Source organism: Microcebus murinus, unplaced genomic scaffold, assembly GCF_040939455.1.
Source record: "Microcebus murinus isolate Inina unplaced genomic scaffold, M.murinus_Inina_mat1.0 scaf031_hap2_Mmur4.0, whole genome shotgun sequence".
NCBI classification, from domain to species: Eukaryota; Metazoa; Chordata; class Mammalia; order Primates; family Cheirogaleidae; genus Microcebus; species Microcebus murinus.
The window spans coordinates 1-134,870 of NW_027438977.1; the positions used below are offsets into that span (position 1 = coordinate 1).

Below are 134,870 nucleotides of genomic sequence, written 5' to 3' on the forward strand. Positions count from 1 at the left end.
GTTCTCCTGGCCAGAGCTGGAACCCGTTCCAGTAAGCCAGGTAGCCCAAGAATGGACACACGAGCACCACGTGCTCGCGCTCACCAGCAAATGGGTACGAACCGATGGACACCTAAGTGGACACAGAGGAATCACCTTCATCGGGTGGGTGTCGGGCGGGTGGGGGGAGGGGATGGGCATACACCTCCATTAGGAATGGGGTGGGTGCGCACCGACTGGGGGATGGGCGCACTTGAGGCTCTGACCCGAGGGGGGAGGCAGGGAGAGGGCAACGTACCCGACCCTAACATTGGTACCCCCACAATACGCTGGAACGACATCAGAGGTAAATGAATAAGAACACAGGGGGGAGGGGGGCACGGGCAACACATGTCACCTTAATACTTGGACTCCCATCATCTGCTTGAAAAGAGAGAGAAAAGAAAATGCAATCATAGAGATAAGAGACACTTTTTAAAGATAATGAATCCGAAGAGAAAAGTAAAAGGAGGCCTGTGGAGCAGGTCTGGGTGTGACTCCGGATCCCCCAACATCAGGTGCCACCACCAAAGATTCCTACGTGTAGCCCATAGAACCCCAAAAGCAACGGGACGAGTTCTGGTCACATACTCCCTCCAAATGACATCCTGGCCTTCTTCTGGAACTCCCTCCCCTCTCAGACTCTCAAGGTTTCCTCCAGCGTGTCGGTTCCCACAGAGCAGACCTTTGGTCTGAGACCTGACAGTCCAGAAGCCACGCATGCTGCCGCGTGACGGCGGTGTCGCGGCTTGGGACAAGAGGAGGCCCCACGGTGCGGGCTGGGGCGCCAGGCACCGCGGCGGGCGCTGAGGGTGGGGGTGACCCCCACCCCGGGCCGCCGCCTCGCTCCCAGAGAGGGGACAGAACAGGAGGCAAAACAAAAAAAAAAAAAAGAAGAAGCCGACGGCACCCGGTATTCCCAGGCGGTCTCCCATCCAAGTACTAACCAGGCCCGACCCTGCTTAGCTTCCCAGACCAGACGAGGTCGGGCGCGTTCAGGGTGGTGTGGCCCTAGACGGCGGAGGGCGCCCCTGCCCCGCTCAAGAAGCCGAGCCTCTCTGCACTTCCCCGCCGCCTCCTCCCGCCCCAGGCCCCGCACCGGCGCTGACCCGCGCCGGGCCGGGCCTGTTGAGTTCACCGGCCGGGTCCGGCGGGCTCCGAGGGACGGGGGTGACAGGCGGGGCGGGGCGGGGCGGGCAGGGAGCGGTGGGCCGGGGTGGGGGGCTGTCTCTCTATACACACACAAACACACACACACACACACTCACACTCACTCACTCACACTCACACAAGATGCGCCTCCACGGCTGGACTCGCCAAGGTGGAGACCTTCCAGCCCCCTTCCTCTCCTCGCCTGGCCTCCTTCCCCTACCCGCCCCCCACCCCCAGCTCGTGGCCGCCCCCGCCGCCGCCGCCGCCGCCGCCGCAGCCGCCGCCGATTGCGCACGCGCGGATCGCCCGCCCTTTGACCCCAGGCAGGGGCCGCCCTCCCCGACAACCCCTTTCAGCTGGGCCCCCCACCCTGTGGGTGGGCTGCCGCCTATTCCCCCGGGCCCGGGCTGGGGCACAGCGCATGGGGGAGGGGAGCGAGTGTATGGGGCGTCTCTCTCCCTCTCTAGGGATGTGTCCCATGGGTGGGGTGGCGTGGTTTGTGGGGCGCTGAAGAAATCAGTCCCCTCCATCTCCTACCTCTGGAAAACGCCCAAGCCCTTGGAGAACTGCCGGCAACGCGACCGGGGGGGGGGGGGGGGGGCCGGGACCCTCCTCTGCGTCCTCCTGTGGCCCAGTCCAAGGGGCCTGGGCCTGGCCGGGGCTGCATTGGACCCCGACCACCCTGGCGTGTGGACTCGCTAAAAATCGGCGATTAGATATTGGATTCCAGCTTCATTGAGGTCATTTCACTAATGAGTGCACCGGAAAGAGTTTCCTAATCCATCTGTGAGGGTGGCAACTGAAAGAGAATTTGAAAGCTGACAGAATAGGCGAGGAAAGGCATAGGAGATTTCCACACCCAGTAAGGAAGCCTTTCCCGAAATGGAAGAAAGAAACGAGCAAACAGAAACACCGGTAGCCCGCCAGGATCAGAGTCTGCCCCCGAGAGAAAGTACCCTGACCAGGTTCACCCGTGGGTGGGTGGCGAGCTAGCGGCATTCAGAAGAGCGAGGCCCGCAGTCTGTGCAGAAGACACCTGCACTCGGGTGTGTGTGGCGGCACGATTCACAAGCAGCTCCAGATGTTAAGCCAAGGAGAAGCCAGGGAGTTCCCAACGCCCCAGGTGTCCTCAGCCCACGACTGGCTGCTGGGGGAATGCGAAGCCCGGCTCCTTGTCTCAGAGCGGGACAACCAGGAGGTGTGACGTACACCCCGGGGTTCCCAGGAGGATCAGGCTGAAGCTGGGACTTGGCCTGAAAGTGTCCCCTCGCATGGCCACCCCCTTCCCCTTCCTGCTCCTCTACTCCTGGTGCCCCTCCATCCAGGGGCCAGACCTTAAAGAGTCACCCGCAAGAGAATCCTGGTCCCAAAGGAGCCTTCTGGGGGACCCGTGCTGAGAGAGGTTGTGGGCATGGCCCGCTGGGGCTCTGCCCGACCCAGGGCTGAGAGATGCAACCTCCCAGCTCTGGGTCCCTGCAGGGGAAGCGTTGGCAAGCACAGGGCCAGTCCTCCAAAGGCCCAGGTGCAGGGAGCCCAGGCCAAGCAGCCTGTGGAAGAAGCCACCCCGGGAAGACGACTGCAGGCCACGGCCCTTCCCACCTCCTCCTCCTCCTCCTCCTGCTCCTCCACCCCCCCGACCTCCCACCCCCCACCCCCGACATGGCGCAGGGCTCAGAGACACCTCAGACACTTGCTACCCAAAGTGCAAAGGGCATCAGTTGCTCCTCCAAACCCCCCCCCCCTGCCCAGCAGACCGCGTTGTCCAGCCAGCCCCCGGGCCTCCCTGGGGTGCCCAGCACAAAAGTGCAGACAACCACCGGACCCTCAATCTCAGTTTTCGGATGTTTTTGCCACTCTAAGGACCCGCAGGCCAGCTGGGCCTTCTGGCAGGACAGAGAGCCCCGGAATCCGACGTGGAGAGCTGGGTGTACGTCCCCACGAGGAGGCGGTCCCCACCTCCGCGGCTCTCCCCTTGCGGGGGGGGGGGGAAAGCAGCCACGGGGCCTCAGAGAAGACACCAGGCTGGGCGCCCGCCCCACAGTGGGGGCACGTCCCCCGCAGGCCACTTAGCGACGGCCGCCGGCCGGCGGACGGTTGGGTGGCGCGAGACGCTGCGGCCGCCCTGCTACCGGGTTCCTGGGAGGGCGTCCTGGAACCAGCGTCCACACCAAGCCCTTGGAAGGCCCAGGCGACGGAGGAGCCCCGTCAGGCAGGGGCCGAGGACGGTGACGGCCCGGGCGGGGAGGAGCGTGTCAGGCAGGGGCAGAGGACGGTGACAGGCCGGGCGGGAAGGAGTCAGTCAGGCAGGGGCCGAGGAGGAGACGGGCTGGGTAAGGGTTAGGGTTAGAGTCAGGGCACAAGTCACAATCGCAAAGACCTGGAAGCGACCCGAGTGCCCATCGACCCACGAGTGCGTAAATGAAATGTGGCGCGTGGACACCACGGAGTGCTATTCAGCTAGGAGGAGCAGCGGTGAGAGGGCACCTCTCGTGGTTCTCCTGGCCAGAGCTGGAACCCGTTCCAGTAAGCCAGGTAGCCCAAGAATGGACACACGAGCACCACGTGCTCGCGCTCACCAGCAAATGGGTACGAACCGATGGACACCTAAGTGGACACAGAGGAATCACCTTCATCGGGTGGGTGTCGGGCGGGTGGGGGGAGGGGATGGGCATACACCTCCATTAGGAATGGGGTGGGTGCGCACCGACTGGGGGATGGGCGCACTTGAGGCTCTGACCCGAGGGGGGAGGCAGGGAGAGGGCAACGTACCCGACCCTAACATTGGTACCCCCACAATACGCTGGAACGACATCAGAGGTAAATGAATAAGAACACAGGGGGGAGGGGGGCACGGGCAACACATGTCACCTTAATACTTGGACTCCCATCATCTGCTTGAAAAGAGAGAGAAAAGAAAATGCAATCATAGAGATAAGAGACACTTTTTAAAGATAATGAATCCGAAGAGAAAAGTAAAAGGAGGCCTGTGGAGCAGGTCTGGGTGTGACTCCGGATCCCCCAACATCAGGTGCCACCACCAAAGATTCCTACGTGTAGCCCATAGAACCCCAAAAGCAACGGGACGAGTTCTGGTCACATACTCCCTCCAAATGACATCCTGGCCTTCTTCTGGAACTCCCTCCCCTCTCAGACTCTCAAGGTTTCCTCCAGCGTGTCGGTTCCCACAGAGCAGACCTTTGGTCTGAGACCTGACAGTCCAGAAGCCACGCATGCTGCCGCGTGACGGCGGTGTCGCGGCTTGGGACAAGAGGAGGCCCCACGGTGCGGGCTGGGGCGCCAGGCACCGCGGCGGGCGCTGAGGGTGGGGGTGACCCCCACCCCGGGCCGCCGCCTCGCTCCCAGAGAGGGGACAGAACAGGAGGCAAAACAAAAAAAAAAAAAAGAAGAAGCCGACGGCACCCGGTATTCCCAGGCGGTCTCCCATCCAAGTACTAACCAGGCCCGACCCTGCTTAGCTTCCCAGACCAGACGAGGTCGGGCGCGTTCAGGGTGGTGTGGCCCTAGACGGCGGAGGGCGCCCCTGCCCCGCTCAAGAAGCCGAGCCTCTCTGCACTTCCCCGCCGCCTCCTCCCGCCCCAGGCCCCGCACCGGCGCTGACCCGCGCCGGGCCGGGCCTGTTGAGTTCACCGGCCGGGTCCGGCGGGCTCCGAGGGACGGGGGTGACAGGCGGGGCGGGGCGGGGCAGGCAGGGAGCGGTGGGCCGGGGTGGGGGGCTGTCTCTCTATACACACACAAACACACACACACACACACTCACACTCACTCACTCACACTCACACAAGATGCGCCTCCACGGCTGGACTCGCCAAGGTGGAGACCTTCCAGCCCCCTTCCTCTCCTCGCCTGGCCTCCTTCCCCTACCCGCCCCCCACCCCCAGCTCGTGGCCGCCCCCGCAAACGCCCGCCGCCGCCGATTGCGCACGCGCGGATCGCCCGCCCTTTGACCCCAGGCAGGGGCCGCCCTCCCCGACAACCCCTTTCAGCTGGGCCCCCCACCCTGTGGGTGGGCTGCCGCCTATTCCCCCGGGCCCGGGCTGGGGCACAGCGCATGGGGGAGGGGAGCGAGTGTATGGGGCGTCTCTCTCTCTCTCTAGGGATGTGTCCCATGGGTGGGGTGGCGTGGTTTGTGGGGCGCTGAAGAAATCAGTCCCCTCCATCTCCTACCTCTGGAAAACGCCCAAGCCCTTGGAGAACTGCCGGCAACGCGACCGGGGGGGGGGGGGGGGGGCCGGGACCCTCCTCTGCGTCCTCCTGTGGCCCAGTCCAAGGGGCCTGGGCCTGGCCGGGGCTGCATTGGACCCCGACCACCCTGGCGTGTGGACTCGCTAACCAGCTTCATTGAGGTCATTTCACTAATGAGTGCACCGGAAAGAGTTTCCTAATCCATCTGTGAGGGTGGCAACTGAAAGAGAATTTGAAAGCTGACAGAATAGGCGAGGAAAGGCATAGGAGATTTCCACACCCAGTAAGGAAGCCTTTCCCGAAATGGAAGAAAGAAACGAGCAAACAGAAACACCGGTAGCCCGCCAGGATCAGAGTCTGCCCCCGAGAGAAAGTACCCTGACCAGGTTCACCCGTGGGTGGGTGGCGAGCTAGCGGCATTCAGAAGAGCGAGGCCCGCAGTCTGTGCAGAAGACACCTGCACTCGGGTGTGTGTGGCGGCACGATTCACAAGCAGCTCCAGATGTTAAGCCAAGGAGAAGCCAGGGAGTTCCCAACGCCCCAGGTGTCCTCAGCCCACGACTGGCTGCTGGGGGAATGCGAAGCCCGGCTCCTTGTCTCAGAGCGGGACAACCAGGAGGTGTGACGTACACCCCGGGGTTCCCAGGAGGATCAGGCTGAAGCTGGGACTTGGCCTGAAAGTGTCCCCTCGCATGGCCACCCCCTTCCCCTTCCTGCTCCTCTACTCCTGGTGCCCCTCCATCCAGGGGCCAGACCTTAAAGAGTCACCCGCAAGAGAATCCTGGTCCCAAAGGAGCCTTCTGGGGGACCCGTGCTGAGAGAGGTTGTGGGCATGGCCCGCTGGGGCTCTGCCCGACCCAGGGCTGAGAGATGCAACCTCCCAGCTCTGGGTCCCTGCAGGGGAAGCGTTGGCAAGCACAGGGCCAGTCCTCCAAAGGCCCAGGTGCAGGGAGCCCAGGCCAAGCAGCCTGTGGAAGAAGCCACCCCGGGAAGACGACTGCAGGCCACGGCCCTTCCCACCTCCTCCTCCTCCTCCTCCTGCTCCTCCACCCCCCCGACCTCCCACCCCCCACCCCCGACATGGCGCAGGGCTCAGAGACACCTCAGACACTTGCTACCCAAAGTGCAAAGGGCATCAGTTGCTCCTCCAAACCCCCCCCCCCTGCCCAGCAGACCGCGTTGTCCAGCCAGCCCCCGGGCCTCCCTGGGGTGCCCAGCACAAAAGTGCAGACAACCACCGGACCCTCAATCTCAGTTTTCGGATGTTTTTGCCACTCTAAGGACCCGCAGGCCAGCTGGGCCTTCTGGCAGGACAGAGAGCCCCGGAATCCGACGTGGAGAGCTGGGTGTACGTCCCCACGAGGAGGCGGTCCCCACCTCCGCGGCTCTCCCCTTGCGGGGGGGGGGGGGAAAGCAGCCACGGGGCCTCAGAGAAGACACCAGGCTGGGCGCCCGCCCCACAGTGGGGGCACGTCCCCCGCAGGCCACTTAGCGACGGCCGCCGGCCGGCGGACGGTTGGGTGGCGCGAGACGCTGCGGCCGCCCTGCTACCGGGTTCCTGGGAGGGCGTCCTGGAACCAGCGTCCACACCAAGCCCTTGGAAGGCCCAGGCGACGGAGGAGCCCCGTCAGGCAGGGGCCGAGGACGGTGACGGCCCGGGCGGGGAGGAGCGTGTCAGGCAGGGGCAGAGGACGGTGACAGGTGACAGGCCGGGCGGGAAGGAGTCAGTCAGGCAGGGGCCGAGGAGGAGACGGGCTGGGTAAGGGTTAGGGTTAGAGTCAGGGCACAAGTCACAATCGCAAAGACCTGGAAGCGACCCGAGTGCCCATCGACCCACGAGTGCGTAAATGAAATGTGGCGCGTGGACACCACGGAGTGCTATTCAGCTAGGAGGAGCAGCGGTGAGAGGGCACCTCTCGTGGTTCTCCTGGCCAGAGCTGGAACCCGTTCCAGTAAGCCAGGTAGCCCAAGAATGGACACACGAGCACCACGTGCTCGCGCTCACCAGCAAATGGGTACGAACCGATGGACACCTAAGTGGACACAGAGGAATCACCTTCATCGGGTGGGTGTCGGGCGGGTGGGGGGAGGGGATGGGCATACACCTCCATTAGGAATGGGGTGGGTGCGCACCGACTGGGGGATGGGCGCACTTGAGGCTCTGACCCGAGGGGGGAGGCAGGGAGAGGGCAACGTACCCGACCCTAACATTGGTACCCCCACAATACGCTGGAACGACATCAGAGGTAAATGAATAAGAACACAGGGGGGAGGGGGGCACGGGCAAGACATGTCACCTTAATACTTGGACTCCCATCATCTGCTTGAAAAGAGAGAGAAAAGAAAATGCAATCATAGAGATAAGAGACACTTTTTAAAGATAATGAATCCGAAGAGAAAAGTAAAAGGAGGCCTGTGGAGCAGGTCTGGGTGTGACTCCGGATCCCCCAACATCAGGTGCCACCACCAAAGATTCCTACGTGTAGCCCATAGAACCCCAAAAGCAACGGGACGAGTTCTGGTCACATACTCCCTCCAAATGACATCCTGGCCTTCTTCTGGAACTCCCTCCCCTCTCAGACTCTCAAGGTTTCCTCCAGCGTGTCGGTTCCCACAGAGCAGACCTTTGGTCTGAGACCTGACAGTCCAGAAGCCACGCATGCTGCCGCGTGACGGCGGTGTCGCGGCTTGGGACAAGAGGAGGCCCCACGGTGCGGGCTGGGGCGCCAGGCACCGCGGCGGGCGCTGAGGGTGGGGGTGACCCCCACCCCGGGCCGCCGCCTCGCTCCCAGAGAGGGGACAGAACAGGAGGCAAAACAAAAAAAAAAAAAAGAAGAAGCCGACGGCACCCGGTATTCCCAGGCGGTCTCCCATCCAAGTACTAACCAGGCCCGACCCTGCTTAGCTTCCCAGACCAGACGAGGTCGGGCGCGTTCAGGGTGGTGTGGCCCTAGACGGCGGAGGGCGCCCCTGCCCCGCTCAAGAAGCCGAGCCTCTCTGCACTTCCCCGCCGCCTCCTCCCGCCCCAGGCCCCGCACCGGCGCTGACCCGCGCCGGGCCGGGCCTGTTGAGTTCACCGGCCGGGTCCGGCGGGCTCCGAGGGACGGGGGTGACAGGCGGGGCGGGGCGGGGCGGGCAGGGAGCGGTGGGCCGGGGTGGGGGGCTGTCTCTCTATACACACACAAACACACACACACACACACTCACACTCACTCACTCACACTCACACAAGATGCGCCTCCACGGCTGGACTCGCCAAGGTGGAGACCTTCCAGCCCCCTTCCTCTCCTCGCCTGGCCTCCTTCCCCTACCCGCCCCCCACCCCCAGCTCGTGGCCGCCCCCGCCGCCGCCCGCCGCCGCCGATTGCGCACGCGCGGATCGCCCGCCCTTTGACCCCAGGCAGGGGCCGCCCTCCCCGACAACCCCTTTCAGCTGGGCCCCCCACCCTGTGGGTGGGCTGCCGCCTATTCCCCCGGGCCCGGGCTGGGGCACAGCGCATGGGGGAGGGGAGCGAGTGTATGGGGCGTCTCTCTCTCTCTCTAGGGATGTGTCCCATGGGTGGGGTGGCGTGGTTTGTGGGGCGCTGAAGAAATCAGTCCCCTCCATCTCCTACCTCTGGAAAACGCCCAAGCCCTTGGAGAACTGCCGGCAACGCGACGGGGGGGGGGGGGGGGGGCCGGGACCCTCCTCTGCGTCCTCCTGTGGCCCAGTCCAAGGGGCCTGGGCCTGGCCGGGGCTGCATTGGACCCCGACCACCCTGGCGTGTGGACTCGCTAAAAATCGGCGATTAGATATTGGATTCCAGCTTCATTGAGGTCATTTCACTAATGAGTGCACCGGAAAGAGTTTCCTAATCCATCTGTGAGGGTGGCAACTGAAAGAGAATTTGAAAGCTGACAGAATAGGCGAGGAAAGGCATAGGAGATTTCCACACCCAGTAAGGAAGCCTTTCCCGAAATGGAAGAAAGAAACGAGCAAACAGAAACACCGGTAGCCCGCCAGGATCAGAGTCTGCCCCCGAGAGAAAGTACCCTGACCAGGTTCACCCGTGGGTGGGTGGCGAGCTAGCGGCATTCAGAAGCATTCAGAAGAGCGAGGCCCGCAGTCTGTGCAGAAGACACCTGCACTCGGGTGTGTGTGGCGGCACGATTCACAAGCAGCTCCAGATGTTAAGCCAAGGAGAAGCCAGGGAGTTCCCAACGCCCCAGGTGTCCTCAGCCCACGACTGGCTGCTGGGGGAATGCGAAGCCCGGCTCCTTGTCTCAGAGCGGGACAACCAGGAGGTGTGACGTACACCCCGGGGTTCCCAGGAGGATCAGGCTGAAGCTGGGACTTGGCCTGAAAGTGTCCCCTCGCATGGCCACCCCCTTCCCCTTCCTGCTCCTCTACTCCTGGTGCCCCTCCATCCAGGGGCCAGACCTTAAAGAGTCACCCGCAAGAGAATCCTGGTCCCAAAGGAGCCTTCTGGGGGACCCGTGCTGAGAGAGGTTGTGGGCATGGCCCGCTGGGGCTCTGCCCGACCCAGGGCTGAGAGATGCAACCTCCCAGCTCTGGGTCCCTGCAGGGGAAGCGTTGGCAAGCACAGGGCCAGTCCTCCAAAGGCCCAGGTGCAGGGAGCCCAGGCCAAGCAGCCTGTGGAAGAAGCCACCCCGGGAAGACGACTGCAGGCCACGGCCCTTCCCACCTCCTCCTCCTCCTCCTCCTGCTCCTCCACCCCCCCCCCGACCTCCCACCCCCCACCCCCGACATGGCGCAGGGCTCAGAGACACCTCAGACACTTGCTACCCAAAGTGCAAAGGGCATCAGTTGCTCCTCCAAACCCCCCCCCCCTGCCCAGCAGACCGCGTTGTCCAGCCAGCCCCCGGGCCTCCCTGGGGTGCCCAGCACAAAACACCGGACCCTCAATCTCAGTTTTCGGATGTTTTTGCCACTCTAAGGACCCGCAGGCCAGCTGGGCCTTCTGGCAGGACAGAGAGCCCCGGAATCCGACGTGGAGAGCTGGGTGTACGTCCCCACGAGGAGGCGGTCCCCACCTCCGCGGCTCTCCCCTTGCGGGGGGGGGGGGAAAGCAGCCACGGGGCCTCAGAGAAGACACCAGGCTGGGCGCCCGCCCCACAGTGGGGGCACGTCCCCCGCAGGCCACTTAGCGACGGCCGCCGGCCGGCGGACGGTTGGGTGGCGCGAGACGCTGCGGCCGCCCTGCTACCGGGTTCCTGGGAGGGCGTCCTGGAACCAGCGTCCACACCAAGCCCTTGGAAGGCCCAGGCGACGGAGGAGCCCCGTCAGGCAGGGGCCGAGGACGGTGACGGCCCGGGCGGGGAGGAGCGTGTCAGGCAGGGGCAGAGGACGGTGACAGGTGACAGGCCGGGCGGGAAGGAGTCAGTCAGGCAGGGGCCGAGGAGGAGACGGGCTGGGTAAGGGTTAGGGTTAGAGTCAGGGCACAAGTCACAATCGCAAAGACCTGGAAGCGACCCGAGTGCCCATCGACCCACGAGTGCGTAAATGAAATGTGGCGCGTGGACACCACGGAGTGCTATTCAGCTAGGAGGAGCAGCGGTGAGAGGGCACCTCTCGTGGTTCTCCTGGCCAGAGCTGGAACCCGTTCCAGTAAGCCAGGTAGCCCAAGAATGGACACACGAGCACCACGTGCTCGCGCTCACCAGCAAATGGGTACGAACCGATGGACACCTAAGTGGACACAGAGGAATCACCTTCATCGGGTGGGTGTCGGGCGGGTGGGGGGAGGGGATGGGCATACACCTCCATTAGGAATGGGGTGGGTGCGCACCGACTGGGGGATGGGCGCACTTGAGGCTCTGACCCGAGGGGGGAGGCAGGGAGAGGGCAACGTACCCGACCCTAACATTGGTACCCCCACAATACGCTGGAACGACATCAGAGGTAAATGAATAAGAACACAGGGGGGAGGGGGGCACGGGCAACACATGTCACCTTAATACTTGGACTCCCATCATCTGCTTGAAAAGAGAGAGAAAAGAAAATGCAATCATAGAGATAAGAGACACTTTTTAAAGATAATGAATCCGAAGAGAAAAGTAAAAGGAGGCCTGTGGAGCAGGTCTGGGTGTGACTCCGGATCCCCCAACATCAGGTGCCACCACCAAAGATTCCTACGTGTAGCCCATAGAACCCCAAAAGCAACGGGACGAGTTCTGGTCACATACTCCCTCCAAATGACATCCTGGCCTTCTTCTGGAACTCCCTCCCCTCTCAGACTCTCAAGGTTTCCTCCAGCGTGTCGGTTCCCACAGAGCAGACCTTTGGTCTGAGACCTGACAGTCCAGAAGCCACGCATGCTGCCGCGTGACGGCGGTGTCGCGGCTTGGGACAAGAGGAGGCCCCACGGTGCGGGCTGGGGCGCCAGGCACCGCGGCGGGCGCTGAGGGTGGGGGTGACCCCCACCCCGGGCCGCCGCCTCGCTCCCAGAGAGGGGACAGAACAGGAGGCAAAACAAAAAAAAAAAAAAGAAGAAGCCGACGGCACCCGGTATTCCCAGGCGGTCTCCCATCCAAGTACTAACCAGGCCCGACCCTGCTTAGCTTCCCAGACCAGACGAGGTCGGGCGCGTTCAGGGTGGTGTGGCCCTAGACGGCGGAGGGCGCCCCTGCCCCGCTCAAGAAGCCGAGCCTCTCTGCACTTCCCCGCCGCCTCCTCCCGCCCCAGGCCCCGCACCGGCGCTGACCCGCGCCGGGCCGGGCCTGTTGAGTTCACCGGCCGGGTCCGGCGGGCTCCGAGGGACGGGGGTGACAGGCGGGGCGGGGCGGGGCGGGCAGGGAGCGGTGGGCCGGGGTGGGGGGCTGTCTCTCTATACACACACAAACACACACACACACACACTCACACTCACTCACTCACACTCACACAAGATGCGCCTCCACGGCTGGACTCGCCAAGGTGGAGACCTTCCAGCCCCCTTCCTCTCCTCGCCTGGCCTCCTTCCCCTACCCGCCCCCCACCCCCAGCTCGTGGCCGCCCCCGCCGCCGCCCGCCGCCGCCGATTGCGCACGCGCGGATCGCCCGCCCTTTGACCCCAGGCAGGGGCCGCCCTCCCCGACAACCCCTTTCAGCTGGGCCCCCCACCCTGTGGGTGGGCTGCCGCCTATTCCCCCGGGCCCGGGCTGGGGCACAGCGCATGGGGGAGGGGAGCGAGTGTATGGGGCGTCTCTCTCTCTCTCTAGGGATGTGTCCCATGGGTGGGGTGGCGTGGTTTGTGGGGCGCTGAAGAAATCAGTCCCCTCCATCTCCTACCTCTGGAAAACGCCCAAGCCCTTGGAGAACTGCCGGCAACGCGACGGGGGGGGGGGGGGGGGGGGGGCCGGGACCCTCCTCTGCGTCCTCCTGTGGCCCAGTCCAAGGGGCCTGGGCCTGGCCGGGGCTGCATTGGACCCCGACCACCCTGGCGTGTGGACTCGCTAAAAATCGGCGATTAGATATTGGATTCCAGCTTCATTGAGGTCATTTCACTAATGAGTGCACCGGAAAGAGTTTCCTAATCCATCTGTGAGGGTGGCAACTGAAAGAGAATTTGAAAGCTGACAGAATAGGCGAGGAAAGGCATAGGAGATTTCCACACCCAGTAAGGAAGCCTTTCCCGAAATGGAAGAAAGAAACGAGCAAACAGAAACACCGGTAGCCCGCCAGGATCAGAGTCTGCCCCCGAGAGAAAGTACCCTGACCAGGTTCACCCGTGGGTGGGTGGCGAGCTAGCGGCATTCAGAAGAGCGAGGCCCGCAGTCTGTGCAGAAGACACCTGCACTCGGGTGTGTGTGGCGGCACGATTCACAAGCAGCTCCAGATGTTAAGCCAAGGAGAAGCCAGGGAGTTCCCAACGCCCCAGGTGTCCTCAGCCCACGACTGGCTGCTGGGGGAATGCGAAGCCCGGCTCCTTGTCTCAGAGCGGGACAACCAGGAGGTGTGACGTACACCCCGGGGTTCCCAGGAGGATCAGGCTGAAGCTGGGACTTGGCCTGAAAGTGTCCCCTCGCATGGCCACCCCCTTCCCCTTCCTGCTCCTCTACTCCTGGTGCCCCTCCATCCAGGGGCCAGACCTTAAAGAGTCACCCGCAAGAGAATCCTGGTCCCAAAGGAGCCTTCTGGGGGACCCGTGCTGAGAGAGGTTGTGGGCATGGCCCGCTGGGGCTCTGCCCGACCCAGGGCTGAGAGATGCAACCTCCCAGCTCTGGGTCCCTGCAGGGGAAGCGTTGGCAAGCACAGGGCCAGTCCTCCAAAGGCCCAGGTGCAGGGAGCCCAGGCCAAGCAGCCTGTGGAAGAAGCCACCCCGGGAAGACGACTGCAGGCCACGGCCCTTCCCACCTCCTCCTCCTCCTCCTCCTGCTCCTCCACCCCCCCCCCGACCTCCCACCCCCCACCCCCGACATGGCGCAGGGCTCAGAGACACCTCAGACACTTGCTACCCAAAGTGCAAAGGGCATCAGTTGCTCCTCCAAACCCCCCCCCCCTGCCCAGCAGACCGCGTTGTCCAGCCAGCCCCCGGGCCTCCCTGGGGTGCCCAGCACAAAAGTGCAGACAACCACCGGACCCTCAATCTCAGTTTTCGGATGTTTTTGCCACTCTAAGGACCCGCAGGCCAGCTGGGCCTTCTGGCAGGACAGAGAGCCCCGGAATCCGACGTGGAGAGCTGGGTGTACGTCCCCACGAGGAGGCGGTCCCCACCTCCGCGGCTCTCCCCTTGCGGGGGGGGGGGGAAAGCAGCCACGGGGCCTCAGAGAAGACACCAGGCTGGGCGCCCGCCCCACAGTGGGGGCACGTCCCCCGCAGGCCACTTAGCGACGGCCGCCGGCCGGCGGACGGTTGGGTGGCGCGAGACGCTGCGGCCGCCCTGCTACCGGGTTCCTGGGAGGGCGTCCTGGAACCAGCGTCCACACCAAGCCCTTGGAAGGCCCAGGCGACGGAGGAGCCCCGTCAGGCAGGGGCCGAGGACGGTGACGGCCCGGGCGGGGAGGAGCGTGTCAGGCAGGGGCAGAGGACGGTGACAGGTGACAGGCCGGGCGGGAAGGAGTCAGTCAGGCAGGGGCCGAGGAGGAGACGGGCTGGGTAAGGGTTAGGGTTAGAGTCAGGGCACAAGTCACAATCGCAAAGACCTGGAAGCGACCCGAGTGCCCATCGACCCACGAGTGCGTAAATGAAATGTGGCGCGTGGACACCACGGAGTGCTATTCAGCTAGGAGGAGCAGCGGTGAGAGGGCACCTCTCGTGGTTCTCCTGGCCAGAGCTGGAACCCGTTCCAGTAAGCCAGGTAGCCCAAGAATGGACACACGAGCACCACGTGCTCGCGCTCACCAGCAAATGGGTACGAACCGATGGACACCTAAGTGGACACAGAGGAATCACCTTCATCGGGTGGGTGTCGGGCGGGTGGGGGGAGGGGATGGGCATACACCTCCATTAGGAATGGGGTGGGTGCGCACCGACTGGGGGATGGGCGCACTTGAGGCTCTGACCCGAGGGGGGAGGCAGGGAGAGGGCAACGTACCCGACCCTAACATTGGTACCCCCACAATACGCTGGAACGACATCAGAGGTAAATGAATAAGAACACAGGGGGGAGGGGGGCACGGGCAACACATGTCACCTTAATACTTGGACTCCCATCATCTGCTTGAAAAGAGAGAGAAAAGAAAATGCAATCATAGAGATAAGAGACACTTTTTAAAGATAATGAATCCGAAGAGAAAAGTAAAAGGAGGCCTGTGGAGCAGGTCTGGGTGTGACTCCGGATCCCCCAACATCAGGTGCCACCACCAAAGATTCCTACGTGTAGCCCATAGAACCCCAAAAGCAACGGGACGAGTTCTGGTCACATACTCCCTCCAAATGACATCCTGGCCTTCTTCTGGAACTCCCTCCCCTCTCAGACTCTCAAGGTTTCCTCCAGCGTGTCGGTTCCCACAGAGCAGACCTTTGGTCTGAGACCTGACAGTCCAGAAGCCACGCATGCTGCCGCGTGACGGCGGTGTCGCGGCTTGGGACAAGAGGAGGCCCCACGGTGCGGGCTGGGGCGCCAGGCACCGCGGCGGGCGCTGAGGGTGGGGGTGACCCCCACCCCGGGCCGCCGCCTCGCTCCCAGAGAGGGGACAGAACAGGAGGCAAAACAAAAAAAAAAAAAAGAAGAAGCCGACGGCACCCGGTATTCCCAGGCGGTCTCCCATCCAAGTACTAACCAGGCCCGACCCTGCTTAGCTTCCCAGACCAGACGAGGTCGGGCGCGTTCAGGGTGGTGTGGCCCTAGACGGCGGAGGGCGCCCCTGCCCCGCTCAAGAAGCCGAGCCTCTCTGCACTTCCCCGCCGCCTCCTCCCGCCCCAGGCCCCGCACCGGCGCTGACCCGCGCCGGGCCGGGCCTGTTGAGTTCACCGGCCGGGTCCGGCGGGCTCCGAGGGACGGGGGTGACAGGCGGGGCGGGGCGGGGCGGGCAGGGAGCGGTGGGCCGGGGTGGGGGGCTGTCTCTCTATACACACACAAACACACACACACACACACTCACACTCACTCACTCACACTCACACAAGATGCGCCTCCACGGCTGGACTCGCCAAGGTGGAGACCTTCCAGCCCCCTTCCTCTCCTCGCCTGGCCTCCTTCCCCTACCCGCCCCCCACCCCCAGCTCGTGGCCGCCCCCGCCGCCGCCCGCCGCCGCCGATTGCGCACGCGCGGATCGCCCGCCCTTTGACCCCAGGCAGGGGCCGCCCTCCCCGACAACCCCTTTCAGCTGGGCCCCCCACCCTGTGGGTGGGCTGCCGCCTATTCCCCCGGGCCCGGGCTGGGGCACAGCGCATGGGGGAGGGGAGCGAGTGTATGGGGCCTCTCTCTCTCTCTCTAGGGATGTGTCCCATGGGTGGGGTGGCGTGGTTTGTGGGGCGCTGAAGAAATCAGTCCCCTCCATCTCCTACCTCTGGAAAACGCCCAAGCCCTTGGAGAACTGCCGGCAACGCGACCGGGGGGGGGGGGGGGGGGGGCCGGGACCCTCCTCTGCGTCCTCCTGTGGCCCAGTCCAAGGGGCCTGGGCCTGGCCGGGGCTGCATTGGACCCCGACCACCCTGGCGTGTGGACTCGCTAAAAATCGGCGATTAGATATTGGATTCCAGCTTCATTGAGGTCATTTCACTAATGAGTGCACCGGAAAGAGTTTCCTAATCCATCTGTGAGGGTGGCAACTGAAAGAGAATTTGAAAGCTGACAGAATAGGCGAGGAAAGGCATAGGAGATTTCCACACCCAGTAAGGAAGCCTTTCCCGAAATGGAAGAAAGAAACGAGCAAACAGAAACACCGGTAGCCCGCCAGGATCAGAGTCTGCCCCCGAGAGAAAGTACCCTGACCAGGTTCACCCGTGGGTGGGTGGCGAGCTAGCGGCATTCAGAAGAGCGAGGCCCGCAGTCTGTGCAGAAGACACCTGCACTCGGGTGTGTGTGGCGGCACGATTCACAAGCAGCTCCAGATGTTAAGCCAAGGAGAAGCCAGGGAGTTCCCAACGCCCCAGGTGTCCTCAGCCCACGACTGGCTGCTGGGGGAATGCGAAGCCCGGCTCCTTGTCTCAGAGCGGGACAACCAGGAGGTGTGACGTACACCCCGGGGTTCCCAGGAGGATCAGGCTGAAGCTGGGACTTGGCCTGAAAGTGTCCCCTCGCATGGCCACCCCCTTCCCCTTCCTGCTCCTCTACTCCTGGTGCCCCTCCATCCAGGGGCCAGACCTTAAAGAGTCACCCGCAAGAGAATCCTGGTCCCAAAGGAGCCTTCTGGGGGACCCGTGCTGAGAGAGGTTGTGGGCATGGCCCGCTGGGGCTCTGCCCGACCCAGGGCTGAGAGATGCAACCTCCCAGCTCTGGGTCCCTGCAGGGGAAGCGTTGGCAAGCACAGGGCCAGTCCTCCAAAGGCCCAGGTGCAGGGAGCCCAGGCCAAGCAGCCTGTGGAAGAAGCCACCCCGGGAAGACGACTGCAGGCCACGGCCCTTCCCACCTCCTCCTCCTCCTCCTCCTGCTCCTCCACCCCCCCCCCGACCTCCCACCCCCCACCCCCGACATGGCGCAGGGCTCAGAGACACCTCAGACACTTGCTACCCAAAGTGCAAAGGGCATCAGTTGCTCCTCCAAACCCCCCCCCCCCGCCCAGCAGACCGCGTTGTCCAGCCAGCCCCCGGGCCTCCCTGGGGTGCCCAGCACAAAAGTGCAGACAACCACCGGACCCTCAATCTCAGTTTTCGGATGTTTTTGCCACTCTAAGGACCCGCAGGCCAGCTGGGCCTTCTGGCAGGACAGAGAGCCCCGGAATCCGACGTGGAGAGCTGGGTGTACGTCCCCACGAGGAGGCGGTCCCCACCTCCGCGGCTCTCCCCTTGCGGGGGGGGGGGAAAGCAGCCACGGGGCCTCAGAGAAGACACCAGGCTGGGCGCCCGCCCCACAGTGGGGGCACGTCCCCCGCAGGCCACTTAGCGACGGCCGCCGGCCGGCGGACGGTTGGGTGGCGCGAGACGCTGCGGCCGCCCTGCTACCGGGTTCCTGGGAGGGCGTCCTGGAACCAGCGTCCACACCAAGCCCTTGGAAGGCCCAGGCGACGGAGGAGCCCCGTCAGGCAGGGGCCGAGGACGGTGACGGCCCGGGCGGGGAGGAGCGTGTCAGGCAGGGGCAGAGGACGGTGACAGGTGACAGGCCGGGCGGGAAGGAGTCAGTCAGGCAGGGGCCGAGGAGGAGACGGGCTGGGTAAGGGTTAGGGTTAGAGTCAGGGCACAAGTCACAATCGCAAAGACCTGGAAGCGACCCGAGTGCCCATCGACCCACGAGTGCGTAAATGAAATGTGGCGCGTGGACACCACGGAGTGCTATTCAGCTAGGAGGAGCAGCGGTGAGAGGGCACCTCTCGTGGTTCTCCTGGCCAGAGCTGGAACCCGTTCCAGTAAGCCAGGTAGCCCAAGAATGGACACACGAGCACCACGTGCTCGCGCTCACCAGCAAATGGGTACGAACCGATGGACACCTAAGTGGACACAGAGGAATCACCTTCATCGGGTGGGTGTCGGGCGGGTGGGGGGAGGGGATGGGCATACACCTCCATTAGGAATGGGGTGGGTGCGCACCGACTGGGGGATGGGCGCACTTGAGGCTCTGACCCGAGGGGGGAGGCAGGGAGAGGGCAACGTACCCGACCCTAACATTGGTACCCCCACAATACGCTGGAACGACATCAGAGGTAAATGAATAAGAACACAGGGGGGAGGGGGGCACGGGCAAGACATGTCACCTTAATACTTGGACTCCCATCATCTGCTTGAAAAGAGAGAGAAAAGAAAATGCAATCATAGAGATAAGAGACACTTTTTAAAGATAATGAATCCGAAGAGAAAAGTAAAAGGAGGCCTGTGGAGCAGGTCTGGGTGTGACTCCGGATCCCCCAACATCAGGTGCCACCACCAAAGATTCCTACGTGTAGCCCATAGAACCCCAAAAGCAACGGGACGAGTTCTGGTCACATACTCCCTCCAAATGACATCCTGGCCTTCTTCTGGAACTCCCTCCCCTCTCAGACTCTCAAGGTTTCCTCCAGCGTGTCGGTTCCCACAGAGCAGACCTTTGGTCTGAGACCTGACAGTCCAGAAGCCACGCATGCTGCCGCGTGACGGCGGTGTCGCGGCTTGGGACAAGAGGAGGCCCCACGGTGCGGGCTGGGGCGCCAGGCACCGCGGCGGGCGCTGAGGGTGGGGGTGACCCCCACCCCGGGCCGCCGCCTCGCTCCCAGAGAGGGGACAGAACAGGAGGCAAAACAAAAAAAAAAAAAAGAAGAAGCCGACGGCACCCGGTATTCCCAGGCGGTCTCCCATCCAAGTACTAACCAGGCCCGACCCTGCTTAGCTTCCCAGACCAGACGAGGTCGGGCGCGTTCAGGGTGGTGTGGCCCTAGACGGCGGAGGGCGCCCCTGCCCCGCTCAAGAAGCCGAGCCTCTCTGCACTTCCCCGCCGCCTCCTCCCGCCCCAGGCCCCGCACCGGCGCTGACCCGCGCTGGGCCGGGCCTGTTGAGTTCACCGGCCGGGTCCGGCGGGCTCCGAGGGACGGGGGTGACAGGCGGGGCGGGGCGGGGCGGGCAGGGAGCGGTGGGCCGGGGTGGGGGGCTGTCTCTCTATACACACACACACACACACACACACACACTCACACTCACTCACTCACACTCACACAAGATGCGCCTCCACGGCTGGACTCGCCAAGGTGGAGACCTTCCAGCCCCCTTCCTCTCCTCGCCTGGCCTCCTTCCCCTACCCGCCCCCCACCCCCAGCTCGTGGCCGCCCCCGCCGCCGCCCGCCGCCGCCGATTGCGCACGCGCGGATCGCCCGCCCTTTGACCCCAGGCAGGGGCCGCCCTCCCCGACAACCCCTTTCAGCTGGGCCCCCCACCCTGTGGGTGGGCTGCCGCCTATTCCCCCGGGCCCGGGCTGGGGCACAGCGCATGGGGGAGGGGAGCGAGTGTATGGGGCGTCTCTCTCTCTCTCTAGGGATGTGTCCCATGGGTGGGGTGGCGTGGTTTGTGGGGCGCTGAAGAAATCAGTCCCCTCCATCTCCTACCTCTGGAAAACGCCCAAGCCCTTGGAGAACTGCCGGCAACGCGACGGGGGGGGGGGGGGGGGCCGGGACCCTCCTCTGCGTCCTCCTGTGGCCCAGTCCAAGGGGCCTGGGCCTGGCCGGGGCTGCATTGGACCCCGACCACCCTGGCGTGTGGACTCGCTAAAAATCGGCGATTAGATATTGGATTCCAGCTTCATTGAGGTCATTTCACTAATGAGTGCACCGGAAAGAGTTTCCTAATCCATCTGTGAGGGTGGCAACTGAAAGAGAATTTGAAAGCTGACAGAATAGGCGAGGAAAGGCATAGGAGATTTCCACACCCAGTAAGGAAGCCTTTCCCGAAATGGAAGAAAGAAACGAGCAAACAGAAACACCGGTAGCCCGCCAGGATCAGAGTCTGCCCCCGAGAGAAAGTACCCTGACCAGGTTCACCCGTGGGTGGGTGGCGAGCTAGCGGCATTCAGAAGAGCGAGGCCCGCAGTCTGTGCAGAAGACACCTGCACTCGGGTGTGTGTGGCGGCACGATTCACAAGCAGCTCCAGATGTTAAGCCAAGGAGAAGCCAGGGAGTTCCCAACGCCCCAGGTGTCCTCAGCCCACGACTGGCTGCTGGGGGAATGCGAAGCCCGGCTCCTTGTCTCAGAGCGGGACAACCAGGAGGTGTGACGTACACCCCGGGGTTCCCAGGAGGATCAGGCTGAAGCTGGGACTTGGCCTGAAAGTGTCCCCTCGCATGGCCACCCCCTTCCCCTTCCTGCTCCTCTACTCCTGGTGCCCCTCCATCCAGGGGCCAGACCTTAAAGAGTCACCCGCAAGAGAATCCTGGTCCCAAAGGAGCCTTCTGGGGGACCCGTGCTGAGAGAGGTTGTGGGCATGGCCCGCTGGGGCTCTGCCCGACCCAGGGCTGAGAGATGCAACCTCCCAGCTCTGGGTCCCTGCAGGGGAAGCGTTGGCAAGCACAGGGCCAGTCCTCCAAAGGCCCAGGTGCAGGGAGCCCAGGCCAAGCAGCCTGTGGAAGAAGCCACCCCGGGAAGACGACTGCAGGCCACGGCCCTTCCCACCTCCTCCTCCTCCTCCTCCTGCTCCTCCACCCCCCCGACCTCCCACCCCCCACCCCCGACATGGCGCAGGGCTCAGAGACACCTCAGACACTTGCTACCCAAAGTGCAAAGGGCATCAGTTGCTCCTCCAAACCCCCCCCCCCTGCCCAGCAGACCGCGTTGTCCAGCCAGCCCCCGGGCCTCCCTGGGGTGCCCAGCACAAAAGTGCAGACAACCACCGGACCCTCAATCTCAGTTTTCGGATGTTTTTGCCACTCTAAGGACCCGCAGGCCAGCTGGGCCTTCTGGCAGGACAGAGAGCCCCGGAATCCGACGTGGAGAGCTGGGTGTACGTCCCCACGAGGAGGCGGTCCCCACCTCCGCGGCTCTCCCCTTGCGGGGGGGGGGGGAAAGCAGCCACGGGGCCTCAGAGAAGACACCAGGCTGGGCGCCCGCCCCACAGTGGGGGCACGTCCCCCGCAGGCCACTTAGCGACGGCCGCCGGCCGGCGGACGGTTGGGTGGCGCGAGACGCTGCGGCCGCCCTGCTACCGGGTTCCTGGGAGGGCGTCCTGGAACCAGCGTCCACACCAAGCCCTTGGAAGGCCCAGGCGACGGAGGAGCCCCGTCAGGCAGGGGCCGAGGACGGTGACGGCCCGGGCGGGGAGGAGCGTGTCAGGCAGGGGCAGAGGACGGTGACAGGTGACAGGCCGGGCGGGAAGGAGTCAGTCAGGCAGGGGCCGAGGAGGAGACGGGCTGGGTAAGGGTTAGGGTTAGAGTCAGGGCACAAGTCACAATCGCAAAGACCTGGAAGCGACCCGAGTGCCCATCGACCCACGAGTGCGTAAATGAAATGTGGCGCGTGGACACCACGGAGTGCTATTCAGCTAGGAGGAGCAGCGGTGAGAGGGCACCTCTCGTGGTTCTCCTGGCCAGAGCTGGAACCCGTTCCAGTAAGCCAGGTAGCCCAAGAATGGACACACGAGCACCACGTGCTCGCGCTCACCAGCAAATGGGTACGAACCGATGGACACCTAAGTGGACACAGAGGAATCACCTTCATCGGGTGGGTGTCGGGCGGGTGGGGGGAGGGGATGGGCATACACCTCCATTAGGAATGGGGTGGGTGCGCACCGACTGGGGGATGGGCGCACTTGAGGCTCTGACCCGAGGGGGGAGGCAGGGAGAGGGCAACGTACCCGACCCTAACATTGGTACCCCCACAATACGCTGGAACGACATCAGAGGTAAATGAATAAGAACACAGGGGGGAGGGGGGCACGGGCAAGACATGTCACCTTAATACTTGGACTCCCATCATCTGCTTGAAAAGAGAGAGAAAAGAAAATGCAATCATAGAGATAAGAGACACTTTTTAAAGATAATGAATCCGAAGAGAAAAGTAAAAGGAGGCCTGTGGAGCAGGTCTGGGTGTGACTCCGGATCCCCCAACATCAGGTGCCACCACCAAAGATTCCTACGTGTAGCCCATAGAACCCCAAAAGCAACGGGACGAGTTCTGGTCACATACTCCCTCCAAATGACATCCTGGCCTTCTTCTGGAACTCCCTCCCCTCTCAGACTCTCAAGGTTTCCTCCAGCGTGTCGGTTCCCACAGAGCAGACCTTTGGTCTGAGACCTGACAGTCCAGAAGCCACGCATGCTGCCGCGTGACGGCGGTGTCGCGGCTTGGGACAAGAGGAGGCCCCACGGTGCGGGCTGGGGCGCCAGGCACCGCGGCGGGCGCTGAGGGTGGGGGTGACCCCCACCCCGGGCCGCTGCCTCGCTCCCAGAGAGGGGACAGAACAGGAGGCAAAACAAAAAAAAAAAAAAGAAGAAGCCGACGGCACCCGGTATTCCCAGGCGGTCTCCCATCCAAGTACTAACCAGGCCCGACCCTGCTTAGCTTCCCAGACCAGACGAGGTCGGGCGCGTTCAGGGTGGTGTGGCCCTAGACGGCGGAGGGCGCCCCTGCCCCGCTCAAGAAGCCGAGCCTCTCTGCAGTTCCCCGCCGCCTCCTCCCGCCCCAGGCCCCGCACCGGCGCTGACCCGCGCCGGGCCGGGCCTGTTGAGTTCACCGGCCGGGTCCGGCGGGCTCCGAGGGACGGGGGTGACAGGCGGGGCGGGGCGGGGCGGGCAGGGAGCGGTGGGCCGGGGTGGGGGGCTGTCTCTCTATACACACACAAACACACACACACACACACTCACACTCACTCACTCACACTCACACAAGATGCGCCTCCACGGCTGGACTCGCCAAGGTGGAGACCTTCCAGCCCCCTTCCTCTCCTCGCCTGGCCTCCTTCCCCTACCCGCCCCCCACCCCCAGCTCGTGGCCGCCCCCGCCGCCGCCCGCCGCCGCCGATTGCGCACGCGCGGATCGCCCGCCCTTTGACCCCAGGCAGGGGCCGCCCTCCCCGACAACCCCTTTCAGCTGGGCCCCCCACCCTGTGGGTGGGCTGCCGCCTATTCCCCCGGGCCCGGGCTGGGGCACAGCGCATGGGGGAGGGGAGCGAGTGTATGGGGCGTCTCTCTCTCTCTCTAGGGATGTGTCCCATGGGTGGGGTGGCGTGGTTTGTGGGGCGCTGAAGAAATCAGTCCCCTCCATCTCCTACCTCTGGAAAACGCCCAAGCCCTTGGAGAACTGCCGGCAACGCGACGGGGGGGGGGGGGGGGGCCGGGACCCTCCTCTGCGTCCTCCTGTGGCCCAGTCCAAGGGGCCTGGGCCTGGCCGGGGCTGCATTGGACCCCGACCACCCTGGCGTGTGGACTCGCTAAAAATCGGCGATTAGATATTGGATTCCAGCTTCATTGAGGTCATTTCACTAATGAGTGCACCGGAAAGAGTTTCCTAATCCATCTGTGAGGGTGGCAACTGAAAGAGAATTTGAAAGCTGACAGAATAGGCGAGGAAAGGCATAGGAGATTTCCACACCCAGTAAGGAAGCCTTTCCCGAAATGGAAGAAAGAAACGAGCAAACAGAAACACCGGTAGCCCGCCAGGATCAGAGTCTGCCCCCGAGAGAAAGTACCCTGACCAGGTTCACCCGTGGGTGGGTGGCGAGCTAGCGGCATTCAGAAGAGCGAGGCCCGCAGTCTGTGCAGAAGACACCTGCACTCGGGTGTGTGTGGCGGCACGATTCACAAGCAGCTCCAGATGTTAAGCCAAGGAGAAGCCAGGGAGTTCCCAACGCCCCAGGTGTCCTCAGCCCACGACTGGCTGCTGGGGGAATGCGAAGCCCGGCTCCTTGTCTCAGAGCGGGACAACCAGGAGGTGTGACGTACACCCCGGGGTTCCCAGGAGGATCAGGCTGAAGCTGGGACTTGGCCTGAAAGTGTCCCCTCGCATGGCCACCCCCTTCCCCTTCCTGCTCCTCTACTCCTGGTGCCCCTCCATCCAGGGGCCAGACCTTAAAGAGTCACCCGCAAGAGAATCCTGGTCCCAAAGGAGCCTTCTGGGGGACCCGTGCTGAGAGAGGTTGTGGGCATGGCCCGCTGGGGCTCTGCCCGACCCAGGGCTGAGAGATGCAACCTCCCAGCTCTGGGTCCCTGCAGGGGAAGCGTTGGCAAGCACAGGGCCAGTCCTCCAAAGGCCCAGGTGCAGGGAGCCCAGGCCAAGCAGCCTGTGGAAGAAGCCACCCCGGGAAGACGACTGCAGGCCACGGCCCTTCCCACCTCCTCCTCCTCCTCCTCCTGCTCCTCCACCCCCCCGACCTCCCACCCCCCACCCCCGACATGGCGCAGGGCTCAGAGACACCTCAGACACTTGCTACCCAAAGTGCAAAGGGCATCAGTTGCTCCTCCAAACCCCCCCCCCCTGCCCAGCAGACCGCGTTGTCCAGCCAGCCCCCGGGCCTCCCTGGGGTGCCCAGCACAAAAGTGCAGACAACCACCGGACCCTCAATCTCAGTTTTCGGATGTTTTTGCCACTCTAAGGACCCGCAGGCCAGCTGGGCCTTCTGGCAGGACAGAGAGCCCCGGAATCCGACGTGGAGAGCTGGGTGTACGTCCCCACGAGGAGGCGGTCCCCACCTCCGCGGCTCTCCCCTTGCGGGGGGGGGGGGAAAGCAGCCACGGGGCCTCAGAGAAGACACCAGGCTGGGCGCCCGCCCCACAGTGGGGGCACGTCCCCCGCAGGCCACTTAGCGACGGCCGCCGGCCGGCGGACGGTTGGGTGGCGCGAGACGCTGCGGCCGCCCTGCTACCGGGTTCCTGGGAGGGCGTCCTGGAACCAGCGTCCACACCAAGCCCTTGGAAGGCCCAGGCGACGGAGGAGCCCCGTCAGGCAGGGGCCGAGGACGGTGACGGCCCGGGCGGGGAGGAGCGTGTCAGGCAGGGGCAGAGGACGGTGACAGGCCGGGCGGGAAGGAGTCAGTCAGGCAGGGGCCGAGGAGGAGACGGGCTGGGTAAGGGTTAGGGTTAGAGTCAGGGCACAAGTCACAATCGCAAAGACCTGGAAGCGACCCGAGTGCCCATCGACCCACGAGTGCGTAAATGAAATGTGGCGCGTGGACACCACGGAGTGCTATTCAGCTAGGAGGAGCAGCGGTGAGAGGGCACCTCTCGTGGTTCTCCTGGCCAGAGCTGGAACCCGTTCCAGTAAGCCAGGTAGCCCAAGAATGGACACACGAGCACCACGTGCTCGCGCTCACCAGCAAATGGGTACGAACCGATGGACACCTAAGTGGACACAGAGGAATCACCTTCATCGGGTGGGTGTCGGGCGGGTGGGGGGAGGGGATGGGCATACACCTCCATTAGGAATGGGGTGGGTGCGCACCGACTGGGGGATGGGCGCACTTGAGGCTCTGACCCGAGGGGGGAGGCAGGGAGAGGGCAACGTACCCGACCCTAACATTGGTACCCCCACAATACGCTGGAACGACATCAGAGGTAAATGAATAAGAACACAGGGGGGAGGGGGGCACGGGCAACACATGTCACCTTAATACTTGGACTCCCATCATCTGCTTGAAAAGAGAGAGAAAAGAAAATGCAATCATAGAGATAAGAGACACTTTTTAAAGATAATGAATCCGAAGAGAAAAGTAAAAGGAGGCCTGTGGAGCAGGTCTGGGTGTGACTCCGGATCCCCCAACATCAGGTGCCACCACCAAAGATTCCTACGTGTAGCCCATAGAACCCCAAAAGCAACGGGACGAGTTCTGGTCACATACTCCCTCCAAATGACATCCTGGCCTTCTTCTGGAACTCCCTCCCCTCTCAGACTCTCAAGGTTTCCTCCAGCGTGTCGGTTCCCACAGAGCAGACCTTTGGTCTGAGACCTGACAGTCCAGAAGCCACGCATGCTGCCGCGTGACGGCGGTGTCGCGGCTTGGGACAAGAGGAGGCCCCACGGTGCGGGCTGGGGCGCCAGGCACCGCGGCGGGCGCTGAGGGTGGGGGTGACCCCCACCCCGGGCCGCCGCCTCGCTCCCAGAGAGGGGACAGAACAGGAGGCAAAACAAAAAAAAAAAAAAAGAAGAAGCCGACGGCACCCGGTATTCCCAGGCGGTCTCCCATCCAAGTACTAACCAGGCCCGACCCTGCTTAGCTTCCCAGACCAGACGAGGTCGGGCGCGTTCAGGGTGGTGTGGCCCTAGACGGCGGAGGGCGCCCCTGCCCCGCTCAAGAAGCCGAGCCTCTCTGCACTTCCCCGCCGCCTCCTCCCGCCCCAGGCCCCGCACCGGCGCTGACCCGCGCCGGGCCGGGCCTGTTGAGTTCACCGGCCGGGTCCGGCGGGCTCCGAGGGACGGGGGTGACAGGCGGGGCGGGGCGGGGCGGGCAGGGAGCGGTGGGCCGGGGTGGGGGGCTGTCTCTCTATACACACACAAACACACACACACACACACTCACACTCACTCACTCACACTCACACAAGATGCGCCTCCACGGCTGGACTCGCCAAGGTGGAGACCTTCCAGCCCCCTTCCTCTCCTCGCCTGGCCTCCTTCCCCTACCCGCCCCCCACCCCCAGCTCGTGGCCGCCCCGCAAACGCCCGCCGCCGCCGATTGCGCACGCGCGGATCGCCCGCCCTTTGACCCCAGGCAGGGGCCGCCCTCCCCGACAACCCCTTTCAGCTGGGCCCCCCACCCTGTGGGTGGGCTGCCGCCTATTCCCCCGGGCCCGGGCTGGGGCACAGCGCATGGGGGAGGGGAGCGAGTGTATGGGGCCTCTCTCTCTCTCTCTAGGGATGTGTCCCATGGGTGGGGTGGCGTGGTTTGTGGGGCGCTGAAGAAATCAGTCCCCTCCATCTCCTACCTCTGGAAAACGCCCAAGCCCTTGGAGAACTGCCGGCAACGCGACCGGGGGGGGGGGGGGGGGGCCGGGACCCTCCTCTGCGTCCTCCTGTGGCCCAGTCCAAGGGGCCTGGGCCTGGCCGGGGCTGCATTGGACCCCGACCACCCTGGCGTGTGGACTCGCTAAAAATCGGCGATTAGATATTGGATTCCAGCTTCATTGAGGTCATTTCACTAATGAGTGCACCGGAAAGAGTTTCCTAATCCATCTGTGAGGGTGGCAACTGAAAGAGAATTTGAAAGCTGACAGAATAGGCGAGGAAAGGCATAGGAGATTTCCACACCCAGTAAGGAAGCCTTTCCCGAAATGGAAGAAAGAAACGAGCAAACAGAAACACCGGTAGCCCGCCAGGATCAGAGTCTGCCCCCGAGAGAAAGTACCCTGACCAGGTTCACCCGTGGGTGGGTGGCGAGCTAGCGGCATTCAGAAGAGCGAGGCCCGCAGTCTGTGCAGAAGACACCTGCACTCGGGTGTGTGTGGCGGCACGATTCACAAGCAGCTCCAGATGTTAAGCCAAGGAGAAGCCAGGGAGTTCCCAACGCCCCAGGTGTCCTCAGCCCACGACTGGCTGCTGGGGGAATGCGAAGCCCGGCTCCTTGTCTCAGAGCGGGACAACCAGGAGGTGTGACGTACACCCCGGGGTTCCCAGGAGGATCAGGCTGAAGCTGGGACTTGGCCTGAAAGTGTCCCCTCGCATGGCCACCCCCTTCCCCTTCCTGCTCCTCTACTCCTGGTGCCCCTCCATCCAGGGGCCAGACCTTAAAGAGTCACCCGCAAGAGAATCCTGGTCCCAAAGGAGCCTTCTGGGGGACCCGTGCTGAGAGAGGTTGTGGGCATGGCCCGCTGGGGCTCTGCCCGACCCAGGGCTGAGAGATGCAACCTCCCAGCTCTGGGTCCCTGCAGGGGAAGCGTTGGCAAGCACAGGGCCAGTCCTCCAAAGGCCCAGGTGCAGGGAGCCCAGGCCAAGCAGCCTGTGGAAGAAGCCACCCCGGGAAGACGACTGCAGGCCACGGCCCTTCCCACCTCCTCCTCCTCCTCCTCCTGCTCCTCCACCCCCCCCCCCCCCGACCTCCCACCCCCCACCCCCGACATGGCGCAGGGCTCAGAGACACCTCAGACACTTGCTACCCAAAGTGCAAAGGGCATCAGTTGCTCCTCCAAACCCCCCCCCCCTGCCCAGCAGACCGCGTTGTCCAGCCAGCCCCCGGGCCTCCCTGGGGTGCCCAGCACAAAAGTGCAGACAACCACCGGACCCTCAATCTCAGTTTTCGGATGTTTTTGCCACTCTAAGGACCCGCAGGCCAGCTGGGCCTTCTGGCAGGACAGAGAGCCCCGGAATCCGACGTGGAGAGCTGGGTGTACGTCCCCACGAGGAGGCGGTCCCCACCTCCGCGGCTCTCCCCTTGCGGGGGGGGGGGAAAGCAGCCACGGGGCCTCAGAGAAGACACCAGGCTGGGCGCCCGCCCCACAGTGGGGGCACGTCCCCCGCAGGCCACTTAGCGACGGCCGCCGGCCGGCGGACGGTTGGGTGGCGCGAGACGCTGCGGCCGCCCTGCTACCGGGTTCCTGGGAGGGCGTCCTGGAACCAGCGTCCACACCAAGCCCTTGGAAGGCCCAGGCGACGGAGGAGCCCCGTCAGGCAGGGGCCGAGGACGGTGACGGCCCGGGCGGGGAGGAGCGTGTCAGGCAGGGGCAGAGGACGGTGACAGGTGACAGGCCGGGCGGGAAGGAGTCAGTCAGGCAGGGGCCGAGGAGGAGACGGGCTGGGTAAGGGTTAGGGTTAGAGTCAGGGCACAAGTCACAATCGCAAAGACCTGGAAGCGACCCGAGTGCCCATCGACCCACGAGTGCGTAAATGAAATGTGGCGCGTGGACACCACGGAGTGCTATTCAGCTAGGAGGAGCAGCGGTGAGAGGGCACCTCTCGTGGTTCTCCTGGCCAGAGCTGGAACCCGTTCCAGTAAGCCAGGTAGCCCAAGAATGGACACACGAGCACCACGTGCTCGCGCTCACCAGCAAATGGGTACGAACCGATGGACACCTAAGTGGACACAGAGGAATCACCTTCATCGGGTGGGTGTCGGGCGGGTGGGGGGAGGGGATGGGCATACACCTCCATTAGGAATGGGGTGGGTGCGCACCGACTGGGGGATGGGCGCACTTGAGGCTCTGACCCGAGGGGGGAGGCAGGGAGAGGGCAACGTACCCGACCCTAACATTGGTACCCCCACAATACGCTGGAACGACATCAGAGGTAAATGAATAAGAACACAGGGGGGAGGGGGGCACGGGCAACACATGTCACCTTAATACTTGGACTCCCATCATCTGCTTGAAAAGAGAGAGAAAAGAAAATGCAATCATAGAGATAAGAGACACTTTTTAAAGATAATGAATCCGAAGAGAAAAGTAAAAGGAGGCCTGTGGAGCAGGTCTGGGTGTGACTCCGGATCCCCCAACATCAGGTGCCACCACCAAAGATTCCTACGTGTAGCCCATAGAACCCCAAAAGCAACGGGACGAGTTCTGGTCACATACTCCCTCCAAATGACATCCTGGCCTTCTTCTGGAACTCCCTCCCCTCTCAGACTCTCAAGGTTTCCTCCAGCGTGTCGGTTCCCACAGAGCAGACCTTTGGTCTGAGACCTGACAGTCCAGAAGCCACGCATGCTGCCGCGTGACGGCGGTGTCGCGGCTTGGGACAAGAGGAGGCCCCACGGTGCGGGCTGGGGCGCCAGGCACCGCGGCGGGCGCTGAGGGTGGGGGTGACCCCCACCCCGGGCCGCCGCCTCGCTCCCAGAGAGGGGACAGAACAGGAGGCAAAACAAAAAAAAAAAAAAGAAGAAGCCGACGGCACCCGGTATTCCCAGGCGGTCTCCCATCCAAGTACTAACCAGGCCCGACCCTGCTTAGCTTCCCAGACCAGACGAGGTCGGGCGCGTTCAGGGTGGTGTGGCCCTAGACGGCGGAGGGCGCCCCTGCCCCGCTCAAGAAGCCGAGCCTCTCTGCACTTCCCCGCCGCCTCCTCCCGCCCCAGGCCCCGCACCGGCGCTGACCCGCGCCGGGCCGGGCCTGTTGAGTTCACCGGCCGGGTCCGGCGGGCTCCGAGGGACGGGGGTGACAGGCGGGGCGGGGCGGGGCGGGCAGGGAGCGGTGGGCCGGGGTGGGGGGCTGTCTCTCTATACACACACAAACACACACACACACACACTCACACTCACTCACTCACACTCACACAAGATGCGCCTCCACGGCTGGACTCGCCAAGGTGGAGACCTTCCAGCCCCCTTCCTCTCCTCGCCTGGCCTCCTTCCCCTACCCGCCCCCCACCCCCAGCTCGTGGCCGCCCCCGCAAACGCCCGCCGCCGCCGATTGCGCACGCGCGGATCGCCCGCCCTTTGACCCCAGGCAGGGGCCGCCCTCCCCGACAACCCCTTTCAGCTGGGCCCCCCACCCTGTGGGTGGGCTGCCGCCTATTCCCCCGGGCCCGGGCTGGGGCACAGCGCATGGGGGAGGGGAGCGAGTGTATGGGGCGTCTCTCTCTCTCTCTAGGGATGTGTCCCATGGGTGGGGTGGCGTGGTTTGTGGGGCGCTGAAGAAATCAGTCCCCTCCATCTCCTACCTCTGGAAAACGCCCAAGCCCTTGGAGAACTGCCGGCAACGCGACCGGGGGGGGGGGGGGGGGGCCGGGACCCTCCTCTGCGTCCTCCTGTGGCCCAGTCCAAGGGGCCTGGGCCTGGCCGGGGCTGCATTGGACCCCGACCACCCTGGCGTGTGGACTCGCTAAAAATCGGCGATTAGATATTGGATTCCAGCTTCATTGAGGTCATTTCACTAATGAGTGCACCGGAAAGAGTTTCCTAATCCATCTGTGAGGGTGGCAACTGAAAGAGAATTTGAAAGCTGACAGAATAGGCGAGGAAAGGCATAGGAGATTTCCACACCCAGTAAGGAAGCCTTTCCCGAAATGGAAGAAAGAAACGAGCAAACAGAAACACCGGTAGCCCGCCAGGATCAGAGTCTGCCCCCGAGAGAAAGTACCCTGACCAGGTTCACCCGTGGGTGGGTGGCGAGCTAGCGGCATTCAGAAGAGCGAGGCCCGCAGTCTGTGCAGAAGACACCTGCACTCGGGTGTGTGTGGCGGCACGATTCACAAGCAGCTCCAGATGTTAAGCCAAGGAGAAGCCAGGGAGTTCCCAACGCCCCAGGTGTCCTCAGCCCACGACTGGCTGCTGGGGGAATGCGAAGCCCGGCTCCTTGTCTCAGAGCGGGACAACCAGGAGGTGTGACGTACACCCCGGGGTTCCCAGGAGGATCAGGCTGAAGCTGGGACTTGGCCTGAAAGTGTCCCCTCGCATGGCCACCCCCTTCCCCTTCCTGCTCCTCTACTCCTGGTGCCCCTCCATCCAGGGGCCAGACCTTAAAGAGTCACCCGCAAGAGAATCCTGGTCCCAAAGGAGCCTTCTGGGGGACCCGTGCTGAGAGAGGTTGTGGGCATGGCCCGCTGGGGCTCTGCCCGACCCAGGGCTGAGAGATGCAACCTCCCAGCTCTGGGTCCCTGCAGGGGAAGCGTTGGCAAGCACAGGGCCAGTCCTCCAAAGGCCCAGGTGCAGGGAGCCCAGGCCAAGCAGCCTGTGGAAGAAGCCACCCCGGGAAGACGACTGCAGGCCACGGCCCTTCCCACCTCCTCCTCCTCCTCCTCCTGCTCCTCCACCCCCCCGACCTCCCACCCCCCACCCCCGACATGGCGCAGGGCTCAGAGACACCTCAGACACTTGCTACCCAAAGTGCAAAGGGCATCAGTTGCTCCTCCAAACCCCCCCCCCCTGCCCAGCAGACCGCGTTGTCCAGCCAGCCCCCGGGCCTCCCTGGGGTGCCCAGCACAAAAGTGCAGACAACCACCGGACCCTCAATCTCAGTTTTCGGATGTTTTTGCCACTCTAAGGACCCGCAGGCCAGCTGGGCCTTCTGGCAGGACAGAGAGCCCCGGAATCCGACGTGGAGAGCTGGGTGTACGTCCCCACGAGGAGGCGGTCCCCACCTCCGCGGCTCTCCCCTTGCGGGGGGGGGGGGAAAGCAGCCACGGGGCCTCAGAGAAGACACCAGGCTGGGCGCCCGCCCCACAGTGGGGGCACGTCCCCCGCAGGCCACTTAGCGACGGCCGCCGGCCGGCGGACGGTTGGGTGGCGCGAGACGCTGCGGCCGCCCTGCTACCGGGTTCCTGGGAGGGCGTCCTGGAACCAGCGTCCACACCAAGCCCTTGGAAGGCCCAGGCGACGGAGGAGCCCCGTCAGGCAGGGGCCGAGGACGGTGACGGCCCGGGCGGGGAGGAGCGTGTCAGGCAGGGGCAGAGGACGGTGACAGGCCGGGCGGGAAGGAGTCAGTCAGGCAGGGGCCGAGGAGGAGACGGGCTGGGTAAGGGTTAGGGTTAGAGTCAGGGCACAAGTCACAATCGCAAAGACCTGGAAGCGACCCGAGTGCCCATCGACCCACGAGTGCGTAAATGAAATGTGGCGCGTGGACACCACGGAGTGCTATTCAGCTAGGAGGAGCAGCGGTGAGAGGGCACCTCTCGTGGTTCTCCTGGCCAGAGCTGGAACCCGTTCCAGTAAGCCAGGTAGCCCAAGAATGGACACACGAGCACCACGTGCTCGCGCTCACCAGCAAATGGGTACGAACCGATGGACACCTAAGTGGACACAGAGGAATCACCTTCATCGGGTGGGTGTCGGGCGGGTGGGGGGAGGGGATGGGCATACACCTCCATTAGGAATGGGGTGGGTGCGCACCGACTGGGGGATGGGCGCACTTGAGGCTCTGACCCGAGGGGGGAGGCAGGGAGAGGGCAACGTACCCGACCCTAACATTGGTACCCCCACAATACGCTGGAACGACATCAGAGGTAAATGAATAAGAACACAGGGGGGAGGGGGGCACGGGCAACACATGTCACCTTAATACTTGGACTCCCATCATCTGCTTGAAAAGAGAGAGAAAAGAAAATGCAATCATAGAGATAAGAGACACTTTTTAAAGATAATGAATCCGAAGAGAAAAGTAAAAGGAGGCCTGTGGAGCAGGTCTGGGTGTGACTCCGGATCCCCCAACATCAGGTGCCACCACCAAAGATTCCTACGTGTAGCCCATAGAACCCCAAAAGCAACGGGACGAGTTCTGGTCACATACTCCCTCCAAATGACATCCTGGCCTTCTTCTGGAACTCCCTCCCCTCTCAGACTCTCAAGGTTTCCTCCAGCGTGTCGGTTCCCACAGAGCAGACCTTTGGTCTGAGACCTGACAGTCCAGAAGCCACGCATGCTGCCGCGTGACGGCGGTGTCGCGGCTTGGGACAAGAGGAGGCCCCACGGTGCGGGCTGGGGCGCCAGGCACCGCGGCGGGCGCTGAGGGTGGGGGTGACCCCCACCCCGGGCCGCCGCCTCGCTCCCAGAGAGGGGACAGAACAGGAGGCAAAACAAAAAAAAAAAAAAGAAGAAGCCGACGGCACCCGGTATTCCCAGGCGGTCTCCCATCCAAGTACTAACCAGGCCCGACCCTGCTTAGCTTCCCAGACCAGACGAGGTCGGGCGCGTTCAGGGTGGTGTGGCCCTAGACGGCGGAGGGCGCCCCTGCCCCGCTCAAGAAGCCGAGCCTCTCTGCACTTCCCCGCCGCCTCCTCCCGCCCCAGGCCCCGCACCGGCGCTGACCCGCGCCGGGCCGGGCCTGTTGAGTTCACCGGCCGGGTCCGGCGGGCTCCGAGGGACGGGGGTGACAGGCGGGGCGGGGCGGGGCGGGCAGGGAGCGGTGGGCCGGGGTGGGGGGCTGTCTCTCTATACACACACAAACACACACACACACACACTCACACTCACTCACTCACACTCACACAAGATGCGCCTCCACGGCTGGACTCGCCAAGGTGGAGACCTTCCAGCCCCCTTCCTCTCCTCGCCTGGCCTCCTTCCCCTACCCGCCCCCCACCCCCAGCTCGTGGCCGCCCCCGCCGCCGCCCGCCGCCGCGGATTGCGCACGCGCGGATCGCCCGCCCTCCCTCCCCGACAACCCCTTTCAGCTGGGCCCCCCACCCTGTGGGTGGGCTGCCGCCTATTCCCCCGGGCCCGGGCTGGGGCACAGCGCATGGGGGAGGGGAGCGAGTGTATGGGGCGTCTCTCTCTCTCTCTAGGGATGTGTCCCATGGGTGGGGTGGCGTGGTTTGTGGGGCGCTGAAGAAATCAGTCCCCTCCATCTCCTACCTCTGGAAAACGCCCAAGCCCTTGGAGAACTGCCGGCAACGCGACGGGGGGGGGGGGGGGGGGCCGGGACCCTCCTCTGCGTCCTCCTGTGGCCCAGTCCAAGGGGCCTGGGCCTGGCCGGGGCTGCATTGGACCCCGACCACCCTGGCGTGTGGACTCGCTAAAAATCGGCGATTAGATATTGGATTCCAGCTTCATTGAGGTCATTTCACTAATGAGTGCACCGGAAAGAGTTTCCTAATCCATCTGTGAGGGTGGCAACTGAAAGAGAATTTGAAAGCTGACAGAATAGGCGAGGAAAGGCATAGGAGATTTCCACACCCAGTAAGGAAGCCTTTCCCGAAATGGAAGAAAGAAACGAGCAAACAGAAACACCGGTAGCCCGCCAGGATCAGAGTCTGCCCCCGAGAGAAAGTACCCTGACCAGGTTCACCCGTGGGTGGGTGGCGAGCTAGCGGCATTCAGAAGAGCGAGGCCCGCAGTCTGTGCAGAAGACACCTGCACTCGGGTGTGTGTGGCGGCACGATTCACAAGCAGCTCCAGATGTTAAGCCAAGGAGAAGCCAGGGAGTTCCCAACGCCCCAGGTGTCCTCAGCCCACGACTGGCTGCTGGGGGAATGCGAAGCCCGGCTCCTTGTCTCAGAGCGGGACAACCAGGAGGTGTGACGTACACCCCGGGGTTCCCAGGAGGATCAGGCTGAAGCTGGGACTTGGCCTGAAAGTGTCCCCTCGCATGGCCACCCCCTTCCCCTTCCTGCTCCTCTACTCCTGGTGCCCCTCCATCCAGGGGCCAGACCTTAAAGAGTCACCCGCAAGAGAATCCTGGTCCCAAAGGAGCCTTCTGGGGGACCCGTGCTGAGAGAGGTTGTGGGCATGGCCCGCTGGGGCTCTGCCCGACCCAGGGCTGAGAGATGCAACCTCCCAGCTCTGGGTCCCTGCAGGGGAAGCGTTGGCAAGCACAGGGCCAGTCCTCCAAAGGCCCAGGTGCAGGGAGCCCAGGCCAAGCAGCCTGTGGAAGAAGCCACCCCGGGAAGACGACTGCAGGCCACGGCCCTTCCCACCTCCTCCTCCTCCTCCTCCTGCTCCTCCACCCCCCCCCCGACCTCCCACCCCCCACCCCCGACATGGCGCAGGGCTCAGAGACACCTCAGACACTTGCTACCCAAAGTGCAAAGGGCATCAGTTGCTCCTCCAAACCCCCCCCCCCTGCCCAGCAGACCGCGTTGTCCAGCCAGCCCCCGGGCCTCCCTGGGGTGCCCAGCACAAAAGTGCAGACAACCACCGGACCCTCAATCTCAGTTTTCGGATGTTTTTGCCACTCTAAGGACCCGCAGGCCAGCTGGGCCTTCTGGCAGGACAGAGAGCCCCGGAATCCGACGTGGAGAGCTGGGTGTACGTCCCCACGAGGAGGCGGTCCCCACCTCCGCGGCTCTCCCCTTGCGGGGGGGGGGGGAAAGCAGCCACGGGGCCTCAGAGAAGACACCAGGCTGGGCGCCCGCCCCACAGTGGGGGCACGTCCCCCGCAGGCCACTTAGCGACGGCCGCCGGCCGGCGGACGGTTGGGTGGCGCGAGACGCTGCGGCCGCCCTGCTACCGGGTTCCTGGGAGGGCGTCCTGGAACCAGCGTCCACACCAAGCCCTTGGAAGGCCCAGGCGACGGAGGAGCCCCGTCAGGCAGGGGCCGAGGACGGTGACGGCCCGGGCGGGGAGGAGCGTGTCAGGCAGGGGCAGAGGACGGTGACAGGTGACAGGCCGGGCGGGAAGGAGTCAGTCAGGCAGGGGCCGAGGAGGAGACGGGCTGGGTAAGGGTTAGGGTTAGAGTCAGGGCACAAGTCACAATCGCAAAGACCTGGAAGCGACCCGAGTGCCCATCGACCCACGAGTGCGTAAATGAAATGTGGCGCGTGGACACCACGGAGTGCTATTCAGCTAGGAGGAGCAGCGGTGAGAGGGCACCTCTCGTGGTTCTCCTGGCCAGAGCTGGAACCCGTTCCAGTAAGCCAGGTAGCCCAAGAATGGACACACGAGCACCACGTGCTCGCGCTCACCAGCAAATGGGTACGAACCGATGGACACCTAAGTGGACACAGAGGAATCACCTTCATCGGGTGGGTGTCGGGCGGGTGGGGGGAGGGGATGGGCATACACCTCCATTAGGAATGGGGTGGGTGCGCACCGACTGGGGGATGGGCGCACTTGAGGCTCTGACCCGAGGGGGGAGGCAGGGAGAGGGCAACGTACCCGACCCTAACATTGGTACCCCCACAATACGCTGGAACGACATCAGAGGTAAATGAATAAGAACACAGGGGGGAGGGGGGCACGGGCAACACATGTCACCTTAATACTTGGACTCCCATCATCTGCTTGAAAAGAGAGAGAAAAGAAAATGCAATCATAGAGATAAGAGACACTTTTTAAAGATAATGAATCCGAAGAGAAAAGTAAAAGGAGGCCTGTGGAGCAGGTCTGGGTGTGACTCCGGATCCCCCAACATCAGGTGCCACCACCAAAGATTCCTACGTGTAGCCCATAGAACCCCAAAAGCAACGGGACGAGTTCTGGTCACATACTCCCTCCAAATGACATCCTGGCCTTCTTCTGGAACTCCCTCCCCTCTCAGACTCTCAAGGTTTCCTCCAGCGTGTCGGTTCCCACAGAGCAGACCTTTGGTCTGAGACCTGACAGTCCAGAAGCCACGCATGCTGCCGCGTGACGGCGGTGTCGCGGCTTGGGACAAGAGGAGGCCCCACGGTGCGGGCTGGGGCGCCAGGCACCGCGGCGGGCGCTGAGGGTGGGGGTGACCCCCACCCCGGGCCGCCGCCTCGCTCCCAGAGAGGGGACAGAACAGGAGGCAAAACAAAAAAAAAAAAAAGAAGAAGCCGACGGCACCCGGTATTCCCAGGCGGTCTCCCATCCAAGTACTAACCAGGCCCGACCCTGCTTAGCTTCCCAGACCAGACGAGGTCGGGCGCGTTCAGGGTGGTGTGGCCCTAGACGGCGGAGGGCGCCCCTGCCCCGCTCAAGAAGCCGAGCCTCTCTGCACTTCCCCGCCGCCTCCTCCCGCCCCAGGCCCCGCACCGGCGCTGACCCGCGCCGGGCCGGGCCTGTTGAGTTCACCGGCCGGGTCCGGCGGGCTCCGAGGGACGGGGGTGACAGGCGGGGCGGGGCGGGGCGGGCAGGGAGCGGTGGGCCGGGGTGGGGGGCTGTCTCTCTATACACACACAAACACACACACACACACACTCACACTCACTCACTCACACTCACACAAGATGCGCCTCCACGGCTGGACTCGCCAAGGTGGAGACCTTCCAGCCCCCTTCCTCTCCTCGCCTGGCCTCCTTCCCCTACCCGCCCCCCACCCCCAGCTCGTGGCCGCCCCCGCCGCCGCCCGCCGCCGCGGATTGCGCACGCGCGGATCGCCCGCCCTTTGACCCCAGGCAGGGGCCGCCCTCCCCGACAACCCCTTTCAGCTGGGCCCCCCACCCTGTGGGTGGGCTGCCGCCTATTCCCCCGGGCCCGGGCTGGGGCACAGCGCATGGGGGAGGGGAGCGAGTGTATGGGGCGTCTCTCTCTCTCTCTAGGGATGTGTCCCATGGGTGGGGTGGCGTGGTTTGTGGGGCGCTGAAGAAATCAGTCCCCTCCATCTCCTACCTCTGGAAAACGCCCAAGCCCTTGGAGAACTGCCGGCAACGCGACGGGGGGGGGGGGGGGGGCCGGGACCCTCCTCTGCGTCCTCCTGTGGCCCAGTCCAAGGGGCCTGGGCCTGGCCGGGGCTGCATTGGACCCCGACCACCCTGGCGTGTGGACTCGCTAAAAATCGGCGATTAGATATTGGATTCCAGCTTCATTGAGGTCATTTCACTAATGAGTGCACCGGAAAGAGTTTCCTAATCCATCTGTGAGGGTGGCAACTGAAAGAGAATTTGAAAGCTGACAGAATAGGCGAGGAAAGGCATAGGAGATTTCCACACCCAGTAAGGAAGCCTTTCCCGAAATGGAAGAAAGAAACGAGCAAACAGAAACACCGGTAGCCCGCCAGGATCAGAGTCTGCCCCCGAGAGAAAGTACCCTGACCAGGTTCACCCGTGGGTGGGTGGCGAGCTAGCGGCATTCAGAAGAGCGAGGCCCGCAGTCTGTGCAGAAGACACCTGCACTCGGGTGTGTGTGGCGGCACGATTCACAAGCAGCTCCAGATGTTAAGCCAAGGAGAAGCCAGGGAGTTCCCAACGCCCCAGGTGTCCTCAGCCCACGACTGGCTGCTGGGGGAATGCGAAGCCCGGCTCCTTGTCTCAGAGCGGGACAACCAGGAGGTGTGACGTACACCCCGGGGTTCCCAGGAGGATCAGGCTGAAGCTGGGACTTGGCCTGAAAGTGTCCCCTCGCATGGCCACCCCCTTCCCCTTCCTGCTCCTCTACTCCTGGTGCCCCTCCATCCAGGGGCCAGACCTTAAAGAGTCACCCGCAAGAGAATCCTGGTCCCAAAGGAGCCTTCTGGGGGACCCGTGCTGAGAGAGGTTGTGGGCATGGCCCGCTGGGGCTCTGCCCGACCCAGGGCTGAGAGATGCAACCTCCCAGCTCTGGGTCCCTGCAGGGGAAGCGTTGGCAAGCACAGGGCCAGTCCTCCAAAGGCCCAGGTGCAGGGAGCCCAGGCCAAGCAGCCTGTGGAAGAAGCCACCCCGGGAAGACGACTGCAGGCCACGGCCCTTCCCACCTCCTCCTCCTCCTCCTCCTGCTCCTCCACCCCCCCCCCGACCTCCCACCCCCCACCCCCGACATGGCGCAGGGCTCAGAGACACCTCAGACACTTGCTACCCAAAGTGCAAAGGGCATCAGTTGCTCCTCCAAACCCCCCCCCCCTGCCCAGCAGACCGCGTTGTCCAGCCAGCCCCCGGGCCTCCCTGGGGTGCCCAGCACAAAAGTGCAGACAACCACCGGACCCTCAATCTCAGTTTTCGGATGTTTTTGCCACTCTAAGGACCCGCAGGCCAGCTGGGCCTTCTGGCAGGACAGAGAGCCCCGGAATCCGACGTGGAGAGCTGGGTGTACGTCCCCACGAGGAGGCGGTCCCCACCTCCGCGGCTCTCCCCTTGCGGGGGGGGGGGGGAAAGCAGCCACGGGGCCTCAGAGAAGACACCAGGCTGGGCGCCCGCCCCACAGTGGGGGCACGTCCCCCGCAGGCCACTTAGCGACGGCCGCCGGCCGGCGGACGGTTGGGTGGCGCGAGACGCTGCGGCCGCCCTGCTACCGGGTTCCTGGGAGGGCGTCCTGGAACCAGCGTCCACACCAAGCCCTTGGAAGGCCCAGGCGACGGAGGAGCCCCGTCAGGCAGGGGCCGAGGACGGTGACGGCCCGGGCGGGGAGGAGCGTGTCAGGCAGGGGCAGAGGACGGTGACAGGCCGGGCGGGAAGGAGTCAGTCAGGCAGGGGCCGAGGAGGAGACGGGCTGGGTAAGGGTTAGGGTTAGAGTCAGGGCACAAGTCACAATCGCAAAGACCTGGAAGCGACCCGAGTGCCCATCGACCCACGAGTGCGTAAATGAAATGTGGCGCGTGGACACCACGGAGTGCTATTCAGCTAGGAGGAGCAGCGGTGAGAGGGCACCTCTCGTGGTTCTCCTGGCCAGAGCTGGAACCCGTTCCAGTAAGCCAGGTAGCCCAAGAATGGACACACGAGCACCACGTGCTCGCGCTCACCAGCAAATGGGTACGAACCGATGGACACCTAAGTGGACACAGAGGAATCACCTTCATCGGGTGGGTGTCGGGCGGGTGGGGGGAGGGGATGGGCATACACCTCCATTAGGAATGGGGTGGGTGCGCACCGACTGGGGGATGGGCGCACTTGAGGCTCTGACCCGAGGGGGGAGGCAGGGAGAGGGCAACGTACCCGACCCTAACATTGGTACCCCCACAATACGCTGGAACGACATCAGAGGTAAATGAATAAGAACACAGGGGGGAGGGGGGCACGGGCAACACATGTCACCTTAATACTTGGACTCCCATCATCTGCTTGAAAAGAGAGAGAAAAGAAAATGCAATCATAGAGATAAGAGACACTTTTTAAAGATAATGAATCCGAAGAGAAAAGTAAAAGGAGGCCTGTGGAGCAGGTCTGGGTGTGACTCCGGATCCCCCAACATCAGGTGCCACCACCAAAGATTCCTACGTGTAGCCCATAGAACCCCAAAAGCAACGGGACGAGTTCTGGTCACATACTCCCTCCAAATGACATCCTGGCCTTCTTCTGGAACTCCCTCCCCTCTCAGACTCTCAAGGTTTCCTCCAGCGTGTCGGTTCCCACAGAGCAGACCTTTGGTCTGAGACCTGACAGTCCAGAAGCCACGCATGCTGCCGCGTGACGGCGGTGTCGCGGCTTGGGACAAGAGGAGGCCCCACGGTGCGGGCTGGGGCGCCAGGCACCGCGGCGGGCGCTGAGGGTGGGGGTGACCCCCACCCCGGGCCGCCGCCTCGCTCCCAGAGAGGGGACAGAACAGGAGGCAAAACAAAAAAAAAAAAAAGAAGAAGCCGACGGCACCCGGTATTCCCAGGCGGTCTCCCATCCAAGTACTAACCAGGCCCGACCCTGCTTAGCTTCCCAGACCAGACGAGGTCGGGCGCGTTCAGGGTGGTGTGGCCCTAGACGGCGGAGGGCGCCCCTGCCCCGCTCAAGAAGCCGAGCCTCTCTGCACTTCCCCGCCGCCTCCTCCCGCCCCAGGCCCCGCACCGGCGCTGACCCGCGCCGGGCCGGGCCTGTTGAGTTCACCGGCCGGGTCCGGCGGGCTCCGAGGGACGGGGGTGACAGGCGGGGCGGGGCGGGGCGGGCAGGGAGCGGTGGGCCGGGGTGGGGGGCTGTCTCTCTATACACACACAAACACACACACACACACACTCACACTCACTCACTCACACTCACACAAGATGCGCCTCCACGGCTGGACTCGCCAAGGTGGAGACCTTCCAGCCCCCTTCCTCTCCTCGCCTGGCCTCCTTCCCCTACCCGCCCCCCACCCCCAGCTCGTGGCCGCCCCCGCAAACGCCCGCCGCCGCCGATTGCGCACGCGCGGATCGCCCGCCCTTTGACCCCAGGCAGGGGCCGCCCTCCCCGACAACCCCTTTCAGCTGGGCCCCCCACCCTGTGGGTGGGCTGCCGCCTATTCCCCCGGGCCCGGGCTGGGGCACAGCGCATGGGGGAGGGGAGCGAGTGTATGGGGCCTCTCTCTCTCTCTCTAGGGATGTGTCCCATGGGTGGGGTGGCGTGGTTTGTGGGGCGCTGAAGAAATCAGTCCCCTCCATCTCCTACCTCTGGAAAACGCCCAAGCCCTTGGAGAACTGCCGGCAACGCGACGGGGGGGGGGGGGGGGGGGCCGGGACCCTCCTCTGCGTCCTCCTGTGGCCCAGTCCAAGGGGCCTGGGCCTGGCCGGGGCTGCATTGGACCCCGACCACCCTGGCGTGTGGACTCGCTAAAAATCGGCGATTAGATATTGGATTCCAGCTTCATTGAGGTCATTTCACTAATGAGTGCACCGGAAAGAGTTTCCTAATCCATCTGTGAGGGTGGCAACTGAAAGAGAATTTGAAAGCTGACAGAATAGGCGAGGAAAGGCATAGGAGATTTCCACACCCAGTAAGGAAGCCTTTCCCGAAATGGAAGAAAGAAACGAGCAAACAGAAACACCGGTAGCCCGCCAGGATCAGAGTCTGCCCCCGAGAGAAAGTACCCTGACCAGGTTCACCCGTGGGTGGGTGGCGAGCTAGCGGCATTCAGAAGAGCGAGGCCCGCAGTCTGTGCAGAAGACACCTGCACTCGGGTGTGTGTGGCGGCACGATTCACAAGCAGCTCCAGATGTTAAGCCAAGGAGAAGCCAGGGAGTTCCCAACGCCCCAGGTGTCCTCAGCCCACGACTGGCTGCTGGGGGAATGCGAAGCCCGGCTCCTTGTCTCAGAGCGGGACAACCAGGAGGTGTGACGTACACCCCGGGGTTCCCAGGAGGATCAGGCTGAAGCTGGGACTTGGCCTGAAAGTGTCCCCTCGCATGGCCACCCCCTTCCCCTTCCTGCTCCTCTACTCCTGGTGCCCCTCCATCCAGGGGCCAGACCTTAAAGAGTCACCCGCAAGAGAATCCTGGTCCCAAAGGAGCCTTCTGGGGGACCCGTGCTGAGAGAGGTTGTGGGCATGGCCCGCTGGGGCTCTGCCCGACCCAGGGCTGAGAGATGCAACCTCCCAGCTCTGGGTCCCTGCAGGGGAAGCGTTGGCAAGCACAGGGCCAGTCCTCCAAAGGCCCAGGTGCAGGGAGCCCAGGCCAAGCAGCCTGTGGAAGAAGCCACCCCGGGAAGACGACTGCAGGCCACGGCCCTTCCCACCTCCTCCTCCTCCTCCTCCTGCTCCTCCACCCCCCCGACCTCCCACCCCCCACCCCCGACATGGCGCAGGGCTCAGAGACACCTCAGACACTTGCTACCCAAAGTGCAAAGGGCATCAGTTGCTCCTCCAAACCCCCCCCCCCTGCCCAGCAGACCGCGTTGTCCAGCCAGCCCCCGGGCCTCCCTGGGGTGCCCAGCACAAAAGTGCAGACAACCACCGGACCCTCAATCTCAGTTTTCGGATGTTTTTGCCACTCTAAGGACCCGCAGGCCAGCTGGGCCTTCTGGCAGGACAGAGAGCCCCGGAATCCGACGTGGAGAGCTGGGTGTACGTCCCCACGAGGAGGCGGTCCCCACCTCCGCGGCTCTCCCCTTGCGGGGGGGGGGGGAAAGCAGCCACGGGGCCTCAGAGAAGACACCAGGCTGGGCGCCCGCCCCACAGTGGGGGCACGTCCCCCGCAGGCCACTTAGCGACGGCCGCCGGCCGGCGGACGGTTGGGTGGCGCGAGACGCTGCGGCCGCCCTGCTACCGGGTTCCTGGGAGGGCGTCCTGGAACCAGCGTCCACACCAAGCCCTTGGAAGGCCCAGGCGACGGAGGAGCCCCGTCAGGCAGGGGCCGAGGACGGTGACGGCCCGGGCGGGGAGGAGCGTGTCAGGCAGGGGCAGAGGACGGTGACAGGTGACAGGCCGGGCGGGAAGGAGTCAGTCAGGCAGGGGCCGAGGAGGAGACGGGCTGGGTAAGGGTTAGGGTTAGAGTCAGGGCACAAGTCACAATCGCAAAGACCTGGAAGCGACCCGAGTGCCCATCGACCCACGAGTGCGTAAATGAAATGTGGCGCGTGGACACCACGGAGTGCTATTCAGCTAGGAGGAGCAGCGGTGAGAGGGCACCTCTCGTGGTTCTCCTGGCCAGAGCTGGAACCCGTTCCAGTAAGCCAGGTAGCCCAAGAATGGACACACGAGCACCACGTGCTCGCGCTCACCAGCAAATGGGTACGAACCGATGGACACCTAAGTGGACACAGAGGAATCACCTTCATCGGGTGGGTGTCGGGCGGGTGGGGGGAGGGGATGGGCATACACCTCCATTAGGAATGGGGTGGGTGCGCACCGACTGGGGGATGGGCGCACTTGAGGCTCTGACCCGAGGGGGGAGGCAGGGAGAGGGCAACGTACCCGACCCTAACATTGGTACCCCCACAATACGCTGGAACGACATCAGAGGTAAATGAATAAGAACACAGGGGGGAGGGGGGCACGGGCAACACATGTCACCTTAATACTTGGACTCCCATCATCTGCTTGAAAAGAGAGAGAAAAGAAAATGCAATCATAGAGATAAGAGACACTTTTTAAAGATAATGAATCCGAAGAGAAAAGTAAAAGGAGGCCTGTGGAGCAGGTCTGGGTGTGACTCCGGATCCCCCAACATCAGGTGCCACCACCAAAGATTCCTACGTGTAGCCCATAGAACCCCAAAAGCAACGGGACGAGTTCTGGTCACATACTCCCTCCAAATGACATCCTGGCCTTCTTCTGGAACTCCCTCCCCTCTCAGACTCTCAAGGTTTCCTCCAGCGTGTCGGTTCCCACAGAGCAGACCTTTGGTCTGAGACCTGACAGTCCAGAAGCCACGCATGCTGCCGCGTGACGGCGGTGTCGCGGCTTGGGACAAGAGGAGGCCCCACGGTGCGGGCTGGGGCGCCAGGCACCGCGGCGGGCGCTGAGGGTGGGGGTGACCCCCACCCCGGGCCGCCGCCTCGCTCCCAGAGAGGGGACAGAACAGGAGGCAAAACAAAAAAAAAAAAAAGAAGAAGCCGACGGCACCCGGTATTCCCAGGCGGTCTCCCATCCAAGTACTAACCAGGCCCGACCCTGCTTAGCTTCCCAGACCAGACGAGGTCGGGCGCGTTCAGGGTGGTGTGGCCCTAGACGGCGGAGGGCGCCCCTGCCCCGCTCAAGAAGCCGAGCCTCTCTGCACTTCCCCGCCGCCTCCTCCCGCCCCAGGCCCCGCACCGGCGCTGACCCGCGCCGGGCCGGGCCTGTTGAGTTCACCGGCCGGGTCCGGCGGGCTCCGAGGGACGGGGGTGACAGGCGGGGCGGGGCGGGGCGGGCAGGGAGCGGTGGGCCGGGGTGGGGGGCTGTCTCTCTATACACACACAAACACACACACACACACACTCACACTCACTCACTCACACTCACACAAGATGCGCCTCCACGGCTGGACTCGCCAAGGTGGAGACCTTCCAGCCCCCTTCCTCTCCTCGCCTGGCCTCCTTCCCCTACCCGCCCCCCACCCCCAGCTCGTGGCCGCCCCCGCCGCCGCCCGCCGCCGCGGATTGCGCACGCGCGGATCGCCCGCCCTTTGACCCCAGGCAGGGGCCGCCCTCCCCGACAACCCCTTTCAGCTGGGCCCCCCACCCTGTGGGTGGGCTGCCGCCTATTCCCCCGGGCCCGGGCTGGGGCACAGCGCATGGGGGAGGGGAGCGAGTGTATGGGGCGTCTCTCTCTCTCTCTAGGGATGTGTCCCATGGGTGGGGTGGCGTGGTTTGTGGGGCGCTGAAGAAATCAGTCCCCTCCATCTCCTACCTCTGGAAAACGCCCAAGCCCTTGGAGAACTGCCGGCAACGCGACGGGGGGGGGGGGGGGGGCCGGGACCCTCCTCTGCGTCCTCCTGTGGCCCAGTCCAAGGGGCCTGGGCCTGGCCGGGGCTGCATTGGACCCCGACCACCCTGGCGTGTGGACTCGCTAAAAATCGGCGATTAGATATTGGATTCCAGCTTCATTGAGGTCATTTCACTAATGAGTGCACCGGAAAGAGTTTCCTAATCCATCTGTGAGGGTGGCAACTGAAAGAGAATTTGAAAGCTGACAGAATAGGCGAGGAAAGGCATAGGAGATTTCCACACCCAGTAAGGAAGCCTTTCCCGAAATGGAAGAAAGAAACGAGCAAACAGAAACACCGGTAGCCCGCCAGGATCAGAGTCTGCCCCCGAGAGAAAGTACCCTGACCAGGTTCACCCGTGGGTGGGTGGCGAGCTAGCGGCATTCAGAAGAGCGAGGCCCGCAGTCTGTGCAGAAGACACCTGCACTCGGGTGTGTGTGGCGGCACGATTCACAAGCAGCTCCAGATGTTAAGCCAAGGAGAAGCCAGGGAGTTCCCAACGCCCCAGGTGTCCTCAGCCCACGACTGGCTGCTGGGGGAATGCGAAGCCCGGCTCCTTGTCTCAGAGCGGGACAACCAGGAGGTGTGACGTACACCCCGGGGTTCCCAGGAGGATCAGGCTGAAGCTGGGACTTGGCCTGAAAGTGTCCCCTCGCATGGCCACCCCCTTCCCCTTCCTGCTCCTCTACTCCTGGTGCCCCTCCATCCAGGGGCCAGACCTTAAAGAGTCACCCGCAAGAGAATCCTGGTCCCAAAGGAGCCTTCTGGGGGACCCGTGCTGAGAGAGGTTGTGGGCATGGCCCGCTGGGGCTCTGCCCGACCCAGGGCTGAGAGATGCAACCTCCCAGCTCTGGGTCCCTGCAGGGGAAGCGTTGGCAAGCACAGGGCCAGTCCTCCAAAGGCCCAGGTGCAGGGAGCCCAGGCCAAGCAGCCTGTGGAAGAAGCCACCCCGGGAAGACGACTGCAGGCCACGGCCCTTCCCACCTCCTCCTCCTCCTCCTCCTGCTCCTCCACCCCCCCCCCCGACCTCCCACCCCCCACCCCCGACATGGCGCAGGGCTCAGAGACACCTCAGACACTTGCTACCCAAAGTGCAAAGGGCATCAGTTGCTCCTCCAAACCCCCCCCCCCTGCCCAGCAGACCGCGTTGTCCAGCCAGCCCCCGGGCCTCCCTGGGGTGCCCAGCACAAAAGTGCAGACAACCACCGGACCCTCAATCTCAGTTTTCGGATGTTTTTGCCACTCTAAGGACCCGCAGGCCAGCTGGGCCTTCTGGCAGGACAGAGAGCCCCGGAATCCGACGTGGAGAGCTGGGTGTACGTCCCCACGAGGAGGCGGTCCCCACCTCCGCGGCTCTCCCCTTGCGGGGGGGGGGGAAAGCAGCCACGGGGCCTCAGAGAAGACACCAGGCTGGGCGCCCGCCCCACAGTGGGGGCACGTCCCCCGCAGGCCACTTAGCGACGGCCGCCGGCCGGCGGACGGTTGGGTGGCGCGAGACGCTGCGGCCGCCCTGCTACCGGGTTCCTGGGAGGGCGTCCTGGAACCAGCGTCCACACCAAGCCCTTGGAAGGCCCAGGCGACGGAGGAGCCCCGTCAGGCAGGGGCCGAGGACGGTGACGGCCCGGGCGGGGAGGAGCGTGTCAGGCAGGGGCAGAGGACGGTGACAGGCCGGGCGGGAAGGAGTCAGTCAGGCAGGGGCCGAGGAGGAGACGGGCTGGGTAAGGGTTAGGGTTAGAGTCAGGGCACAAGTCACAATCGCAAAGACCTGGAAGCGACCCGAGTGCCCATCGACCCACGAGTGCGTAAATGAAATGTGGCGCGTGGACACCACGGAGTGCTATTCAGCTAGGAGGAGCAGCGGTGAGAGGGCACCTCTCGTGGTTCTCCTGGCCAGAGCTGGAACCCGTTCCAGTAAGCCAGGTAGCCCAAGAATGGACACACGAGCACCACGTGCTCGCGCTCACCAGCAAATGGGTACGAACCGATGGACACCTAAGTGGACACAGAGGAATCACCTTCATCGGGTGGGTGTCGGGCGGGTGGGGGGAGGGGATGGGCATACACCTCCATTAGGAATGGGGTGGGTGCGCACCGACTGGGGGATGGGCGCACTTGAGGCTCTGACCCGAGGGGGGAGGCAGGGAGAGGGCAACGTACCCGACCCTAACATTGGTACCCCCACAATACGCTGGAACAACATCAGAGGTAAATGAATAAGAACACAGGGGGGAGGGGGGCACGGGCAACACATGTCACCTTAATACTTGGACTCCCATCATCTGCTTGAAAAGAGAGAGAAAAGAAAATGCAATCATAGAGATAAGAGACACTTTTTAAAGATAATGAATCCGAAGAGAAAAGTAAAAGGAGGCCTGTGGAGCAGGTCTGGGTGTGACTCCGGATCCCCCAACATCAGGTGCCACCACCAAAGATTCCTACGTGTAGCCCATAGAACCCCAAAAGCAACGGGACGAGTTCTGGTCACATACTCCCTCCAAATGACATCCTGGCCTTCTTCTGGAACTCCCTCCCCTCTCAGACTCTCAAGGTTTCCTCCAGCGTGTCGGTTCCCACAGAGCAGACCTTTGGTCTGAGACCTGACAGTCCAGAAGCCACGCATGCTGCCGCGTGACGGCGGTGTCGCGGCTTGGGACAAGAGGAGGCCCCACGGTGCGGGCTGGGGCGCCAGGCACCGCGGCGGGCGCTGAGGGTGGGGGTGACCCCCACCCCGGGCCGCCGCCTCGCTCCCAGAGAGGGGACAGAACAGGAGGCAAAACAAAAAAAAAAAAAAGAAGAAGCCGACGGCACCCGGTATTCCCAGGCGGTCTCCCATCCAAGTACTAACCAGGCCCGACCCTGCTTAGCTTCCCAGACCAGACGAGGTCGGGCGCGTTCAGGGTGGTGTGGCCCTAGACGGCGGAGGGCGCCCCTGCCCCGCTCAAGAAGCCGAGCCTCTCTGCACTTCCCCGCCGCCTCCTCCCGCCCCAGGCCCCGCACCGGCGCTGACCCGCGCCGGGCCGGGCCTGTTGAGTTCACCGGCCGGGTCCGGCGGGCTCCGAGGGACGGGGGTGACAGGCGGGGCGGGGCGGGGCGGGCAGGGAGCGGTGGGCCGGGGTGGGGGGCTGTCTCTCTATACACACACAAACACACACACACACACACTCACACTCACTCACTCACACTCACACAAGATGCGCCTCCACGGCTGGACTCGCCAAGGTGGAGACCTTCCAGCCCCCTTCCTCTCCTCGCCTGGCCTCCTTCCCCTACCCGCCCCCCACCCCCAGCTCGTGGCCGCCCCCGCAAACGCCCGCCGCCGCCGATTGCGCACGCGCGGATCGCCCGCCCTTTGACCCCAGGCAGGGGCCGCCCTCCCCGACAACCCCTTTCAGCTGGGCCCCCCACCCTGTGGGTGGGCTGCCGCCTATTCCCCCGGGCCCGGGCTGGGGCACAGCGCATGGGGGAGGGGAGCGAGTGTATGGGGCCTCTCTCTCTCTCTCTAGGGATGTGTCCCATGGGTGGGGTGGCGTGGTTTGTGGGGCGCTGAAGAAATCAGTCCCCTCCATCTCCTACCTCTGGAAAACGCCCAAGCCCTTGGAGAACTGCCGGCAACGCGACCGGGGGGGGGGGGGGGGGGCCGGGACCCTCCTCTGCGTCCTCCTGTGGCCCAGTCCAAGGGGCCTGGGCCTGGCCGGGGCTGCATTGGACCCCGACCACCCTGGCGTGTGGACTCGCTAAAAATCGGCGATTAGATATTGGATTCCAGCTTCATTGAGGTCATTTCACTAATGAGTGCACCGGAAAGAGTTTCCTAATCCATCTGTGAGGGTGGCAACTGAAAGAGAATTTGAAAGCTGACAGAATAGGCGAGGAAAGGCATAGGAGATTTCCACACCCAGTAAGGAAGCCTTTCCCGAAATGGAAGAAAGAAACGAGCAAACAGAAACACCGGTAGCCCGCCAGGATCAGAGTCTGCCCCCGAGAGAAAGTACCCTGACCAGGTTCACCCGTGGGTGGGTGGCGAGCTAGCGGCATTCAGAAGAGCGAGGCCCGCAGTCTGTGCAGAAGACACCTGCACTCGGGTGTGTGTGGCGGCACGATTCACAAGCAGCTCCAGATGTTAAGCCAAGGAGAAGCCAGGGAGTTCCCAACGCCCCAGGTGTCCTCAGCCCACGACTGGCTGCTGGGGGAATGCGAAGCCCGGCTCCTTGTCTCAGAGCGGGACAACCAGGAGGTGTGACGTACACCCCGGGGTTCCCAGGAGGATCAGGCTGAAGCTGGGACTTGGCCTGAAAGTGTCCCCTCGCATGGCCACCCCCTTCCCCTTCCTGCTCCTCTACTCCTGGTGCCCCTCCATCCAGGGGCCAGACCTTAAAGAGTCACCCGCAAGAGAATCCTGGTCCCAAAGGAGCCTTCTGGGGGACCCGTGCTGAGAGAGGTTGTGGGCATGGCCCGCTGGGGCTCTGCCCGACCCAGGGCTGAGAGATGCAACCTCCCAGCTCTGGGTCCCTGCAGGGGAAGCGTTGGCAAGCACAGGGCCAGTCCTCCAAAGGCCCAGGTGCAGGGAGCCCAGGCCAAGCAGCCTGTGGAAGAAGCCACCCCGGGAAGACGACTGCAGGCCACGGCCCTTCCCACCTCCTCCTCCTCCTCCTCCTGCTCCTCCACCCCCCCGACCTCCCACCCCCCACCCCCGACATGGCGCAGGGCTCAGAGACACCTCAGACACTTGCTACCCAAAGTGCAAAGGGCATCAGTTGCTCCTCCAAACCCCCCCCCCCTGCCCAGCAGACCGCGTTGTCCAGCCAGCCCCCGGGCCTCCCTGGGGTGCCCAGCACAAAAGTGCAGACAACCACCGGACCCTCAATCTCAGTTTTCGGATGTTTTTGCCACTCTAAGGACCCGCAGGCCAGCTGGGCCTTCTGGCAGGACAGAGAGCCCCGGAATCCGACGTGGAGAGCTGGGTGTACGTCCCCACGAGGAGGCGGTCCCCACCTCCGCGGCTCTCCCCTTGCGGGGGGGGGGGGAAAGCAGCCACGGGGCCTCAGAGAAGACACCAGGCTGGGCGCCCGCCCCACAGTGGGGGCACGTCCCCCGCAGGCCACTTAGCGACGGCCGCCGGCCGGCGGACGGTTGGGTGGCGCGAGACGCTGCGGCCGCCCTGCTACCGGGTTCCTGGGAGGGCGTCCTGGAACCAGCGTCCACACCAAGCCCTTGGAAGGCCCAGGCGACGGAGGAGCCCCGTCAGGCAGGGGCCGAGGACGGTGACGGCCCGGGCGGGGAGGAGCGTGTCAGGCAGGGGCAGAGGACGGTGACAGGTGACAGGCCGGGCGGGAAGGAGTCAGTCAGGCAGGGGCCGAGGAGGAGACGGGCTGGGTAAGGGTTAGGGTTAGAGTCAGGGCACAAGTCACAATCGCAAAGACCTGGAAGCGACCCGAGTGCCCATCGACCCACGAGTGCGTAAATGAAATGTGGCGCGTGGACACCACGGAGTGCTATTCAGCTAGGAGGAGCAGCGGTGAGAGGGCACCTCTCGTGGTTCTCCTGGCCAGAGCTGGAACCCGTTCCAGTAAGCCAGGTAGCCCAAGAATGGACACACGAGCACCACGTGCTCGCGCTCACCAGCAAATGGGTACGAACCGATGGACACCTAAGTGGACACAGAGGAATCACCTTCATCGGGTGGGTGTCGGGCGGGTGGGGGGAGGGGATGGGCATACACCTCCATTAGGAATGGGGTGGGTGCGCACCGACTGGGGGATGGGCGCACTTGAGGCTCTGACCCGAGGGGGGAGGCAGGGAGAGGGCAACGTACCCGACCCTAACATTGGTACCCCCACAATACGCTGGAACGACATCAGAGGTAAATGAATAAGAACACAGGGGGGAGGGGGGCACGGGCAACACATGTCACCTTAATACTTGGACTCCCATCATCTGCTTGAAAAGAGAGAGAAAAGAAAATGCAATCATAGAGATAAGAGACACTTTTTAAAGATAATGAATCCGAAGAGAAAAGTAAAAGGAGGCCTGTGGAGCAGGTCTGGGTGTGACTCCGGATCCCCCAACATCAGGTGCCACCACCAAAGATTCCTACGTGTAGCCCATAGAACCCCAAAAGCAACGGGACGAGTTCTGGTCACATACTCCCTCCAAATGACATCCTGGCCTTCTTCTGGAACTCCCTCCCCTCTCAGACTCTCAAGGTTTCCTCCAGCGTGTCGGTTCCCACAGAGCAGACCTTTGGTCTGAGACCTGACAGTCCAGAAGCCACGCATGCTGCCGCGTGACGGCGGTGTCGCGGCTTGGGACAAGAGGAGGCCCCACGGTGCGGGCTGGGGCGCCAGGCACCGCGGCGGGCGCTGAGGGTGGGGGTGACCCCCACCCCGGGCCGCCGCCTCGCTCCCAGAGAGGGGACAGAACAGGAGGCAAAACAAAAAAAAAAAAAAGAAGAAGCCGACGGCACCCGGTATTCCCAGGCGGTCTCCCATCCAAGTACTAACCAGGCCCGACCCTGCTTAGCTTCCCAGACCAGACGAGGTCGGGCGCGTTCAGGGTGGTGTGGCCCTAGACGGCGGAGGGCGCCCCTGCCCCGCTCAAGAAGCCGAGCCTCTCTGCACTTCCCCGCCGCCTCCTCCCGCCCCAGGCCCCGCACCGGCGCTGACCCGCGCCGGGCCGGGCCTGTTGAGTTCACCGGCCGGGTCCGGCGGGCTCCGAGGGACGGGGGTGACAGGCGGGGCGGGGCGGGGCGGGCAGGGAGCGGTGGGCCGGGGTGGGGGGCTGTCTCTCTATACACACACAAACACACACACACACACACTCACACTCACTCACTCACACTCACACAAGATGCGCCTCCACGGCTGGACTCGCCAAGGTGGAGACCTTCCAGCCCCCTTCCTCTCCTCGCCTGGCCTCCTTCCCCTACCCGCCCCCCACCCCCAGCTCGTGGCCGCCCCCGCCGCCGCCGCCGCCGCCGCCGCAGCCGCCGCCGATTGCGCACGCGCGGATCGCCCGCCCTTTGACCCCAGGCAGGGGCCGCCCTCCCCGACAACCCCTTTCAGCTGGGCCCCCCACCCTGTGGGTGGGCTGCCGCCTATTCCCCCGGGCCCGGGCTGGGGCACAGCGCATGGGGGAGGGGAGCGAGTGTATGGGGCGTCTCTCTCCCTCTCTAGGGATGTGTCCCATGGGTGGGGTGGCGTGGTTTGTGGGGCGCTGAAGAAATCAGTCCCCTCCATCTCCTACCTCTGGAAAACGCCCAAGCCCTTGGAGAACTGCCGGCAACGCGACCGGGGGGGGGGGGGGGGGGGCCGGGACCCTCCTCTGCGTCCTCCTGTGGCCCAGTCCAAGGGGCCTGGGCCTGGCCGGGGCTGCATTGGACCCCGACCACCCTGGCGTGTGGACTCGCTAAAAATCGGCGATTAGATATTGGATTCCAGCTTCATTGAGGTCATTTCACTAATGAGTGCACCGGAAAGAGTTTCCTAATCCATCTGTGAGGGTGGCAACTGAAAGAGAATTTGAAAGCTGACAGAATAGGCGAGGAAAGGCATAGGAGATTTCCACACCCAGTAAGGAAGCCTTTCCCGAAATGGAAGAAAGAAACGAGCAAACAGAAACACCGGTAGCCCGCCAGGATCAGAGTCTGCCCCCGAGAGAAAGTACCCTGACCAGGTTCACCCGTGGGTGGGTGGCGAGCTAGCGGCATTCAGAAGAGCGAGGCCCGCAGTCTGTGCAGAAGACACCTGCACTCGGGTGTGTGTGGCGGCACGATTCACAAGCAGCTCCAGATGTTAAGCCAAGGAGAAGCCAGGGAGTTCCCAACGCCCCAGGTGTCCTCAGCCCACGACTGGCTGCTGGGGGAATGCGAAGCCCGGCTCCTTGTCTCAGAGCGGGACAACCAGGAGGTGTGACGTACACCCCGGGGTTCCCAGGAGGATCAGGCTGAAGCTGGGACTTGGCCTGAAAGTGTCCCCTCGCATGGCCACCCCCTTCCCCTTCCTGCTCCTCTACTCCTGGTGCCCCTCCATCCAGGGGCCAGACCTTAAAGAGTCACCCGCAAGAGAATCCTGGTCCCAAAGGAGCCTTCTGGGGGACCCGTGCTGAGAGAGGTTGTGGGCATGGCCCGCTGGGGCTCTGCCCGACCCAGGGCTGAGAGATGCAACCTCCCAGCTCTGGGTCCCTGCAGGGGAAGCGTTGGCAAGCACAGGGCCAGTCCTCCAAAGGCCCAGGTGCAGGGAGCCCAGGCCAAGCAGCCTGTGGAAGAAGCCACCCCGGGAAGACGACTGCAGGCCACGGCCCTTCCCACCTCCTCCTCCTCCTCCTCCTGCTCCTCCACCCCCCCGACCTCCCACCCCCCACCCCCGACATGGCGCAGGGCTCAGAGACACCTCAGACACTTGCTACCCAAAGTGCAAAGGGCATCAGTTGCTCCTCCAAACCCCCCCCCCCTGCCCAGCAGACCGCGTTGTCCAGCCAGCCCCCGGGCCTCCCTGGGGTGCCCAGCACAAAAGTGCAGACAACCACCGGACCCTCAATCTCAGTTTTCGGATGTTTTTGCCACTCTAAGGACCCGCAGGCCAGCTGGGCCTTCTGGCAGGACAGAGAGCCCCGGAATCCGACGTGGAGAGCTGGGTGTACGTCCCCACGAGGAGGCGGTCCCCACCTCCGCGGCTCTCCCCTTGCGGGGGGGGGGGGAAAGCAGCCACGGGGCCTCAGAGAAGACACCAGGCTGGGCGCCCGCCCCACAGTGGGGGCACGTCCCCCGCAGGCCACTTAGCGACGGCCGCCGGCCGGCGGACGGTTGGGTGGCGCGAGACGCTGCGGCCGCCCTGCTACCGGGTTCCTGGGAGGGCGTCCTGGAACCAGCGTCCACACCAAGCCCTTGGAAGGCCCAGGCGACGGAGGAGCCCCGTCAGGCAGGGGCCGAGGACGGTGACGGCCCGGGCGGGGAGGAGCGTGTCAGGCAGGGGCAGAGGACGGTGACAGGTGACAGGCCGGGCGGGAAGGAGTCAGTCAGGCAGGGGCCGAGGAGGAGACGGGCTGGGTAAGGGTTAGGGTTAGAGTCAGGGCACAAGTCACAATCGCAAAGACCTGGAAGCGACCCGAGTGCCCATCGACCCACGAGTGCGTAAATGAAATGTGGCGCGTGGACACCACGGAGTGCTATTCAGCTAGGAGGAGCAGCGGTGAGAGGGCACCTCTCGTGGTTCTCCTGGCCAGAGCTGGAACCCGTTCCAGTAAGCCAGGTAGCCCAAGAATGGACACACGAGCACCACGTGCTCGCGCTCACCAGCAAATGGGTACGAACCGATGGACACCTAAGTGGACACAGAGGAATCACCTTCATCGGGTGGGTGTCGGGCGGGTGGGGGGAGGGGATGGGCATACACCTCCATTAGGAATGGGGTGGGTGCGCACCGACTGGGGGATGGGCGCACTTGAGGCTCTGACCCGAGGGGGGAGGCAGGGAGAGGGCAACGTACCCGACCCTAACATTGGTACCCCCACAATACGCTGGAACGACATCAGAGGTAAATGAATAAGAACACAGGGGGGAGGGGGGCACGGGCAACACATGTCACCTTAATACTTGGACTCCCATCATCTGCTTGAAAAGAGAGAGAAAAGAAAATGCAATCATAGAGATAAGAGACACTTTTTAAAGATAATGAATCCGAAGAGAAAAGTAAAAGGAGGCCTGTGGAGCAGGTCTGGGTGTGACTCCGGATCCCCCAACATCAGGTGCCACCACCAAAGATTCCTACGTGTAGCCCATAGAACCCCAAAAGCAACGGGACGAGTTCTGGTCACATACTCCCTCCAAATGACATCCTGGCCTTCTTCTGGAACTCCCTCCCCTCTCAGACTCTCAAGGTTTCCTCCAGCGTGTCGGTTCCCACAGAGCAGACCTTTGGTCTGAGACCTGACAGTCCAGAAGCCACGCATGCTGCCGCGTGACGGCGGTGTCGCGGCTTGGGACAAGAGGAGGCCCCACGGTGCGGGCTGGGGCGCCAGGCACCGCGGCGGGCGCTGAGGGTGGGGGTGACCCCCACCCCGGGCCGCCGCCTCGCTCCCAGAGAGGGGACAGAACAGGAGGCAAAACAAAAAAAAAAAAAAGAAGAAGCCGACGGCACCCGGTATTCCCAGGCGGTCTCCCATCCAAGTACTAACCAGGCCCGACCCTGCTTAGCTTCCCAGACCAGACGAGGTCGGGCGCGTTCAGGGTGGTGTGGCCCTAGACGGCGGAGGGCGCCCCTGCCCCGCTCAAGAAGCCGAGCCTCTCTGCACTTCCCCGCCGCCTCCTCCCGCCCCAGGCCCCGCACCGGCGCTGACCCGCGCCGGGCCGGGCCTGTTGAGTTCACCGGCCGGGTCCGGCGGGCTCCGAGGGACGGGGGTGACAGGCGGGGCGGGGCGGGGCGGGCAGGGAGCGGTGGGCCGGGGTGGGGGGCTGTCTCTCTATACACACACAAACACACACACACACACACTCACACTCACTCACTCACACTCACACAAGATGCGCCTCCACGGCTGGACTCGCCAAGGTGGAGACCTTCCAGCCCCCTTCCTCTCCTCGCCTGGCCTCCTTCCCCTACCCGCCCCCCACCCCCAGCTCGTGGCCGCCCCCGCCGCCGCCGCCGCCGCCGCAGCCGCCGCCGATTGCGCACGCGCGGATCGCCCGCCCTTTGACCCCAGGCAGGGGCCGCCCTCCCCGACAACCCCTTTCAGCTGGGCCCCCCACCCTGTGGGTGGGCTGCCGCCTATTCCCCCGGGCCCGGGCTGGGGCACAGCGCATGGGGGAGGGGAGCGAGTGTATGGGGCGTCTCTCTCCCTCTCTAGGGATGTGTCCCATGGGTGGGGTGGCGTGGTTTGTGGGGCGCTGAAGAAATCAGTCCCCTCCATCTCCTACCTCTGGAAAACGCCCAAGCCCTTGGAGAACTGCCGGCAACGCGACCGGGGGGGGGGGGGGGGGGGCCGGGACCCTCCTCTGCGTCCTCCTGTGGCCCAGTCCAAGGGGCCTGGGCCTGGCCGGGGCTGCATTGGACCCCGACCACCCTGGCGTGTGGACTCGCTAAAAATCGGCGATTAGATATTGGATTCCAGCTTCATTGAGGTCATTTCACTAATGAGTGCACCGGAAAGAGTTTCCTAATCCATCTGTGAGGGTGGCAACTGAAAGAGAATTTGAAAGCTGACAGAATAGGCGAGGAAAGGCATAGGAGATTTCCACACCCAGTAAGGAAGCCTTTCCCGAAATGGAAGAAAGAAACGAGCAAACAGAAACACCGGTAGCCCGCCAGGATCAGAGTCTGCCCCCGAGAGAAAGTACCCTGACCAGGTTCACCCGTGGGTGGGTGGCGAGCTAGCGGCATTCAGAAGAGCGAGGCCCGCAGTCTGTGCAGAAGACACCTGCACTCGGGTGTGTGTGGCGGCACGATTCACAAGCAGCTCCAGATGTTAAGCCAAGGAGAAGCCAGGGAGTTCCCAACGCCCCAGGTGTCCTCAGCCCACGACTGGCTGCTGGGGGAATGCGAAGCCCGGCTCCTTGTCTCAGAGCGGGACAACCAGGAGGTGTGACGTACACCCCGGGGTTCCCAGGAGGATCAGGCTGAAGCTGGGACTTGGCCTGAAAGTGTCCCCTCGCATGGCCACCCCCTTCCCCTTCCTGCTCCTCTACTCCTGGTGCCCCTCCATCCAGGGGCCAGACCTTAAAGAGTCACCCGCAAGAGAATCCTGGTCCCAAAGGAGCCTTCTGGGGGACCCGTGCTGAGAGAGGTTGTGGGCATGGCCCGCTGGGGCTCTGCCCGACCCAGGGCTGAGAGATGCAACCTCCCAGCTCTGGGTCCCTGCAGGGGAAGCGTTGGCAAGCACAGGGCCAGTCCTCCAAAGGCCCAGGTGCAGGGAGCCCAGGCCAAGCAGCCTGTGGAAGAAGCCACCCCGGGAAGACGACTGCAGGCCACGGCCCTTCCCACCTCCTCCTCCTCCTCCTCCTGCTCCTCCACCCCCCCCCCGACCTCCCACCCCCCACCCCCGACATGGCGCAGGGCTCAGAGACACCTCAGACACTTGCTACCCAAAGTGCAAAGGGCATCAGTTGCTCCTCCAAACCCCCCCCCCCTGCCCAGCAGACCGCGTTGTCCAGCCAGCCCCCGGGCCTCCCTGGGGTGCCCAGCACAAAAGTGCAGACAACCACCGGACCCTCAATCTCAGTTTTCGGATGTTTTTGCCACTCTAAGGACCCGCAGGCCAGCTGGGCCTTCTGGCAGGACAGAGAGCCCCGGAATCCGACGTGGAGAGCTGGGTGTACGTCCCCACGAGGAGGCGGTCCCCACCTCCGCGGCTCTCCCCTTGCGGGGGGGGGGGGAAAGCAGCCACGGGGCCTCAGAGAAGACACCAGGCTGGGCGCCCGCCCCACAGTGGGGGCACGTCCCCCGCAGGCCACTTAGCGACGGCCGCCGGCCGGCGGACGGTTGGGTGGCGCGAGACGCTGCGGCCGCCCTGCTACCGGGTTCCTGGGAGGGCGTCCTGGAACCAGCGTCCACACCAAGCCCTTGGAAGGCCCAGGCGACGGAGGAGCCCCGTCAGGCAGGGGCCGAGGACGGTGACGGCCCGGGCGGGGAGGAGCGTGTCAGGCAGGGGCAGAGGACGGTGACAGGTGACAGGCCGGGCGGGAAGGAGTCAGTCAGGCAGGGGCCGAGGAGGAGACGGGCTGGGTAAGGGTTAGGGTTAGAGTCAGGGCACAAGTCACAATCGCAAAGACCTGGAAGCGACCCGAGTGCCCATCGACCCACGAGTGCGTAAATGAAATGTGGCGCGTGGACACCACGGAGTGCTATTCAGCTAGGAGGAGCAGCGGTGAGAGGGCACCTCTCGTGGTTCTCCTGGCCAGAGCTGGAACCCGTTCCAGTAAGCCAGGTAGCCCAAGAATGGACACACGAGCACCACGTGCTCGCGCTCACCAGCAAATGGGTACGAACCGATGGACACCTAAGTGGACACAGAGGAATCACCTTCATCGGGTGGGTGTCGGGCGGGTGGGGGGAGGGGATGGGCATACACCTCCATTAGGAATGGGGTGGGTGCGCACCGACTGGGGGATGGGCGCACTTGAGGCTCTGACCCGAGGGGGGAGGCAGGGAGAGGGCAACGTACCCGACCCTAACATTGGTACCCCCACAATACGCTGGAACGACATCAGAGGTAAATGAATAAGAACACAGGGGGGAGGGGGGCACGGGCAACACATGTCACCTTAATACTTGGACTCCCATCATCTGCTTGAAAAGAGAGAGAAAAGAAAATGCAATCATAGAGATAAGAGACACTTTTTAAAGATAATGAATCCGAAGAGAAAAGTAAAAGGAGGCCTGTGGAGCAGGTCTGGGTGTGACTCCGGATCCCCCAACATCAGGTGCCACCACCAAAGATTCCTACGTGTAGCCCATAGAACCCCAAAAGCAACGGGACGAGTTCTGGTCACATACTCCCTCCAAATGACATCCTGGCCTTCTTCTGGAACTCCCTCCCCTCTCAGACTCTCAAGGTTTCCTCCAGCGTGTCGGTTCCCACAGAGCAGACCTTTGGTCTGAGACCTGACAGTCCAGAAGCCACGCATGCTGCCGCGTGACGGCGGTGTCGCGGCTTGGGACAAGAGGAGGCCCCACGGTGCGGGCTGGGGCGCCAGGCACCGCGGCGGGCGCTGAGGGTGGGGGTGACCCCCACCCCGGGCCGCCGCCTCGCTCCCAGAGAGGGGACAGAACAGGAGGCAAAACAAAAAAAAAAAAAAGAAGAAGCCGACGGCACCCGGTATTCCCAGGCGGTCTCCCATCCAAGTACTAACCAGGCCCGACCCTGCTTAGCTTCCCAGACCAGACGAGGTCGGGCGCGTTCAGGGTGGTGTGGCCCTAGACGGCGGAGGGCGCCCCTGCCCCGCTCAAGAAGCCGAGCCTCTCTGCACTTCCCCGCCGCCTCCTCCCGCCCCAGGCCCCGCACCGGCGCTGACCCGCGCCGGGCCGGGCCTGTTGAGTTCACCGGCCGGGTCCGGCGGGCTCCGAGGGACGGGGGTGACAGGCGGGGCGGGGCGGGGCGGGCAGGGAGCGGTGGGCCGGGGTGGGGGGCTGTCTCTCTATACACACACAAACACACACACACACACACTCACACTCACTCACTCACACTCACACAAGATGCGCCTCCACGGCTGGACTCGCCAAGGTGGAGACCTTCCAGCCCCCTTCCTCTCCTCGCCTGGCCTCCTTCCCCTACCCGCCCCCCACCCCCAGCTCGTGGCCGCCCCCGCCGCCGCCGCCGCCGCCGCCGCAGCCGCCGCCGATTGCGCACGCGCGGATCGCCCGCCCTTTGACCCCAGGCAGGGGCCGCCCTCCCCGACAACCCCTTTCAGCTGGGCCCCCCACCCTGTGGGTGGGCTGCCGCCTATTCCCCCGGGCCCGGGCTGGGGCACAGCGCATGGGGGAGGGGAGCGAGTGTATGGGGCGTCTCTCTCCCTCTCTAGGGATGTGTCCCATGGGTGGGGTGGCGTGGTTTGTGGGGCGCTGAAGAAATCAGTCCCCTCCATCTCCTACCTCTGGAAAACGCCCAAGCCCTTGGAGAACTGCCGGCAACGCGACCGGGGGGGGGGGGGGGGGGCCGGGACCCTCCTCTGCGTCCTCCTGTGGCCCAGTCCAAGGGGCCTGGGCCTGGCCGGGGCTGCATTGGACCCCGACCACCCTGGCGTGTGGACTCGCTAAAAATCGGCGATTAGATATTGGATTCCAGCTTCATTGAGGTCATTTCACTAATGAGTGCACCGGAAAGAGTTTCCTAATCCATCTGTGAGGGTGGCAACTGAAAGAGAATTTGAAAGCTGACAGAATAGGCGAGGAAAGGCATAGGAGATTTCCACACCCAGTAAGGAAGCCTTTCCCGAAATGGAAGAAAGAAACGAGCAAACAGAAACGAGCAAACAGAAACACCGGTAGCCCGCCAGGATCAGAGTCTGCCCCCGAGAGAAAGTACCCTGACCAGGTTCACCCGTGGGTGGGTGGCGAGCTAGCGGCATTCAGAAGAGCGAGGCCCGCAGTCTGTGCAGAAGACACCTGCACTCGGGTGTGTGTGGCGGCACGATTCACAAGCAGCTCCAGATGTTAAGCCAAGGAGAAGCCAGGGAGTTCCCAACGCCCCAGGTGTCCTCAGCCCACGACTGGCTGCTGGGGGAATGCGAAGCCCGGCTCCTTGTCTCAGAGCGGGACAACCAGGAGGTGTGACGTACACCCCGGGGTTCCCAGGAGGATCAGGCTGAAGCTGGGACTTGGCCTGAAAGTGTCCCCTCGCATGGCCACCCCCTTCCCCTTCCTGCTCCTCTACTCCTGGTGCCCCTCCATCCAGGGGCCAGACCTTAAAGAGTCACCCGCAAGAGAATCCTGGTCCCAAAGGAGCCTTCTGGGGGACCCGTGCTGAGAGAGGTTGTGGGCATGGCCCGCTGGGGCTCTGCCCGACCCAGGGCTGAGAGATGCAACCTCCCAGCTCTGGGTCCCTGCAGGGGAAGCGTTGGCAAGCACAGGGCCAGTCCTCCAAAGGCCCAGGTGCAGGGAGCCCAGGCCAAGCAGCCTGTGGAAGAAGCCACCCCGGGAAGACGACTGCAGGCCACGGCCCTTCCCACCTCCTCCTCCTCCTCCTCCTGCTCCTCCACCCCCCCGACCTCCCACCCCCCACCCCCGACATGGCGCAGGGCTCAGAGACACCTCAGACACTTGCTACCCAAAGTGCAAAGGGCATCAGTTGCTCCTCCAAACCCCCCCCCCCTGCCCAGCAGACCGCGTTGTCCAGCCAGCCCCCGGGCCTCCCTGGGGTGCCCAGCACAAAAGTGCAGACAACCACCGGACCCTCAATCTCAGTTTTCGGATGTTTTTGCCACTCTAAGGACCCGCAGGCCAGCTGGGCCTTCTGGCAGGACAGAGAGCCCCGGAATCCGACGTGGAGAGCTGGGTGTACGTCCCCACGAGGAGGCGGTCCCCACCTCCGCGGCTCTCCCCTTGCGGGGGGGGGGGGAAAGCAGCCACGGGGCCTCAGAGAAGACACCAGGCTGGGCGCCCGCCCCACAGTGGGGGCACGTCCCCCGCAGGCCACTTAGCGACGGCCGCCGGCCGGCGGACGGTTGGGTGGCGCGAGACGCTGCGGCCGCCCTGCTACCGGGTTCCTGGGAGGGCGTCCTGGAACCAGCGTCCACACCAAGCCCTTGGAAGGCCCAGGCGACGGAGGAGCCCCGTCAGGCAGGGGCCGAGGACGGTGACGGCCCGGGCGGGGAGGAGCGTGTCAGGCAGGGGCAGAGGACGGTGACAGGTGACAGGCCGGGCGGGAAGGAGTCAGTCAGGCAGGGGCCGAGGAGGAGACGGGCTGGGTAAGGGTTAGGGTTAGAGTCAGGGCACAAGTCACAATCGCAAAGACCTGGAAGCGACCCGAGTGCCCATCGACCCACGAGTGCGTAAATGAAATGTGGCGCGTGGACACCACGGAGTGCTATTCAGCTAGGAGGAGCAGCGGTGAGAGGGCACCTCTCGTGGTTCTCCTGGCCAGAGCTGGAACCCGTTCCAGTAAGCCAGGTAGCCCAAGAATGGACACACGAGCACCACGTGCTCGCGCTCACCAGCAAATGGGTACGAACCGATGGACACCTAAGTGGACACAGAGGAATCACCTTCATCGGGTGGGTGTCGGGCGGGTGGGGGGAGGGGATGGGCATACACCTCCATTAGGAATGGGGTGGGTGCGCACCGACTGGGGGATGGGCGCACTTGAGGCTCTGACCCGAGGGGGGAGGCAGGGAGAGGGCAACGTACCCGACCCTAACATTGGTACCCCCACAATACGCTGGAACGACATCAGAGGTAAATGAATAAGAACACAGGGGGGAGGGGGGCACGGGCAACACATGTCACCTGCTTGAAAAGAGAGAGAAAAGAAAATGCAATCATAGAGATAAGAGACACTTTTTAAAGATAATGAATCCGAAGAGAAAAGTAAAAGGAGGCCTGTGGAGCAGGTCTGGGTGTGACTCCGGATCCCCCAACATCAGGTGCCACCACCAAAGATTCCTACGTGTAGCCCATAGAACCCCAAAAGCAACGGGACGAGTTCTGGTCACATACTCCCTCCAAATGACATCCTGGCCTTCTTCTGGAACTCCCTCCCCTCTCAGACTCTCAAGGTTTCCTCCAGCGTGTCGGTTCCCACAGAGCAGACCTTTGGTCTGAGACCTGACAGTCCAGAAGCCACGCATGCTGCCGCGTGACGGCGGTGTCGCGGCTTGGGACAAGAGGAGGCCCCACGGTGCGGGCTGGGGCGCCAGGCACCGCGGCGGGCGCTGAGGGTGGGGGTGACCCCCACCCCGGGCCGCCGCCTCGCTCCCAGAGAGGGGACAGAACAGGAGGCAAAACAAAAAAAAAAAAAAGAAGAAGCCGACGGCACCCGGTATTCCCAGGCGGTCTCCCATCCAAGTACTAACCAGGCCCGACCCTGCTTAGCTTCCCAGACCCCGACCCTGCTTAGCTTCCCAGACCAGACGAGGTCGGGCGCGTTCAGGGTGGTGTGGCCCTAGACGGCGGAGGGCGCCCCTGCCCCGCTCAAGAAGCCGAGCCTCTCTGCACTTCCCCGCCGCCTCCTCCCGCCCCAGGCCCCGCACCGGCGCTGACCCGCGCCGGGCCGGGCCTGTTGAGTTCACCGGCCGGGTCCGGCGGGCTCCGAGGGACGGGGGTGACAGGCGGGGCGGGGCGGGGCGGGCAGGGAGCGGTGGGCCGGGGTGGGGGGCTGTCTCTCTATACACACACAAACACACACACACACACACTCACACTCACTCACTCACACTCACACAAGATGCGCCTCCACGGCTGGACTCGCCAAGGTGGAGACCTTCCAGCCCCCTTCCTCTCCTCGCCTGGCCTCCTTCCCCTACCCGCCCCCCACCCCCAGCTCGTGGCCGCCCCCGCCGCCGCCGCCGCCGCCGCCGCAGCCGCCGCCGATTGCGCACGCGCGGATCGCCCGCCCTTTGACCCCAGGCAGGGGCCGCCCTCCCCGACAACCCCTTTCAGCTGGGCCCCCCACCCTGTGGGTGGGCTGCCGCCTATTCCCCCGGGCCCGGGCTGGGGCACAGCGCATGGGGGAGGGGAGCGAGTGTATGGGGCGTCTCTCTCCCTCTCTAGGGATGTGTCCCATGGGTGGGGTGGCGTGGTTTGTGGGGCGCTGAAGAAATCAGTCCCCTCCATCTCCTACCTCTGGAAAACGCCCAAGCCCTTGGAGAACTGCCGGCAACGCGACCGGGGGGGGGGGGGGGGGGCCGGGACCCTCCTCTGCGTCCTCCTGTGGCCCAGTCCAAGGGGCCTGGGCCTGGCCGGGGCTGCATTGGACCCCGACCACCCTGGCGTGTGGACTCGCTAAAAATCGGCGATTAGATATTGGATTCCAGCTTCATTGAGGTCATTTCACTAATGAGTGCACCGGAAAGAGTTTCCTAATCCATCTGTGAGGGTGGCAACTGAAAGAGAATTTGAAAGCTGACAGAATAGGCGAGGAAAGGCATAGGAGATTTCCACACCCAGTAAGGAAGCCTTTCCCGAAATGGAAGAAAGAAACGAGCAAACAGAAACACCGGTAGCCCGCCAGGATCAGAGTCTGCCCCCGAGAGAAAGTACCCTGACCAGGTTCACCCGTGGGTGGGTGGCGAGCTAGCGGCATTCAGAAGAGCGAGGCCCGCAGTCTGTGCAGAAGACACCTGCACTCGGGTGTGTGTGGCGGCACGATTCACAAGCAGCTCCAGATGTTAAGCCAAGGAGAAGCCAGGGAGTTCCCAACGCCCCAGGTGTCCTCAGCCCACGACTGGCTGCTGGGGGAATGCGAAGCCCGGCTCCTTGTCTCAGAGCGGGACAACCAGGAGGTGTGACGTACACCCCGGGGTTCCCAGGAGGATCAGGCTGAAGCTGGGACTTGGCCTGAAAGTGTCCCCTCGCATGGCCACCCCCTTCCCCTTCCTGCTCCTCTACTCCTGGTGCCCCTCCATCCAGGGGCCAGACCTTAAAGAGTCACCCGCAAGAGAATCCTGGTCCCAAAGGAGCCTTCTGGGGGACCCGTGCTGAGAGAGGTTGTGGGCATGGCCCGCTGGGGCTCTGCCCGACCCAGGGCTGAGAGATGCAACCTCCCAGCTCTGGGTCCCTGCAGGGGAAGCGTTGGCAAGCACAGGGCCAGTCCTCCAAAGGCCCAGGTGCAGGGAGCCCAGGCCAAGCAGCCTGTGGAAGAAGCCACCCCGGGAAGACGACTGCAGGCCACGGCCCTTCCCACCTCCTCCTCCTCCTCCTCCTGCTCCTCCACCCCCCCGACCTCCCACCCCCCACCCCCGACATGGCGCAGGGCTCAGAGACACCTCAGACACTTGCTACCCAAAGTGCAAAGGGCATCAGTTGCTCCTCCAAACCCCCCCCCCCTGCCCAGCAGACCGCGTTGTCCAGCCAGCCCCCGGGCCTCCCTGGGGTGCCCAGCACAAAAGTGCAGACAACCACCGGACCCTCAATCTCAGTTTTCGGATGTTTTTGCCACTCTAAGGACCCGCAGGCCAGCTGGGCCTTCTGGCAGGACAGAGAGCCCCGGAATCCGACGTGGAGAGCTGGGTGTACGTCCCCACGAGGAGGCGGTCCCCACCTCCGCGGCTCTCCCCTTGCGGGGGGGGGGGGAAAGCAGCCACGGGGCCTCAGAGAAGACACCAGGCTGGGCGCCCGCCCCACAGTGGGGGCACGTCCCCCGCAGGCCACTTAGCGACGGCCGCCGGCCGGCGGACGGTTGGGTGGCGCGAGACGCTGCGGCCGCCCTGCTACCGGGTTCCTGGGAGGGCGTCCTGGAACCAGCGTCCACACCAAGCCCTTGGAAGGCCCAGGCGACGGAGGAGCCCCGTCAGGCAGGGGCCGAGGACGGTGACGGCCCGGGCGGGGAGGAGCGTGTCAGGCAGGGGCAGAGGACGGTGACAGGCCGGGCGGGAAGGAGTCAGTCAGGCAGGGGCCGAGGAGGAGACGGGCTGGGTAAGGGTTAGGGTTAGAGTCAGGGCACAAGTCACAATCGCAAAGACCTGGAAGCGACCCGAGTGCCCATCGACCCACGAGTGCGTAAATGAAATGTGGCGCGTGGACACCACGGAGTGCTATTCAGCTAGGAGGAGCAGCGGTGAGAGGGCACCTCTCGTGGTTCTCCTGGCCAGAGCTGGAACCCGTTCCAGTAAGCCAGGTAGCCCAAGAATGGACACACGAGCACCACGTGCTCGCGCTCACCAGCAAATGGGTACGAACCGATGGACACCTAAGTGGACACAGAGGAATCACCTTCATCGGGTGGGTGTCGGGCGGGTGGGGGGAGGGGATGGGCATACACCTCCATTAGGAATGGGGTGGGTGCGCACCGACTGGGGGATGGGCGCACTTGAGGCTCTGACCCGAGGGGGGAGGCAGGGAGAGGGCAACGTACCCGACCCTAACATTGGTACCCCCACAATACGCTGGAACGACATCAGAGGTAAATGAATAAGAACACAGGGGGGAGGGGGGCACGGGCAACACATGTCACCTTAATACTTGGACTCCCATCATCTGCTTGAAAAGAGAGAGAAAAGAAAATGCAATCATAGAGATAAGAGACACTTTTTAAAGATAATGAATCCGAAGAGAAAAGTAAAAGGAGGCCTGTGGAGCAGGTCTGGGTGTGACTCCGGATCCCCCAACATCAGGTGCCACCACCAAAGATTCCTACGTGTAGCCCATAGAACCCCAAAAGCAACGGGACGAGTTCTGGTCACATACTCCCTCCAAATGACATCCTGGCCTTCTTCTGGAACTCCCTCCCCTCTCAGACTCTCAAGGTTTCCTCCAGCGTGTCGGTTCCCACAGAGCAGACCTTTGGTCTGAGACCTGACAGTCCAGAAGCCACGCATGCTGCCGCGTGACGGCGGTGTCGCGGCTTGGGACAAGAGGAGGCCCCACGGTGCGGGCTGGGGCGCCAGGCACCGCGGCGGGCGCTGAGGGTGGGGGTGACCCCCACCCCGGGCCGCCGCCTCGCTCCCAGAGAGGGGACGAACAGGAGGCAAAACAAAAAAAAAAAAAAGAAGAAGCCGACGGCACCCGGTATTCCCAGGCGGTCTCCCATCCAAGTACTAACCAGGCCCGACCCTGCTTAGCTTCCCAGACCAGACGAGGTCGGGCGCGTTCAGGGTGGTGTGGCCCTAGACGGCGGAGGGCGCCCCTGCCCCGCTCAAGAAGCCGAGCCTCTCTGCACTTCCCCGCCGCCTCCTCCCGCCCCAGGCCCCGCACCGGCGCTGACCCGCGCCGGGCCGGGCCTGTTGAGTTCACCGGCCGGGTCCGGCGGGCTCCGAGGGACGGGGGTGACAGGCGGGGCGGGGCGGGGCGGGCAGGGAGCGGTGGGCCGGGGTGGGGGGCTGTCTCTCTATACACACACAAACACACACACACACACACTCACACTCACTCACTCACACTCACACAAGATGCGCCTCCACGGCTGGACTCGCCAAGGTGGAGACCTTCCAGCCCCCTTCCTCTCCTCGCCTGGCCTCCTTCCCCTACCCGCCCCCCACCCCCAGCTCGTGGCCGCCCCCGCCGCCGCCGCCGCCGCCGCCGCAGCCGCCGCCGATTGCGCACGCGCGGATCGCCCGCCCTTTGACCCCAGGCAGGGGCCGCCCTCCCCGACAACCCCTTTCAGCTGGGCCCCCCACCCTGTGGGTGGGCTGCCGCCTATTCCCCCGGGCCCGGGCTGGGGCACAGCGCATGGGGGAGGGGAGCGAGTGTATGGGGCGTCTCTCTCCCTCTCTAGGGATGTGTCCCATGGGTGGGGTGGCGTGGTTTGTGGGGCGCTGAAGAAATCAGTCCCCTCCATCTCCTACCTCTGGAAAACGCCCAAGCCCTTGGAGAACTGCCGGCAACGCGACCGGGGGGGGGGGGGGGGGGCCGGGACCCTCCTCTGCGTCCTCCTGTGGCCCAGTCCAAGGGGCCTGGGCCTGGCCGGGGCTGCATTGGACCCCGACCACCCTGGCGTGTGGACTCGCTAAAAATCGGCGATTAGATATTGGATTCCAGCTTCATTGAGGTCATTTCACTAATGAGTGCACCGGAAAGAGTTTCCTAATCCATCTGTGAGGGTGGCAACTGAAAGAGAATTTGAAAGCTGACAGAATAGGCGAGGAAAGGCATAGGAGATTTCCACACCCAGTAAGGAAGCCTTTCCCGAAATGGAAGAAAGAAACGAGCAAACAGAAACACCGGTAGCCCGCCAGGATCAGAGTCTGCCCCCGAGAGAAAGTACCCTGACCAGGTTCACCCGTGGGTGGGTGGCGAGCTAGCGGCATTCAGAAGAGCGAGGCCCGCAGTCTGTGCAGAAGACACCTGCACTCGGGTGTGTGTGGCGGCACGATTCACAAGCAGCTCCAGATGTTAAGCCAAGGAGAAGCCAGGGAGTTCCCAACGCCCCAGGTGTCCTCAGCCCACGACTGGCTGCTGGGGGAATGCGAAGCCCGGCTCCTTGTCTCAGAGCGGGACAACCAGGAGGTGTGACGTACACCCCGGGGTTCCCAGGAGGATCAGGCTGAAGCTGGGACTTGGCCTGAAAGTGTCCCCTCGCATGGCCACCCCCTTCCCCTTCCTGCTCCTCTACTCCTGGTGCCCCTCCATCCAGGGGCCAGACCTTAAAGAGTCACCCGCAAGAGAATCCTGGTCCCAAAGGAGCCTTCTGGGGGACCCGTGCTGAGAGAGGTTGTGGGCATGGCCCGCTGGGGCTCTGCCCGACCCAGGGCTGAGAGATGCAACCTCCCAGCTCTGGGTCCCTGCAGGGGAAGCGTTGGCAAGCACAGGGCCAGTCCTCCAAAGGCCCAGGTGCAGGGAGCCCAGGCCAAGCAGCCTGTGGAAGAAGCCACCCCGGGAAGACGACTGCAGGCCACGGCCCTTCCCACCTCCTCCTCCTCCTCCTCCTGCTCCTCCACCCCCCCGACCTCCCACCCCCCACCCCCGACATGGCGCAGGGCTCAGAGACACCTCAGACACTTGCTACCCAAAGTGCAAAGGGCATCAGTTGCTCCTCCAAACCCCCCCCCCCTGCCCAGCAGACCGCGTTGTCCAGCCAGCCCCCGGGCCTCCCTGGGGTGCCCAGCACAAAAGTGCAGACAACCACCGGACCCTCAATCTCAGTTTTCGGATGTTTTTGCCACTCTAAGGACCCGCAGGCCAGCTGGGCCTTCTGGCAGGACAGAGAGCCCCGGAATCCGACGTGGAGAGCTGGGTGTACGTCCCCACGAGGAGGCGGTCCCCACCTCCGCGGCTCTCCCCTTGCGGGGGGGGGGGGGAAAGCAGCCACGGGGCCTCAGAGAAGACACCAGGCTGGGCGCCCGCCCCACAGTGGGGGCACGTCCCCCGCAGGCCACTTAGCGACGGCCGCCGGCCGGCGGACGGTTGGGTGGCGCGAGACGCTGCGGCCGCCCTGCTACCGGGTTCCTGGGAGGGCGTCCTGGAACCAGCGTCCACACCAAGCCCTTGGAAGGCCCAGGCGACGGAGGAGCCCCGTCAGGCAGGGGCCGAGGACGGTGACGGCCCGGGCGGGGAGGAGCGTGTCAGGCAGGGGCAGAGGACGGTGACAGGCCGGGCGGGAAGGAGTCAGTCAGGCAGGGGCCGAGGAGGAGACGGGCTGGGTAAGGGTTAGGGTTAGAGTCAGGGCACAAGTCACAATCGCAAAGACCTGGAAGCGACCCGAGTGCCCATCGACCCACGAGTGCGTAAATGAAATGTGGCGCGTGGACACCACGGAGTGCTATTCAGCTAGGAGGAGCAGCGGTGAGAGGGCACCTCTCGTGGTTCTCCTGGCCAGAGCTGGAACCCGTTCCAGTAAGCCAGGTAGCCCAAGAATGGACACACGAGCACCACGTGCTCGCGCTCACCAGCAAATGGGTACGAACCGATGGACACCTAAGTGGACACAGAGGAATCACCTTCATCGGGTGGGTGTCGGGCGGGTGGGGGGAGGGGATGGGCATACACCTCCATTAGGAATGGGGTGGGTGCGCACCGACTGGGGGATGGGCGCACTTGAGGCTCTGACCCGAGGGGGGAGGCAGGGAGAGGGCAACGTACCCGACCCTAACATTGGTACCCCCACAATACGCTGGAACGACATCAGAGGTAAATGAATAAGAACACAGGGGGGAGGGGGGCACGGGCAACACATGTCACCTTAATACTTGGACTCCCATCATCTGCTTGAAAAGAGAGAGAAAAGAAAATGCAATCATAGAGATAAGAGACACTTTTTAAAGATAATGAATCCGAAGAGAAAAGTAAAAGGAGGCCTGTGGAGCAGGTCTGGGTGTGACTCCGGATCCCCCAACATCAGGTGCCACCACCAAAGATTCCTACGTGTAGCCCATAGAACCCCAAAAGCAACGGGACGAGTTCTGGTCACATACTCCCTCCAAATGACATCCTGGCCTTCTTCTGGAACTCCCTCCCCTCTCAGACTCTCAAGGTTTCCTCCAGCGTGTCGGTTCCCACAGAGCAGACCTTTGGTCTGAGACCTGACAGTCCAGAAGCCACGCATGCTGCCGCGTGACGGCGGTGTCGCGGCTTGGGACAAGAGGAGGCCCCACGGTGCGGGCTGGGGCGCCAGGCACCGCGGCGGGCGCTGAGGGTGGGGGTGACCCCCACCCCGGGCCGCCGCCTCGCTCCCAGAGAGGGGACAGAACAGGAGGCAAAACAAAAAAAAAAAAAAGAAGAAGCCGACGGCACCCGGTATTCCCAGGCGGTCTCCCATCCAAGTACTAACCAGGCCCGACCCTGCTTAGCTTCCCAGACCAGACGAGGTCGGGCGCGTTCAGGGTGGTGTGGCCCTAGACGGCGGAGGGCGCCCCTGCCCCGCTCAAGAAGCCGAGCCTCTCTGCACTTCCCCGCCGCCTCCTCCCGCCCCAGGCCCCGCACCGGCGCTGACCCGCGCCGGGCCGGGCCTGTTGAGTTCACCGGCCGGGTCCGGCGGGCTCCGAGGGACGGGGGTGACAGGCGGGGCGGGGCGGGGCGGGCAGGGAGCGGTGGGCCGGGGTGGGGGGCTGTCTCTCTATACACACACAAACACACACACACACACACTCACACTCACTCACTCACACTCACACAAGATGCGCCTCCACGGCTGGACTCGCCAAGGTGGAGACCTTCCAGCCCCCTTCCTCTCCTCGCCTGGCCTCCTTCCCCTACCCGCCCCCCACCCCCAGCTCGTGGCCGCCCCCGCAAACGCCCGCCGCCGCCGATTGCGCACGCGCGGATCGCCCGCCCTTTGACCCCAGGCAGGGGCCGCCCTCCCCGACAACCCCTTTCAGCTGGGCCCCCCACCCTGTGGGTGGGCTGCCGCCTATTCCCCCGGGCCCGGGCTGGGGCACAGCGCATGGGGGAGGGGAGCGAGTGTATGGGGCGTCTCTCTCTCTCTCTAGGGATGTGTCCCATGGGTGGGGTGGCGTGGTTTGTGGGGCGCTGAAGAAATCAGTCCCCTCCATCTCCTACCTCTGGAAAACGCCCAAGCCCTTGGAGAACTGCCGGCAACGCGACCGGGGGGGGGGGGGGGGGGCCGGGACCCTCCTCTGCGTCCTCCTGTGGCCCAGTCCAAGGGGCCTGGGCCTGGCCGGGGCTGCATTGGACCCCGACCACCCTGGCGTGTGGACTCGCTAAAAATCGGCGATTAGATATTGGATTCCAGCTTCATTGAGGTCATTTCACTAATGAGTGCACCGGAAAGAGTTTCCTAATCCATCTGTGAGGGTGGCAACTGAAAGAGAATTTGAAAGCTGACAGAATAGGCGAGGAAAGGCATAGGAGATTTCCACACCCAGTAAGGAAGCCTTTCCCGAAATGGAAGAAAGAAACGAGCAAACAGAAACACCGGTAGCCCGCCAGGATCAGAGTCTGCCCCCGAGAGAAAGTACCCTGACCAGGTTCACCCGTGGGTGGGTGGCGAGCTAGCGGCATTCAGAAGAGCGAGGCCCGCAGTCTGTGCAGAAGACACCTGCACTCGGGTGTGTGTGGCGGCACGATTCACAAGCAGCTCCAGATGTTAAGCCAAGGAGAAGCCAGGGAGTTCCCAACGCCCCAGGTGTCCTCAGCCCACGACTGGCTGCTGGGGGAATGCGAAGCCCGGCTCCTTGTCTCAGAGCGGGACAACCAGGAGGTGTGACGTACACCCCGGGGTTCCCAGGAGGATCAGGCTGAAGCTGGGACTTGGCCTGAAAGTGTCCCCTCGCATGGCCACCCCCTTCCCCTTCCTGCTCCTCTACTCCTGGTGCCCCTCCATCCAGGGGCCAGACCTTAAAGAGTCACCCGCAAGAGAATCCTGGTCCCAAAGGAGCCTTCTGGGGGACCCGTGCTGAGAGAGGTTGTGGGCATGGCCCGCTGGGGCTCTGCCCGACCCAGGGCTGAGAGATGCAACCTCCCAGCTCTGGGTCCCTGCAGGGGAAGCGTTGGCAAGCACAGGGCCAGTCCTCCAAAGGCCCAGGTGCAGGGAGCCCAGGCCAAGCAGCCTGTGGAAGAAGCCACCCCGGGAAGACGACTGCAGGCCACGGCCCTTCCCACCTCCTCCTCCTCCTCCTCCTGCTCCTCCACCCCCCCGACCTCCCACCCCCCACCCCCGACATGGCGCAGGGCTCAGAGACACCTCAGACACTTGCTACCCAAAGTGCAAAGGGCATCAGTTGCTCCTCCAAACCCCCCCCCCCTGCCCAGCAGACCGCGTTGTCCAGCCAGCCCCCGGGCCTCCCTGGGGTGCCCAGCACAAAAGTGCAGACAACCACCGGACCCTCAATCTCAGTTTTCGGATGTTTTTGCCACTCTAAGGACCCGCAGGCCAGCTGGGCCTTCTGGCAGGACAGAGAGCCCCGGAATCCGACGTGGAGAGCTGGGTGTACGTCCCCACGAGGAGGCGGTCCCCACCTCCGCGGCTCTCCCCTTGCGGGGGGGGGGGGAAAGCAGCCACGGGGCCTCAGAGAAGACACCAGGCTGGGCGCCCGCCCCACAGTGGGGGCACGTCCCCCGCAGGCCACTTAGCGACGGCCGCCGGCCGGCGGACGGTTGGGTGGCGCGAGACGCTGCGGCCGCCCTGCTACCGGGTTCCTGGGAGGGCGTCCTGGAACCAGCGTCCACACCAAGCCCTTGGAAGGCCCAGGCGACGGAGGAGCCCCGTCAGGCAGGGGCCGAGGACGGTGACGGCCCGGGCGGGGAGGAGCGTGTCAGGCAGGGGCAGAGGACGGTGACAGGCCGGGCGGGAAGGAGTCAGTCAGGCAGGGGCCGAGGAGGAGACGGGCTGGGTAAGGGTTAGGGTTAGAGTCAGGGCACAAGTCACAATCGCAAAGACCTGGAAGCGACCCGAGTGCCCATCGACCCACGAGTGCGTAAATGAAATGTGGCGCGTGGACACCACGGAGTGCTATTCAGCTAGGAGGAGCAGCGGTGAGAGGGCACCTCTCGTGGTTCTCCTGGCCAGAGCTGGAACCCGTTCCAGTAAGCCAGGTAGCCCAAGAATGGACACACGAGCACCACGTGCTCGCGCTCACCAGCAAATGGGTACGAACCGATGGACACCTAAGTGGACACAGAGGAATCACCTTCATCGGGTGGGTGTCGGGCGGGTGGGGGGAGGGGATGGGCATACACCTCCATTAGGAATGGGGTGGGTGCGCACCGACTGGGGGATGGGCGCACTTGAGGCTCTGACCCGAGGGGGGAGGCAGGGAGAGGGCAACGTACCCGACCCTAACATTGGTACCCCCACAATACGCTGGAACGACATCAGAGGTAAATGAATAAGAACACAGGGGGGAGGGGGGCACGGGCAACACATGTCACCTTAATACTTGGACTCCCATCATCTGCTTGAAAAGAGAGAGAAAAGAAAATGCAATCATAGAGATAAGAGACACTTTTTAAAGATAATGAATCCGAAGAGAAAAGTAAAAGGAGGCCTGTGGAGCAGGTCTGGGTGTGACTCCGGATCCCCCAACATCAGGTGCCACCACCAAAGATTCCTACGTGTAGCCCATAGAACCCCAAAAGCAACGGGACGAGTTCTGGTCACATACTCCCTCCAAATGACATCCTGGCCTTCTTCTGGAACTCCCTCCCCTCTCAGACTCTCAAGGTTTCCTCCAGCGTGTCGGTTCCCACAGAGCAGACCTTTGGTCTGAGACCTGACAGTCCAGAAGCCACGCATGCTGCCGCGTGACGGCGGTGTCGCGGCTTGGGACAAGAGGAGGCCCCACGGTGCGGGCTGGGGCGCCAGGCACCGCGGCGGGCGCTGAGGGTGGGGGTGACCCCCACCCCGGGCCGCCGCCTCGCTCCCAGAGAGGGGACAGAACAGGAGGCAAAACAAAAAAAAAAAAAAGAAGAAGCCGACGGCACCCGGTATTCCCAGGCGGTCTCCCATCCAAGTACTAACCAGGCCCGACCCTGCTTAGCTTCCCAGACCAGACGAGGTCGGGCGCGTTCAGGGTGGTGTGGCCCTAGACGGCGGAGGGCGCCCCTGCCCCGCTCAAGAAGCCGAGCCTCTCTGCACTTCCCCGCCGCCTCCTCCCGCCCCAGGCCCCGCACCGGCGCTGACCCGCGCCGGGCCGGGCCTGTTGAGTTCACCGGCCGGGTCCGGCGGGCTCCGAGGGACGGGGGTGACAGGCGGGGCGGGGCGGGGCGGGCAGGGAGTGGTGGGCCGGGGTGGGGGGCTGTCTCTCTATACACACACAAACACACACACACACACACTCACACTCACTCACTCACACTCACACAAGATGCGCCTCCACGGCTGGACTCGCCAAGGTGGAGACCTTCCAGCCCCCTTCCTCTCCTCGCCTGGCCTCCTTCCCCTACCCGCCCCCCACCCCCAGCTCGTGGCCGCCCCCGCAAACGCCCGCCGCCGCCGATTGCGCACGCGCGGATCGCCCGCCCTTTGACCCCAGGCAGGGGCCGCCCTCCCCGACAACCCCTTTCAGCTGGGCCCCCCACCCTGTGGGTGGGCTGCCGCCTATTCCCCCGGGCCCGGGCTGGGGCACAGCGCATGGGGGAGGGGAGCGAGTGTATGGGGCGTCTCTCTCTCTCTCTAGGGATGTGTCCCATGGGTGGGGTGGCGTGGTTTGTGGGGCGCTGAAGAAATCAGTCCCCTCCATCTCCTACCTCTGGAAAACGCCCAAGCCCTTGGAGAACTGCCGGCAACGCGACCGGGGGGGGGGGGGGGGGGGGGGCCGGGACCCTCCTCTGCGTCCTCCTGTGGCCCAGTCCAAGGGGCCTGGGCCTGGCCGGGGCTGCATTGGACCCCGACCACCCTGGCGTGTGGACTCGCTAAAAATCGGCGATTAGATATTGGATTCCAGCTTCATTGAGGTCATTTCACTAATGAGTGCACCGGAAAGAGTTTCCTAATCCATCTGTGAGGGTGGCAACTGAAAGAGAATTTGAAAGCTGACAGAATAGGCGAGGAAAGGCATAGGAGATTTCCACACCCAGTAAGGAAGCCTTTCCCGAAATGGAAGAAAGAAACGAGCAAACAGAAACACCGGTAGCCCGCCAGGATCAGAGTCTGCCCCCGAGAGAAAGTACCCTGACCAGGTTCACCCGTGGGTGGGTGGCGAGCTAGCGGCATTCAGAAGAGCGAGGCCCGCAGTCTGTGCAGAAGACACCTGCACTCGGGTGTGTGTGGCGGCACGATTCACAAGCAGCTCCAGATGTTAAGCCAAGGAGAAGCCAGGGAGTTCCCAACGCCCCAGGTGTCCTCAGCCCACGACTGGCTGCTGGGGGAATGCGAAGCCCGGCTCCTTGTCTCAGAGCGGGACAACCAGGAGGTGTGACGTACACCCCGGGGTTCCCAGGAGGATCAGGCTGAAGCTGGGACTTGGCCTGAAAGTGTCCCCTCGCATGGCCACCCCCTTCCCCTTCCTGCTCCTCTACTCCTGGTGCCCCTCCATCCAGGGGCCAGACCTTAAAGAGTCACCCGCAAGAGAATCCTGGTCCCAAAGGAGCCTTCTGGGGGACCCGTGCTGAGAGAGGTTGTGGGCATGGCCCGCTGGGGCTCTGCCCGACCCAGGGCTGAGAGATGCAACCTCCCAGCTCTGGGTCCCTGCAGGGGAAGCGTTGGCAAGCACAGGGCCAGTCCTCCAAAGGCCCAGGTGCAGGGAGCCCAGGCCAAGCAGCCTGTGGAAGAAGCCACCCCGGGAAGACGACTGCAGGCCACGGCCCTTCCCACCTCCTCCTCCTCCTCCTCCTGCTCCTCCACCCCCCCGACCTCCCACCCCCCACCCCCGACATGGCGCAGGGCTCAGAGACACCTCAGACACTTGCTACCCAAAGTGCAAAGGGCATCAGTTGCTCCTCCAAACCCCCCCCCCCTGCCCAGCAGACCGCGTTGTCCAGCCAGCCCCCGGGCCTCCCTGGGGTGCCCAGCACAAAAGTGCAGACAACCACCGGACCCTCAATCTCAGTTTTCGGATGTTTTTGCCACTCTAAGGACCCGCAGGCCAGCTGGGCCTTCTGGCAGGACAGAGAGCCCCGGAATCCGACGTGGAGAGCTGGGTGTACGTCCCCACGAGGAGGCGGTCCCCACCTCCGCGGCTCTCCCCTTGCGGGGGGGGGGGGAAAGCAGCCACGGGGCCTCAGAGAAGACACCAGGCTGGGCGCCCGCCCCACAGTGGGGGCACGTCCCCCGCAGGCCACTTAGCGACGGCCGCCGGCCGGCGGACGGTTGGGTGGCGCGAGACGCTGCGGCCGCCCTGCTACCGGGTTCCTGGGAGGGCGTCCTGGAACCAGCGTCCACACCAAGCCCTTGGAAGGCCCAGGCGACGGAGGAGCCCCGTCAGGCAGGGGCCGAGGACGGTGACGGCCCGGGCGGGGAGGAGCGTGTCAGGCAGGGGCAGAGGACGGTGACAGGCCGGGCGGGAAGGAGTCAGTCAGGCAGGGGCCGAGGAGGAGACGGGCTGGGTAAGGGTTAGGGTTAGAGTCAGGGCACAAGTCACAATCGCAAAGACCTGGAAGCGACCCGAGTGCCCATCGACCCACGAGTGCGTAAATGAAATGTGGCGCGTGGACACCACGGAGTGCTATTCAGCTAGGAGGAGCAGCGGTGAGAGGGCACCTCTCGTGGTTCTCCTGGCCAGAGCTGGAACCCGTTCCAGTAAGCCAGGTAGCCCAAGAATGGACACACGAGCACCACGTGCTCGCGCTCACCAGCAAATGGGTACGAACCGATGGACACCTAAGTGGACACAGAGGAATCACCTTCATCGGGTGGGTGTCGGGCGGGTGGGGGGAGGGGATGGGCATACACCTCCATTAGGAATGGGGTGGGTGCGCACCGACTGGGGGATGGGCGCACTTGAGGCTCTGACCCGAGGGGGGAGGCAGGGAGAGGGCAACGTACCCGACCCTAACATTGGTACCCCCACAATACGCTGGAACGACATCAGAGGTAAATGAATAAGAACACAGGGGGGAGGGGGGCACGGGCAACACATGTCACCTTAATACTTGGACTCCCATCATCTGCTTGAAAAGAGAGAGAAAAGAAAATGCAATCATAGAGATAAGAGACACTTTTTAAAGATAATGAATCCGAAGAGAAAAGTAAAAGGAGGCCTGTGGAGCAGGTCTGGGTGTGACTCCGGATCCCCCAACATCAGGTGCCACCACCAAAGATTCCTACGTGTAGCCCATAGAACCCCAAAAGCAACGGGACGAGTTCTGGTCACATACTCCCTCCAAATGACATCCTGGCCTTCTTCTGGAACTCCCTCCCCTCTCAGACTCTCAAGGTTTCCTCCAGCGTGTCGGTTCCCACAGAGCAGACCTTTGGTCTGAGACCTGACAGTCCAGAAGCCACGCATGCTGCCGCGTGACGGCGGTGTCGCGGCTTGGGACAAGAGGAGGCCCCACGGTGCGGGCTGGGGCGCCAGGCACCGCGGCGGGCGCTGAGGGTGGGGGTGACCCCCACCCCGGGCCGCCGCCTCGCTCCCAGAGAGGGGACAGAACAGGAGGCAAAACAAAAAAAAAAAAAAAGAAGAAGCCGACGGCACCCGGTATTCCCAGGCGGTCTCCCATCCAAGTACTAACCAGGCCCGACCCTGCTTAGCTTCCCAGACCAGACGAGGTCGGGCGCGTTCAGGGTGGTGTGGCCCTAGACGGCGGAGGGCGCCCCTGCCCCGCTCAAGAAGCCGAGCCTCTCTGCACTTCCCCGCCGCCTCCTCCCGCCCCAGGCCCCGCACCGGCGCTGACCCGCGCCGGGCCGGGCCTGTTGAGTTCACCGGCCGGGTCCGGCGGGCTCCGAGGGACGGGGGTGACAGGCGGGGCGGGGCGGGGCGGGCAGGGAGCGGTGGGCCGGGGTGGGGGGCTGTCTCTCTATACACACACAAACACACACACACACACACTCACACTCACTCACTCACACTCACACAAGATGCGCCTCCACGGCTGGACTCGCCAAGGTGGAGACCTTCCAGCCCCCTTCCTCTCCTCGCCTGGCCTCCTTCCCCTACCCGCCCCCCACCCCCAGCTCGTGGCCGCCCCGCAAACGCCCGCCGCCGCCGATTGCGCACGCGCGGATCGCCCGCCCTTTGACCCCAGGCAGGGGCCGCCCTCCCCGACAACCCCTTTCAGCTGGGCCCCCCACCCTGTGGGTGGGCTGCCGCCTATTCCCCCGGGCCCGGGCTGGGGCACAGCGCATGGGGGAGGGGAGCGAGTGTATGGGGCCTCTCTCTCTCTCTCTAGGGATGTGTCCCATGGGTGGGGTGGCGTGGTTTGTGGGGCGCTGAAGAAATCAGTCCCCTCCATCTCCTACCTCTGGAAAACGCCCAAGCCCTTGGAGAACTGCCGGCAACGCGACCGGGGGGGGGGGGGGGCCGGGACCCTCCTCTGCGTCCTCCTGTGGCCCAGTCCAAGGGGCCTGGGCCTGGCCGGGGCTGCATTGGACCCCGACCACCCTGGCGTGTGGACTCGCTAAAAATCGGCGATTAGATATTGGATTCCAGCTTCATTGAGGTCATTTCACTAATGAGTGCACCGGAAAGAGTTTCCTAATCCATCTGTGAGGGTGGCAACTGAAAGAGAATTTGAAAGCTGACAGAATAGGCGAGGAAAGGCATAGGAGATTTCCACACCCAGTAAGGAAGCCTTTCCCGAAATGGAAGAAAGAAACGAGCAAACAGAAACACCGGTAGCCCGCCAGGATCAGAGTCTGCCCCCGAGAGAAAGTACCCTGACCAGGTTCACCCGTGGGTGGGTGGCGAGCTAGCGGCATTCAGAAGAGCGAGGCCCGCAGTCTGTGCAGAAGACACCTGCACTCGGGTGTGTGTGGCGGCACGATTCACAAGCAGCTCCAGATGTTAAACCTTCTCACTTCATTTTCTCAACAAGCGAGCGAGGCAGTCATTACTCCTAATGTTTCCACTGAGTAGAGCCTGGGCCCCAAAGAGGGAGTAGAAAAGCTGAGATTTAAACTCTCCCTGCAACTACTCACAACACACCTGCACACGCACAATCCTTTTCTTCTCAGCGAGGAACATTTCTTTAGAAAAACAATACCCTTAAGTAACTTTGATAAGAACAGGCTGTGGAGAGGGAAGATAGGCGTCCCCCAAACACCTGCCCTGAAGGAAGAGACAAGAGCCCGAATCCCTGAGAAAGTGGACCCCTGACCAGCAGAACCCCAGGCTCCGAGTGGGAAGACGGGCAGTGCCTGGGGTTCTGCAGAGAGGGGCGACGAGCGGTGGCCCGGCTGGCGGGGACACGGCAAGCACAGGGCCAGTCCTCCAAAGGCCCAGGTGCAGGGAGCCCAGGCCAAGCAGCCTGTGGAAGAAGCCACCCCGGGAAGACGACTGCAGGCCACGGCCCTTCCCACCTCCTCCTCCTCCTCCTCCTGCTCCTCCACCCCCCCGACCTCCCACCCCCCACCCCCGACATGGCGCAGGGCTCAGAGACACCTCAGACACTTGCTACCCAAAGTGCAAAGGGCATCAGTTGCTCCTCCAAACCCCCCCCCCCTGCCCAGCAGACCGCGTTGTCCAGCCAGCCCCCGGGCCTCCCTGGGGTGCCCAGCACAAAAGTGCAGACAACCACCGGACCCTCAATCTCAGTTTTCGGATGTTTTTGCCACTCTAAGGACCCGCAGGCCAGCTGGGCCTTCTGGCAGGACAGAGAGCCCCGGAATCCGACGTGGAGAGCTGGGTGTACGTCCCCACGAGGAGGCGGTCCCCACCTCCGCGGCTCTCCCCTTGCGGGGGGGGGGGGAAAGCAGCCACGGGGCCTCAGAGAAGACACCAGGCTGGGCGCCCGCCCCACAGTGGGGGCACGTCCCCCGCAGGCCACTTAGCGACGGCCGCCGGCCGGCGGACGGTTGGGTGGCGCGAGACGCTGCGGCCGCCCTGCTACCGGGTTCCTGGGAGGGCGTCCTGGAACCAGCGTCCACACCAAGCCCTTGGAAGGCCCAGGCGACGGAGGAGCCCCGTCAGGCAGGGGCCGAGGACGGTGACGGCCCGGGCGGGGAGGAGCGTGTCAGGCAGGGGCAGAGGACGGTGACAGGCCGGGCGGGAAGGAGTCAGTCAGGCAGGGGCCGAGGAGGAGACGGGCTGGGTAAGGGTTAGGGTTAGAGTCAGGGCACAAGTCACAATCGCAAAGACCTGGAAGCGACCCGAGTGCCCATCGACCCACGAGTGCGTAAATGAAATGTGGCGCGTGGACACCACGGAGTGCTATTCAGCTAGGAGGAGCAGCGGTGAGAGGGCACCTCTCGTGGTTCTCCTGGCCAGAGCTGGAACCCGTTCCAGTAAGCCAGGTAGCCCAAGAATGGACACACGAGCACCACGTGCTCGCGCTCACCAGCAAATGGGTACGAACCGATGGACACCTAAGTGGACACAGAGGAATCACCTTCATCGGGTGGGTGTCGGGCGGGTGGGGGGAGGGGATGGGCATACACCTCCATTAGGAATGGGGTGGGTGCGCACCGACTGGGGGATGGGCGCACTTGAGGCTCTGACCCGAGGGGGGAGGCAGGGAGAGGGCAACGTACCCGACCCTAACATTGGTACCCCCACAATACGCTGGAACGACATCAGAGGTAAATGAATAAGAACACAGGGGGGAGGGGGGCACGGGCAACACATGTCACCTTAATACTTGGACTCCCATCATCTGCTTGAAAAGAGAGAGAAAAGAAAATGCAATCATAGAGATAAGAGACACTTTTTAAAGATAATGAATCCGAAGAGAAAAGTAAAAGGAGGCCTGTGGAGCAGGTCTGGGTGTGACTCCGGATCCCCCAACATCAGGTGCCACCACCAAAGATTCCTACGTGTAGCCCATAGAACCCCAAAAGCAACGGGACGAGTTCTGGTCACATACTCCCTCCAAATGACATCCTGGCCTTCTTCTGGAACTCCCTCCCCTCTCAGACTCTCAAGGTTTCCTCCAGCGTGTCGGTTCCCACAGAGCAGACCTTTGGTCTGAGACCTGACAGTCCAGAAGCCACGCATGCTGCCGCGTGACGGCGGTGTCGCGGCTTGGGACAAGAGGAGGCCCCACGGTGCGGGCTGGGGCGCCAGGCACCGCGGCGGGCGCTGAGGGTGGGGGTGACCCCCACCCCGGGCCGCCGCCTCGCTCCCAGAGAGGGGACAGAACAGGAGGCAAAACAAAAAAAAAAAAAAGAAGAAGCCGACGGCACCCGGTATTCCCAGGCGGTCTCCCATCCAAGTACTAACCAGGCCCGACCCTGCTTAGCTTCCCAGACCAGACGAGGTCGGGCGCGTTCAGGGTGGTGTGGCCCTAGACGGCGGAGGGCGCCCCTGCCCCGCTCAAGAAGCCGAGCCTCTCTGCACTTCCCCGCCGCCTCCTCCCGCCCCAGGCCCCGCACCGGCGCTGACCCGCGCCGGGCCGGGCCTGTTGAGTTCACCGGCCGGGTCCGGCGGGCTCCGAGGGACGGGGGTGACAGGCGGGGCGGGGCGGGGCGGGCAGGGAGCGGTGGGCCGGGGTGGGGGGCTGTCTCTCTATACACACACAAACACACACACACACACACTCACACTCACTCACTCACACTCACACAAGATGCGCCTCCACGGCTGGACTCGCCAAGGTGGAGACCTTCCAGCCCCCTTCCTCTCCTCGCCTGGCCTCCTTCCCCTACCCGCCCCCCACCCCCAGCTCGTGGCCGCCCCCGCCGCCGCCGCCGCCGCCGCCGCAGCCGCCGCCGATTGCGCACGCGCGGATCGCCCGCCCTTTGACCCCAGGCAGGGGCCGCCCTCCCCGACAACCCCTTTCAGCTGGGCCCCCCACCCTGTGGGTGGGCTGCCGCCTATTCCCCCGGGCCCGGGCTGGGGCACAGCGCATGGGGGAGGGGAGCGAGTGTATGGGGCGTCTCTCTCCCTCTCTAGGGATGTGTCCCATGGGTGGGGTGGCGTGGTTTGTGGGGCGCTGAAGAAATCAGTCCCCTCCATCTCCTACCTCTGGAAAACGCCCAAGCCCTTGGAGAACTGCCGGCAACGCGACCGGGGGGGGGGGGGGGGGCCGGGACCCTCCTCTGCGTCCTCCTGTGGCCCAGTCCAAGGGGCCTGGGCCTGGCCGGGGCTGCATTGGACCCCGACCACCCTGGCGTGTGGACTCGCTAAAAATCGGCGATTAGATATTGGATTCCAGCTTCATTGAGGTCATTTCACTAATGAGTGCACCGGAAAGAGTTTCCTAATCCATCTGTGAGGGTGGCAACTGAAAGAGAATTTGAAAGCTGACAGAATAGGCGAGGAAAGGCATAGGAGATTTCCACACCCAGTAAGGAAGCCTTTCCCGAAATGGAAGAAAGAAACGAGCAAACAGAAACACCGGTAGCCCGCCAGGATCAGAGTCTGCCCCCGAGAGAAAGTACCCTGACCAGGTTCACCCGTGGGTGGGTGGCGAGCTAGCGGCATTCAGAAGAGCGAGGCCCGCAGTCTGTGCAGAAGACACCTGCACTCGGGTGTGTGTGGCGGCACGATTCACAAGCAGCTCCAGATGTTAAGCCAAGGAGAAGCCAGGGAGTTCCCAACGCCCCAGGTGTCCTCAGCCCACGACTGGCTGCTGGGGGAATGCGAAGCCCGGCTCCTTGTCTCAGAGCGGGACAACCAGGAGGTGTGACGTACACCCCGGGGTTCCCAGGAGGATCAGGCTGAAGCTGGGACTTGGCCTGAAAGTGTCCCCTCGCATGGCCACCCCCTTCCCCTTCCTGCTCCTCTACTCCTGGTGCCCCTCCATCCAGGGGCCAGACCTTAAAGAGTCACCCGCAAGAGAATCCTGGTCCCAAAGGAGCCTTCTGGGGGACCCGTGCTGAGAGAGGTTGTGGGCATGGCCCGCTGGGGCTCTGCCCGACCCAGGGCTGAGAGATGCAACCTCCCAGCTCTGGGTCCCTGCAGGGGAAGCGTTGGCAAGCACAGGGCCAGTCCTCCAAAGGCCCAGGTGCAGGGAGCCCAGGCCAAGCAGCCTGTGGAAGAAGCCACCCCGGGAAGACGACTGCAGGCCACGGCCCTTCCCACCTCCTCCTCCTCCTCCTCCTGCTCCTCCACCCCCCCGACCTCCCACCCCCCACCCCCGACATGGCGCAGGGCTCAGAGACACCTCAGACACTTGCTACCCAAAGTGCAAAGGGCATCAGTTGCTCCTCCAAACCCCCCCCCCCTGCCCAGCAGACCGCGTTGTCCAGCCAGCCCCCGGGCCTCCCTGGGGTGCCCAGCACAAAAGTGCAGACAACCACCGGACCCTCAATCTCAGTTTTCGGATGTTTTTGCCACTCTAAGGACCCGCAGGCCAGCTGGGCCTTCTGGCAGGACAGAGAGCCCCGGAATCCGACGTGGAGAGCTGGGTGTACGTCCCCACGAGGAGGCGGTCCCCACCTCCGCGGCTCTCCCCTTGCGGGGGGGGGGGGAAAGCAGCCACGGGGCCTCAGAGAAGACACCAGGCTGGGCGCCCGCCCCACAGTGGGGGCACGTCCCCCGCAGGCCACTTAGCGACGGCCGCCGGCCGGCGGACGGTTGGGTGGCGCGAGACGCTGCGGCCGCCCTGCTACCGGGTTCCTGGGAGGGCGTCCTGGAACCAGCGTCCACACCAAGCCCTTGGAAGGCCCAGGCGACGGAGGAGCCCCGTCAGGCAGGGGCCGAGGACGGTGACGGCCCGGGCGGGGAGGAGCGTGTCAGGCAGGGGCAGAGGACGGTGACAGGCCGGGCGGGAAGGAGTCAGTCAGGCAGGGGCCGAGGAGGAGACGGGCTGGGTAAGGGTTAGGGTTAGAGTCAGGGCACAAGTCACAATCGCAAAGACCTGGAAGCGACCCGAGTGCCCATCGACCCACGAGTGCGTAAATGAAATGTGGCGCGTGGACACCACGGAGTGCTATTCAGCTAGGAGGAGCAGCGGTGAGAGGGCACCTCTCGTGGTTCTCCTGGCCAGAGCTGGAACCCGTTCCAGTAAGCCAGGTAGCCCAAGAATGGACACACGAGCACCACGTGCTCGCGCTCACCAGCAAATGGGTACGAACCGATGGACACCTAAGTGGACACAGAGGAATCACCTTCATCGGGTGGGTGTCGGGCGGGTGGGGGGAGGGGATGGGCATACACCTCCATTAGGAATGGGGTGGGTGCGCACCGACTGGGGGATGGGCGCACTTGAGGCTCTGACCCGAGGGGGGAGGCAGGGAGAGGGCAACGTACCCGACCCTAACATTGGTACCCCCACAATACGCTGGAACGACATCAGAGGTAAATGAATAAGAACACAGGGGGGAGGGGGGCACGGGCAACACATGTCACCTTAATACTTGGACTCCCATCATCTGCTTGAAAAGAGAGAGAAAAGAAAATGCAATCATAGAGATAAGAGACACTTTTTAAAGATAATGAATCCGAAGAGAAAAGTAAAAGGAGGCCTGTGGAGCAGGTCTGGGTGTGACTCCGGATCCCCCAACATCAGGTGCCACCACCAAAGATTCCTACGTGTAGCCCATAGAACCCCAAAAGCAACGGGACGAGTTCTGGTCACATACTCCCTCCAAATGACATCCTGGCCTTCTTCTGGAACTCCCTCCCCTCTCAGACTCTCAAGGTTTCCTCCAGCGTGTCGGTTCCCACAGAGCAGACCTTTGGTCTGAGACCTGACAGTCCAGAAGCCACGCATGCTGCCGCGTGACGGCGGTGTCGCGGCTTGGGACAAGAGGAGGCCCCACGGTGCGGGCTGGGGCGCCAGGCACCGCGGCGGGCGCTGAGGGTGGGGGTGACCCCCACCCCGGGCCGCCGCCTCGCTCCCAGAGAGGGGACAGAACAGGAGGCAAAACAAAAAAAAAAAAAAGAAGAAGCCGACGGCACCCGGTATTCCCAGGCGGTCTCCCATCCAAGTACTAACCAGGCCCGACCCTGCTTAGCTTCCCAGACCAGACGAGGTCGGGCGCGTTCAGGGTGGTGTGGCCCTAGACGGCGGAGGGCGCCCCTGCCCCGCTCAAGAAGCCGAGCCTCTCTGCACTTCCCCGCCGCCTCCTCCCGCCCCAGGCCCCGCACCGGCGCTGACCCGCGCCGGGCCGGGCCTGTTGAGTTCACCGGCCGGGTCCGGCGGGCTCCGAGGGACGGGGGTGACAGGCGGGGCGGGGCGGGGCGGGCAGGGAGCGGTGGGCCGGGGTGGGGGGCTGTCTCTCTATACACACACAAACACACACACACACACACTCACACTCACTCACTCACACTCACACAAGATGCGCCTCCACGGCTGGACTCGCCAAGGTGGAGACCTTCCAGCCCCCTTCCTCTCCTCGCCTGGCCTCCTTCCCCTACCCGCCCCCCACCCCCAGCTCGTGGCCGCCCCCGCAAACGCCCGCCGCCGCCGATTGCGCACGCGCGGATCGCCCGCCCTTTGACCCCAGGCAGGGGCCGCCCTCCCCGACAACCCCTTTCAGCTGGGCCCCCCACCCTGTGGGTGGGCTGCCGCCTATTCCCCCGGGCCCGGGCTGGGGCACAGCGCATGGGGGAGGGGAGCGAGTGTATGGGGCGTCTCTCTCTCTCTCTAGGGATGTGTCCCATGGGTGGGGTGGCGTGGTTTGTGGGGCGCTGAAGAAATCAGTCCCCTCCATCTCCTACCTCTGGAAAACGCCCAAGCCCTTGGAGAACTGCCGGCAACGCGACCGGGGGGGGGGGGGGGGGGCCGGGACCCTCCTCTGCGTCCTCCTGTGGCCCAGTCCAAGGGGCCTGGGCCTGGCCGGGGCTGCATTGGACCCCGACCACCCTGGCGTGTGGACTCGCTAAAAATCGGCGATTAGATATTGGATTCCAGCTTCATTGAGGTCATTTCACTAATGAGTGCACCGGAAAGAGTTTCCTAATCCATCTGTGAGGGTGGCAACTGAAAGAGAATTTGAAAGCTGACAGAATAGGCGAGGAAAGGCATAGGAGATTTCCACACCCAGTAAGGAAGCCTTTCCCGAAATGGAAGAAAGAAACGAGCAAACAGAAACACCGGTAGCCCGCCAGGATCAGAGTCTGCCCCCGAGAGAAAGTACCCTGACCAGGTTCACCCGTGGGTGGGTGGCGAGCTAGCGGCATTCAGAAGAGCGAGGCCCGCAGTCTGTGCAGAAGACACCTGCACTCGGGTGTGTGTGGCGGCACGATTCACAAGCAGCTCCAGATGTTAAGCCAAGGAGAAGCCAGGGAGTTCCCAACGCCCCAGGTGTCCTCAGCCCACGACTGGCTGCTGGGGGAATGCGAAGCCCGGCTCCTTGTCTCAGAGCGGGACAACCAGGAGGTGTGACGTACACCCCGGGGTTCCCAGGAGGATCAGGCTGAAGCTGGGACTTGGCCTGAAAGTGTCCCCTCGCATGGCCACCCCCTTCCCCTTCCTGCTCCTCTACTCCTGGTGCCCCTCCATCCAGGGGCCAGACCTTAAAGAGTCACCCGCAAGAGAATCCTGGTCCCAAAGGAGCCTTCTGGGGGACCCGTGCTGAGAGAGGTTGTGGGCATGGCCCGCTGGGGCTCTGCCCGACCCAGGGCTGAGAGATGCAACCTCCCAGCTCTGGGTCCCTGCAGGGGAAGCGTTGGCAAGCACAGGGCCAGTCCTCCAAAGGCCCAGGTGCAGGGAGCCCAGGCCAAGCAGCCTGTGGAAGAAGCCACCCCGGGAAGACGACTGCAGGCCACGGCCCTTCCCACCTCCTCCTCCTCCTCCTCCTGCTCCTCCACCCCCCCGACCTCCCACCCCCCACCCCCGACATGGCGCAGGGCTCAGAGACACCTCAGACACTTGCTACCCAAAGTGCAAAGGGCATCAGTTGCTCCTCCAAACCCCCCCCCCCTGCCCAGCAGACCGCGTTGTCCAGCCAGCCCCCGGGCCTCCCTGGGGTGCCCAGCACAAAAGTGCAGACAACCACCGGACCCTCAATCTCAGTTTTCGGATGTTTTTGCCACTCTAAGGACCCGCAGGCCAGCTGGGCCTTCTGGCAGGACAGAGAGCCCCGGAATCCGACGTGGAGAGCTGGGTGTACGTCCCCACGAGGAGGCGGTCCCCACCTCCGCGGCTCTCCCCTTGCGGGGGGGGGGGGAAAGCAGCCACGGGGCCTCAGAGAAGACACCAGGCTGGGCGCCCGCCCCACAGTGGGGGCACGTCCCCCGCAGGCCACTTAGCGACGGCCGCCGGCCGGCGGACGGTTGGGTGGCGCGAGACGCTGCGGCCGCCCTGCTACCGGGTTCCTGGGAGGGCGTCCTGGAACCAGCGTCCACACCAAGCCCTTGGAAGGCCCAGGCGACGGAGGAGCCCCGTCAGGCAGGGGCCGAGGACGGTGACGGCCCGGGCGGGGAGGAGCGTGTCAGGCAGGGGCAGAGGACGGTGACAGGCCGGGCGGGAAGGAGTCAGTCAGGCAGGGGCCGAGGAGGAGACGGGCTGGGTAAGGGTTAGGGTTAGAGTCAGGGCACAAGTCACAATCGCAAAGACCTGGAAGCGACCCGAGTGCCCATCGACCCACGAGTGCGTAAATGAAATGTGGCGCGTGGACACCACGGAGTGCTATTCAGCTAGGAGGAGCAGCGGTGAGAGGGCACCTCTCGTGGTTCTCCTGGCCAGAGCTGGAACCCGTTCCAGTAAGCCAGGTAGCCCAAGAATGGACACACGAGCACCACGTGCTCGCGCTCACCAGCAAATGGGTACGAACCGATGGACACCTAAGTGGACACAGAGGAATCACCTTCATCGGGTGGGTGTCGGGCGGGTGGGGGGAGGGGATGGGCATACACCTCCATTAGGAATGGGGTGGGTGCGCACCGACTGGGGGATGGGCGCACTTGAGGCTCTGACCCGAGGGGGGAGGCAGGGAGAGGGCAACGTACCCGACCCTAACATTGGTACCCCCACAATACGCTGGAACGACATCAGAGGTAAATGAATAAGAACACAGGGGGGAGGGGGGCACGGGCAACACATGTCACCTTAATACTTGGACTCCCATCATCTGCTTGAAAAGAGAGAGAAAAGAAAATGCAATCATAGAGATAAGAGACACTTTTTAAAGATAATGAATCCGAAGAGAAAAGTAAAAGGAGGCCTGTGGAGCAGGTCTGGGTGTGACTCCGGATCCCCCAACATCAGGTGCCACCACCAAAGATTCCTACGTGTAGCCCATAGAACCCCAAAAGCAACGGGACGAGTTCTGGTCACATACTCCCTCCAAATGACATCCTGGCCTTCTTCTGGAACTCCCTCCCCTCTCAGACTCTCAAGGTTTCCTCCAGCGTGTCGGTTCCCACAGAGCAGACCTTTGGTCTGAGACCTGACAGTCCAGAAGCCACGCATGCTGCCGCGTGACGGCGGTGTCGCGGCTTGGGACAAGAGGAGGCCCCACGGTGCGGGCTGGGGCGCCAGGCACCGCGGCGGGCGCTGAGGGTGGGGGTGACCCCCACCCCGGGCCGCCGCCTCGCTCCCAGAGAGGGGACAGAACAGGAGGCAAAACAAAAAAAAAAAAAAGAAGAAGCCGACGGCACCCGGTATTCCCAGGCGGTCTCCCATCCAAGTACTAACCAGGCCCGACCCTGCTTAGCTTCCCAGACCAGACGAGGTCGGGCGCGTTCAGGGTGGTGTGGCCCTAGACGGCGGAGGGCGCCCCTGCCCCGCTCAAGAAGCCGAGCCTCTCTGCACTTCCCCGCCGCCTCCTCCCGCCCCAGGCCCCGCACCGGCGCTGACCCGCGCCGGGCCGGGCCTGTTGAGTTCACCGGCCGGGTCCGGCGGGCTCCGAGGGACGGGGGTGACAGGCGGGGCGGGGCGGGGCGGGCAGGGAGCGGTGGGCCGGGGTGGGGGGCTGTCTCTCTATACACACACAAACACACACACACACACACTCACACTCACTCACTCACACTCACACAAGATGCGCCTCCACGGCTGGACTCGCCAAGGTGGAGACCTTCCAGCCCCCTTCCTCTCCTCGCCTGGCCTCCTTCCCCTACCCGCCCCCCACCCCCAGCTCGTGGCCGCCCCCGCCGCCGCCCGCCGCCGCGGATTGCGCACGCGCGGATCGCCCGCCCTTTGACCCCAGGCAGGGGCCGCCCTCCCCGACAACCCCTTTCAGCTGGGCCCCCCACCCTGTGGGTGGGCTGCCGCCTATTCCCCCGGGCCCGGGCTGGGGCACAGCGCATGGGGGAGGGGAGCGAGTGTATGGGGCGTCTCTCTCTCTCTCTAGGGATGTGTCCCATGGGTGGGGTGGCGTGGTTTGTGGGGCGCTGAAGAAATCAGTCCCCTCCATCTCCTACCTCTGGAAAACGCCCAAGCCCTTGGAGAACTGCCGGCAACGCGACGGGGGGGGGGGGGCCGGGACCCTCCTCTGCGTCCTCCTGTGGCCCAGTCCAAGGGGCCTGGGCCTGGCCGGGGCTGCATTGGACCCCGACCACCCTGGCGTGTGGACTCGCTAAAAATCGGCGATTAGATATTGGATTCCAGCTTCATTGAGGTCATTTCACTAATGAGTGCACCGGAAAGAGTTTCCTAATCCATCTGTGAGGGTGGCAACTGAAAGAGAATTTGAAAGCTGACAGAATAGGCGAGGAAAGGCATAGGAGATTTCCACACCCAGTAAGGAAGCCTTTCCCGAAATGGAAGAAAGAAACGAGCAAACAGAAACACCGGTAGCCCGCCAGGATCAGAGTCTGCCCCCGAGAGAAAGTACCCTGACCAGGTTCACCCGTGGGTGGGTGGCGAGCTAGCGGCATTCAGAAGAGCGAGGCCCGCAGTCTGTGCAGAAGACACCTGCACTCGGGTGTGTGTGGCGGCACGATTCACAAGCAGCTCCAGATGTTAAGCCAAGGAGAAGCCAGGGAGTTCCCAACGCCCCAGGTGTCCTCAGCCCACGACTGGCTGCTGGGGGAATGCGAAGCCCGGCTCCTTGTCTCAGAGCGGGACAACCAGGAGGTGTGACGTACACCCCGGGGTTCCCAGGAGGATCAGGCTGAAGCTGGGACTTGGCCTGAAAGTGTCCCCTCGCATGGCCACCCCCTTCCCCTTCCTGCTCCTCTACTCCTGGTGCCCCTCCATCCAGGGGCCAGACCTTAAAGAGTCACCCGCAAGAGAATCCTGGTCCCAAAGGAGCCTTCTGGGGGACCCGTGCTGAGAGAGGTTGTGGGCATGGCCCGCTGGGGCTCTGCCCGACCCAGGGCTGAGAGATGCAACCTCCCAGCTCTGGGTCCCTGCAGGGGAAGCGTTGGCAAGCACAGGGCCAGTCCTCCAAAGGCCCAGGTGCAGGGAGCCCAGGCCAAGCAGCCTGTGGAAGAAGCCACCCCGGGAAGACGACTGCAGGCCACGGCCCTTCCCACCTCCTCCTCCTCCTCCTCCTGCTCCTCCACCCCCCCCCCGACCTCCCACCCCCCACCCCCGACATGGCGCAGGGCTCAGAGACACCTCAGACACTTGCTACCCAAAGTGCAAAGGGCATCAGTTGCTCCTCCAAACCCCCCCCCCCTGCCCAGCAGACCGCGTTGTCCAGCCAGCCCCCGGGCCTCCCTGGGGTGCCCAGCACAAAAGTGCAGACAACCACCGGACCCTCAATCTCAGTTTTCGGATGTTTTTGCCACTCTAAGGACCCGCAGGCCAGCTGGGCCTTCTGGCAGGACAGAGAGCCCGGAATCCGACGTGGAGAGCTGGGTGTACGTCCCCACGAGGAGGCGGTCCCCACCTCCGCGGCTCTCCCCTTGCGGGGGGGGGGGGAAAGCAGCCACGGGGCCTCAGAGAAGACACCAGGCTGGGCGCCCGCCCCACAGTGGGGGCACGTCCCCCGCAGGCCACTTAGCGACGGCCGCCGGCCGGCGGACGGTTGGGTGGCGCGAGACGCTGCGGCCGCCCTGCTACCGGGTTCCTGGGAGGGCGTCCTGGAACCAGCGTCCACACCAAGCCCTTGGAAGGCCCAGGCGACGGAGGAGCCCCGTCAGGCAGGGGCCGAGGACGGTGACGGCCCGGGCGGGGAGGAGCGTGTCAGGCAGGGGCAGAGGACGGTGACAGGCCGGGCGGGAAGGAGTCAGTCAGGCAGGGGCCGAGGAGGAGACGGGCTGGGTAAGGGTTAGGGTTAGAGTCAGGGCACAAGTCACAATCGCAAAGACCTGGAAGCGACCCGAGTGCCCATCGACCCACGAGTGCGTAAATGAAATGTGGCGCGTGGACACCACGGAGTGCTATTCAGCTAGGAGGAGCAGCGGTGAGAGGGCACCTCTCGTGGTTCTCCTGGCCAGAGCTGGAACCCGTTCCAGTAAGCCAGGTAGCCCAAGAATGGACACACGAGCACCACGTGCTCGCGCTCACCAGCAAATGGGTACGAACCGATGGACACCTAAGTGGACACAGAGGAATCACCTTCATCGGGTGGGTGTCGGGCGGGTGGGGGGAGGGGATGGGCATACACCTCCATTAGGAATGGGGGTGGGTGCGCACCGACTGGGGGATGGGCGCACTTGAGGCTCTGACCCGAGGGGGGAGGCAGGGAGAGGGCAACGTACCCGACCCTAACATTGGTACCCCCACAATACGCTGGAACGACATCAGAGGTAAATGAATAAGAACACAGGGGGGAGGGGGGCACGGGCAACACATGTCACCTTAATACTTGGACTCCCATCATCTGCTTGAAAAGAGAGAGAAAAGAAAATGCAATCATAGAGATAAGAGACACTTTTTAAAGATAATGAATCCGAAGAGAAAAGTAAAAGGAGGCCTGTGGAGCAGGTCTGGGTGTGACTCCGGATCCCCCAACATCAGGTGCCACCACCAAAGATTCCTACGTGTAGCCCATAGAACCCCAAAAGCAACGGGACGAGTTCTGGTCACATACTCCCTCCAAATGACATCCTGGCCTTCTTCTGGAACTCCCTCCCCTCTCAGACTCTCAAGGTTTCCTCCAGCGTGTCGGTTCCCACAGAGCAGACCTTTGGTCTGAGACCTGACAGTCCAGAAGCCACGCATGCTGCCGCGTGACGGCGGTGTCGCGGCTTGGGACAAGAGGAGGCCCCACGGTGCGGGCTGGGGCGCCAGGCACCGCGGCGGGCGCTGAGGGTGGGGGTGACCCCCACCCCGGGCCGCCGCCTCGCTCCCAGAGAGGGGACAGAACAGGAGGCAAAACAAAAAAAAAAAAAAGAAGAAGCCGACGGCACCCGGTATTCCCAGGCGGTCTCCCATCCAAGTACTAACCAGGCCCGACCCTGCTTAGCTTCCCAGACCAGACGAGGTCGGGCGCGTTCAGGGTGGTGTGGCCCTAGACGGCGGAGGGCGCCCCTGCCCCGCTCAAGAAGCCGAGCCTCTCTGCACTTCCCCGCCGCCTCCTCCCGCCCCAGGCCCCGCACCGGCGCTGACCCGCGCCGGGCCGGGCCTGTTGAGTTCACCGGCCGGGTCCGGCGGGCTCCGAGGGACGGGGGTGACAGGCGGGGCGGGGCGGGGCGGGCAGGGAGCGGTGGGCCGGGGTGGGGGGCTGTCTCTCTATACTCACACACACACACACACACACACACACACACTCACTCACTCACACTCACACAAGATGCGCCTCCACGGCTGGACTCGCCAAGGTGGAGACCTTCCAGCCCCCTTCCTCTCCTCGCCTGGCCTCCTTCCCCTACCCGCCCCCCACCCCCAGCTCGTGGCCGCCCCCGCCGCCGCCCGCCGCCGCGGATTGCGCACGCGCGGATCGCCCGCCCTTTGACCCCAGGCAGGGGCCGCCCTCCCCGACAACCCCTTTCAGCTGGGCCCCCCACCCTGTGGGTGGGCTGCCGCCTATTCCCCCGGGCCCGGGCTGGGGCACAGCGCATGGGGGAGGGGAGCGAGTGTATGGGGCGTCTCTCTCTCTCTCTAGGGATGTGTCCCATGGGTGGGGTGGCGTGGTTTGTGGGGCGCTGAAGAAATCAGTCCCCTCCATCTCCTACCTCTGGAAAACGCCCAAGCCCTTGGAGAACTGCCGGCAACGCGACGGGGGGGGGGGGGCCGGGACCCTCCTCTGCGTCCTCCTGTGGCCCAGTCCAAGGGGCCTGGGCCTGGCCGGGGCTGCATTGGACCCCGACCACCCTGGCGTGTGGACTCGCTAAAAATCGGCGATTAGATATTGGATTCCAGCTTCATTGAGGTCATTTCACTAATGAGTGCACCGGAAAGAGTTTCCTAATCCATCTGTGAGGGTGGCAACTGAAAGAGAATTTGAAAGCTGACAGAATAGGCGAGGAAAGGCATAGGAGATTTCCACACCCAGTAAGGAAGCCTTTCCCGAAATGGAAGAAAGAAACGAGCAAACAGAAACACCGGTAGCCCGCCAGGATCAGAGTCTGCCCCCGAGAGAAAGTACCCTGACCAGGTTCACCCGTGGGTGGGTGGCGAGCTAGCGGCATTCAGAAGAGCGAGGCCCGCAGTCTGTGCAGAAGACACCTGCACTCGGGTGTGTGTGGCGGCACGATTCACAAGCAGCTCCAGATGTTAAGCCAAGGAGAAGCCAGGGAGTTCCCAACGCCCCAGGTGTCCTCAGCCCACGACTGGCTGCTGGGGGAATGCGAAGCCCGGCTCCTTGTCTCAGAGCGGGACAACCAGGAGGTGTGACGTACACCCCGGGGTTCCCAGGAGGATCAGGCTGAAGCTGGGACTTGGCCTGAAAGTGTCCCCTCGCATGGCCACCCCCTTCCCCTTCCTGCTCCTCTACTCCTGGTGCCCCTCCATCCAGGGGCCAGACCTTAAAGAGTCACCCGCAAGAGAATCCTGGTCCCAAAGGAGCCTTCTGGGGGACCCGTGCTGAGAGAGGTTGTGGGCATGGCCCGCTGGGGCTCTGCCCGACCCAGGGCTGAGAGATGCAACCTCCCAGCTCTGGGTCCCTGCAGGGGAAGCGTTGGCAAGCACAGGGCCAGTCCTCCAAAGGCCCAGGTGCAGGGAGCCCAGGCCAAGCAGCCTGTGGAAGAAGCCACCCCGGGAAGACGACTGCAGGCCACGGCCCTTCCCACCTCCTCCTCCTCCTCCTCCTGCTCCTCCACCCCCCCGACCTCCCACCCCCCACCCCCGACATGGCGCAGGGCTCAGAGACACCTCAGACACTTGCTACCCAAAGTGCAAAGGGCATCAGTTGCTCCTCCAAACCCCCCCCCCCTGCCCAGCAGACCGCGTTGTCCAGCCAGCCCCCGGGCCTCCCTGGGGTGCCCAGCACAAAAGTGCAGACAACCACCGGACCCTCAATCTCAGTTTTCGGATGTTTTTGCCACTCTAAGGACCCGCAGGCCAGCTGGGCCTTCTGGCAGGACAGAGAGCCCCGGAATCCGACGTGGAGAGCTGGGTGTACGTCCCCACGAGGAGGCGGTCCCCACCTCCGCGGCTCTCCCCTTGCGGGGGGGGGGGGAAAGCAGCCACGGGGCCTCAGAGAAGACACCAGGCTGGGCGCCCGCCCCACAGTGGGGGCACGTCCCCCGCAGGCCACTTAGCGACGGCCGCCGGCCGGCGGACGGTTGGGTGGCGCGAGACGCTGCGGCCGCCCTGCTACCGGGTTCCTGGGAGGGCGTCCTGGAACCAGCGTCCACACCAAGCCCTTGGAAGGCCCAGGCGACGGAGGAGCCCCGTCAGGCAGGGGCCGAGGACGGTGACGGCCCGGGCGGGGAGGAGCGTGTCAGGCAGGGGCAGAGGACGGTGACAGGCCGGGCGGGAAGGAGTCAGTCAGGCAGGGGCCGAGGAGGAGACGGGCTGGGTAAGGGTTAGGGTTAGAGTCAGGGCACAAGTCACAATCGCAAAGACCTGGAAGCGACCCGAGTGCCCATCGACCCACGAGTGCGTAAATGAAATGTGGCGCGTGGACACCACGGAGTGCTATTCAGCTAGGAGGAGCAGCGGTGAGAGGGCACCTCTCGTGGTTCTCCTGGCCAGAGCTGGAACCCGTTCCAGTAAGCCAGGTAGCCCAAGAATGGACACACGAGCACCACGTGCTCGCGCTCACCAGCAAATGGGTACGAACCGATGGACACCTAAGTGGACACAGAGGAATCACCTTCATCGGGTGGGTGTCGGGCGGGTGGGGGGAGGGGATGGGCATACACCTCCATTAGGAATGGGGTGGGTGCGCACCGACTGGGGGATGGGCGCACTTGAGGCTCTGACCCGAGGGGGGAGGCAGGGAGAGGGCAACGTACCCGACCCTAACATTGGTACCCCCACAATACGCTGGAACGACATCAGAGGTAAATGAATAAGAACACAGGGGGGAGGGGGGCACGGGCAACACATGTCACCTTAATACTTGGACTCCCATCATCTGCTTGAAAAGAGAGAGAAAAGAAAATGCAATCATAGAGATAAGAGACACTTTTTAAAGATAATGAATCCGAAGAGAAAAGTAAAAGGAGGCCTGTGGAGCAGGTCTGGGTGTGACTCCGGATCCCCCAACATCAGGTGCCACCACCAAAGATTCCTACGTGTAGCCCATAGAACCCCAAAAGCAACGGGACGAGTTCTGGTCACATACTCCCTCCAAATGACATCCTGGCCTTCTTCTGGAACTCCCTCCCCTCTCAGACTCTCAAGGTTTCCTCCAGCGTGTCGGTTCCCACAGAGCAGACCTTTGGTCTGAGACCTGACAGTCCAGAAGCCACGCATGCTGCCGCGTGACGGCGGTGTCGCGGCTTGGGACAAGAGGAGGCCCCACGGTGCGGGCTGGGGCGCCAGGCACCGCGGCGGGCGCTGAGGGTGGGGGTGACCCCCACCCCGGGCCGCCGCCTCGCTCCCAGAGAGGGGACAGAACAGGAGGCAAAACAAAAAAAAAAAAAAAGAAGAAGCCGACGGCACCCGGTATTCCCAGGCGGTCTCCCATCCAAGTACTAACCAGGCCCGACCCTGCTTAGCTTCCCAGACCAGACGAGGTCGGGCGCGTTCAGGGTGGTGTGGCCCTAGACGGCGGAGGGCGCCCCTGCCCCGCTCAAGAAGCCGAGCCTCTCTGCACTTCCCCGCCGCCTCCTCCCGCCCCAGGCCCCGCACCGGCGCTGACCCGCGCCGGGCCGGGCCTGTTGAGTTCACCGGCCGGGTCCGGCGGGCTCCGAGGGACGGGGGTGACAGGCGGGGCGGGGCGGGGCGGGCAGGGAGCGGTGGGCCGGGGTGGGGGGCTGTCTCTCTATACACACACAAACACACACACACACACACTCACACTCACTCACTCACACTCACACAAGATGCGCCTCCACGGCTGGACTCGCCAAGGTGGAGACCTTCCAGCCCCCTTCCTCTCCTCGCCTGGCCTCCTTCCCCTACCCGCCCCCCACCCCCAGCTCGTGGCCGCCCCGCAAACGCCCGCCGCCGCCGATTGCGCACGCGCGGATCGCCCGCCCTTTGACCCCAGGCAGGGGCCGCCCTCCCCGACAACCCCTTTCAGCTGGGCCCCCCACCCTGTGGGTGGGCTGCCGCCTATTCCCCCGGGCCCGGGCTGGGGCACAGCGCATGGGGGAGGGGAGCGAGTGTATGGGGCCTCTCTCTCTCTCTCTAGGGATGTGTCCCATGGGTGGGGTGGCGTGGTTTGTGGGGCGCTGAAGAAATCAGTCCCCTCCATCTCCTACCTCTGGAAAACGCCCAAGCCCTTGGAGAACTGCCGGCAACGCGACCGGGGGGGGGGGGGGGGCCGGGACCCTCCTCTGCGTCCTCCTGTGGCCCAGTCCAAGGGGCCTGGGCCTGGCCGGGGCTGCATTGGACCCCGACCACCCTGGCGTGTGGACTCGCTAAAAATCGGCGATTAGATATTGGATTCCAGCTTCATTGAGGTCATTTCACTAATGAGTGCACCGGAAAGAGTTTCCTAATCCATCTGTGAGGGTGGCAACTGAAAGAGAATTTGAAAGCTGACAGAATAGGCGAGGAAAGGCATAGGAGATTTCCACACCCAGTAAGGAAGCCTTTCCCGAAATGGAAGAAAGAAACGAGCAAACAGAAACACCGGTAGCCCGCCAGGATCAGAGTCTGCCCCCGAGAGAAAGTACCCTGACCAGGTTCACCCGTGGGTGGGTGGCGAGCTAGCGGCATTCAGAAGAGCGAGGCCCGCAGTCTGTGCAGAAGACACCTGCACTCGGGTGTGTGTGGCGGCACGATTCACAAGCAGCTCCAGATGTTAAGCCAAGGAGAAGCCAGGGAGTTCCCAACGCCCCAGGTGTCCTCAGCCCACGACTGGCTGCTGGGGGAATGCGAAGCCCGGCTCCTTGTCTCAGAGCGGGACAACCAGGAGGTGTGACGTACACCCCGGGGTTCCCAGGAGGATCAGGCTGAAGCTGGGACTTGGCCTGAAAGTGTCCCCTCGCATGGCCACCCCCTTCCCCTTCCTGCTCCTCTACTCCTGGTGCCCCTCCATCCAGGGGCCAGACCTTAAAGAGTCACCCGCAAGAGAATCCTGGTCCCAAAGGAGCCTTCTGGGGGACCCGTGCTGAGAGAGGTTGTGGGCATGGCCCGCTGGGGCTCTGCCCGACCCAGGGCTGAGAGATGCAACCTCCCAGCTCTGGGTCCCTGCAGGGGAAGCGTTGGCAAGCACAGGGCCAGTCCTCCAAAGGCCCAGGTGCAGGGAGCCCAGGCCAAGCAGCCTGTGGAAGAAGCCACCCCGGGAAGACGACTGCAGGCCACGGCCCTTCCCACCTCCTCCTCCTCCTCCTCCTGCTCCTCCACCCCCCCGACCTCCCACCCCCCACCCCCGACATGGCGCAGGGCTCAGAGACACCTCAGACACTTGCTACCCAAAGTGCAAAGGGCATCAGTTGCTCCTCCAAACCCCCCCCCCCTGCCCAGCAGACCGCGTTGTCCAGCCAGCCCCCGGGCCTCCCTGGGGTGCCCAGCACAAAAGTGCAGACAACCACCGGACCCTCAATCTCAGTTTTCGGATGTTTTTGCCACTCTAAGGACCCGCAGGCCAGCTGGGCCTTCTGGCAGGACAGAGAGCCCCGGAATCCGACGTGGAGAGCTGGGTGTACGTCCCCACGAGGAGGCGGTCCCCACCTCCGCGGCTCTCCCCTTGCGGGGGGGGGGGGAAAGCAGCCACGGGGCCTCAGAGAAGACACCAGGCTGGGCGCCCGCCCCACAGTGGGGGCACGTCCCCCGCAGGCCACTTAGCGACGGCCGCCGGCCGGCGGACGGTTGGGTGGCGCGAGACGCTGCGGCCGCCCTGCTACCGGGTTCCTGGGAGGGCGTCCTGGAACCAGCGTCCACACCAAGCCCTTGGAAGGCCCAGGCGACGGAGGAGCCCCGTCAGGCAGGGGCCGAGGACGGTGACGGCCCGGGCGGGGAGGAGCGTGTCAGGCAGGGGCAGAGGACGGTGACAGGCCGGGCGGGAAGGAGTCAGTCAGGCAGGGGCCGAGGAGGAGACGGGCTGGGTAAGGGTTAGGGTTAGAGTCAGGGCACAAGTCACAATCGCAAAGACCTGGAAGCGACCCGAGTGCCCATCGACCCACGAGTGCGTAAATGAAATGTGGCGCGTGGACACCACGGAGTGCTATTCAGCTAGGAGGAGCAGCGGTGAGAGGGCACCTCTCGTGGTTCTCCTGGCCAGAGCTGGAACCCGTTCCAGTAAGCCAGGTAGCCCAAGAATGGACACACGAGCACCACGTGCTCGCGCTCACCAGCAAATGGGTACGAACCGATGGACACCTAAGTGGACACAGAGGAATCACCTTCATCGGGTGGGTGTCGGGCGGGTGGGGGGAGGGGATGGGCATACACCTCCATTAGGAATGGGGTGGGTGCGCACCGACTGGGGGATGGGCGCACTTGAGGCTCTGACCCGAGGGGGGAGGCAGGGAGAGGGCAACGTACCCGACCCTAACATTGGTACCCCCACAATACGCTGGAACGACATCAGAGGTAAATGAATAAGAACACAGGGGGGAGGGGGGCACGGGCAACACATGTCACCTTAATACTTGGACTCCCATCATCTGCTTGAAAAGAGAGAGAAAAGAAAATGCAATCATAGAGATAAGAGACACTTTTTAAAGATAATGAATCCGAAGAGAAAAGTAAAAGGAGGCCTGTGGAGCAGGTCTGGGTGTGACTCCGGATCCCCCAACATCAGGTGCCACCACCAAAGATTCCTACGTGTAGCCCATAGAACCCCAAAAGCAACGGGACGAGTTCTGGTCACATACTCCCTCCAAATGACATCCTGGCCTTCTTCTGGAACTCCCTCCCCTCTCAGACTCTCAAGGTTTCCTCCAGCGTGTCGGTTCCCACAGAGCAGACCTTTGGTCTGAGACCTGACAGTCCAGAAGCCACGCATGCTGCCGCGTGACGGCGGTGTCGCGGCTTGGGACAAGAGGAGGCCCCACGGTGCGGGCTGGGGCGCCAGGCACCGCGGCGGGCGCTGAGGGTGGGGGTGACCCCCACCCCGGGCCGCCGCCTCGCTCCCAGAGAGGGGACAGAACAGGAGGCAAAACAAAAAAAAAAAAAAGAAGAAGCCGACGGCACCCGGTATTCCCAGGCGGTCTCCCATCCAAGTACTAACCAGGCCCGACCCTGCTTAGCTTCCCAGACCAGACGAGGTCGGGCGCGTTCAGGGTGGTGTGGCCCTAGACGGCGGAGGGCGCCCCTGCCCCGCTCAAGAAGCCGAGCCTCTCTGCACTTCCCCGCCGCCTCCTCCCGCCCCAGGCCCCGCACCGGCGCTGACCCGCGCCGGGCCGGGCCTGTTGAGTTCACCGGCCGGGTCCGGCGGGCTCCGAGGGACGGGGGTGACAGGCGGGGCGGGGCGGGGCGGGCAGGGAGCGGTGGGCCGGGGTGGGGGGCTGTCTCTCTATACACACACAAACACACACACACACACACTCACACTCACTCACTCACACTCACACAAGATGCGCCTCCACGGCTGGACTCGCCAAGGTGGAGACCTTCCAGCCCCCTTCCTCTCCTCGCCTGGCCTCCTTCCCCTACCCGCCCCCCACCCCCAGCTCGTGGCCGCCCCCGCCGCCGCCGCCGCCGCCGCCGCAGCCGCCGCCGATTGCGCACGCGCGGATCGCCCGCCCTTTGACCCCAGGCAGGGGCCGCCCTCCCCGACAACCCCTTTCAGCTGGGCCCCCCACCCTGTGGGTGGGCTGCCGCCTATTCCCCCGGGCCCGGGCTGGGGCACAGCGCATGGGGGAGGGGAGCGAGTGTATGGGGCGTCTCTCTCCCTCTCTAGGGATGTGTCCCATGGGTGGGGTGGCGTGGTTTGTGGGGCGCTGAAGAAATCAGTCCCCTCCATCTCCTACCTCTGGAAAACGCCCAAGCCCTTGGAGAACTGCCGGCAACGCGACCGGGGGGGGGGGGGGGGGGCCGGGACCCTCCTCTGCGTCCTCCTGTGGCCCAGTCCAAGGGGCCTGGGCCTGGCCGGGGCTGCATTGGACCCCGACCACCCTGGCGTGTGGACTCGCTAAAAATCGGCGATTAGATATTGGATTCCAGCTTCATTGAGGTCATTTCACTAATGAGTGCACCGGAAAGAGTTTCCTAATCCATCTGTGAGGGTGGCAACTGAAAGAGAATTTGAAAGCTGACAGAATAGGCGAGGAAAGGCATAGGAGATTTCCACACCCAGTAAGGAAGCCTTTCCCGAAATGGAAGAAAGAAACGAGCAAACAGAAACACCGGTAGCCCGCCAGGATCAGAGTCTGCCCCCGAGAGAAAGTACCCTGACCAGGTTCACCCGTGGGTGGGTGGCGAGCTAGCGGCATTCAGAAGAGCGAGGCCCGCAGTCTGTGCAGAAGACACCTGCACTCGGGTGTGTGTGGCGGCACGATTCACAAGCAGCTCCAGATGTTAAGCCAAGGAGAAGCCAGGGAGTTCCCAACGCCCCAGGTGTCCTCAGCCCACGACTGGCTGCTGGGGGAATGCGAAGCCCGGCTCCTTGTCTCAGAGCGGGACAACCAGGAGGTGTGACGTACACCCCGGGGTTCCCAGGAGGATCAGGCTGAAGCTGGGACTTGGCCTGAAAGTGTCCCCTCGCATGGCCACCCCCTTCCCCTTCCTGCTCCTCTACTCCTGGTGCCCCTCCATCCAGGGGCCAGACCTTAAAGAGTCACCCGCAAGAGAATCCTGGTCCCAAAGGAGCCTTCTGGGGGACCCGTGCTGAGAGAGGTTGTGGGCATGGCCCGCTGGGGCTCTGCCCGACCCAGGGCTGAGAGATGCAACCTCCCAGCTCTGGGTCCCTGCAGGGGAAGCGTTGGCAAGCACAGGGCCAGTCCTCCAAAGGCCCAGGTGCAGGGAGCCCAGGCCAAGCAGCCTGTGGAAGAAGCCACCCCGGGAAGACGACTGCAGGCCACGGCCCTTCCCACCTCCTCCTCCTCCTCCTCCTGCTCCTCCACCCCCCCGACCTCCCACCCCCCACCCCCGACATGGCGCAGGGCTCAGAGACACCTCAGACACTTGCTACCCAAAGTGCAAAGGGCATCAGTTGCTCCTCCAAACCCCCCCCCCCTGCCCAGCAGACCGCGTTGTCCAGCCAGCCCCCGGGCCTCCCTGGGGTGCCCAGCACAAAAGTGCAGACAACCACCGGACCCTCAATCTCAGTTTTCGGATGTTTTTGCCACTCTAAGGACCCGCAGGCCAGCTGGGCCTTCTGGCAGGACAGAGAGCCCCGGAATCCGACGTGGAGAGCTGGGTGTACGTCCCCACGAGGAGGCGGTCCCCACCTCCGCGGCTCTCCCCTTGCGGGGGGGGGGGGAAAGCAGCCACGGGGCCTCAGAGAAGACACCAGGCTGGGCGCCCGCCCCACAGTGGGGGCACGTCCCCCGCAGGCCACTTAGCGACGGCCGCCGGCCGGCGGACGGTTGGGTGGCGCGAGACGCTGCGGCCGCCCTGCTACCGGGTTCCTGGGAGGGCGTCCTGGAACCAGCGTCCACACCAAGCCCTTGGAAGGCCCAGGCGACGGAGGAGCCCCGTCAGGCAGGGGCCGAGGACGGTGACGGCCCGGGCGGGGAGGAGCGTGTCAGGCAGGGGCAGAGGACGGTGACAGGCCGGGCGGGAAGGAGTCAGTCAGGCAGGGGCCGAGGAGGAGACGGGCTGGGTAAGGGTTAGGGTTAGAGTCAGGGCACAAGTCACAATCGCAAAGACCTGGAAGCGACCCGAGTGCCCATCGACCCACGAGTGCGTAAATGAAATGTGGCGCGTGGACACCACGGAGTGCTATTCAGCTAGGAGGAGCAGCGGTGAGAGGGCACCTCTCGTGGTTCTCCTGGCCAGAGCTGGAACCCGTTCCAGTAAGCCAGGTAGCCCAAGAATGGACACACGAGCACCACGTGCTCGCGCTCACCAGCAAATGGGTACGAACCGATGGACACCTAAGTGGACACAGAGGAATCACCTTCATCGGGTGGGTGTCGGGCGGGTGGGGGGAGGGGATGGGCATACACCTCCATTAGGAATGGGGTGGGTGCGCACCGACTGGGGGATGGGCGCACTTGAGGCTCTGACCCGAGGGGGGAGGCAGGGAGAGGGCAACGTACCCGACCCTAACATTGGTACCCCCACAATACGCTGGAACGACATCAGAGGTAAATGAATAAGAACACAGGGGGGAGGGGGGCACGGGCAACACATGTCACCTTAATACTTGGACTCCCATCATCTGCTTGAAAAGAGAGAGAAAAGAAAATGCAATCATAGAGATAAGAGACACTTTTTAAAGATAATGAATCCGAAGAGAAAAGTAAAAGGAGGCCTGTGGAGCAGGTCTGGGTGTGACTCCGGATCCCCCAACATCAGGTGCCACCACCAAAGATTCCTACGTGTAGCCCATAGAACCCCAAAAGCAACGGGACGAGTTCTGGTCACATACTCCCTCCAAATGACATCCTGGCCTTCTTCTGGAACTCCCTCCCCTCTCAGACTCTCAAGGTTTCCTCCAGCGTGTCGGTTCCCACAGAGCAGACCTTTGGTCTGAGACCTGACAGTCCAGAAGCCACGCATGCTGCCGCGTGACGGCGGTGTCGCGGCTTGGGACAAGAGGAGGCCCCACGGTGCGGGCTGGGGCGCCAGGCACCGCGGCGGGCGCTGAGGGTGGGGGTGACCCCCACCCCGGGCCGCCGCCTCGCTCCCAGAGAGGGGACAGAACAGGAGGCAAAACAAAAAAAAAAAAAAAGAAGAAGCCGACGGCACCCGGTATTCCCAGGCGGTCTCCCATCCAAGTACTAACCAGGCCCGACCCTGCTTAGCTTCCCAGACCAGACGAGGTCGGGCGCGTTCAGGGTGGTGTGGCCCTAGACGGCGGAGGGCGCCCCTGCCCCGCTCAAGAAGCCGAGCCTCTCTGCACTTCCCCGCCGCCTCCTCCCGCCCCAGGCCCCGCACCGGCGCTGACCCGCGCCGGGCCGGGCCTGTTGAGTTCACCGGCCGGGTCCGGCGGGCTCCGAGGGACGGGGGTGACAGGCGGGGCGGGGCGGGGCGGGCAGGGAGCGGTGGGCCGGGGTGGGGGGCTGTCTCTCTATACACACACAAACACACACACACACACACTCACACTCACTCACTCACACTCACACAAGATGCGCCTCCACGGCTGGACTCGCCAAGGTGGAGACCTTCCAGCCCCCTTCCTCTCCTCGCCTGGCCTCCTTCCCCTACCCGCCCCCCACCCCCAGCTCGTGGCCGCCCCGCAAACGCCCGCCGCCGCCGATTGCGCACGCGCGGATCGCCCGCCCTTTGACCCCAGGCAGGGGCCGCCCTCCCCGACAACCCCTTTCAGCTGGGCCCCCCACCCTGTGGGTGGGCTGCCGCCTATTCCCCCGGGCCCGGGCTGGGGCACAGCGCATGGGGGAGGGGAGCGAGTGTATGGGGCCTCTCTCTCTCTCTCTAGGGATGTGTCCCATGGGTGGGGTGGCGTGGTTTGTGGGGCGCTGAAGAAATCAGTCCCCTCCATCTCCTACCTCTGGAAAACGCCCAAGCCCTTGGAGAACTGCCGGCAACGCGACCGGGGGGGGGGGGGGGGGGCCGGGACCCTCCTCTGCGTCCTCCTGTGGCCCAGTCCAAGGGGCCTGGGCCTGGCCGGGGCTGCATTGGACCCCGACCACCCTGGCGTGTGGACTCGCTAAAAATCGGCGATTAGATATTGGATTCCAGCTTCATTGAGGTCATTTCACTAATGAGTGCACCGGAAAGAGTTTCCTAATCCATCTGTGAGGGTGGCAACTGAAAGAGAATTTGAAAGCTGACAGAATAGGCGAGGAAAGGCATAGGAGATTTCCACACCCAGTAAGGAAGCCTTTCCCGAAATGGAAGAAAGAAACGAGCAAACAGAAACACCGGTAGCCCGCCAGGATCAGAGTCTGCCCCCGAGAGAAAGTACCCTGACCAGGTTCACCCGTGGGTGGGTGGCGAGCTAGCGGCATTCAGAAGAGCGAGGCCCGCAGTCTGTGCAGAAGACACCTGCACTCGGGTGTGTGTGGCGGCACGATTCACAAGCAGCTCCAGATGTTAAGCCAAGGAGAAGCCAGGGAGTTCCCAACGCCCCAGGTGTCCTCAGCCCACGACTGGCTGCTGGGGGAATGCGAAGCCCGGCTCCTTGTCTCAGAGCGGGACAACCAGGAGGTGTGACGTACACCCCGGGGTTCCCAGGAGGATCAGGCTGAAGCTGGGACTTGGCCTGAAAGTGTCCCCTCGCATGGCCACCCCCTTCCCCTTCCTGCTCCTCTACTCCTGGTGCCCCTCCATCCAGGGGCCAGACCTTAAAGAGTCACCCGCAAGAGAATCCTGGTCCCAAAGGAGCCTTCTGGGGGACCCGTGCTGAGAGAGGTTGTGGGCATGGCCCGCTGGGGCTCTGCCCGACCCAGGGCTGAGAGATGCAACCTCCCAGCTCTGGGTCCCTGCAGGGGAAGCGTTGGCAAGCACAGGGCCAGTCCTCCAAAGGCCCAGGTGCAGGGAGCCCAGGCCAAGCAGCCTGTGGAAGAAGCCACCCCGGGAAGACGACTGCAGGCCACGGCCCTTCCCACCTCCTCCTCCTCCTCCTCCTGCTCCTCCACCCCCCCGACCTCCCACCCCCCACCCCCGACATGGCGCAGGGCTCAGAGACACCTCAGACACTTGCTACCCAAAGTGCAAAGGGCATCAGTTGCTCCTCCAAACCCCCCCCCCCTGCCCAGCAGACCGCGTTGTCCAGCCAGCCCCCGGGCCTCCCTGGGGTGCCCAGCACAAAAGTGCAGACAACCACCGGACCCTCAATCTCAGTTTTCGGATGTTTTTGCCACTCTAAGGACCCGCAGGCCAGCTGGGCCTTCTGGCAGGACAGAGAGCCCCGGAATCCGACGTGGAGAGCTGGGTGTACGTCCCCACGAGGAGGCGGTCCCCACCTCCGCGGCTCTCCCCTTGCGGGGGGGGGGGGAAAGCAGCCACGGGGCCTCAGAGAAGACACCAGGCTGGGCGCCCGCCCCACAGTGGGGGCACGTCCCCCGCAGGCCACTTAGCGACGGCCGCCGGCCGGCGGACGGTTGGGTGGCGCGAGACGCTGCGGCCGCCCTGCTACCGGGTTCCTGGGAGGGCGTCCTGGAACCAGCGTCCACACCAAGCCCTTGGAAGGCCCAGGCGACGGAGGAGCCCCGTCAGGCAGGGGCCGAGGACGGTGACGGCCCGGGCGGGGAGGAGCGTGTCAGGCAGGGGCAGAGGACGGTGACAGGTGACAGGCCGGGCGGGAAGGAGTCAGTCAGGCAGGGGCCGAGGAGGAGACGGGCTGGGTAAGGGTTAGGGTTAGAGTCAGGGCACAAGTCACAATCGCAAAGACCTGGAAGCGACCCGAGTGCCCATCGACCCACGAGTGCGTAAATGAAATGTGGCGCGTGGACACCACGGAGTGCTATTCAGCTAGGAGGAGCAGCGGTGAGAGGGCACCTCTCGTGGTTCTCCTGGCCAGAGCTGGAACCCGTTCCAGTAAGCCAGGTAGCCCAAGAATGGACACACGAGCACCACGTGCTCGCGCTCACCAGCAAATGGGTACGAACCGATGGACACCTAAGTGGACACAGAGGAATCACCTTCATCGGGTGGGTGTCGGGCGGGTGGGGGGAGGGGATGGGCATACACCTCCATTAGGAATGGGGTGGGTGCGCACCGACTGGGGGATGGGCGCACTTGAGGCTCTGACCCGAGGGGGGAGGCAGGGAGAGGGCAACGTACCCGACCCTAACATTGGTACCCCCACAATACGCTGGAACGACATCAGAGGTAAATGAATAAGAACACAGGGGGGAGGGGGGCACGGGCAACACATGTCACCTTAATACTTGGACTCCCATCATCTGCTTGAAAAGAGAGAGAAAAGAAAATGCAATCATAGAGATAAGAGACACTTTTTAAAGATAATGAATCCGAAGAGAAAAGTAAAAGGAGGCCTGTGGAGCAGGTCTGGGTGTGACTCCGGATCCCCCAACATCAGGTGCCACCACCAAAGATTCCTACGTGTAGCCCATAGAACCCCAAAAGCAACGGGACGAGTTCTGGTCACATACTCCCTCCAAATGACATCCTGGCCTTCTTCTGGAACTCCCTCCCCTCTCAGACTCTCAAGGTTTCCTCCAGCGTGTCGGTTCCCACAGAGCAGACCTTTGGTCTGAGACCTGACAGTCCAGAAGCCACGCATGCTGCCGCGTGACGGCGGTGTCGCGGCTTGGGACAAGAGGAGGCCCCACGGTGCGGGCTGGGGCGCCAGGCACCGCGGCGGGCGCTGAGGGTGGGGGTGACCCCCACCCCGGGCCGCCGCCTCGCTCCCAGAGAGGGGACAGAACAGGAGGCAAAACAAAAAAAAAAAAAAGAAGAAGCCGACGGCACCCGGTATTCCCAGGCGGTCTCCCATCCAAGTACTAACCAGGCCCGACCCTGCTTAGCTTCCCAGACCAGACGAGGTCGGGCGCGTTCAGGGTGGTGTGGCCCTAGACGGCGGAGGGCGCCCCTGCCCCGCTCAAGAAGCCGAGCCTCTCTGCACTTCCCCGCCGCCTCCTCCCGCCCCAGGCCCCGCACCGGCGCTGACCCGCGCCGGGCCGGGCCTGTTGAGTTCACCGGCCGGGTCCGGCGGGCTCCGAGGGACGGGGGTGACAGGCGGGGCGGGGCGGGGCGGGCAGGGAGCGGTGGGCCGGGGTGGGGGGCTGTCTCTCTATACACACACAAACACACACACACACACACTCACACTCACTCACTCACACTCACACAAGATGCGCCTCCACGGCTGGACTCGCCAAGGTGGAGACCTTCCAGCCCCCTTCCTCTCCTCGCCTGGCCTCCTTCCCCTACCCGCCCCCCACCCCCAGCTCGTGGCCGCCCCCGCCGCCGCCCGCCGCCGCCGATTGCGCACGCGCGGATCGCCCGCCCTTTGACCCCAGGCAGGGGCCGCCCTCCCCGACAACCCCTTTCAGCTGGGCCCCCCACCCTGTGGGTGGGCTGCCGCCTATTCCCCCGGGCCCGGGCTGGGGCACAGCGCATGGGGGAGGGGAGCGAGTGTATGGGGCCTCTCTCTCTCTCTCTAGGGATGTGTCCCATGGGTGGGGTGGCGTGGTTTGTGGGGCGCTGAAGAAATCAGTCCCCTCCATCTCCTACCTCTGGAAAACGCCCAAGCCCTTGGAGAACTGCCGGCAACGCGACCGGGGGGGGGGGGGGGGGGGGCCGGGACCCTCCTCTGCGTCCTCCTGTGGCCCAGTCCAAGGGGCCTGGGCCTGGCCGGGGCTGCATTGGACCCCGACCACCCTGGCGTGTGGACTCGCTAAAAATCGGCGATTAGATATTGGATTCCAGCTTCATTGAGGTCATTTCACTAATGAGTGCACCGGAAAGAGTTTCCTAATCCATCTGTGAGGGTGGCAACTGAAAGAGAATTTGAAAGCTGACAGAATAGGCGAGGAAAGGCATAGGAGATTTCCACACCCAGTAAGGAAGCCTTTCCCGAAATGGAAGAAAGAAACGAGCAAACAGAAACACCGGTAGCCCGCCAGGATCAGAGTCTGCCCCCGAGAGAAAGTACCCTGACCAGGTTCACCCGTGGGTGGGTGGCGAGCTAGCGGCATTCAGAAGAGCGAGGCCCGCAGTCTGTGCAGAAGACACCTGCACTCGGGTGTGTGTGGCGGCACGATTCACAAGCAGCTCCAGATGTTAAGCCAAGGAGAAGCCAGGGAGTTCCCAACGCCCCAGGTGTCCTCAGCCCACGACTGGCTGCTGGGGGAATGCGAAGCCCGGCTCCTTGTCTCAGAGCGGGACAACCAGGAGGTGTGACGTACACCCCGGGGTTCCCAGGAGGATCAGGCTGAAGCTGGGACTTGGCCTGAAAGTGTCCCCTCGCATGGCCACCCCCTTCCCCTTCCTGCTCCTCTACTCCTGGTGCCCCTCCATCCAGGGGCCAGACCTTAAAGAGTCACCCGCAAGAGAATCCTGGTCCCAAAGGAGCCTTCTGGGGGACCCGTGCTGAGAGAGGTTGTGGGCATGGCCCGCTGGGGCTCTGCCCGACCCAGGGCTGAGAGATGCAACCTCCCAGCTCTGGGTCCCTGCAGGGGAAGCGTTGGCAAGCACAGGGCCAGTCCTCCAAAGGCCCAGGTGCAGGGAGCCCAGGCCAAGCAGCCTGTGGAAGAAGCCACCCCGGGAAGACGACTGCAGGCCACGGCCCTTCCCACCTCCTCCTCCTCCTCCTCCTGCTCCTCCACCCCCCCCCCGACCTCCCACCCCCCACCCCCGACATGGCGCAGGGCTCAGAGACACCTCAGACACTTGCTACCCAAAGTGCAAAGGGCATCAGTTGCTCCTCCAAACCCCCCCCCCCCGCCCAGCAGACCGCGTTGTCCAGCCAGCCCCCGGGCCTCCCTGGGGTGCCCAGCACAAAAGTGCAGACAACCACCGGACCCTCAATCTCAGTTTTCGGATGTTTTTGCCACTCTAAGGACCCGCAGGCCAGCTGGGCCTTCTGGCAGGACAGAGAGCCCCGGAATCCGACGTGGAGAGCTGGGTGTACGTCCCCACGAGGAGGCGGTCCCCACCTCCGCGGCTCTCCCCTTGCGGGGGGGGGGGAAAGCAGCCACGGGGCCTCAGAGAAGACACCAGGCTGGGCGCCCGCCCCACAGTGGGGGCACGTCCCCCGCAGGCCACTTAGCGACGGCCGCCGGCCGGCGGACGGTTGGGTGGCGCGAGACGCTGCGGCCGCCCTGCTACCGGGTTCCTGGGAGGGCGTCCTGGAACCAGCGTCCACACCAAGCCCTTGGAAGGCCCAGGCGACGGAGGAGCCCCGTCAGGCAGGGGCCGAGGACGGTGACGGCCCGGGCGGGGAGGAGCGTGTCAGGCAGGGGCAGAGGACGGTGACAGGTGACAGGCCGGGCGGGAAGGAGTCAGTCAGGCAGGGGCCGAGGAGGAGACGGGCTGGGTAAGGGTTAGGGTTAGAGTCAGGGCACAAGTCACAATCGCAAAGACCTGGAAGCGACCCGAGTGCCCATCGACCCACGAGTGCGTAAATGAAATGTGGCGCGTGGACACCACGGAGTGCTATTCAGCTAGGAGGAGCAGCGGTGAGAGGGCACCTCTCGTGGTTCTCCTGGCCAGAGCTGGAACCCGTTCCAGTAAGCCAGGTAGCCCAAGAATGGACACACGAGCACCACGTGCTCGCGCTCACCAGCAAATGGGTACGAACCGATGGACACCTAAGTGGACACAGAGGAATCACCTTCATCGGGTGGGTGTCGGGCGGGTGGGGGGAGGGGATGGGCATACACCTCCATTAGGAATGGGGTGGGTGCGCACCGACTGGGGGATGGGCGCACTTGAGGCTCTGACCCGAGGGGGGAGGCAGGGAGAGGGCAACGTACCCGACCCTAACATTGGTACCCCCACAATACGCTGGAACGACATCAGAGGTAAATGAATAAGAACACAGGGGGGAGGGGGGCACGGGCAAGACATGTCACCTTAATACTTGGACTCCCATCATCTGCTTGAAAAGAGAGAGAAAAGAAAATGCAATCATAGAGATAAGAGACACTTTTTAAAGATAATGAATCCGAAGAGAAAAGTAAAAGGAGGCCTGTGGAGCAGGTCTGGGTGTGACTCCGGATCCCCCAACATCAGGTGCCACCACCAAAGATTCCTACGTGTAGCCCATAGAACCCCAAAAGCAACGGGACGAGTTCTGGTCACATACTCCCTCCAAATGACATCCTGGCCTTCTTCTGGAACTCCCTCCCCTCTCAGACTCTCAAGGTTTCCTCCAGCGTGTCGGTTCCCACAGAGCAGACCTTTGGTCTGAGACCTGACAGTCCAGAAGCCACGCATGCTGCCGCGTGACGGCGGTGTCGCGGCTTGGGACAAGAGGAGGCCCCACGGTGCGGGCTGGGGCGCCAGGCACCGCGGCGGGCGCTGAGGGTGGGGGTGACCCCCACCCCGGGCCGCCGCCTCGCTCCCAGAGAGGGGACAGAACAGGAGGCAAAACAAAAAAAAAAAAAAGAAGAAGCCGACGGCACCCGGTATTCCCAGGCGGTCTCCCATCCAAGTACTAACCAGGCCCGACCCTGCTTAGCTTCCCAGACCAGACGAGGTCGGGCGCGTTCAGGGTGGTGTGGCCCTAGACGGCGGAGGGCGCCCCTGCCCCGCTCAAGAAGCCGAGCCTCTCTGCACTTCCCCGCCGCCTCCTCCCGCCCCAGGCCCCGCACCGGCGCTGACCCGCGCTGGGCCGGGCCTGTTGAGTTCACCGGCCGGGTCCGGCGGGCTCCGAGGGACGGGGGTGACAGGCGGGGCGGGGCGGGGCGGGCAGGGAGCGGTGGGCCGGGGTGGGGGGCTGTCTCTCTATACACACACACACACACACACACACACACTCACACTCACTCACTCACACTCACACAAGATGCGCCTCCACGGCTGGACTCGCCAAGGTGGAGACCTTCCAGCCCCCTTCCTCTCCTCGCCTGGCCTCCTTCCCCTACCCGCCCCCCACCCCCAGCTCGTGGCCGCCCCCGCCGCCGCCCGCCGCCGCCGATTGCGCACGCGCGGATCGCCCGCCCTTTGACCCCAGGCAGGGGCCGCCCTCCCCGACAACCCCTTTCAGCTGGGCCCCCCACCCTGTGGGTGGGCTGCCGCCTATTCCCCCGGGCCCGGGCTGGGGCACAGCGCATGGGGGAGGGGAGCGAGTGTATGGGGCGTCTCTCTCTCTCTCTAGGGATGTGTCCCATGGGTGGGGTGGCGTGGTTTGTGGGGCGCTGAAGAAATCAGTCCCCTCCATCTCCTACCTCTGGAAAACGCCCAAGCCCTTGGAGAACTGCCGGCAACGCGACGGGGGGGGGGGGGGGGGCCGGGACCCTCCTCTGCGTCCTCCTGTGGCCCAGTCCAAGGGGCCTGGGCCTGGCCGGGGCTGCATTGGACCCCGACCACCCTGGCGTGTGGACTCGCTAAAAATCGGCGATTAGATATTGGATTCCAGCTTCATTGAGGTCATTTCACTAATGAGTGCACCGGAAAGAGTTTCCTAATCCATCTGTGAGGGTGGCAACTGAAAGAGAATTTGAAAGCTGACAGAATAGGCGAGGAAAGGCATAGGAGATTTCCACACCCAGTAAGGAAGCCTTTCCCGAAATGGAAGAAAGAAACGAGCAAACAGAAACACCGGTAGCCCGCCAGGATCAGAGTCTGCCCCCGAGAGAAAGTACCCTGACCAGGTTCACCCGTGGGTGGGTGGCGAGCTAGCGGCATTCAGAAGAGCGAGGCCCGCAGTCTGTGCAGAAGACACCTGCACTCGGGTGTGTGTGGCGGCACGATTCACAAGCAGCTCCAGATGTTAAGCCAAGGAGAAGCCAGGGAGTTCCCAACGCCCCAGGTGTCCTCAGCCCACGACTGGCTGCTGGGGGAATGCGAAGCCCGGCTCCTTGTCTCAGAGCGGGACAACCAGGAGGTGTGACGTACACCCCGGGGTTCCCAGGAGGATCAGGCTGAAGCTGGGACTTGGCCTGAAAGTGTCCCCTCGCATGGCCACCCCCTTCCCCTTCCTGCTCCTCTACTCCTGGTGCCCCTCCATCCAGGGGCCAGACCTTAAAGAGTCACCCGCAAGAGAATCCTGGTCCCAAAGGAGCCTTCTGGGGGACCCGTGCTGAGAGAGGTTGTGGGCATGGCCCGCTGGGGCTCTGCCCGACCCAGGGCTGAGAGATGCAACCTCCCAGCTCTGGGTCCCTGCAGGGGAAGCGTTGGCAAGCACAGGGCCAGTCCTCCAAAGGCCCAGGTGCAGGGAGCCCAGGCCAAGCAGCCTGTGGAAGAAGCCACCCCGGGAAGACGACTGCAGGCCACGGCCCTTCCCACCTCCTCCTCCTCCTCCTCCTGCTCCTCCACCCCCCCGACCTCCCACCCCCCACCCCCGACATGGCGCAGGGCTCAGAGACACCTCAGACACTTGCTACCCAAAGTGCAAAGGGCATCAGTTGCTCCTCCAAACCCCCCCCCCCTGCCCAGCAGACCGCGTTGTCCAGCCAGCCCCCGGGCCTCCCTGGGGTGCCCAGCACAAAAGTGCAGACAACCACCGGACCCTCAATCTCAGTTTTCGGATGTTTTTGCCACTCTAAGGACCCGCAGGCCAGCTGGGCCTTCTGGCAGGACAGAGAGCCCCGGAATCCGACGTGGAGAGCTGGGTGTACGTCCCCACGAGGAGGCGGTCCCCACCTCCGCGGCTCTCCCCTTGCGGGGGGGGGGGGAAAGCAGCCACGGGGCCTCAGAGAAGACACCAGGCTGGGCGCCCGCCCCACAGTGGGGGCACGTCCCCCGCAGGCCACTTAGCGACGGCCGCCGGCCGGCGGACGGTTGGGTGGCGCGAGACGCTGCGGCCGCCCTGCTACCGGGTTCCTGGGAGGGCGTCCTGGAACCAGCGTCCACACCAAGCCCTTGGAAGGCCCAGGCGACGGAGGAGCCCCGTCAGGCAGGGGCCGAGGACGGTGACGGCCCGGGCGGGGAGGAGCGTGTCAGGCAGGGGCAGAGGACGGTGACAGGTGACAGGCCGGGCGGGAAGGAGTCAGTCAGGCAGGGGCCGAGGAGGAGACGGGCTGGGTAAGGGTTAGGGTTAGAGTCAGGGCACAAGTCACAATCGCAAAGACCTGGAAGCGACCCGAGTGCCCATCGACCCACGAGTGCGTAAATGAAATGTGGCGCGTGGACACCACGGAGTGCTATTCAGCTAGGAGGAGCAGCGGTGAGAGGGCACCTCTCGTGGTTCTCCTGGCCAGAGCTGGAACCCGTTCCAGTAAGCCAGGTAGCCCAAGAATGGACACACGAGCACCACGTGCTCGCGCTCACCAGCAAATGGGTACGAACCGATGGACACCTAAGTGGACACAGAGGAATCACCTTCATCGGGTGGGTGTCGGGCGGGTGGGGGGAGGGGATGGGCATACACCTCCATTAGGAATGGGGTGGGTGCGCACCGACTGGGGGATGGGCGCACTTGAGGCTCTGACCCGAGGGGGGAGGCAGGGAGAGGGCAACGTACCCGACCCTAACATTGGTACCCCCACAATACGCTGGAACGACATCAGAGGTAAATGAATAAGAACACAGGGGGGAGGGGGGCACGGGCAAGACATGTCACCTTAATACTTGGACTCCCATCATCTGCTTGAAAAGAGAGAGAAAAGAAAATGCAATCATAGAGATAAGAGACACTTTTTAAAGATAATGAATCCGAAGAGAAAAGTAAAAGGAGGCCTGTGGAGCAGGTCTGGGTGTGACTCCGGATCCCCCAACATCAGGTGCCACCACCAAAGATTCCTACGTGTAGCCCATAGAACCCCAAAAGCAACGGGACGAGTTCTGGTCACATACTCCCTCCAAATGACATCCTGGCCTTCTTCTGGAACTCCCTCCCCTCTCAGACTCTCAAGGTTTCCTCCAGCGTGTCGGTTCCCACAGAGCAGACCTTTGGTCTGAGACCTGACAGTCCAGAAGCCACGCATGCTGCCGCGTGACGGCGGTGTCGCGGCTTGGGACAAGAGGAGGCCCCACGGTGCGGGCTGGGGCGCCAGGCACCGCGGCGGGCGCTGAGGGTGGGGGTGACCCCCACCCCGGGCCGCTGCCTCGCTCCCAGAGAGGGGACAGAACAGGAGGCAAAACAAAAAAAAAAAAAAGAAGAAGCCGACGGCACCCGGTATTCCCAGGCGGTCTCCCATCCAAGTACTAACCAGGCCCGACCCTGCTTAGCTTCCCAGACCAGACGAGGTCGGGCGCGTTCAGGGTGGTGTGGCCCTAGACGGCGGAGGGCGCCCCTGCCCCGCTCAAGAAGCCGAGCCTCTCTGCAGTTCCCCGCCGCCTCCTCCCGCCCCAGGCCCCGCACCGGCGCTGACCCGCGCCGGGCCGGGCCTGTTGAGTTCACCGGCCGGGTCCGGCGGGCTCCGAGGGACGGGGGTGACAGGCGGGGCGGGGCGGGGCGGGCAGGGAGCGGTGGGCCGGGGTGGGGGGCTGTCTCTCTATACACACACAAACACACACACACACACACTCACACTCACTCACTCACACTCACACAAGATGCGCCTCCACGGCTGGACTCGCCAAGGTGGAGACCTTCCAGCCCCCTTCCTCTCCTCGCCTGGCCTCCTTCCCCTACCCGCCCCCCACCCCCAGCTCGTGGCCGCCCCCGCCGCCGCCCGCCGCCGCCGATTGCGCACGCGCGGATCGCCCGCCCTTTGACCCCAGGCAGGGGCCGCCCTCCCCGACAACCCCTTTCAGCTGGGCCCCCCACCCTGTGGGTGGGCTGCCGCCTATTCCCCCGGGCCCGGGCTGGGGCACAGCGCATGGGGGAGGGGAGCGAGTGTATGGGGCGTCTCTCTCTCTCTCTAGGGATGTGTCCCATGGGTGGGGTGGCGTGGTTTGTGGGGCGCTGAAGAAATCAGTCCCCTCCATCTCCTACCTCTGGAAAACGCCCAAGCCCTTGGAGAACTGCCGGCAACGCGACGGGGGGGGGGGGGGGGGCCGGGACCCTCCTCTGCGTCCTCCTGTGGCCCAGTCCAAGGGGCCTGGGCCTGGCCGGGGCTGCATTGGACCCCGACCACCCTGGCGTGTGGACTCGCTAAAAATCGGCGATTAGATATTGGATTCCAGCTTCATTGAGGTCATTTCACTAATGAGTGCACCGGAAAGAGTTTCCTAATCCATCTGTGAGGGTGGCAACTGAAAGAGAATTTGAAAGCTGACAGAATAGGCGAGGAAAGGCATAGGAGATTTCCACACCCAGTAAGGAAGCCTTTCCCGAAATGGAAGAAAGAAACGAGCAAACAGAAACACCGGTAGCCCGCCAGGATCAGAGTCTGCCCCCGAGAGAAAGTACCCTGACCAGGTTCACCCGTGGGTGGGTGGCGAGCTAGCGGCATTCAGAAGAGCGAGGCCCGCAGTCTGTGCAGAAGACACCTGCACTCGGGTGTGTGTGGCGGCACGATTCACAAGCAGCTCCAGATGTTAAGCCAAGGAGAAGCCAGGGAGTTCCCAACGCCCCAGGTGTCCTCAGCCCACGACTGGCTGCTGGGGGAATGCGAAGCCCGGCTCCTTGTCTCAGAGCGGGACAACCAGGAGGTGTGACGTACACCCCGGGGTTCCCAGGAGGATCAGGCTGAAGCTGGGACTTGGCCTGAAAGTGTCCCCTCGCATGGCCACCCCCTTCCCCTTCCTGCTCCTCTACTCCTGGTGCCCCTCCATCCAGGGGCCAGACCTTAAAGAGTCACCCGCAAGAGAATCCTGGTCCCAAAGGAGCCTTCTGGGGGACCCGTGCTGAGAGAGGTTGTGGGCATGGCCCGCTGGGGCTCTGCCCGACCCAGGGCTGAGAGATGCAACCTCCCAGCTCTGGGTCCCTGCAGGGGAAGCGTTGGCAAGCACAGGGCCAGTCCTCCAAAGGCCCAGGTGCAGGGAGCCCAGGCCAAGCAGCCTGTGGAAGAAGCCACCCCGGGAAGACGACTGCAGGCCACGGCCCTTCCCACCTCCTCCTCCTCCTCCTCCTGCTCCTCCACCCCCCCCCCGACCTCCCACCCCCCACCCCCGACATGGCGCAGGGCTCAGAGACACCTCAGACACTTGCTACCCAAAGTGCAAAGGGCATCAGTTGCTCCTCCAAACCCCCCCCCCCTGCCCAGCAGACCGCGTTGTCCAGCCAGCCCCCGGGCCTCCCTGGGGTGCCCAGCACAAAAGTGCAGACAACCACCGGACCCTCAATCTCAGTTTTCGGATGTTTTTGCCACTCTAAGGACCCGCAGGCCAGCTGGGCCTTCTGGCAGGACAGAGAGCCCCGGAATCCGACGTGGAGAGCTGGGTGTACGTCCCCACGAGGAGGCGGTCCCCACCTCCGCGGCTCTCCCCTTGCGGGGGGGGGGGGAAAGCAGCCACGGGGCCTCAGAGAAGACACCAGGCTGGGCGCCCGCCCCACAGTGGGGGCACGTCCCCCGCAGGCCACTTAGCGACGGCCGCCGGCCGGCGGACGGTTGGGTGGCGCGAGACGCTGCGGCCGCCCTGCTACCGGGTTCCTGGGAGGGCGTCCTGGAACCAGCGTCCACACCAAGCCCTTGGAAGGCCCAGGCGACGGAGGAGCCCCGTCAGGCAGGGGCCGAGGACGGTGACGGCCCGGGCGGGGAGGAGCGTGTCAGGCAGGGGCAGAGGACGGTGACAGGTGACAGGCCGGGCGGGAAGGAGTCAGTCAGGCAGGGGCCGAGGAGGAGACGGGCTGGGTAAGGGTTAGGGTTAGAGTCAGGGCACAAGTCACAATCGCAAAGACCTGGAAGCGACCCGAGTGCCCATCGACCCACGAGTGCGTAAATGAAATGTGGCGCGTGGACACCACGGAGTGCTATTCAGCTAGGAGGAGCAGCGGTGAGAGGGCACCTCTCGTGGTTCTCCTGGCCAGAGCTGGAACCCGTTCCAGTAAGCCAGGTAGCCCAAGAATGGACACACGAGCACCACGTGCTCGCGCTCACCAGCAAATGGGTACGAACCGATGGACACCTAAGTGGACACAGAGGAATCACCTTCATCGGGTGGGTGTCGGGCGGGTGGGGGGAGGGGATGGGCATACACCTCCATTAGGAATGGGGTGGGTGCGCACCGACTGGGGGATGGGCGCACTTGAGGCTCTGACCCGAGGGGGGAGGCAGGGAGAGGGCAACGTACCCGACCCTAACATTGGTACCCCCACAATACGCTGGAACGACATCAGAGGTAAATGAATAAGAACACAGGGGGGAGGGGGGCACGGGCAACACATGTCACCTTAATACTTGGACTCCCATCATCTGCTTGAAAAGAGAGAGAAAAGAAAATGCAATCATAGAGATAAGAGACACTTTTTAAAGATAATGAATCCGAAGAGAAAAGTAAAAGGAGGCCTGTGGAGCAGGTCTGGGTGTGACTCCGGATCCCCCAACATCAGGTGCCACCACCAAAGATTCCTACGTGTAGCCCATAGAACCCCAAAAGCAACGGGACGAGTTCTGGTCACATACTCCCTCCAAATGACATCCTGGCCTTCTTCTGGAACTCCCTCCCCTCTCAGACTCTCAAGGTTTCCTCCAGCGTGTCGGTTCCCACAGAGCAGACCTTTGGTCTGAGACCTGACAGTCCAGAAGCCACGCATGCTGCCGCGTGACGGCGGTGTCGCGGCTTGGGACAAGAGGAGGCCCCACGGTGCGGGCTGGGGCGCCAGGCACCGCGGCGGGCGCTGAGGGTGGGGGTGACCCCCACCCCGGGCCGCCGCCTCGCTCCCAGAGAGGGGACAGAACAGGAGGCAAAACAAAAAAAAAAAAAAAGAAGAAGCCGACGGCACCCGGTATTCCCAGGCGGTCTCCCATCCAAGTACTAACCAGGCCCGACCCTGCTTAGCTTCCCAGACCAGACGAGGTCGGGCGCGTTCAGGGTGGTGTGGCCCTAGACGGCGGAGGGCGCCCCTGCCCCGCTCAAGAAGCCGAGCCTCTCTGCACTTCCCCGCCGCCTCCTCCCGCCCCAGGCCCCGCACCGGCGCTGACCCGCGCCGGGCCGGGCCTGTTGAGTTCACCGGCCGGGTCCGGCGGGCTCCGAGGGACGGGGGTGACAGGCGGGGCGGGGCGGGGCGGGCAGGGAGCGGTGGGCCGGGGTGGGGGGCTGTCTCTCTATACACACACAAACACACACACACACACACTCACACTCACTCACTCACACTCACACAAGATGCGCCTCCACGGCTGGACTCGCCAAGGTGGAGACCTTCCAGCCCCCTTCCTCTCCTCGCCTGGCCTCCTTCCCCTACCCGCCCCCCACCCCCAGCTCGTGGCCGCCCCGCAAACGCCCGCCGCCGCCGATTGCGCACGCGCGGATCGCCCGCCCTTTGACCCCAGGCAGGGGCCGCCCTCCCCGACAACCCCTTTCAGCTGGGCCCCCCACCCTGTGGGTGGGCTGCCGCCTATTCCCCCGGGCCCGGGCTGGGGCACAGCGCATGGGGGAGGGGAGCGAGTGTATGGGGCCTCTCTCTCTCTCTCTAGGGATGTGTCCCATGGGTGGGGTGGCGTGGTTTGTGGGGCGCTGAAGAAATCAGTCCCCTCCATCTCCTACCTCTGGAAAACGCCCAAGCCCTTGGAGAACTGCCGGCAACGCGACCGGGGGGGGGGGGGGGGGGCCGGGACCCTCCTCTGCGTCCTCCTGTGGCCCAGTCCAAGGGGCCTGGGCCTGGCCGGGGCTGCATTGGACCCCGACCACCCTGGCGTGTGGACTCGCTAAAAATCGGCGATTAGATATTGGATTCCAGCTTCATTGAGGTCATTTCACTAATGAGTGCACCGGAAAGAGTTTCCTAATCCATCTGTGAGGGTGGCAACTGAAAGAGAATTTGAAAGCTGACAGAATAGGCGAGGAAAGGCATAGGAGATTTCCACACCCAGTAAGGAAGCCTTTCCCGAAATGGAAGAAAGAAACGAGCAAACAGAAACACCGGTAGCCCGCCAGGATCAGAGTCTGCCCCCGAGAGAAAGTACCCTGACCAGGTTCACCCGTGGGTGGGTGGCGAGCTAGCGGCATTCAGAAGAGCGAGGCCCGCAGTCTGTGCAGAAGACACCTGCACTCGGGTGTGTGTGGCGGCACGATTCACAAGCAGCTCCAGATGTTAAGCCAAGGAGAAGCCAGGGAGTTCCCAACGCCCCAGGTGTCCTCAGCCCACGACTGGCTGCTGGGGGAATGCGAAGCCCGGCTCCTTGTCTCAGAGCGGGACAACCAGGAGGTGTGACGTACACCCCGGGGTTCCCAGGAGGATCAGGCTGAAGCTGGGACTTGGCCTGAAAGTGTCCCCTCGCATGGCCACCCCCTTCCCCTTCCTGCTCCTCTACTCCTGGTGCCCCTCCATCCAGGGGCCAGACCTTAAAGAGTCACCCGCAAGAGAATCCTGGTCCCAAAGGAGCCTTCTGGGGGACCCGTGCTGAGAGAGGTTGTGGGCATGGCCCGCTGGGGCTCTGCCCGACCCAGGGCTGAGAGATGCAACCTCCCAGCTCTGGGTCCCTGCAGGGGAAGCGTTGGCAAGCACAGGGCCAGTCCTCCAAAGGCCCAGGTGCAGGGAGCCCAGGCCAAGCAGCCTGTGGAAGAAGCCACCCCGGGAAGACGACTGCAGGCCACGGCCCTTCCCACCTCCTCCTCCTCCTCCTCCTGCTCCTCCACCCCCCCGACCTCCCACCCCCCACCCCCGACATGGCGCAGGGCTCAGAGACACCTCAGACACTTGCTACCCAAAGTGCAAAGGGCATCAGTTGCTCCTCCAAACCCCCCCCCCCTGCCCAGCAGACCGCGTTGTCCAGCCAGCCCCCGGGCCTCCCTGGGGTGCCCAGCACAAAAGTGCAGACAACCACCGGACCCTCAATCTCAGTTTTCGGATGTTTTTGCCACTCTAAGGACCCGCAGGCCAGCTGGGCCTTCTGGCAGGACAGAGAGCCCCGGAATCCGACGTGGAGAGCTGGGTGTACGTCCCCACGAGGAGGCGGTCCCCACCTCCGCGGCTCTCCCCTTGCGGGGGGGGGGGGAAAGCAGCCACGGGGCCTCAGAGAAGACACCAGGCTGGGCGCCCGCCCCACAGTGGGGGCACGTCCCCCGCAGGCCACTTAGCGACGGCCGCCGGCCGGCGGACGGTTGGGTGGCGCGAGACGCTGCGGCCGCCCTGCTACCGGGTTCCTGGGAGGGCGTCCTGGAACCAGCGTCCACACCAAGCCCTTGGAAGGCCCAGGCGACGGAGGAGCCCCGTCAGGCAGGGGCCGAGGACGGTGACGGCCCGGGCGGGGAGGAGCGTGTCAGGCAGGGGCAGAGGACGGTGACAGGCCGGGCGGGAAGGAGTCAGTCAGGCAGGGGCCGAGGAGGAGACGGGCTGGGTAAGGGTTAGGGTTAGAGTCAGGGCACAAGTCACAATCGCAAAGACCTGGAAGCGACCCGAGTGCCCATCGACCCACGAGTGCGTAAATGAAATGTGGCGCGTGGACACCACGGAGTGCTATTCAGCTAGGAGGAGCAGCGGTGAGAGGGCACCTCTCGTGGTTCTCCTGGCCAGAGCTGGAACCCGTTCCAGTAAGCCAGGTAGCCCAAGAATGGACACACGAGCACCACGTGCTCGCGCTCACCAGCAAATGGGTACGAACCGATGGACACCTAAGTGGACACAGAGGAATCACCTTCATCGGGTGGGTGTCGGGCGGGTGGGGGGAGGGGATGGGCATACACCTCCATTAGGAATGGGGTGGGTGCGCACCGACTGGGGGATGGGCGCACTTGAGGCTCTGACCCGAGGGGGGAGGCAGGGAGAGGGCAACGTACCCGACCCTAACATTGGTACCCCCACAATACGCTGGAACGACATCAGAGGTAAATGAATAAGAACACAGGGGGGAGGGGGGCACGGGCAACACATGTCACCTTAATACTTGGACTCCCATCATCTGCTTGAAAAGAGAGAGAAAAGAAAATGCAATCATAGAGATAAGAGACACTTTTTAAAGATAATGAATCCGAAGAGAAAAGTAAAAGGAGGCCTGTGGAGCAGGTCTGGGTGTGACTCCGGATCCCCCAACATCAGGTGCCACCACCAAAGATTCCTACGTGTAGCCCATAGAACCCCAAAAGCAACGGGACGAGTTCTGGTCACATACTCCCTCCAAATGACATCCTGGCCTTCTTCTGGAACTCCCTCCCCTCTCAGACTCTCAAGGTTTCCTCCAGCGTGTCGGTTCCCACAGAGCAGACCTTTGGTCTGAGACCTGACAGTCCAGAAGCCACGCATGCTGCCGCGTGACGGCGGTGTCGCGGCTTGGGACAAGAGGAGGCCCCACGGTGCGGGCTGGGGCGCCAGGCACCGCGGCGGGCGCTGAGGGTGGGGGTGACCCCCACCCCGGGCCGCCGCCTCGCTCCCAGAGAGGGGACAGAACAGGAGGCAAAACAAAAAAAAAAAAAAAGAAGAAGCCGACGGCACCCGGTATTCCCAGGCGGTCTCCCATCCAAGTACTAACCAGGCCCGACCCTGCTTAGCTTCCCAGACCAGACGAGGTCGGGCGCGTTCAGGGTGGTGTGGCCCTAGACGGCGGAGGGCGCCCCTGCCCCGCTCAAGAAGCCGAGCCTCTCTGCACTTCCCCGCCGCCTCCTCCCGCCCCAGGCCCCGCACCGGCGCTGACCCGCGCCGGGCCGGGCCTGTTGAGTTCACCGGCCGGGTCCGGCGGGCTCCGAGGGACGGGGGTGACAGGCGGGGCGGGGCGGGGCGGGCAGGGAGCGGTGGGCCGGGGTGGGGGGCTGTCTCTCTATACACACACAAACACACACACACACACACTCACACTCACTCACTCACACTCACACAAGATGCGCCTCCACGGCTGGACTCGCCAAGGTGGAGACCTTCCAGCCCCCTTCCTCTCCTCGCCTGGCCTCCTTCCCCTACCCGCCCCCCACCCCCAGCTCGTGGCCGCCCCGCAAACGCCCGCCGCCGCCGATTGCGCACGCGCGGATCGCCCGCCCTTTGACCCCAGGCAGGGGCCGCCCTCCCCGACAACCCCTTTCAGCTGGGCCCCCCACCCTGTGGGTGGGCTGCCGCCTATTCCCCCGGGCCCGGGCTGGGGCACAGCGCATGGGGGAGGGGAGCGAGTGTATGGGGCCTCTCTCTCTCTCTCTAGGGATGTGTCCCATGGGTGGGGTGGCGTGGTTTGTGGGGCGCTGAAGAAATCAGTCCCCTCCATCTCCTACCTCTGGAAAACGCCCAAGCCCTTGGAGAACTGCCGGCAACGCGACCGGGGGGGGGGGGGGGGGGCCGGGACCCTCCTCTGCGTCCTCCTGTGGCCCAGTCCAAGGGGCCTGGGCCTGGCCGGGGCTGCATTGGACCCCGACCACCCTGGCGTGTGGACTCGCTAAAAATCGGCGATTAGATATTGGATTCCAGCTTCATTGAGGTCATTTCACTAATGAGTGCACCGGAAAGAGTTTCCTAATCCATCTGTGAGGGTGGCAACTGAAAGAGAATTTGAAAGCTGACAGAATAGGCGAGGAAAGGCATAGGAGATTTCCACACCCAAGCCTTTCCCGAAATGGAAGAAAGAAACGAGCAAACAGAAACACCGGTAGCCCGCCAGGATCAGAGTCTGCCCCCGAGAGAAAGTACCCTGACCAGGTTCACCCGTGGGTGGGTGGCGAGCTAGCGGCATTCAGAAGAGCGAGGCCCGCAGTCTGTGCAGAAGACACCTGCACTCGGGTGTGTGTGGCGGCACGATTCACAAGCAGCTCCAGATGTTAAGCCAAGGAGAAGCCAGGGAGTTCCCAACGCCCCAGGTGTCCTCAGCCCACGACTGGCTGCTGGGGGAATGCGAAGCCCGGCTCCTTGTCTCAGAGCGGGACAACCAGGAGGTGTGACGTACACCCCGGGGTTCCCAGGAGGATCAGGCTGAAGCTGGGACTTGGCCTGAAAGTGTCCCCTCGCATGGCCACCCCCTTCCCCTTCCTGCTCCTCTACTCCTGGTGCCCCTCCATCCAGGGGCCAGACCTTAAAGAGTCACCCGCAAGAGAATCCTGGTCCCAAAGGAGCCTTCTGGGGGACCCGTGCTGAGAGAGGTTGTGGGCATGGCCCGCTGGGGCTCTGCCCGACCCAGGGCTGAGAGATGCAACCTCCCAGCTCTGGGTCCCTGCAGGGGAAGCGTTGGCAAGCACAGGGCCAGTCCTCCAAAGGCCCAGGTGCAGGGAGCCCAGGCCAAGCAGCCTGTGGAAGAAGCCACCCCGGGAAGACGACTGCAGGCCACGGCCCTTCCCACCTCCTCCTCCTCCTCCTCCTGCTCCTCCACCCCCCCGACCTCCCACCCCCCACCCCCGACATGGCGCAGGGCTCAGAGACACCTCAGACACTTGCTACCCAAAGTGCAAAGGGCATCAGTTGCTCCTCCAAACCCCCCCCCCCTGCCCAGCAGACCGCGTTGTCCAGCCAGCCCCCGGGCCTCCCTGGGGTGCCCAGCACAAAAGTGCAGACAACCACCGGACCCTCAATCTCAGTTTTCGGATGTTTTTGCCACTCTAAGGACCCGCAGGCCAGCTGGGCCTTCTGGCAGGACAGAGAGCCCCGGAATCCGACGTGGAGAGCTGGGTGTACGTCCCCACGAGGAGGCGGTCCCCACCTCCGCGGCTCTCCCCTTGCGGGGGGGGGGGGAAAGCAGCCACGGGGCCTCAGAGAAGACACCAGGCTGGGCGCCCGCCCCACAGTGGGGGCACGTCCCCCGCAGGCCACTTAGCGACGGCCGCCGGCCGGCGGACGGTTGGGTGGCGCGAGACGCTGCGGCCGCCCTGCTACCGGGTTCCTGGGAGGGCGTCCTGGAACCAGCGTCCACACCAAGCCCTTGGAAGGCCCAGGCGACGGAGGAGCCCCGTCAGGCAGGGGCCGAGGACGGTGACGGCCCGGGCGGGGAGGAGCGTGTCAGGCAGGGGCAGAGGACGGTGACAGGTGACAGGCCGGGCGGGAAGGAGTCAGTCAGGCAGGGGCCGAGGAGGAGACGGGCTGGGTAAGGGTTAGGGTTAGAGTCAGGGCACAAGTCACAATCGCAAAGACCTGGAAGCGACCCGAGTGCCCATCGACCCACGAGTGCGTAAATGAAATGTGGCGCGTGGACACCACGGAGTGCTATTCAGCTAGGAGGAGCAGCGGTGAGAGGGCACCTCTCGTGGTTCTCCTGGCCAGAGCTGGAACCCGTTCCAGTAAGCCAGGTAGCCCAAGAATGGACACACGAGCACCACGTGCTCGCGCTCACCAGCAAATGGGTACGAACCGATGGACACCTAAGTGGACACAGAGGAATCACCTTCATCGGGTGGGTGTCGGGCGGGTGGGGGGAGGGGATGGGCATACACCTCCATTAGGAATGGGGTGGGTGCGCACCGACTGGGGGATGGGCGCACTTGAGGCTCTGACCCGAGGGGGGAGGCAGGGAGAGGGCAACGTACCCGACCCTAACATTGGTACCCCCACAATACGCTGGAACGACATCAGAGGTAAATGAATAAGAACACAGGGGGGAGGGGGGCACGGGCAACACATGTCACCTTAATACTTGGACTCCCATCATCTGCTTGAAAAGAGAGAGAAAAGAAAATGCAATCATAGAGATAAGAGACACTTTTTAAAGATAATGAATCCGAAGAGAAAAGTAAAAGGAGGCCTGTGGAGCAGGTCTGGGTGTGACTCCGGATCCCCCAACATCAGGTGCCACCACCAAAGATTCCTACGTGTAGCCCATAGAACCCCAAAAGCAACGGGACGAGTTCTGGTCACATACTCCCTCCAAATGACATCCTGGCCTTCTTCTGGAACTCCCTCCCCTCTCAGACTCTCAAGGTTTCCTCCAGCGTGTCGGTTCCCACAGAGCAGACCTTTGGTCTGAGACCTGACAGTCCAGAAGCCACGCATGCTGCCGCGTGACGGCGGTGTCGCGGCTTGGGACAAGAGGAGGCCCCACGGTGCGGGCTGGGGCGCCAGGCACCGCGGCGGGCGCTGAGGGTGGGGGTGACCCCCACCCCGGGCCGCCGCCTCGCTCCCAGAGAGGGGACAGAACAGGAGGCAAAACAAAAAAAAAAAAAAGAAGAAGCCGACGGCACCCGGTATTCCCAGGCGGTCTCCCATCCAAGTACTAACCAGGCCCGACCCTGCTTAGCTTCCCAGACCAGACGAGGTCGGGCGCGTTCAGGGTGGTGTGGCCCTAGACGGCGGAGGGCGCCCCTGCCCCGCTCAAGAAGCCGAGCCTCTCTGCACTTCCCCGCCGCCTCCTCCCGCCCCAGGCCCCGCACCGGCGCTGACCCGCGCCGGGCCGGGCCTGTTGAGTTCACCGGTGGGGGGCTGTCTCTCTATACACACACAAACACACACACACACACACTCACACTCACTCACTCACACTCACACAAGATGCGCCTCCACGGCTGGACTCGCCAAGGTGGAGACCTTCCAGCCCCCTTCCTCTCCTCGCCTGGCCTCCTTCCCCTACCCGCCCCCCACCCCCAGCTCGTGGCCGCCCCCGCCGCCGCCGCCGCCGCCGCCGCAGCCGCCGCCGATTGCGCACGCGCGGATCGCCCGCCCTTTGACCCCAGGCAGGGGCCGCCCTCCCCGACAACCCCTTTCAGCTGGGCCCCCCACCCTGTGGGTGGGCTGCCGCCTATTCCCCCGGGCCCGGGCTGGGGCACAGCGCATGGGGGAGGGGAGCGAGTGTATGGGGCGTCTCTCTCCCTCTCTAGGGATGTGTCCCATGGGTGGGGTGGCGTGGTTTGTGGGGCGCTGAAGAAATCAGTCCCCTCCATCTCCTACCTCTGGAAAACGCCCAAGCCCTTGGAGAACTGCCGGCAACGCGACCGGGGGGGGGGGGGGGGGGGCCGGGACCCTCCTCTGCGTCCTCCTGTGGCCCAGTCCAAGGGGCCTGGGCCTGGCCGGGGCTGCATTGGACCCCGACCACCCTGGCGTGTGGACTCGCTAAAAATCGGCGATTAGATATTGGATTCCAGCTTCATTGAGGTCATTTCACTAATGAGTGCACCGGAAAGAGTTTCCTAATCCATCTGTGAGGGTGGCAACTGAAAGAGAATTTGAAAGCTGACAGAATAGGCGAGGAAAGGCATAGGAGATTTCCACACCCAGTAAGGAAGCCTTTCCCGAAATGGAAGAAAGAAACGAGCAAACAGAAACACCGGTAGCCCGCCAGGATCAGAGTCTGCCCCCGAGAGAAAGTACCCTGACCAGGTTCACCCGTGGGTGGGTGGCGAGCTAGCGGCATTCAGAAGAGCGAGGCCCGCAGTCTGTGCAGAAGACACCTGCACTCGGGTGTGTGTGGCGGCACGATTCACAAGCAGCTCCAGATGTTAAGCCAAGGAGAAGCCAGGGAGTTCCCAACGCCCCAGGTGTCCTCAGCCCACGACTGGCTGCTGGGGGAATGCGAAGCCCGGCTCCTTGTCTCAGAGCGGGACAACCAGGAGGTGTGACGTACACCCCGGGGTTCCCAGGAGGATCAGGCTGAAGCTGGGACTTGGCCTGAAAGTGTCCCCTCGCATGGCCACCCCCTTCCCCTTCCTGCTCCTCTACTCCTGGTGCCCCTCCATCCAGGGGCCAGACCTTAAAGAGTCACCCGCAAGAGAATCCTGGTCCCAAAGGAGCCTTCTGGGGGACCCGTGCTGAGAGAGGTTGTGGGCATGGCCCGCTGGGGCTCTGCCCGACCCAGGGCTGAGAGATGCAACCTCCCAGCTCTGGGTCCCTGCAGGGGAAGCGTTGGCAAGCACAGGGCCAGTCCTCCAAAGGCCCAGGTGCAGGGAGCCCAGGCCAAGCAGCCTGTGGAAGAAGCCACCCCGGGAAGACGACTGCAGGCCACGGCCCTTCCCACCTCCTCCTCCTCCTCCTCCTGCTCCTCCACCCCCCCGACCTCCCACCCCCCACCCCCGACATGGCGCAGGGCTCAGAGACACCTCAGACACTTGCTACCCAAAGTGCAAAGGGCATCAGTTGCTCCTCCAAACCCCCCCCCCCTGCCCAGCAGACCGCGTTGTCCAGCCAGCCCCCGGGCCTCCCTGGGGTGCCCAGCACAAAAGTGCAGACAACCACCGGACCCTCAATCTCAGTTTTCGGATGTTTTTGCCACTCTAAGGACCCGCAGGCCAGCTGGGCCTTCTGGCAGGACAGAGAGCCCCGGAATCCGACGTGGAGAGCTGGGTGTACGTCCCCACGAGGAGGCGGTCCCCACCTCCGCGGCTCTCCCCTTGCGGGGGGGGGGGGAAAGCAGCCACGGGGCCTCAGAGAAGACACCAGGCTGGGCGCCCGCCCCACAGTGGGGGCACGTCCCCCGCAGGCCACTTAGCGACGGCCGCCGGCCGGCGGACGGTTGGGTGGCGCGAGACGCTGCGGCCGCCCTGCTACCGGGTTCCTGGGAGGGCGTCCTGGAACCAGCGTCCACACCAAGCCCTTGGAAGGCCCAGGCGACGGAGGAGCCCCGTCAGGCAGGGGCCGAGGACGGTGACGGCCCGGGCGGGGAGGAGCGTGTCAGGCAGGGGCAGAGGACGGTGACAGGTGACAGGCCGGGCGGGAAGGAGTCAGTCAGGCAGGGGCCGAGGAGGAGACGGGCTGGGTAAGGGTTAGGGTTAGAGTCAGGGCACAAGTCACAATCGCAAAGACCTGGAAGCGACCCGAGTGCCCATCGACCCACGAGTGCGTAAATGAAATGTGGCGCGTGGACACCACGGAGTGCTATTCAGCTAGGAGGAGCAGCGGTGAGAGGGCACCTCTCGTGGTTCTCCTGGCCAGAGCTGGAACCCGTTCCAGTAAGCCAGGTAGCCCAAGAATGGACACACGAGCACCACGTGCTCGCGCTCACCAGCAAATGGGTACGAACCGATGGACACCTAAGTGGACACAGAGGAATCACCTTCATCGGGTGGGTGTCGGGCGGGTGGGGGGAGGGGATGGGCATACACCTCCATTAGGAATGGGGTGGGTGCGCACCGACTGGGGGATGGGCGCACTTGAGGCTCTGACCCGAGGGGGGAGGCAGGGAGAGGGCAACGTACCCGACCCTAACATTGGTACCCCCACAATACGCTGGAACGACATCAGAGGTAAATGAATAAGAACACAGGGGGGAGGGGGGCACGGGCAACACATGTCACCTTAATACTTGGACTCCCATCATCTGCTTGAAAAGAGAGAGAAAAGAAAATGCAATCATAGAGATAAGAGACACTTTTTAAAGATAATGAATCCGAAGAGAAAAGTAAAAGGAGGCCTGTGGAGCAGGTCTGGGTGTGACTCCGGATCCCCCAACATCAGGTGCCACCACCAAAGATTCCTACGTGTAGCCCATAGAACCCCAAAAGCAACGGGACGAGTTCTGGTCACATACTCCCTCCAAATGACATCCTGGCCTTCTTCTGGAACTCCCTCCCCTCTCAGACTCTCAAGGTTTCCTCCAGCGTGTCGGTTCCCACAGAGCAGACCTTTGGTCTGAGACCTGACAGTCCAGAAGCCACGCATGCTGCCGCGTGACGGCGGTGTCGCGGCTTGGGACAAGAGGAGGCCCCACGGTGCGGGCTGGGGCGCCAGGCACCGCGGCGGGCGCTGAGGGTGGGGGTGACCCCCACCCCGGGCCGCCGCCTCGCTCCCAGAGAGGGGACAGAACAGGAGGCAAAACAAAAAAAAAAAAAAGAAGAAGCCGACGGCACCCGGTATTCCCAGGCGGTCTCCCATCCAAGTACTAACCAGGCCCGACCCTGCTTAGCTTCCCAGACCAGACGAGGTCGGGCGCGTTCAGGGTGGTGTGGCCCTAGACGGCGGAGGGCGCCCCTGCCCCGCTCAAGAAGCCGAGCCTCTCTGCACTTCCCCGCCGCCTCCTCCCGCCCCAGGCCCCGCACCGGCGCTGACCCGCGCCGGGCCGGGCCTGTTGAGTTCACCGGCCGGGTCCGGCGGGCTCCGAGGGACGGGGGTGACAGGCGGGGCGGGGCGGGGCGGGCAGGGAGCGGTGGGCCGGGGTGGGGGGCTGTCTCTCTATACACACACAAACACACACACACACACACTCACACTCACTCACTCACACTCACACAAGATGCGCCTCCACGGCTGGACTCGCCAAGGTGGAGACCTTCCAGCCCCCTTCCTCTCCTCGCCTGGCCTCCTTCCCCTACCCGCCCCCCACCCCCAGCTCGTGGCCGCCCCCGCCGCCGCCGCCGCCGCCGCAGCCGCCGCCGATTGCGCACGCGCGGATCGCCCGCCCTTTGACCCCAGGCAGGGGCCGCCCTCCCCGACAACCCCTTTCAGCTGGGCCCCCCACCCTGTGGGTGGGCTGCCGCCTATTCCCCCGGGCCCGGGCTGGGGCACAGCGCATGGGGGAGGGGAGCGAGTGTATGGGGCGTCTCTCTCCCTCTCTAGGGATGTGTCCCATGGGTGGGGTGGCGTGGTTTGTGGGGCGCTGAAGAAATCAGTCCCCTCCATCTCCTACCTCTGGAAAACGCCCAAGCCCTTGGAGAACTGCCGGCAACGCGACCGGGGGGGGGGGGGGGGGGGCCGGGACCCTCCTCTGCGTCCTCCTGTGGCCCAGTCCAAGGGGCCTGGGCCTGGCCGGGGCTGCATTGGACCCCGACCACCCTGGCGTGTGGACTCGCTAAAAATCGGCGATTAGATATTGGATTCCAGCTTCATTGAGGTCATTTCACTAATGAGTGCACCGGAAAGAGTTTCCTAATCCATCTGTGAGGGTGGCAACTGAAAGAGAATTTGAAAGCTGACAGAATAGGCGAGGAAAGGCATAGGAGATTTCCACACCCAGTAAGGAAGCCTTTCCCGAAATGGAAGAAAGAAACGAGCAAACAGAAACACCGGTAGCCCGCCAGGATCAGAGTCTGCCCCCGAGAGAAAGTACCCTGACCAGGTTCACCCGTGGGTGGGTGGCGAGCTAGCGGCATTCAGAAGAGCGAGGCCCGCAGTCTGTGCAGAAGACACCTGCACTCGGGTGTGTGTGGCGGCACGATTCACAAGCAGCTCCAGATGTTAAGCCAAGGAGAAGCCAGGGAGTTCCCAACGCCCCAGGTGTCCTCAGCCCACGACTGGCTGCTGGGGGAATGCGAAGCCCGGCTCCTTGTCTCAGAGCGGGACAACCAGGAGGTGTGACGTACACCCCGGGGTTCCCAGGAGGATCAGGCTGAAGCTGGGACTTGGCCTGAAAGTGTCCCCTCGCATGGCCACCCCCTTCCCCTTCCTGCTCCTCTACTCCTGGTGCCCCTCCATCCAGGGGCCAGACCTTAAAGAGTCACCCGCAAGAGAATCCTGGTCCCAAAGGAGCCTTCTGGGGGACCCGTGCTGAGAGAGGTTGTGGGCATGGCCCGCTGGGGCTCTGCCCGACCCAGGGCTGAGAGATGCAACCTCCCAGCTCTGGGTCCCTGCAGGGGAAGCGTTGGCAAGCACAGGGCCAGTCCTCCAAAGGCCCAGGTGCAGGGAGCCCAGGCCAAGCAGCCTGTGGAAGAAGCCACCCCGGGAAGACGACTGCAGGCCACGGCCCTTCCCACCTCCTCCTCCTCCTCCTCCTGCTCCTCCACCCCCCCCCCCCGACCTCCCACCCCCCACCCCCGACATGGCGCAGGGCTCAGAGACACCTCAGACACTTGCTACCCAAAGTGCAAAGGGCATCAGTTGCTCCTCCAAACCCCCCCCCCCTGCCCAGCAGACCGCGTTGTCCAGCCAGCCCCCGGGCCTCCCTGGGGTGCCCAGCACAAAAGTGCAGACAACCACCGGACCCTCAATCTCAGTTTTCGGATGTTTTTGCCACTCTAAGGACCCGCAGGCCAGCTGGGCCTTCTGGCAGGACAGAGAGCCCCGGAATCCGACGTGGAGAGCTGGGTGTACGTCCCCACGAGGAGGCGGTCCCCACCTCCGCGGCTCTCCCCTTGCGGGGGGGGGGGGGAAAGCAGCCACGGGGCCTCAGAGAAGACACCAGGCTGGGCGCCCGCCCCACAGTGGGGGCACGTCCCCCGCAGGCCACTTAGCGACGGCCGCCGGCCGGCGGACGGTTGGGTGGCGCGAGACGCTGCGGCCGCCCTGCTACCGGGTTCCTGGGAGGGCGTCCTGGAACCAGCGTCCACACCAAGCCCTTGGAAGGCCCAGGCGACGGAGGAGCCCCGTCAGGCAGGGGCCGAGGACGGTGACGGCCCGGGCGGGGAGGAGCGTGTCAGGCAGGGGCAGAGGACGGTGACAGGTGACAGGCCGGGCGGGAAGGAGTCAGTCAGGCAGGGGCCGAGGAGGAGACGGGCTGGGTAAGGGTTAGGGTTAGAGTCAGGGCACAAGTCACATTCGCAAAGACCTGGAAGCGACCCGAGTGCCCATCGACCCACGAGTGCGTAAATGAAATGTGGCGCGTGGACACCACGGAGTGCTATTCAGCTAGGAGGAGCAGCGGTGAGAGGGCACCTCTCGTGGTTCTCCTGGCCAGAGCTGGAACCCGTTCCAGTAAGCCAGGTAGCCCAAGAATGGACACACGAGCACCACGTGCTCGCGCTCACCAGCAAATGGGTACGAACCGATGGACACCTAAGTGGACACAGAGGAATCACCTTCATCGGGTGGGTGTCGGGCGGGTGGGGGGAGGGGATGGGCATACACCTCCATTAGGAATGGGGTGGGTGCGCACCGACTGGGGGATGGGCGCACTTGAGGCTCTGACCCGAGGGGGGAGGCAGGGAGAGGGCAACGTACCCGACCCTAACATTGGTACCCCCACAATACGCTGGAACGACATCAGAGGTAAATGAATAAGAACACAGGGGGGAGGGGGGCACGGGCAACACATGTCACCTTAATACTTGGACTCCCATCATCTGCTTGAAAAGAGAGAGAAAAGAAAATGCAATCATAGAGATAAGAGACACTTTTTAAAGATAATGAATCCGAAGAGAAAAGTAAAAGGAGGCCTGTGGAGCAGGTCTGGGTGTGACTCCGGATCCCCCAACATCAGGTGCCACCACCAAAGATTCCTACGTGTAGCCCATAGAACCCCAAAAGCAACGGGACGAGTTCTGGTCACATACTCCCTCCAAATGACATCCTGGCCTTCTTCTGGAACTCCCTCCCCTCTCAGACTCTCAAGGTTTCCTCCAGCGTGTCGGTTCCCACAGAGCAGACCTTTGGTCTGAGACCTGACAGTCCAGAAGCCACGCATGCTGCCGCGTGACGGCGGTGTCGCGGCTTGGGACAAGAGGAGGCCCCACGGTGCGGGCTGGGGCGCCAGGCACCGCGGCGGGCGCTGAGGGTGGGGGTGACCCCCACCCCGGGCCGCCGCCTCGCTCCCAGAGAGGGGACAGAACAGGAGGCAAAACAAAAAAAAAAAAAAGAAGAAGCCGACGGCACCCGGTATTCCCAGGCGGTCTCCCATCCAAGTACTAACCAGGCCCGACCCTGCTTAGCTTCCCAGACCAGACGAGGTCGGGCGCGTTCAGGGTGGTGTGGCCCTAGACGGCGGAGGGCGCCCCTGCCCCGCTCAAGAAGCCGAGCCTCTCTGCACTTCCCCGCCGCCTCCTCCCGCCCCAGGCCCCGCACCGGCGCTGACCCGCGCCGGGCCGGGCCTGTTGAGTTCACCGGCCGGGTCCGGCGGGCTCCGAGGGACGGGGGTGACAGGCGGGGCGGGGCGGGGCGGGCAGGGAGCGGTGGGCCGGGGTGGGGGGCTGTCTCTCTATACACACACAAACACACACACACACACACTCACACTCACTCACTCACACTCACACAAGATGCGCCTCCACGGCTGGACTCGCCAAGGTGGAGACCTTCCAGCCCCCTTCCTCTCCTCGCCTGGCCTCCTTCCCCTACCCGCCCCCCACCCCCAGCTCGTGGCCGCCCCCGCCGCCGCCGCCGCCGCCGCAGCCGCCGCCGATTGCGCACGCGCGGATCGCCCGCCCTTTGACCCCAGGCAGGGGCCGCCCTCCCCGACAACCCCTTTCAGCTGGGCCCCCCACCCTGTGGGTGGGCTGCCGCCTATTCCCCCGGGCCCGGGCTGGGGCACAGCGCATGGGGGAGGGGAGCGAGTGTATGGGGCGTCTCTCTCCCTCTCTAGGGATGTGTCCCATGGGTGGGGTGGCGTGGTTTGTGGGGCGCTGAAGAAATCAGTCCCCTCCATCTCCTACCTCTGGAAAACGCCCAAGCCCTTGGAGAACTGCCGGCAACGCGACCGGGGGGGGGGGGGGGGGGGCCGGGACCCTCCTCTGCGTCCTCCTGTGGCCCAGTCCAAGGGGCCTGGGCCTGGCCGGGGCTGCATTGGACCCCGACCACCCTGGCGTGTGGACTCGCTAAAAATCGGCGATTAGATATTGGATTCCAGCTTCATTGAGGTCATTTCACTAATGAGTGCACCGGAAAGAGTTTCCTAATCCATCTGTGAGGGTGGCAACTGAAAGAGAATTTGAAAGCTGACAGAATAGGCGAGGAAAGGCATAGGAGATTTCCACACCCAGTAAGGAAGCCTTTCCCGAAATGGAAGAAAGAAACGAGCAAACAGAAACACCGGTAGCCCGCCAGGATCAGAGTCTGCCCCCGAGAGAAAGTACCCTGACCAGGTTCACCCGTGGGTGGGTGGCGAGCTAGCGGCATTCAGAAGAGCGAGGCCCGCAGTCTGTGCAGAAGACACCTGCACTCGGGTGTGTGTGGCGGCACGATTCACAAGCAGCTCCAGATGTTAAGCCAAGGAGAAGCCAGGGAGTTCCCAACGCCCCAGGTGTCCTCAGCCCACGACTGGCTGCTGGGGGAATGCGAAGCCCGGCTCCTTGTCTCAGAGCGGGACAACCAGGAGGTGTGACGTACACCCCGGGGTTCCCAGGAGGATCAGGCTGAAGCTGGGACTTGGCCTGAAAGTGTCCCCTCGCATGGCCACCCCCTTCCCCTTCCTGCTCCTCTACTCCTGGTGCCCCTCCATCCAGGGGCCAGACCTTAAAGAGTCACCCGCAAGAGAATCCTGGTCCCAAAGGAGCCTTCTGGGGGACCCGTGCTGAGAGAGGTTGTGGGCATGGCCCGCTGGGGCTCTGCCCGACCCAGGGCTGAGAGATGCAACCTCCCAGCTCTGGGTCCCTGCAGGGGAAGCGTTGGCAAGCACAGGGCCAGTCCTCCAAAGGCCCAGGTGCAGGGAGCCCAGGCCAAGCAGCCTGTGGAAGAAGCCACCCCGGGAAGACGACTGCAGGCCACGGCCCTTCCCACCTCCTCCTCCTCCTCCTCCTGCTCCTCCACCCCCCCGACCTCCCACCCCCCACCCCCGACATGGCGCAGGGCTCAGAGACACCTCAGACACTTGCTACCCAAAGTGCAAAGGGCATCAGTTGCTCCTCCAAACCCCCCCCCCCTGCCCAGCAGACCGCGTTGTCCAGCCAGCCCCCGGGCCTCCCTGGGGTGCCCAGCACAAAAGTGCAGACAACCACCGGACCCTCAATCTCAGTTTTCGGATGTTTTTGCCACTCTAAGGACCCGCAGGCCAGCTGGGCCTTCTGGCAGGACAGAGAGCCCCGGAATCCGACGTGGAGAGCTGGGTGTACGTCCCCACGAGGAGGCGGTCCCCACCTCCGCGGCTCTCCCCTTGCGGGGGGGGGGGGAAAGCAGCCACGGGGCCTCAGAGAAGACACCAGGCTGGGCGCCCGCCCCACAGTGGGGGCACGTCCCCCGCAGGCCACTTAGCGACGGCCGCCGGCCGGCGGACGGTTGGGTGGCGCGAGACGCTGCGGCCGCCCTGCTACCGGGTTCCTGGGAGGGCGTCCTGGAACCAGCGTCCACACCAAGCCCTTGGAAGGCCCAGGCGACG

At 63.9% G+C, this 134,870-nt stretch overlaps 36 non-coding genes and 1 pseudogene across 36 annotated transcripts; all 37 read right to left on the minus strand.

Moving 5' to 3' along the window:
• Positions 1 to 916: 916 nt before the first annotated feature.
• Positions 917 to 1,035, minus strand: LOC142868403 (5S ribosomal RNA). The gene has a single exon (XR_012917406.1). It is a non-coding gene; the product is annotated as a 5S ribosomal RNA (ribosomal RNA).
• Positions 1,036 to 4,578: 3,543 nt separating this feature from the next.
• LOC142868430 (5S ribosomal RNA) lies at positions 4,579 to 4,697 on the minus strand. The gene has a single exon (XR_012917432.1). It is a non-coding gene; the product is annotated as a 5S ribosomal RNA (ribosomal RNA).
• Positions 4,698 to 8,210: 3,513 nt separating this feature from the next.
• On the minus strand, positions 8,211 to 8,329 carry LOC142868441 (5S ribosomal RNA). Its single transcript, XR_012917443.1, has one exon. It is a non-coding gene; the product is annotated as a 5S ribosomal RNA (ribosomal RNA).
• A 3,537-nt stretch (positions 8,330 to 11,866) lies between these two features.
• Positions 11,867 to 11,985, minus strand: LOC142868452 (5S ribosomal RNA). The gene has a single exon (XR_012917454.1). It is a non-coding gene; the product is annotated as a 5S ribosomal RNA (ribosomal RNA).
• A 3,542-nt stretch (positions 11,986 to 15,527) lies between these two features.
• LOC142868464 (5S ribosomal RNA) lies at positions 15,528 to 15,646 on the minus strand. Its single transcript, XR_012917465.1, has one exon. It is a non-coding gene; the product is annotated as a 5S ribosomal RNA (ribosomal RNA).
• Positions 15,647 to 19,186: 3,540 nt separating this feature from the next.
• Positions 19,187 to 19,305, minus strand: LOC142868409 (5S ribosomal RNA). The gene has a single exon (XR_012917412.1). It is a non-coding gene; the product is annotated as a 5S ribosomal RNA (ribosomal RNA).
• Positions 19,306 to 22,839: 3,534 nt separating this feature from the next.
• On the minus strand, positions 22,840 to 22,958 carry LOC142868420 (5S ribosomal RNA). Its single transcript, XR_012917423.1, has one exon. It is a non-coding gene; the product is annotated as a 5S ribosomal RNA (ribosomal RNA).
• Positions 22,959 to 26,486: 3,528 nt separating this feature from the next.
• LOC142868422 (5S ribosomal RNA) lies at positions 26,487 to 26,605 on the minus strand. Its single transcript, XR_012917424.1, has one exon. It is a non-coding gene; the product is annotated as a 5S ribosomal RNA (ribosomal RNA).
• Positions 26,606 to 30,146: 3,541 nt separating this feature from the next.
• Positions 30,147 to 30,265, minus strand: LOC142868423 (5S ribosomal RNA). The gene has a single exon (XR_012917425.1). It is a non-coding gene; the product is annotated as a 5S ribosomal RNA (ribosomal RNA).
• Positions 30,266 to 33,794: 3,529 nt separating this feature from the next.
• Positions 33,795 to 33,913, minus strand: LOC142868424 (5S ribosomal RNA). The gene has a single exon (XR_012917426.1). It is a non-coding gene; the product is annotated as a 5S ribosomal RNA (ribosomal RNA).
• A 3,518-nt stretch (positions 33,914 to 37,431) lies between these two features.
• Positions 37,432 to 37,550, minus strand: LOC142868425 (5S ribosomal RNA). Its single transcript, XR_012917427.1, has one exon. It is a non-coding gene; the product is annotated as a 5S ribosomal RNA (ribosomal RNA).
• A 3,531-nt stretch (positions 37,551 to 41,081) lies between these two features.
• On the minus strand, positions 41,082 to 41,200 carry LOC142868426 (5S ribosomal RNA). The gene has a single exon (XR_012917428.1). It is a non-coding gene; the product is annotated as a 5S ribosomal RNA (ribosomal RNA).
• A 3,536-nt stretch (positions 41,201 to 44,736) lies between these two features.
• LOC142868427 (5S ribosomal RNA) lies at positions 44,737 to 44,855 on the minus strand. Its single transcript, XR_012917429.1, has one exon. It is a non-coding gene; the product is annotated as a 5S ribosomal RNA (ribosomal RNA).
• A 3,530-nt stretch (positions 44,856 to 48,385) lies between these two features.
• LOC142868428 (5S ribosomal RNA) lies at positions 48,386 to 48,504 on the minus strand. Its single transcript, XR_012917430.1, has one exon. It is a non-coding gene; the product is annotated as a 5S ribosomal RNA (ribosomal RNA).
• A 3,536-nt stretch (positions 48,505 to 52,040) lies between these two features.
• Positions 52,041 to 52,159, minus strand: LOC142868429 (5S ribosomal RNA). Its single transcript, XR_012917431.1, has one exon. It is a non-coding gene; the product is annotated as a 5S ribosomal RNA (ribosomal RNA).
• A 3,551-nt stretch (positions 52,160 to 55,710) lies between these two features.
• On the minus strand, positions 55,711 to 55,829 carry LOC142868431 (5S ribosomal RNA). Its single transcript, XR_012917433.1, has one exon. It is a non-coding gene; the product is annotated as a 5S ribosomal RNA (ribosomal RNA).
• A 3,551-nt stretch (positions 55,830 to 59,380) lies between these two features.
• On the minus strand, positions 59,381 to 59,499 carry LOC142868432 (5S ribosomal RNA). Its single transcript, XR_012917434.1, has one exon. It is a non-coding gene; the product is annotated as a 5S ribosomal RNA (ribosomal RNA).
• Positions 59,500 to 63,040: 3,541 nt separating this feature from the next.
• LOC142868421 (uncharacterized) lies at positions 63,041 to 63,184 on the minus strand (annotated as a pseudogene).
• Positions 63,185 to 66,726: 3,542 nt separating this feature from the next.
• LOC142868433 (5S ribosomal RNA) lies at positions 66,727 to 66,845 on the minus strand. The gene has a single exon (XR_012917435.1). It is a non-coding gene; the product is annotated as a 5S ribosomal RNA (ribosomal RNA).
• Positions 66,846 to 70,389: 3,544 nt separating this feature from the next.
• On the minus strand, positions 70,390 to 70,508 carry LOC142868434 (5S ribosomal RNA). Its single transcript, XR_012917436.1, has one exon. It is a non-coding gene; the product is annotated as a 5S ribosomal RNA (ribosomal RNA).
• Positions 70,509 to 74,037: 3,529 nt separating this feature from the next.
• On the minus strand, positions 74,038 to 74,156 carry LOC142868435 (5S ribosomal RNA). The gene has a single exon (XR_012917437.1). It is a non-coding gene; the product is annotated as a 5S ribosomal RNA (ribosomal RNA).
• Positions 74,157 to 77,690: 3,534 nt separating this feature from the next.
• On the minus strand, positions 77,691 to 77,809 carry LOC142868436 (5S ribosomal RNA). The gene has a single exon (XR_012917438.1). It is a non-coding gene; the product is annotated as a 5S ribosomal RNA (ribosomal RNA).
• A 3,525-nt stretch (positions 77,810 to 81,334) lies between these two features.
• Positions 81,335 to 81,453, minus strand: LOC142868437 (5S ribosomal RNA). Its single transcript, XR_012917439.1, has one exon. It is a non-coding gene; the product is annotated as a 5S ribosomal RNA (ribosomal RNA).
• A 3,542-nt stretch (positions 81,454 to 84,995) lies between these two features.
• Positions 84,996 to 85,114, minus strand: LOC142868438 (5S ribosomal RNA). Its single transcript, XR_012917440.1, has one exon. It is a non-coding gene; the product is annotated as a 5S ribosomal RNA (ribosomal RNA).
• Positions 85,115 to 88,643: 3,529 nt separating this feature from the next.
• LOC142868439 (5S ribosomal RNA) lies at positions 88,644 to 88,762 on the minus strand. The gene has a single exon (XR_012917441.1). It is a non-coding gene; the product is annotated as a 5S ribosomal RNA (ribosomal RNA).
• A 3,526-nt stretch (positions 88,763 to 92,288) lies between these two features.
• On the minus strand, positions 92,289 to 92,407 carry LOC142868440 (5S ribosomal RNA). The gene has a single exon (XR_012917442.1). It is a non-coding gene; the product is annotated as a 5S ribosomal RNA (ribosomal RNA).
• Positions 92,408 to 95,931: 3,524 nt separating this feature from the next.
• On the minus strand, positions 95,932 to 96,050 carry LOC142868442 (5S ribosomal RNA). The gene has a single exon (XR_012917444.1). It is a non-coding gene; the product is annotated as a 5S ribosomal RNA (ribosomal RNA).
• Positions 96,051 to 99,576: 3,526 nt separating this feature from the next.
• On the minus strand, positions 99,577 to 99,695 carry LOC142868443 (5S ribosomal RNA). Its single transcript, XR_012917445.1, has one exon. It is a non-coding gene; the product is annotated as a 5S ribosomal RNA (ribosomal RNA).
• Positions 99,696 to 103,239: 3,544 nt separating this feature from the next.
• Positions 103,240 to 103,358, minus strand: LOC142868444 (5S ribosomal RNA). Its single transcript, XR_012917446.1, has one exon. It is a non-coding gene; the product is annotated as a 5S ribosomal RNA (ribosomal RNA).
• Positions 103,359 to 106,893: 3,535 nt separating this feature from the next.
• Positions 106,894 to 107,012, minus strand: LOC142868445 (5S ribosomal RNA). The gene has a single exon (XR_012917447.1). It is a non-coding gene; the product is annotated as a 5S ribosomal RNA (ribosomal RNA).
• Positions 107,013 to 110,552: 3,540 nt separating this feature from the next.
• Positions 110,553 to 110,671, minus strand: LOC142868446 (5S ribosomal RNA). The gene has a single exon (XR_012917448.1). It is a non-coding gene; the product is annotated as a 5S ribosomal RNA (ribosomal RNA).
• Positions 110,672 to 114,205: 3,534 nt separating this feature from the next.
• LOC142868447 (5S ribosomal RNA) lies at positions 114,206 to 114,324 on the minus strand. The gene has a single exon (XR_012917449.1). It is a non-coding gene; the product is annotated as a 5S ribosomal RNA (ribosomal RNA).
• A 3,538-nt stretch (positions 114,325 to 117,862) lies between these two features.
• On the minus strand, positions 117,863 to 117,981 carry LOC142868448 (5S ribosomal RNA). Its single transcript, XR_012917450.1, has one exon. It is a non-coding gene; the product is annotated as a 5S ribosomal RNA (ribosomal RNA).
• A 3,529-nt stretch (positions 117,982 to 121,510) lies between these two features.
• LOC142868449 (5S ribosomal RNA) lies at positions 121,511 to 121,629 on the minus strand. The gene has a single exon (XR_012917451.1). It is a non-coding gene; the product is annotated as a 5S ribosomal RNA (ribosomal RNA).
• Positions 121,630 to 125,157: 3,528 nt separating this feature from the next.
• Positions 125,158 to 125,276, minus strand: LOC142868450 (5S ribosomal RNA). The gene has a single exon (XR_012917452.1). It is a non-coding gene; the product is annotated as a 5S ribosomal RNA (ribosomal RNA).
• A 3,475-nt stretch (positions 125,277 to 128,751) lies between these two features.
• Positions 128,752 to 128,870, minus strand: LOC142868451 (5S ribosomal RNA). Its single transcript, XR_012917453.1, has one exon. It is a non-coding gene; the product is annotated as a 5S ribosomal RNA (ribosomal RNA).
• A 3,554-nt stretch (positions 128,871 to 132,424) lies between these two features.
• Positions 132,425 to 132,543, minus strand: LOC142868453 (5S ribosomal RNA). Its single transcript, XR_012917455.1, has one exon. It is a non-coding gene; the product is annotated as a 5S ribosomal RNA (ribosomal RNA).
• Positions 132,544 to 134,870: the final 2,327 nt, after the last annotated feature.